The sequence below is a fragment of the Mytilus edulis genome, chromosome 2 (assembly GCF_963676685.1).
Source record: "Mytilus edulis chromosome 2, xbMytEdul2.2, whole genome shotgun sequence".
NCBI classification, from domain to species: domain Eukaryota; kingdom Metazoa; phylum Mollusca; class Bivalvia; order Mytilida; family Mytilidae; genus Mytilus; species Mytilus edulis.
Window position 1 is genome coordinate 74,194,422 of NC_092345.1, and position 144,179 is coordinate 74,338,600.

Sequence of the window (144,179 nt, forward strand, 5' to 3'; positions counted from 1 at the left end):
TAGGTCAAGATAACCTGAATGATCTACAGTATCCAATGACTACTGGCTGGTTATTTTGTACAAATAAATAAGTCAAAAATACTGGAATGATCTACAATATTCAATGACTACTGGCTGTTCTTTTGTACATACTAAATAAAGACTACCCGAATGATCTAAAGTATTCTAAGTAATGTGTATTTTTTTTTCTTGCAATTACATTTTTCTAAATCAAGAATCATTGACAGACTACTAGTATCCTTTTCAAACCAAATGATTATGAAAAGCCTGGTGTAACAAGCTCTTATACCCCACTAGTCCTATAACATATGACTTCGCATTCTTATTCATTTTTTAACATTTTTATACTGATATTTTTATATTTTTTTTAATGCGAAGTGTGGCATATTGATAGTAAATTTTTTTATCAGAACAGTAAATAGAAATAGTAAATAGTGCTCCCGTGGTCATATGTTATAGGACTAATTACCCACCTACTCGTTAAATAAGTTACTAGTGACATAGTTAAGTTATTTCTGTTACTTGAAGCAAATTCTATTTCTGTAGATTTACACAATAGCATAATATTGTTATACTAGTTTAATTTCACCTTGAAGATTAGACAAATAGGGATACTCCTTTGATTTTGTTATTTCATGTCAGTCAGGTCACTTTATATGAAACTAGAAACCAGTTCTCTGCCATATTGATATTTCATAACAACTCTGCCCATGACCCATATAATTGATATTCATTCTTTAACCATTTATCATAGTAAACTATTTTTTTTATTTTGCACAAACCCACCATCTTCCATGTCAAATTTCTGTCTCCATTTAAGTTTATGCTATTGAACCATCATGGTATTAAACACAATTCCAAGTAATTATGCTGTTAAAGTGGGTCACCATATATTCAACTTAGGTGGCATTCCAGTTATTGAAATTTGTGTCAGATTAGAACAATGAACTAGACCTTTAGGAATGAATCTCATAATTTAATATTGAGCCATAGTGCAACCCCTGCCCGGTAACAAAAATAAACAAGCTTGAAAGGATACATGTCAAGCGGCGAAATGTATCACCAGAGATTACAAGTCAAGAGAGGATGGATACGTCTCAAAAATGCTTACCAAACTGAAACTACAACAAGATCTCCAGACAGGAACGAACAAGCGTGGAAGCCAAAATTAGTTTTATGTAAAAAGAAGTTGAGGGGCTGATTCACGCTATTGAACCAGACGAATTCCTCAAAAAAGCATGTCCGAAGAGCACCATAACTGCCGAGAAATTCACAGAATACCATGCAACAATTATTTTGGAAAAGCAAGTGAAGAATAACTCTGACGTCAACATTAACTGTGAGTGTATTGACATTCCACCAAGTAAAACGACCATACACTATTCAAACTCATCCTTTGTAAGATAGTGATCGCGTCAAAGCAGCTAGACGACACTATTGTGCACGCATCAAACGTAGAGAGCTTCAAATCCAGCTGTTCTCACGCCCCGCAAATAAATCGGCGGCGCTCTCTCAAAGCCAGTATCGATATCGACAATTTATTCACATTTCATACAGATATAGTCTGTTACAGACTCTGCTGCTGCTTTGCTCAAACAAAGATTGAGTCGGGAGTCCAGTCTGCGTCGTTAGCCACTTGTCCGATGCCCCACACTAGTATTAAATTTTCAGCTCGGACTAGTAAATTTTAATTATCGCTAGCCCGACCGGACTTACGGATGGTACGCACTGAAACCCGGACCGGACCGGACCGGACTCCGGACCCGGACTTTGGTATGAAACCCGGACCCGGACTGAATGCCGGACCCGGACTGTGGGTTTTTTACCGCTTTGATTTTTTTTAAGATTACTGTCATATAATAAGTTACAGTATATATAAATTTTTAAAAAAATCCACATTCCGAGCGTAAAATTGAACAAAAAAGAGTAAAGTAAAGTAAGAAAGAGATATATAATAATTCCTTTGTCGTTATTGTTTTATGGAAATAAATAAAATCTTTTTATTATCCGAATGAAAGCAAATTAAATTCTTAATTTTCATAGGAAGAGTAAAGCGCAATAGTTTGAAACATTCGAGGTTATATTTTTTTGTGTATTGTTTTCTTCTCCTAGACATTATGGGAAAAATAGAATTCCTACTTTTGTTTATATTAGTTAACTGTATAAATAGATTTTGAAATTATTGCGACTTTTCTGTCTTATGACTTAATGTCTTACGTCTATAGTATATGACGGTTAATTTCTCCATCTTCATAAACATTTATCGAAATTTACGAACTTGTGCTTTAGAAATTAACATAAAAAATAGAATGATATCATTCTAGGGTACAATTCTTTTTGGAAAGGAGTCAAAATTGTCAAAAATTGTCTATAACTTAATATGTTTTCAATTGTCATTTGTAAATGGAGACAAATTTGTATGGTTAGATAACATAAAAAATATTTTGAATGAATGTTGCTTAAAGTAATAACATATTTGGAATTCACAAACTTTTATTAATTTGAATTGGCTATACGTCTTACAGTTAGTAGAAACCTAAAAGATCAATTTGAACAGAATTGGCACTTACTGTTTGAAGAAAGTATTTAAAGATAATTTTAGTTCTGAAGCTTATTTAGATATTTTTGATAACAAAAATCTTGTAGAATTTTGCAGATTTAGAACGACGAATCATAAATTACCCATTGAAGCTGGTAGATGGTTAAACACCAGCAGACAAAATAGAAACTGTACTCTGTGTAAAAACAATGAACTTTATTTTGGAATGCCAATTTTTTTTAACAGGAGAGGAAAAATTACATAGAAAAGTATAGCTACACAAAGCCAAATATTTTAAAGTATAAATTATTAATGTCATCAAAAAAGAAGGTAAAGTTGATTAAACTCTGCAAATTTATCAAAACTATAAATAAATCTGTGTGAACTCCTGGCTTTATCTAGTGTGACGCCACCCGTATTAATTATTTTTGTAACATGTCTTGTACAAATTGTATTTATTGAATATTGTATATATAGTAAATATGTATTTCTCTATACCTTGTCAAAATGATGGTTTAAAGATAAATATATATATACAGGCATATTGGTTTCCTGTTATGAGAACATCAATTAAGCGTTATGTCACTGTGTAATGAAAGTCTCGTGTTTTATTGGGTGTTTGACATTTGCGCCGATTTTTAAAAGTTTCGATCTTTCATTTGCGCCGATTGTGCACAGGTAAATTGCAGGTGAATGTCACTTTCTATTCATCAATATAAACCTCTTTCGTTAGCCAATTGTACATATGTTATGAATTGTCAACTAGTATCATAAGAATTCCTATGGTCTCTTATTGTTCTTCCGAATTCTTATGATATCTAATTGTTCCTCCGAACTCTTATGATATCTTATTGTCACGGTTCCTCCAAATTCTTATATCTTTTTGTTCCTCAGAATTCTTATGACTTTTTATTGTTCCTCCGAATTCTTATGCCTTTTGATTGTTCATCCGAATTCTTGTGATCTCTTGCTGTTCCTCAGGAGCCTTGTGACTTTTTATTGTTCCTCCGAGTTATTATAATCTCTAAGACTTATATTGCTCCTCCGAATTCTTATGACTTTTAATTATTTCTCTAAATTCTTATGATCTCTAATACTGTTCCTCAGAATAAATTATTGACAAAGGTTTACACTCGCTTTAGGATATTGGTTTAATTGAAAGAAAAAGAAAAAAGAAGACACAACCAGGAATTACTTACAAAATACTTTACATTGAGGCTATTGGTAATTCAGTGTTTAAATCAGGGAGCTACCATTTGATTTTTTTTAGGGGGGGGGGGGGGGGGGGGGGGGGGGGCTAGGATGAAAAATTTTGTCCTGCCTTTTTTTTTAGTTGTAATCTCTGTCCTGCCTTTTTATTTTCACTCTTTTCAGTCTTGCCCCTTATTTTTCTTAGTTTATCCTAACTTTTTTTACATAAATTGTCATCCTGCCTTTTTTTTTTGCCAAGTTGCTCATCCTGCCTTTCTTTTTTTTTACTCAAAATTCCTGTCCTGCCTTTTTTCAAATTTCATGTTATTAACCGGATTTTTGTGACAAAAATGTCGGTTATTGATTTGGGGATGTACGGCGGGCGGCCGGGCGGCCGGGCGGTCGGGCAGTCGGGCAGTCGGGCAGTCGGGCAGTCGGGCGGTCGGGCGGTCGGGCGGGCGGCAATCAAATGTTGTCCGTGCATTAACTCATGAACCGTTCAGCCAAAGCTTTTAAAATTTTAATATGTTGTTACTGACAACTAAATGAAGGTCAAGTTCAATAATGGCGATTTTGACTTTTACCGTTCAGGAGTTATGGTTCTTGAAAGATTGAAAAATGGAGTTTTCAGTCGTGTCCGTGCATTTACGCATGAACTGTTCTACCAAAGCTTCCCAAATTTTAATATGTTGTTACTGATGACAAAATGGAGGTCAAGTTCAATAACGACGATTTTTACTTTTACCGTTCAGGAGTTATGGTTCTTGAAAGATTGAAAAATGGAGATTCCAGTTGTGTCCGTGCATTTACGCATGAACTGTTCTACCAAAGCTTCCCAAATTTTAATATGTTGTAACTGATGACAAAATAGAGGTCAAGTTAAATAATGACGATTTTGACTTTTACCGTTCAGGAGTTATGGTTCTTGAAAGATTGAAAAATGATGTTTCCAGTCGTGTCCGTGCATTTTCTCATGAACCATTCAACCAAAGCTTTTGAAATTTTTATATGTTGTTACTGATGACAAAATAGAGGTCAAGTTCAATAATGACGATTTTGACTTTTACCGTTCAGGCGATATGGTTCTTGAAAGATTGTAAAATGGTGTTTCCATTCACGTTGTTGCATTTACTCATGAACCATTCAATCTAAGCTTTTCAAATTTTAATATGTTGATACTGATGACAAAATGGAGGTCAAATTTGATATTGACGATTTTCACTTTCACCATTCATCAGTAATGGTTCTTGTGATATTGCCAGGACACAAATAAATACTCCATTTATTTCTTCCGTAAGGCAGCAACCATTTGATTTTCTGGGGGGGGGGGGGGGGGCTATGGTTTTTTTTTCTGTACAAACTTTTTTTTTCGCCTACGGCGAAAAACAATCTATTTTTTTCGCGACAAGTCGAAAACAATTTTTTTCTTTCAATTTTAGCATTACATATAGTGGCAGCTGGGGGTGAAACAAACAATTTTTTTTTCTCAGAATCAAAAACAAATTATTTTTTTCTCCAAAAACTGGAAACAAACTTTTTTTTCCAAAAAAAACCATAGCCCCCCCCAGAAAATCAAATGGTTGCTGCCTAAAATAATAAAAAAAAAAAAAAGATTTATTTGCTCATTTGATTGTCATCACAAAGTTTATTAAAATAATTCAACAATCCAATGTTTCACGCAAAAGGTGTCAAAGACTACACTAGCAATCATTATCAAGCATGTATATAAGTTAGATTTAAAGGGGCATTAGCTCCGAGATATAATGAAATAATAAATAAAAATTTTCAATATAGTGAAATAATTTTATTTTAGCAGCCATTGTAAAAAAAAACTAAAATACATCGCTTATGAATTATTCACTCGTAATCTCCACATCAGTAGTATTCCTTTGGTAAGAAATACAGAAATAATCTTGTGTTATATATAATGAGTGGCAAAAGTTTACAAGGCCGTATACGTTAACCGGGATATTTTGTACCCCTAGATGGTACTCTGATTAAAATCTTCTGCGGCTCCTAGTGTAAACATATTTTATTAATTATATTCAGGTACATACATAGGCATTTACATAATAATACATGTGAAATAATTAATAGGATCCAGAAACAAGCTCTTAGCTTATATTAATCCGTTTCCTAATAAGAACATTTCATATTGTAATACTCAAGGAGTAAAATGTTATAAAAAATAACAATGTTACACTAGATGGAAAGAAAAAAAAACATATAATAAGGTTGTGACACACAAGAAAGAAGAAAAAAATATACATCGGAAATTCAATAATAAAGTGTATGTTTCTGAACGGACACAATTATTTAAGATATAAGTATTACTTTTTGAACAAGATGTGTGCTATCATATGACAAATCTTTTACTACTGAGTATAAATGTTTGAACTGCCAAGAATATTTCAATGTTTTGTTCGTAGCTGAAGTCCGTTGAACCGTGTAGCAAGATTTCTTCCGACAAAAAATGTATTATATTGATATTATAAAAATGCTGTTCACGCATAATGTGAAAACGGGGGCAGTGCAACAAGTAGTGCGCTGTCGTTTCTATAGCACCACATAAACAAAGTGGCGAATCCACTATATTTTTAACAAACAGATGATGATTTAGAGAACTGCATTGCATACGAAGTCTTGAGTGATAAATTTGACCCAATCGCTTACCAATGTAAAAATAATTTGGAGGTTTAATCGCCCGAGACTGGACACAATTTCTGAATGCCCCCACCGAAGTACTGGTCTTAGCATTCTCAGGGAGGAGATTCCATGAACGTACAGTTGCCGGTAAAAAATAATTTGAATACAGGGCTGTTCTTGTTCGAACAGGGGGGATTAGGGACGAGTTTCTCGTATTATGACTATGTATGGTTGCATGGGACTCTGGAACTAAGGTTGATAAATATTCCGGAGTAATATTATTTTTCATCTTGTAAAAATAAATTAACCTGTGGGACTCCCTTCGATCTTTAAGCTTTTCCCAACCCGTTTCGAGATATAATCTCTCTAGGGACACCAACCTAGTACCCCCAGTTACGATCCTGGCAGCCTCTGTTTGCACTTTTTCAATCTTATCAATCAAAAGATGTGTGTTGTTGTCCCAGATGACATCAGCATATTCTAATAATGGTCTTATATATGTTAGGTATATTGTCTCGAGTGTCCGTCTGTCAAGGATAAATTAAAATTTTCGTAGAACATTCAGTCGTTTGTATGCCTTTCCGGTTATTACATCAATATGTTTAGGCCAAGTGCCATCGTTTGAAATATGTAATCCAAGGTGTTTATGGGTTGATACCTCAGTTACAGTTACGTTGTCCATGTTAAGTTTTGGATGATCAGGTTTGTGAAGTTTCCGTGAAATTGTCATGGTCTCGGTTTTCTGAGGGTTAAAGGTCACTAGCCAATCTGAAGACCATCTATGGATTTTTGCGAGATCACTATTCAAGTTGTTTGCTGATTCTCGGGGGTCATCTACTATCAAATATAAACTTGTATCATCAGCAAACAACTTAATAGTAGACTGTATATCAGATATGATATCGTTGATAAATATCAAAAATAAAAGAGGACTCAGGATCGACCCCTGGGGTACCCCAGCCATTATATTGCCCCACTCGGATGATACACTATTAATTACAACCCTTTGCTTTCTATCAGATAGATATTTTTTATCCATGCCAAAACAGAACCTTTAATGCCAATAGCTTCTAATTTCCGTAACAACCCCTTATGCCAAACTCTGTCAAATGCCTTACTTATATCACAAAAAATTACTCTTATTTCTTTCCCGTCATCTAATGCCTTCCCAAACTCATTTGTAATATTCAGCAATTGATTAATGGCTGAGTCCCCTTGGGTGAATCCTGATTGGTTGGGTGTGATTATCTGGTTAGCTATTAGATAATTATGAATATGCTTAAAAACGCATCTTTCCATGACTTTTCCGATAACGCTTATCAATGATATCGGTCTATAGTTTCTATAGTCACTTGGAGAGTCCTTCTGCGGCTCCTGATTGGATGATACAAAAATAAAATTTAAGCAGCGATAGATCATCCATGTAAATACACAATCTTGAACAGGTGAGTCCGGAGTGTGACCTGACATGACCCCGAACTAGCTTGAAGTTTACTATACCTGCGTGTATTGCATTACGACGACTAACTGGATGTAAACTGTTTATTGTCGTAAAGTATATTGACGGGACATTTGATCAAGCATGTATTTACATAAGAAAGTTATAAGATATTTATTCGACATTTAACGAAAAAATGAAATGTAATAGGCCAGTCCGGACTGTGACCTGATATAACCCCGGACCAGGAGTATACGGATTGTATATAAATATACTAAATTATTTGTTTAATTGAAACTTTTTTTCCCCTTTTTGCTTTATTTGTCTATCGTTATTATGTATGATACAAATGTGTCACAAGTAAACTGGTGCAAATAATTTCCGAATATTGGCGCAATTGATATATTTGAAAGAAAAAATGGCGCAAATGATACCCTTGAAAAACATTAACTGTCACAAAAGGACTACTGCAAACTATAGTCAGTCGTTTTTAAACTGGTTTTTTTTCTAAGTTTATGATTCAAATACATGTATGGGATTATAAATAAGATTATTTTTTAAAATCATTTCATAGTTCAACAGTTTTCAAAATATCATTTTGTTCATAACACTTTTATGTAATACATTTGTTTATGATTCGGTCCTTCCCTAATTTGATTATCAGTATGACTATTGCCAGAGTTATTGTGAGGTGACATGACCAGGTATTCTAGTGATTTCCTGTCGGACTTTAAAACACATATAGTACACAATTACGTAATGCGTGTTCATGCATCGCGTCACTGCTGCTCATATAAACTACTGTCACGGTATACATGGTATATATCAGTATATGGGGCCGGTTATACAGGTCTGATTAATTTTCATAATTATTATACATGTAATGCATCTTGTTTATTTCTGCCAAAATTAACTTCCTTCTCAATAGTTTTAATAAAAAAAGGAAAAAATAATTCTAAGAAAATCCACTTTCTCCCTATGATTTATAAAAAAATATTTCCATGTTTTTAAAGTCATTTGTAAACATTCATACTGTATGTATGATTTTTTTTTTTTAAGTAATTGCACAACTGTAAATTGAAGATACAGAATCATTGCAAGGCTAACTTGCATGCTCGCCTTGTCTTCTCTTCTAGACTATACAAGAGTAAGAGCAAAATTTGATTATCTTATCATTATTATAATGTACTGTGTTACAGTTCTCAAAAAATTATCTTCCTTCTCCTGATTAAAAAAAGAAAAGGTGATCCTCTAAGAAAATTCATAATTTTTACCCAGTCCGGGTCCGGCGTCCGGGTCCGGGTTTCATACCAAAGTCCGGGTCCGGAGTCCAGTACGTACCCTTACGGATTAGTAAGAAATATAACATCCTTTCTATGTTATTTGAACATATTTGAAGTTTAGATTGACAGTAATGCAGAAAAGATCGTCAAATTAATGCGTACGAACGTAACGAAATCTAAACTATCGTGATAGATAATTAAACATTTATTCTAAGAAAGTGAAACAGAAACGTAAACAAGTCGCAATATTTCAATCTGTCTTATAACCAGTAGAAAGTGGACCAACACGGACACATTATATTTTCGTATAATAAAAGCAGTTGTTTGTAAAACGAAAAGACTATCAAGTTTTCCCCCGATTAATTATATATCTTTATTGTTCTAACAATGTTTTAGTTTTACTTCACATAATTAATAAAGTTATAAAAATAGATTTATGAGTATCTTAAGAACATCGTGTTGGTACACTTCGATCTATTTGGTAATAAGAAGGACCGGAGACCAAGTGTCGTCAGATGATTCATACGCACCGCGTTTACTAATTTCCGATTATTCAAAACTTCGTTAATTGTCGAGCCTGCAACTTTTGTTGCAGAAAGCTCGACATAGGGATAGTGATCCGGCGGCGGCGGCGTTAGCTAACTTCTTAAAAGCTTTATATTTTAGAAGGTGGAAGACCTGGATGCTTCATACTTTGTATATAGATGCCTCATGTTACGAAGTTTCCGTCAGTCACATGTCCAATGTCCTTGACCTCATTTTCATGGTTCAGTGACCACTTGAAAAAAAAGTTCAATTTTTTTGTAATGTTGAATTCTCTCTTATTATAAGTAATAGGATAACTATATTTGATATATGCGTACCTTGCAATGTCCTCATGTCTGTCAGACAGTTTTCACTTGACCTCGACCTCATTTAATTCATGGATCAGTGAACAAGGTTAAGTTTTGGTGATCAAGTCCATATCTCAGATACTATAAGCAATAGGGCTAGTATATTCAGTGTATGGAAGGACTGTAAGGTGTACATGTCCAACTGGCAGGTGTCATCTGACCTTGACCTCATTTTCATGGTTCAGTGGTTATAGTTAAATTTTTGTGTTTTGGTCTGTTTTTCTCATACTATATGCAATAGGTCTACCTTGTTTGTTGTATGGAACGATTGTAAGGTGTACATGTCTAGCGAGCAGATTTCATGTGACCTTGACCTGGTTCAGTGATCAAAGTTAAATTTTTGTGTTTTGGTCTGTTTTTCTCATACTATATGCAATAGGTCTACTATATTTGTTGTATGGAACGATTGTAAGGTGTACATGTCTTGCGGGCAGATGGTATGTGACCTTGACCTCATTTTCATGGTTCAGTGGTCAAAGTTAAGTTTTTGAGTTTTGGTCTTTTCATCTAATACTATATGCCATAGGTCAACTATATTTGGTGTATGGAAATATTTTATGATCTTTATGTCAGTCGCACGGGTTTTATTTGACCGTGACCTCATTTTCACGGTTCATTGCACAGTGTTAAGTTTTTGTGTTTTGGTTTATTTTTCTTAAACTATAAGTAATAGGTCAACTATATATGTTGTATAAAAGCATTGCTAGTTGTACATGTCTGTCTGGTATGGTTCATCTGACCTTGACCTCATTTTCAAGGTTCATTGGTCTATGTTTAGTTATCTTGGTTAATGTTAAGTTTATGTGACAGTTGTTATAAAGCTTAGCTTTATACTAAGGACTATCAACATAATATCAATGATTAGTATAGAAGGCGAGACATTTCAGCGTGTGCACTCTTGTCTGGATAAAGTCCAGTATCTATCCAAAAGATGTCAGGATAATTCCGATTAATACTTTTTTAATGGTTGTTAAGGTGAAATGGTAAGAAAGGCTGACATTATTAAGGAGAATTATTTTGTCTAGCGATTGCTGATCATTGGTGTGTGAAAAGTCCAGAACCATGTCAAAACGGATCTATTTGTTTATTACGTAGATAAAAGCGAAAGCTTAAATAAATATAAGAAATACAACAAAGTGAAAGCTCAAAATACCATTGGGGTGATACCATTTAATAACAATAAACATATGAACAGGTCAAAATGTTTTATTCTGTGAATGTAATGTATGTAAACTGGTTCCCGGTTTATTACTACACATTAATGGTAATACAAGCAGATTCCAGTCTGTATGTAAAATAGTAAATACGAAACCAAGCGCGGTAGACGGAGAAATGTAATGGTAAGTAAATACGAACCAAGCGCAGTAGGCAGAGAAATGTAATGGAAGTTCAGGTCAGCAGTATCGGAAATATGCCGCTGAAAGCGTCATTTTCCAAAAATCGCTCTGTTGCATGTCACTATCATCTCACTTATATTTCATGTGCTCCATGATTCGTGTTGATTGATTATGAGAACCCAAACCGGTAAACGTCGGCAATAAAAATCGAAAGTCAATTAGCAGGAATATGTGGAGCAGGACCTGCTCACCATTCAGAAGCAACTAAGATCGACCCTGGTTTTGGTGGGGTTTTATAGTCTATAGTTTTCTATGTTTTGATTTTGGATACTAAAAAAATATGGTAGTCGTTTTGGTATTTTTCTCTTTTTTTGTCATGGACGTCAGTTTAGTTTGAATGCTGGATTTGTTGTCTTTCGCCTCTCTTTAACATTATAATTCCAAGAATTTTGTACATATGACTAAGGACGATAATTCCTATACTGATCCATTTTATTGGTTTCAGTCATGCAACTCGAACAAAGTCAAATTTGACCTGCGACATTTGGGAGTTTCGTATATAATTATCATATGTTTTCATATCGATTATGCACAAATGTATTTTAAACAGGAAAATCAATCTAGGTGCAAAACAAGGACAACATCGTTTTCAAGGGTAATAACTTCTATACGGGGTCAATTAATGATTTTGGCAATGTTGACTTGTTCGTAGCTTATTGTTCTTGTAGTTTTAACTATATCAATTATCTTTTGAACTTTAAATTGAAGATCTTAAAATAAAAAAAAATGTGAAATGCGTTTTTTTTTACCTTTTTGTATATATCTTTAAAAAATCTTTTTTTTTAAAGGAAATGACACCTTGTACAACTTGTAAATTTCGTAGACCCTAAGCACTTTCCTGAATGTACTTTCATCAGGACCCAATTCTGAATACCATGGTTGTAAAATTGCCAGAATACTCGAGAAAAAACTTTTTTTGAAAGAATACCGAATTTTGATCATTAGCTAGTATGAAGTGTGCAATGCTCCGTCTTATACAATACAAAATAGGGAGGTATTATATGATTAACAACTATCTACCAGAATTTAAATTACGTGGGTTTATGCAATTACAGGTTCAATGCGGAAACCACATTCCCGGTATAGGAAGATATGAAAGACCCAAGAAGCAATTCAAAAGAGAAACTAACAGACTAATTTTAACAAAATAAATATCAAAGACACGAACCAACAACTGTACTACACTGAGAGACATTGGGCAGGCACATATATAAAGTGGCGGGTTGAACATGTGTGTGGGCGCTCAATACTCAACCTCACTAGGTACAGTGTAACAGCACAAAATGAGAACTGCAATTAATACGACCGCAGACGTCGAACCCTGAACAGTTGGGGTTACGTATTATAGACACTACATATCATTCATGCTTGACACAGCTCTAAATTTGGATTGTGATGAAATATTTGACAGGTTTCTGACACAGAATGAATGTTTTTCAAAGAACTGAAAATTTAAATCTGGACTTATGTGACCTTCAAACATATTTTATTTCAAAAAATCATGTACATGATATACACATATTATAAATACGGTAATGCAATATTACTAAGGGATTCGGAAACAAAGTTTCCCTTATATTCGTCTCCCAGTCAAAAAGATAAGGAAACTAACTGCAAATAAATAAGTTGGGTTTTTTTCGTCAGATCTTTCCTATAATTATACATGTTATACGTACCGGCGGCGGTGTGTGTTGAACTTTCCATGACTTTGTCAAGACTGTCTCATCCAATTACGATCCCAACCATGCACGAACGACGCTATATGCAAAATCACTTTGAATCTTTCGTGAACTATTATGGTCCAATACCGTGGACCAAAATCTAATTACAGGGTTAGGTTCAGCAGTTGCGATTGTAATTCTAAGGGGTTGGGATATTATTTTAATAAGATTTGTGATTAACACTCAATAGATCGGGACAAAAAAACAAAAACACAACTAACATCAAATCGCAGGACAAACCAATATAGGAGTACACACAGTTACTGAAAGCTAGTTCAAAGATAACTAATTATAATTCAATCATGTTCTCCCTAATGCTTGCCGTACTCATCCGATCTTATATGGTTTTATCTCACATAATCTGCTGGCTTCAATTGAAAATTACTGATGGGAACAACAGTTTATAATGAACAAGATTGGACTGAAAATAGTACATTGTGGATAATTTTTGGTCTGGTAAAAGGTGCCAGAACACATCTATTCAACCAAATTGGGCTTTTTTTTTTACATTTTTAACTTCATAGAAACCAGGTATATTCTGAATTGTACATCTATCCCCTTTCTTGCATGCCAATTTTCAACCTACCTTTAAAGTCTTATAAGAAAGAACTGACCTTCAGGCTTCAGACCACAAGTAATACTTAAAATAACCCCTAATTTTCTTGAAATCTTAAAAAATAGTATACTATGGAGCACATAATAATCCTTAATTTTTAATGCAAAATAATAGACTAGTAAACTTTGGCTCATAATGATCTAAATATAACTGACTGGCTTTAAAAACGTACGCAACACTAATTTTTTAGATTTTATTTGCCAAATCATGTTTGATCTTCATATAACTACTATTCATGCTTATCAATACTTTCTCTCTTTGAAAAAATCAACATTTGACCTACCTGTGGTTATTGAACCTACCGGATTTTTGAGATCGCACGAATTTTAGAAAGCCAAATTTCGAACCAATAAAATTTTTTATTTTTTATCTTTGTGAAACAGTTCTTTTAATCCTTGGCCACACTTAAATCAGTATATTTCTCATTCTATTCATCAAAGGTTAATTTTCAAAAATGTGATGGTTAGTTGAAGTAAACAATGACATCAAAAATTTCCAAATTTGGAGAGAGGATAATAATTTTATTTCAACTTAGCCACATAAGGGGAGATAACTTGCTTAATCAAACGTTGTTTTTAAAGATAATTTACATAATTTGTTTTGTATCAAGAAAACTAGTCTGGTAATCCAATTTTTCTGATAGCACATTATAAGAGATATCTTCTCATATTTCATTTCATAAAATCTTATAGTTTAGTATTCTTTCTACTCACATAAAATTATTTTTCTATACATAATTTTTACAAAACCTGACAATCTATGTTATCCATGCTTTATATATTTTTTAATTCCAACATCTAAGTCTCTACCAACCTTAAATCTGCATTCACATGCATAATTGCACATTAAGCTAAACAACTTGATTTTCAATGTAAGAAGAGACAGCATTATTTTTTTTAAATATTTTTTTTTATCATAAATGGTTTTTTTTCTCTCTCAATTTGCAGTAAAACAAATCTCTAACAATTTTCTCTCCCTCTTATGTGTAGCTGCACTAGAGCACACAATATTATTGTGTATATTGAAATTGTTGCAAAAAATAAAATAAGATATTTTTGTTCTTTAATCATGTTAATTAAAATACATAGTTGTCTCTAGGGTAATCATACCAAATCTCCTGTTTTCTTATTTTCTTACATCAAGTCAAATCACAGTGTCTTAACAATGTTTTAAAACTGTTTACCTTTTTGTATACTCAAAGCCTTATAAATCATGCTTTGTGTGAGCTTCTAGATTAGAATTTGTTTGTCTGACAATTTCCTTACGTCTTTTTGAAATTCTATTCTATCACAGTGGGTCATTTTTTTTAGTATATTTTAAAATTCTGATGAAGTCTAAAACAAACAGAACTCTATTGATCATGTAGTCAACTCTTATTGACATGGTTGTACTGCCTCATACATTACTCTTCAACTTAATCTCATAGAAAATATACTTTGTTATCTAACTGAATGGGCTTTGATAAATTAGGTTTTGAATTTATCTGTTCCTGAACATGGCACTCAAGGCCGTAGCTAGGCATCTTATTTTAGTGAGGCAAATTAATTGAGCCGAGCGAAGCGAGCCGAAAATTTTTTTTGGAGGGTATGAAATGAATGGTGCAAAATCCCGCATTCTAGGCATTTTAGAGAGTTTGATAATGTTTTGAATTTGGACACTTTTTATATATTTTTTTTATATTTTAAGACTTTTACTAACACCAAATTTTTAACAACTTTATTTAAATTTATATGTAAGATAATCATCCAAATATCACTGATTTGAGTCTGCTGCCAGAACATAGAACAAACATCGATTCAGTAGAGTTTGCCAAATTTTTCTATGGCTGGTTCAGTCAACTCGTTTCAGAATCATAATTTTGTCTGTTGATATCCTTATCGCGAAGAACATGGCAAGCCCGCATAATCTCTCGCTAGTCATGCATGCTCTTTTCCAAGTTTTCAGTCGTTTCAGGGCAGTCTGTGTTTCTAAAGGAAGCACATTATCATCAACACAACGGATCAATGTCTTCTTCCAATTCCTTCTCCATCAGCAATTTGGTTACATCATCGGTAGTAACAGTTTTGTTTGCAAAAGGGAATTAAGCTTTCCTGTAAGCACCATCATACAGTTGCAGTTACAAAATATTAAACTCGCTTTTATGCTGACAAAGAGTAGACAAATTAGGGATAGAATGAGATAAGATAAATGTATATGATTCTATCTATAGAGTATATATGATATGGGTACAGGGGAAATGGAATGGAGTTTTTGACGTTTACGTGTAGGCCTAGGTCCATAATTTCAAATTATTTCTGGAAATAGTTGGTGGTATTTTAGTTTCAGAATCTATAAATTTAGGGGTTAGGGGTATGGGGTGTCCGATTCCGAAATCCCGAATATAAAGAAACGAAATTCCGTAGTCCCGAATAAGTAAAGACAAAATCCTGTGTTAAAGGTTCTACCATTCCTCAATAATATCAAATTGGAATATAGGATATTCTTTCAAATTTAAGGTTAAAGAAACATGGATAGAAATTAATCCATGCATGTTTCATATTATTTATATTTTATTTATCTGTGAAGAGAAAGATTAAAGTTCGTGAAATGAATATGCAGACAGGACTACCCCCTTGCGATGACTTGATTGTCAAAAGTTGGTTAAACGGAGAAATGAATACGCAGACAGAACTGCCCCCTTCCGAATACCAGTACTTGATTTGTCAGTCTACTTATCGTTTTTGGATTGTTCTAATGAAGTTATATACAATACTCAGACTCTGTTCACAAAAAAACTAGTTTGCTAGAATTATTCCTTCTTTACCTTCAGTGTCGCTTTTCCTTTTCTGCAAGAGCCTGTTTTTAACTAGAGATCCATGGTGATTATCATTACTAGATTAATGTTATCGAGAAACATCACCCGTTGAGATGCTCAGTTATATCCAGGAAGAATAGTTTAAAAGGAATGATGACAAGTTATATAGAAATTAAGGTTGAGACAGAACAACAAATGACTATTATATTGATATATATGTATAAAAAAAATAATCAGTGTCGAAATTTTAGTGAGGCAATTGCCTCACTTGCCTCAAGGGTAGCTACGGCCTTGGGCACTGACAAAAAAAAGACCTGAACTTTGACCCTTTTTTTTTTTATTAGGGAAAGATTTTACACATTGTCAAATTAAGAATATGATTGATTCATCATCCTATTTGTAGCTAGATTGTCCAGTGGTTTTTATCAATTATGGAATTAAGTTAACCACATAATGTATAGTCTAGCTAGCTTGATTAATGGTTGTGTGAATGTAAAACTGGTTCAATCTCACATTTTGGCTACCTGTACCATGTGTTCTCTTTATATGTACATCTATTCTCTCAGAATAGTCACTTGTAAATGTTTGATATGGTATGTTGATCTGTCTCATTTAAAAAAACAAAATCCTGGTAAACATCCTTTTCAAATTAAAGTTTTGTAGTGAACATTATATAGATGCATTCAACAAGATACCATATAATTCCCTGCAATACATTACAAAAGTCATTAACAGGTGTAGGAGAGACCACTTTATAAAAAATAAAATTATCACAAAACACTTCACCATCTATTTCATTTAAGACCATCATTTGTATTTCACAGATTACAATATTAAAGTGGGATTATTGTGTAATCAAGTCTGAGTCTAAAAGTTTTAAATTTTAATAATTGTTTTGATTTCTACCCATAAGTTGTCATTATAATTCACTCTTAATTCCTGCTATATATTCTCGGACAAGTTTCTCTGCTTTAGTTTTGTGAGACAGTTTATTACATTTTCCCTGATATGGTCCTCTACTACATGATCCTTTCCCTTCCAACAATTCTGCTACCCTGGAAAAAAAAGATGTACCGGTATTGTGAACAATTCTCATGAATAAAATAAAAATGTATGTTTGGGATTTTATTAATTTTATTATATGGTTTCAGATTGGATTGCATTTATTTGAGACATATACCAATTAATTGTTAAGCACCTTCCATATATCATTTCTGTTTATTTTATTTTTTTAACTGGCCTGCTAGTTTCAAATAAGAATAAACAAGAGTGCACACGCTGACAGACATGTCTTGCCTTCTTTACTAACCATTGATATCATGTTGATAGTCCTAGATATAAAGCTATACTACAACTATCACATAAACTTAACATGATGCAAGAAAATGAGTTCAAGGTCAGACCAACCAAACTTAAAATACATGTACACCTTACAATCATTTCATACACCAAATATCTTTAAATATAGCTGACCTATTGCATTTCTAAATAAACAGCTGCGCCATGAGCGCATGATACGCCCGACGTCTTGTGTGGAAGTTTGATGCAATAATCATAAATAGTTTCTGAGAAATTTTTAAGCAATAACCATATATTGTTTTTGAGACACGGCGGGACATGTGAAACCCCCAACCCAAAAAAACAATTAAATATCACTAAAATAAAATTTTGAATCAAAACCAAAAAGTATACAGATCTTTAGATTAATATAACAAAGAAGTGTGTAAAGTTTTAAGCCATTATCATAAATTATTTTTGAGATACGGCGCGACATGTTAAAAGACCCTCCCCTGTTTAACAAAATACCCAATAACTCCAAAACAAAGTTTTGAATCATCACCAAAAAGTATACAGATCTTTAGATTAATATGACAAAGAAGTGTGTAAAGTTTTAAGCAATTATCATAAATTGTTTTTGAGATACGGCACAACATGTAAAAAAAAACCTCCCCCTTTTTTACAAAATACTCAATAACTCAAAAATGAGATTTTGAATCATCACCAAAAAGTATACAGATCTTAAGATTAATATAACAAAGACATGTGTAAAGTTTTAAGCAATAATCAAGAATCGTTTTTGAGATACAGTGCAACATGTGAAAAAAACACACCCCTGTTTTAGTAACAAAGTGCCGTAACTCAAAAAGTTTTAATCTTATTTTCACCAAAAAGTATACAGATCATTTGACCATCATGAGAAACAACTATCTTAAGTTTCATGAAATTTGGATAAGTCGTTCTCAAGTTACCGTGCGACATGTTTACGCCGGACAGACAGACGGACGGACGGACACCGGACATTTGTATACCATAATACGTCCCGTCAAAGTTTTGACGGGCGTATAAAAACAATCTTAACCAGGAAATGAGGCCAATGTCAGATAAACATTGACAGACAGACATGCAAACCTTACAATCATTACATATTTATAGTCCAGTCAAACTAAGATTTAACCTCCAACTAATTGCATCAGAAAATGTTTTAGTTCTAATCTATAGCAGTATGCCCTTTATATACACAGAAAAAAGTCCCATAAAATCTAACTTGAGGAAAACTCAAAATCAGCATTTTTAATTTCCTATGGAAATTAACATTGGAAGGGGAGATAACTCTTGCAAAAATGAGTCTTTTTTGGTCAGTTTTTGGTTGTTTTTCTTGAAATTTATGTAAAGTATGATACTTTGATGGGGTTATAAGTTTGTATTTGACTAAATTATATAATCTTCTACTCATGAAATGTACAAAACCGAAGTGTTATGGGTAGTTTTATTTTTTTTGTGCTTTTTTCTTTAAAGAAATTGCAAATTTGAAGCTTTGTAACCATTTTGAAAAAAATAATGTGAAAATTTGGTATTGTTTATATCTGTATATTATATCTTTTCAGCAACTTACTTATCTAAAGAAACTTTAAACCACAAAAAGAAGAATACATGCTTAATTATTTTTTATTAAATTTGAGATTCTTTACCTTGACATGTTGAAAAATTCAATAAATGGTCAACTAATGAATTACAAAATCTAGATTATAGCTTGTGAAATATATGAAAACACCTTTAGAGTTGTTTGTTACACTCTGAAGACAGCTAAAAAATCAAGAATCAATACATTCTGATGAATAGAAGCGGTAAAGTTATCATTTTGTATCAATTTTTATTGATATTTCTGTCTTTTTTTGCAAGAGTTATCTTTCTTTTCAATGCAAATCTCCATAGGAATATTTAATCTTGATTTTTTTAGTCTTCCTCAAGTTAGATTTTATGGGACTTTTTTCTGTGTATATTTGGGGTATAGTGCTAAAGATTAAAACTTAAAAATCTTCTGTTGCAATTACTTTTGGGTTAGGGTCAAATTTATGCTGGATTGACTGGACTATTAGTTTACAAAAAAGACAAACCAAGCACTTATGTGGCATCTTACAATTAATTTCCCATGTGAATGAGTTGAAATAAATATAGAAATACAATAAACACATTACTATTTGTCTTGTTTTTATTTTGTTTTTAAGCATCTTTATTTGAACAATTAAGACTTATTAACCATATTTACTCATATTCTTTTCCTTTAATATTTGAATTTAAAATCCTTAAAATATCTTTATCCAAATATTTTCCGTTCAAAAGAGATGGACCAAAAGATTTTAGTAATCCTTGAAAATTCAATGAATCTTTATTTATTTATTTTTAATGCAGTTTGCACTTTATATCCCTTGGACCCTTTTAACTGATTTTGATCCTAGTAATCATTCCTTTAGATATATATTCATTTGACTTACTTCGGTCCTAGTTCTTGTATTACAGAGTCTTCACCAGAAAGTAAAAATAAACCAGCACCTTTCTCATCTCCTACTGTTAACAGACATGTTACGGACTAGTAAAAAAATAGAAAAAGTAATATGGTGAATATATTGGTAAAATAGATATATTAATATCATACATTATATTTTTTTTACATGAAGTATTAATTAATTGTAAAACAGCAAAGATGAAAGAAAATTGGCTCCCAGTGATACTAAATTCGTTAAAGCAGTCTTAGCTTTCACGATGTAACAACATTAATTTCTTGGATAAGCATTCATATTTATTCAAAATATTTAACTGTAAAAGCATTTAAGTTTCATACTCACTTTATCATTTATTTCATTGACTATTTTATTCATAAACTCATTGTCACCTTCTTTTCTGAAAATTAAAATATAAATCTGTTAATCCCTATTACTTAACCACACAATGCTACACAAACTTAACAAGACAATGTTGAGTTTTCTATGAGTGAATATATCTCATCATTAACATCTGATTGGTAGAAAATAAAGTAAAATAGACACAAAACTGACTTTATCTTATTTTGTTAAAGAATGAAATATTAACTAGTGACCAGAGTCACCAAATTAACAAATATTTGCAACAAAAATGTTCAGCAAATCAATTTATCATCATTATTTTACAAGTCTTCAAATCATGTTTCCCCCCCCCCCCCCCCCAAATCTGACTGTCCACTCATAAAATGTCCAGAATTCTCTCTAAGTCAAAATTTTTATCATCAATATGTTTCTTAGCTGTTATACAATATCAAATATGGAATTTCCTCATAATCACATCTTTTATCTTTCATCAGAGAATTATTCCTTTCATTGATCTCAGGATATCCCAAATATTTAATGGTGTTTGTGCAACTAATTTTTAACACATTCTAAATTGCAGTTTGTCTTTAATTCTATAATATCACACATAATAGTCTGTCTTTAAAGAATTTATAATTATAAACTAATCAAGTCTTTTAATTTACCATTTTTTGTTATTTGAGTAGTAAATAAATTTAACATTTTAAAAAAGAATTGTATTTTCTAAATGTTCTTTCATGTTGTGTTAGTTTCATTATACATTGGATTTAAATAATAAAAATTTCACAGTGAATATAAATTAATATGATGACCCTACTTTAGTTTACACAAGGCATTAATATGATGACCCAACAATTTACACAAGGCATTCATATGATGACCCTACAATTTACACAAGGCATTCATATGATGACCCTACTTTAGTTTACACAAGGCATTCATATGATGACCCTACTTTAGTTTACACAAGGCATTCATCCCATCCTAATCTGTATTTAAAGAGAAAGAGATTCTGACCTATGAAGCACCAACACCGTTTCTTTGTCGGGATTGGTTTTGAATTTATAAGCTTCCAGCAAAGCGAGGTCTCTCAACAATGATAAAACTGCCTGAAAAAAATATGAATTTATTTTATGAGCACAGGTGACATATATAGAGCTGTTTGTTCAGTTCCAAAGATGAAGAACTTTGAAACAAAAATGCAAAATAATAGCTCAAGGGCAATAACTCCACTAAAATATCAATTTACAATTTTGGTTGTGACTTATTTGATATCATGTATATTGATAATTGAAAAAAAGCTTAAAACTGGTAAAAAAATAGGGAAATTAATTCTATAAACAGCCAAATTTAAGAGTCAAGTCATATCGGCATATGAAGATTTTCAAGCGCAGATCATTGTACTGTCTTGTTTGTTTATCATGCTTTAAATGTATTTACTATTTCCAACTTTCTCATATCTTTATGCATACTTGACCTATATATAGCTGCTAAAATCTATGTCATTTATTCTTTGATGGGTGGTTGTCTCATCAGCATTCATACCACATCTCCTTATTTTGTATGTATGAATGAACATAGGAGTAGAATGATTCTGAAAGTAATAAATTTGGTTAATATAAGTGGTCTAGTGCTTTAGGCATAGTGCAATGCTATTTGGTGCCACAATATCTCAGTAGCATGAGTTCCAATCCTGTCAAGGGAAGAACATACCAGATGCTCTGCAGGGTGCAGCTTTATACGACCGCAGAGTTCAACCCTGAACAGTTGGGGCAAGTATGGACACAACATTCAAGCTTGATACAGCTCTGAATTTGGATTGTGATTAAATAGTTGACACAACATAGGTTTCTGACACAGAATGAATGTAGTCTAAGAATTTGAACTTAACCAGATGCTCCGCAGGGCGCAGCTTTATATGACCGCAGAGGTTGAACCCTGAAACGGTTGGGGCAAGTATGGACACAACATTCAAGCTGGATTCAGCTCTAAATTTGGATTGTGATTAAATAGTTGACACAGCATAGTTTCTGACACAGAATGAATGTGGTCTAATGAACTTAAAATATTTTTTTGCCTTTGAGCAATTCACTATGCTGTTGAATATTAATCCTCTCAAAAAAATGTTTGAAGAAATTTTCTTTTTATTTATGAAATCTGAAATGAGAAAAATTTAACCCCCCCCCCCCCCCTTTCCCATTTTTTTCATATCCCTCTTTCCCTTTTTCTAAAACTGATTTCAATTCAAATTTCTAATGAAGTTTGCAACATTAACTACTCATTTAAATACGGGTACATCATAAAATATTAAAATGTAAAATAAAGTGCTTGTTATCACTGAATGGTAAAGATTATTTTAATTTATCAGTTGGTAGTAAAAGTGAATATACATTGTATATTGTATAAAACAATGATTTAAGTTGATTCAACTACTATTCTGGACAAAGAAAGATAACTCCAATTGAAAATTTCTTGCTATTGCACAATATTGTGCAATTAGATATTTCTTGCTATTGAGCAATACTGTGCAATTGAAAATATTAGCTATTGCACAATACTGTGCAATTGAAGATTTCTTGCTATTGCGCAATACTGTGCAATTGAAAATTTCTTGCTATTGCACAATACTGTGCAATTGAAGATTTTTTACTTTTGCTGAATACTGTGCAATTGAAAATTTCTTGCTATTGCAAAATACTTAATATAATAATTTTTGATCCTGATTTGAACCAACTTGAAAACTGGGCCCATAATCAAAAATGTAAGTACATGTTTAGATTCAGCATATCAAAAAAGCCCAAGAATTCATTTTTTGTTAAAATCCAACTTAGTTTAATTTTGGACCCTTTGGACTTTAATGTAGACCAATTTGAAAACGGGACCAAAAATTAAGAATCTACATACACAGTTAGATTGGGCATATCAAAGAACCCCAATTATTCAATTTTTGATGAAACCAAACAAAGTTTAATTTTGGACCTCCTTTTGGACCAACTTGAAAACTGGGCCAATAATAAAAAATCTAAGTACATTTTTAGATTCAGCATATCAAAGAACCCCAAGGATTCAATTTTTGTTAAAATCAAACTATGTTTAATTTTGGACCCTTTGGACCTTAATGTAGACCATGAAAACAGGACCAACAAGAATGTGTCCTCAGTACACGAATGCCCCACTCGCACTATCATTTTCCATGTTCAGTGGACCGTGAAATTGGGGTAAAAACTCTAATTTGGCATTAAAATTAGAAAGATCATATCATAGGGGACATGTGTACTAAGTTTGAAGTCGATTGGACTTCAACTTCATCAAAAACTACCTTGACCAAAAACTTTAACCTGAAGCGGGACAGACGGACGGACGAACGGACAGACGGACGGACGGACGGACGAACAGACGGACGGACGGACGGACGCACAGACCAGAAAACATAATGCCCCTCTACTATCGTAGGTGGGGCATAAAAATTAAGAATCTACATACACAGTTAGATTCGGCATATCAAAGACCCTTTGGGCCTGTTATTTCTAAACTGTTGGGACCAAAACTCCCAATATCAAACCCAACCTTCCTTTTATGGTCATAAACCTTGTGTTCAAATTTCAATGATTTCTATTTACTTATACTAAAGTTATGGTGTGAAAACCAAGAATAATGCTTATTTGGGCCCCTTTTTGGCCCCTAATTCCTAAACTGTTGGGATCTCAACTCCCAAAATCAATCCCAACCTTCCTTTTGTGTTTAAATTTCATTGATTTCTATTTACTTATACTAAAGTTATTGTGCGAAATCCAAGAATAATGCTTATTTGGGCCCTTTTTTGGCCCCTTATTCCTTCACTGTTGGAACCAAAACTCCCAAAATCAATCTCAACCTTCCTTTTGTGGTCATAAACCTTGTGTCAAAATTTCATAGATTTCTATTTACTGAAACTAAAGTTAGAGTGCAAAAACTAAAAGTATTCGGACAACGACGACGATGCAGACGATGAAGCCAACGTGATACCAATAAAAGACCAAAAAAATTTCAATTTTTGCGGTGGTATAAAAACTTAAAAAATTTTAATTGGACATTTACCTATTATGGTCCAATATCCAAAATCTAAATACATGGTAGATTCAGCATATCAAAGAACCCCAAGGATTCAATTTTTGATGAAATCAAATAAAGTTCAATTTTGGACCCTTAAGACCTCAATGTGGACCAATTTGATAACTGGGCCCAAATATCAAAAATCCAAATACACGGTTAGATTCAGCATATATCAAAGAACCCCATATATTCAAGTATATTCAAGTTTAATTTGGAACCACGATTTGGACCACCATGAAAACTGGCCCCATAAGCAAAAATCTTAATACATGTTTAGATTCAGCATATCAAAAAACCCAAAGAATTCAATTTTTGTTAAAATCAAACTAAGTTTAATTTTGGACCCTTTGGACCTTAATGTAGACCAATTTGAAAACTGGACCAAAAATTAAGAATCTACATACACAGTTAGATTCGGCATATCAAAGAAACCCAATTATTCAATTTTTGATGAAATCAAACAAAGTTTAATTTTGGACCCTTTGGGCCCCTAATTCCTAAACTGTTGGGACCAAAACTCCCAAAATCAATCCCAACCTTCCTTTTATGGTCATAAATCGTGTATTTAAATTTCATAGATTTCTATATACCGGGTACTTATACTAAAGTTATGGTGTGAAAACCAAGAAAAATGCTTATTTGGGCTCCTTTTTGGCCCCCAATTCCTAAACTGTTGGGACGAAAGCTCACAAAATCAATCCCAACCTTCCTTTTGTGTTCATAAACCTTGTGTTTAAATTTCATAGATTTCTGTTTACTTAAACTAAAGTTATAGTGCGAAAACCAATGTGTCCTCGGACGACGCCAACGTCATACCAATATACTTTTTTGCGGTTGTATAAAAATTTGATAACACAAATTTACAGATCTAACATTGTTGGGCTGATGTTTAGACAAACTATACATGTATGTTTATCATTACAACAGCCGAAAGCAATCATTGATTTAGTTTTTCAACCTTTTGTGCTGATTTAGAAGCTTTAACTGCTTTGTCTGCAAGATCTTCCTGTTCTTCTAATGGTCCTCTGAAAGAAAAAAAACCAACCTTTAATAGTAGTTATGTGTTAACAATGAAGAGCACAAGGAATCTTAAAGTCTGTATCACTTATTTTAAAATAATTTATGACATGCAATGACTAATAGTGTTGAACAGTTATGTAAAACTAGTGTCATCAGAAGAAGGTTTATGTTAGCAAAATATAGAAACAATATAATTATGTGATGCTTCAGGTAATGGCCACAGTTATGTTTCATAGAAGACACATATAGTCTGGCATTCAATTAATTCCTTCTACATTGGCAATCATATTGGATGCAAGTTGAAATCATTTGAATTCTAATCTCAAAATCAGAATCAAAAAGGCTAAAATAATTCTGTTTTTATTTTTTTTATTTTTTTATTTACTAGGTGCACATATGGTGCTAATACATGTATTGACAGGGTTGAATAATTCATCCATCATTTGTTTTTACCCAATCTCTCTGCACTAATTTGAATTAGAGAATGCGAGAAGTTAGCCGATATGTATTTCATTTTTATATATGGCTGTCTTATATTTATTTTGCAAAACTGCATTTTTAGCAAATATTAAAAGTAATATGAAAACCATTGCACCTAATCTTCAACTATACATGAAAAACACATCATCAATATTTGCATTCTCTGTATTTTTAGATCACTTACTTTAAGATAGTCATTAGAGATTTTTCAACTTGGTAACTACGACCTAGATACTGTCGCACTCTTTCACCAGCCACAAATAATAAATTTGACTTATTCTTTTTTCCCTTCTCAAGTCCCAATAATTTGATAAGCTGAAAAATAGAATTTATATGAAATAATGAAATTGTACTTAGGATTTATCTACAATTAATTTATTTCTAGCAGCTCCACTGTAAAGCTATCATGTCCATATTGCATGTCCAAAGTAAAGTACCCCAGTAATAACACTTTTCAGTTAATAGTACCACATGAGGCAGAGTTACTGACAAAACTTGTTTTTTTTTTTGTATAGTAAATACATTTCTTCATTATAACCATATGCATGCATTTTCATGTTCAAATAATTCTGTGTTATTAATTGTATTACCGGTAGTTAAGCAATTTGTGGAACACCTCGCAAGGAACACTTACCAGGTATATCATAATTTGTTTCGAATTTCAAAGTTCTTTAAAATAGTCTTTAGTAGTATTTTCTACAGATTTCAATATAAGACTACAAATAATGTGCTTGATTAGATACATGTGTTCCACAATTACCTGTTAATGTGCTAGATTAGATACATGTGTTCCACAATTACCTGTAAATGTGATAGATTAGACACATGTGTTCCACAATTACCTGTAAATGTGCTAGATTAGAAACATGTGTTCCACAATTACCTGTAAATGTGCTAGATTAGATACATGTGTACCACAACATAATGTATTGTCTAGACCCTCTATGGATAATACTCGCACTGGTCCTTCATGATCATCTGGTAAGCCTCTACAACGAGCCTACAATATTCACAGGCTCACATAATATAAATATTGATTAGGTTTCTCAGACAATACATGATAATGAAAATTTTAAATGTTTTTTTATTGAAGTAGAATGTAAAATATTGTAAACATGTATATCATTATTTTCACTTGTATGCTGTTTATTTTATTGCTTTGTTGTCAATAACATTAACGGTACCAATTTTTCTGCACCAGATGCGCATTTCGACAAATAATGTCTCTTCAGTGATGCTGCTTAAAATATGTGGGAAATTTCCCAGCATATGCAACAGTTATCTCGGACACTACATAACTTCATAATTACATTAAATGTATGTTTCATTGTACAGTTGTAATACATTAAGTTTAATTGACTAACAGTAATCTGGCGTCATTCTCACATTAATATTCATTTCACAATGAAATGTGTCATTAATGATGACATGAGCTATCACAATAAGATACACAGGAAAATAAAAGAAAACTTGATAGAAATGGTGTTTACATGTTCCTCGTTTCTCCTTTTTTTTTAATATATATATCCTTTTGTTTTCCAGTTTGAATGGTTTAATAGTCATTTTTGGGGCCCTCTATAGCTTGCTGTTTGGTGTGAGCCAAGGCTCCCTGTTGAAATATGTATTTTGACCTATAGTGGTTTACTTTTACAAATTGTGACTTGGATGAAAAGTTGTCTCATTGGCACTAAAACCACATATTCTTATTTCTGTTAGTTTTACAATGAACATACTTCATATTAGGGATGGCAACGAGTACTCGAGTACTCGATCGAAAGTCTGAGAACTCGAGTACAGTTTTAGTACTCGGATACTCGTTTGCCTGTTATATATCTTGAGATATTTTCTCTTCACATTTCTATTCACTTTAGATCTGTTGAAATATCCCCTTCGTCATACTAAATAAAACCAATTAAGAACATAATTATGTTTATCCTGAGGCTACTATCTGGTATAGTAGTACCATCAATGTCTTTTACTTTCAAGGGAATGTTTTCATGTGCAATACTTGTAACGTCAAACAGTCTTTCGTCGGAAATTGTTGACCAAATCATATTTCTAAACAAAAACAAAATCAAAATGTGGTCGCAACTGATTAGAGACATATTTAACGGTGTTTGTACACGGATCAACACTTTCATGGATTATTAATTTAACACATCACAAGCCGTGAAACTTACTTTTGTTTGTTAATCAAGACTTCTATGTAAATGTGATTGGTATTAGATGTACATTTAGATTAATTTAATTACTCTATATTTGAAACTTAACTATAATTGTTTAATTTACAATTGAAAGATAGGCAAAAGTACGAGAGCGACATTTCAACTAAAAAGTCAAAAATAAACTGACAACGTCATGGATAAAATAAAAGAAAATTAGACAAACGATGGTGCCAAAAAAAAACAAAGAAAAAGTTAGACTGAGCAACACGAAAAAGCACAAGTAATTTGAAGTCCAATATTGTTGAAAAACAAGTGGACAAGTTGTATCATAAAAAATACCAACTCCTCAGGAACAAATGATATGTATACTGTCTACTTTGTAGGACTTTATATGCAAATATTTTATTGGAATTTGGTTCATGAACACGTACTCAAACAATACTTGCTGTTATGATAGGTTATTTGTAGACACCGCCGTCGGTAATTCATTGTTTAATTGACACAAAAAGCAGAGGATCAAGCTATGTATGCAGTACGTTTGTCTTGTTTATGAAAGGTAATAACGAAAACACTGCATCCAACCTAAAATCTGAACTTTTCAATAGACGTTTAAGATTCATCCCAGTACTTCGAGTACTCAAGTATTTTGACGGAGTATCCAATTATTAAATTTCAGATCTTTTGTCATCCCTACTTCATATACATATTTGTCATGTCTAAGCAGAATTCTTATTTTTCTATAATAATCATGATTGATAATAATAACTTACTTCAGCTAACTTAGGGTCATCTTTATCATGATATAATACTGGTGTGATTTCATGATTGTGGTGTAACCATTAACACACAGTAACTTACTTCAGCTAACTTAGGGTCATCTTTATCATGATATAATACTGGTGTGACTGGAATTCTATCTCTTATCCTTTCATTGACAGCATCTTCAAGAACTGTAATCTGTTCTTCTGTTATTTTAGGTGTATCTAATTCTATGGATGATATCTTCTCTCCTAAATTCCTAAACAATATAAGAGTTGACTAAAAGTTATTGAATATCTTCATTTAAAAGTGATATTTCATGTTTGAAACCATTCTTGATTTTCATAGCTTCAATTGGTTTTTTATAATTTCAATGTTGATGAGTATAAGGAGAAGAGAGAATTATACAGAACAATATTTCTTTGAACCAAGGGGGGGGGGGGGCACCTTTTTAAAAAGAAGCAAAAACAGAAGATAACCAGGTGCTCCGCAGGGCGCAGCTTTATACGACCGCAGAGGTCGAACCCTGAACAGTTGGGGCAAGTATGGACAAAACATTCAAGTGTGATACAGCTCTGAATTTGGATTGTGATCAAATTTTTGACATTACATGGGTTTTTTTTTTACACAAAACAAATGTCAAGATTTTACAAATCAATTAAAGATTTCTTCTTCAAACTTTTTAAATCTAAAATTAAATAGTTGACACAGCATAGGTTTATCCCCTTAAAAAAAAATATTTGAAGAAAAATCTTTTTTAATTTCTGAAATCTGAAACCCTACCCCCTCCCATTTTTTTTTCACCTCCCCCCGATTCCTTATTCAAAATAATCTCAATTCAAATTTCTAATGGAGTTGGCAACAAAAACTCTCATTACACCAGATGCTCTACGACCGCAGAGGTTGAACCCTGAACGGTTGGGGCAAGTATGGACACAACATTCAAGCTGGATTCAGCTCTAAATTTGGATTGTGATCAAAAAGTTGACACAGCATAGGTTTCGGACACAGAATGAATGTGGTCTAATGAACTTAAAAGTTTTTTTTTGCCTTTGAGCAATTCACTATGCTGTTGAATATTAATCCTCTCAAAAAAATGTTTGAAGAAATTTTCTTTTTATAGTCCAGCAGATAGGTGCAATATATGAAGGAATTGTGCACTTCGTGTTAAAAGCACCAAATTTTGCTCAAACATACTTCTATCTATACTCTTCAATTTTAGATATGGAGGCAAGCTGGAAATATAGTTAACTTCCGGTAAAATCCAAAATGGCAGATGCATGTTTAAATTTCAACTTTTCTTAATTCTCTTTCAATTTTTTTAGTTTAAACTAAAAGAACTGATGTTTTAATTGATCTGAATCGTATTAGATGGGTTTCAGTGTTGCTGAAGCAGCAATTTGGATGAGTTTGGTTAACTTCCGGTCGAAATTTCATGTCAAAATTCAAGAAAAATGTTGACTTTTAATTTGCAAAAAGTGAGAAGAATGGTGTAATAAAATCAGGTATTTATTTCTTTGGAGATCATTAAAATTCAATTGATATGGTCACGTGAACACTACTGTTTCATTATTATATATTTGAATGAAGATAGACATACACTTCGATAAATCAAGAGTCTAAAAAACAATTGAAAGATGAGCTCTTAAAGATTTAAACTTATTGAGGCATCATATAATCGAAGACCAGGTAGTTCGTCCCCAAATGTTGAAGAGGTTGACCGGATTTTAGTTCATTTAAATGCTTTGGAATTTAGTGTGACATCCATTTACTCTGAATTAGTACACCATTTGTATAGGGACCAGCTGGTGACCACATCCGGTTGCATGAATTTCTCGCTGCATAGAACACCCATTGGTGGCATTAGGCTATTGTCTGCTCTTTGGTCAGTCTCTTTGATATATTCCTATTTCTATTCTCAATGTTAAATCTATAATTTGTAAAAATATGACAGACGAATAGCTGCAATGCCATACACCCTCAAAGTGTATCAATATTGGTGCTGGATATGTTACTTTGGCTGGAAATCTCGTTAAATACAAAGAACTTCCATGTTAACCGTCTACGACCCATCTGTATACACAATATGATGGCAGGGGTCTTCCACGTACAAAACAATGCCACATGGCATAAGACCTGCCATCTAAACACAGAACTAAAGAGAGCTAAAATAAGACATCAAAGGATACAGATGATATGTAAAAAAAAAACAGGCAATCGGAGCGGGAAACCCACCCGCACCGTCAATGTGTACAAATGCGTCAGTACACACTTTATTAGAGAAGCTCAGTGCTGGAGACCTCATTGTACAAGAAACGAAATATCATGTCCAATGTCTTGCTTATCTTTATCGACAGGCATCAAAAGTCTCTACTGAAGATGAGACTGAATAAGGAGGAACGCACGAATAAGATATGGAATCGCATTAGCTGACATCATCAGCTACAATGAAGATTCCATAACCGAAGAAGATTTAGCACCAGGATTCAAGATGTCATGTTTTTTCTATAGGCGAATAAGGAATCTAGATGTTGACATTGAAGACAGAGTTTATAATTCAAGATAAAATAATAGACTTCTTACATTTTAAAATTATTGGTTGTTTGCCTGTGAGAGAACTTTCACATGTTTGACTTGGATGGAGATTTGTCGCAATGGCACTCATACAACCTCTTATATTTAATGCTTGCTTATTTACCTGATATTCAGGAATAAAAACAAAGGAAAGAGAATTAACTTGCTTTCAAAGATAATATAGAACCCTCGTTTCAGAAAGCAGGTGATGATGCCTTTGACTAAAACTAAATGCAGTTTTATAAAGCAGTAACAATAATTCGCAGCGACATGTTTATTCTTACATTTTGGTTTGACGATAGTTTTCCAGTGAACTGGGAGGAGAATTATGTTTCAAGATCTCTTGTAGCTCTTGTTAGTATGTTGTTGTATGGACAATATATAACAACTGACTCTTATAAGCAGGAAACACTAACGATTGCTTGGATATTTATATTTGACAGCTACAAACTAATCCTTAACGTTAACTCTCCAAAGATCCGTCATCATGCATCTAAAGAAACATATGCACTTAGAAATAATGGTTCACTGTCTGACGGAACACATGAAATAAACATTTTGTTAAGTCTGATGGAGGCACTGTTAACAGATAACGCATTAGCCCTGCGAAGATGGATGGCAGCTTGACAAGAAATGGCAAGACTTGCTAAAGAGTTTGAGAAGAGGGGCGAAAGATACCAGAGGGACAGTCATATATCGATTTCTTGATGAAGAGAACACAGGTGACCATGAGCAGAAACTAAGAGCTCAAATGTCGTTTATCCATGATGTAGGTTCTGTGGTAGAATAGGTAGGAAATCAATTTCTTGAAGACAGCAACGAACTGCTTTGGTTGTTCTGTATACCAATTAAAGATATAGCTCCCTCAGCAGTTGTTGATACTATTCGTCGTTGGTTGAATAGAAAAGGGACTTTCCGATTTGATTTTCCTCTGAGTTTAGTATTTTTGTGATTTTACTTTTTAGAACCATTGACAAGATGTAACTATCGTAGACAATATAAAGATTGACAGTACAAGGAAACGTTGTCAAAGGCAATCATGCTAACCACGAAACTGATAGAGCTTCTCACGTGTAGATAAAAACAAAACAGAGCTCATTCATTTTCTGTCAAATTAACAGATGGATGAACACATTTTCGAGATGAGAATTATTGCTATAGTTGTTACCGATGTATTAGTACTTGTTTCATGTCATTGTGACAATGCAGCTGATATTTATGGGTTGCTTTGGGACTGGAAACCACTTCGTATACATTTTAATTCATGAGCTTGCTAACTTTTTAGGAGAAGAAAAAGCATATGCATTGCCTGTTTTCCATGCATTCACTGTAATCGACACTGTGGCATAGATCGCTGGTTAATGTAAAAAGAAACAGGGGATACATGAATGGTATTGAATGGTGTCACACGAGTATACACCGTTATGAGAGACCAGGGTTGCGTCCAATATCGTAGCAGCTACGTAGTGCTACGTAGATGTTTGTCTACTGAACGAGTAGCTAGTCTAGCTGCTATCTATATTTATGTTGCAGCTAGGCTAGCTACACGTTCAATAGTCATACATCTACGTAGCCCTTTGCAGCCGCTACAATACTGGACGCAACCCATGTGAGTACTCTGAATGTCGACACCACTATTACGCAATTAATCGAAGGATTTGTTATGCTGATGTTTGATCGAACAATATCAATGGTAAAGGACATTTAACCTTTTTTTGGACAACATTGCTTTTTTTTTTTATCAAACATATGTTTTTGTCTCTAAATTACGTTTACTTATATTTTGATATTTTTTACCGGAAGTGACAAATTTCTGAATGAAATACGCCGAGGGTTTCAAAGAAATGATACATTATTTCAAACCATGAATACACAATAATATTATAGTCTACACAGCAAACTTTGGCTACCAGCTGTGAAATTTGAATAACCATTGATCATACTGTTATCAAATGCATGTCCGCCATTTTAATGATAAAACCGGAAGTGGATAAAATCAAGCTTGCCTCCATATCTAATTTTGTTTAGAATGGTCCAAACTATGTTTCTACAAAATTTTATGCTTTTATAACATAGTGCACAATTGTTCACCTATCTGCTGGGTAACCATTAATCAGTTATCAAATGCATGTCCGCCATTTTGATGATAAAACCGGAAGTGGATAAAATCAACCTTGCCTCCATATCTAATTTTGTAAAGAATGGTCCAAACTATGTTTCTACAAAATTTTATGCTTTTATAACATAGTGCACAATTGTTCACCTATCTGCTGGGTAACCATTAATCAGTTATCAAATGCATGTCCGCCATTTTGATGATAAAACCGGAAGTGGATAAAATCAACCTTGCCTCCATATCTAATTTTGTTTAGAATGGTCCAAACTATGTTTCTACAAAATTTTATGCTTTTAACACAAAGTGCACAATTATTCACCTATCTGCTGGACTATTATTTATGAAATCTGAAATGAGAAAAATTTAAACCCCCCACCCCCCCCCCCCCCCTTTTTTTCACATCCCTGTTTCCCTTTTCCAAAAACTGATATCAATTCAACTTTCTAATGGAGTTTGCAACAATAACTACTCTTTTAAATACATCATAAAATATTAAAATGTAAAATAAAGTGCTTGTTATCTCTGAATGGTAAAGATTGGTTGGTAGTAAAAGTGAATATACATTGTTTATTGTATAAAACAATAAAAAAAACTTCATCATCAACATTTTATATTGGCAAATTTCCAATGAAGTTATTTACATAAAGTTATTGGCAAATAAAATTAGAAAATGACATCATAGTCATGTCTGGCAAATGTCCAACATACATTATCTAAAAATATCTTAGATAAGATAAGGAAAAAAAGCTTCATCAGCAACATTTTATATTGGCAAATTTCCAATGAAATTATTTACATAAAGTTATTGGCAAATAAAAATAGAAAATGACATCATAGTCATGTCTGGCAAATTTCCAACATATTATATTATCAACTACTATTCTATACAAAGAAAGATAACTCCAATTGAAAATTAATTGCTATTGCACAATATTGTGCAATTAGATATTTCTTGCTATTGTGCAATACTGTGCAATTGAAAATTTCTTGCTATTGCACAATACATGATATGGAATCCTGATTTGGACCAACTTGAAAACTGGGCCCATAATCAAAAATCAAAGTACATGTTTAGATAAAGCATATCAAATAAGCCCAAGAATTTAATTTTTTTTTAAATCAAACTTAGTTTAATTTTGGACCCTTTGGACCTTAATGTAGACCAATTTGAAAACTGGACCAAAACTAAGAATCTATATACACAGTCAGATTTGGCATATCAAAGAACCCATTTATTCAATTTTTGATGAAATCAAACAAAGTTTAATTTTGGACCCCCATTTGGACCAACTTGAAAACTAGGCCAATAATTAAAAATCTAAGTACATTTTTAAATTCAGCATATCAAAGAACCCCAAGGATTCAATTTTTGTTAAAATCAAACTAAGTTTAATTTTGGACCCTTTGGACCTTAATGTAGACCAATTTGAAAACTGGACCAAAAATTAAGAATCTACATACACAGTTAGATTTGGCATATCAAAGAACCCATTTGTTCAATTTTTGATGAAATCAAACAAAGTTTAATTTTGGACCCCCATTTGGACCAACTTGAAAACTAGGCCAATAATTAAAAAATCTAAGTACATTTTTAAATTCAGCATATCAAAGAACCCCAAGGATTCAATTTTTGTTAAAATCAAACTTAGTTTAATTTTGGACCCTTTGGACCTTAATGTAGACCAATTTGAAAACGGGACCAAAAATTAAGAATCTACATACATAGTTAGATTCGGCATATCAAAGAACCCCAATTATTCAACTTTTGATGTAATCACACAAAGTTCAATTTTGGACCCTTTGGGCCCCTTATTCCTAAACTGTTAGGACCAAAACTCCCAAAATCAAACCCAACCTTCCTTTTGTGGTCATAAACCTTGTGTTAAAATTTCATTGATTTCTATTCACTTATACTAAAGTTATTGTGCGAAAAAACCAAGAATGCTTATTTGGGCCCTTTTTTGGCCCTTAATTCCGAAACTGTTTGAACAAAAACTCCCAAAATCAATCCCAACCTTCCTTTTGTGGTCATAAACCTTGTGTCAAAATTTCATAGATTTCTATTCACTTAAACTAAAGTTATAGTGTGAAAACCAAGAAAATGCTTATTTGGGCCCTTTTTGGCCCCTAATTCCTAAAATGTTGGGACCAAAACTCCCAAAATCAATCCCAACCTTCCTTTTGTGGTCATAAACCTTGTGTTAAAATTTCATTGATTTCTATTCACTTTTACTAAAGTTAGAGTGCGAAAACTAAAAGTATTCGGACGACAACGACGACGACGCAGGACGACGACGCCAACGTGATAGCAATATACGACCAAAAATTTTTAATTTTTGCGGTCGTATAAAAACAATGCTCTAGCAAAAAATATTATTTACTGGTCAGTCTTATCAAAACAGTTTGCAGTAACTGTTGTAAAACAGTTAAAATTATAAAGGTATGTCATAGTATTTCTTATTAAACCATATCACTTCTCTTTCACATGACTATCTTTTATATGAACAAACCATGATGTTGTTGGAAATCCAAACATACTCTCTGCAACTGTAGTTATCAAGTGTTGACCTGAAATACATGTTCATACTCATTTTCATTGATTTTACAAATATTAAAATCTTAACAGAGAACTTAAGGTGGCTCGGGCGTATTCGAAGTTTCTATCAGAAGTGCCGTATTTTTGGTTATTTTATTCTTTAAAGAAAATGATTCAAATTGGTCCAAAAAAAATAGGGGGTCACGGAATATTTAAGCTCAAATTTTTACTTTTAAACAGGTATGTAAAAGGGACCATTTTTCAATGAAATGATAGGGGAAATAGAGTTGTTGACATATTTTTTTCGGAATATCAAAAAAACGTTCTATGACAACTGTTATATGAAAAGCTGGAATATAGCTTCAAAGAATGAGCCAATAAAAAACATAGGTCACCCATAAGGAAAAAAAAATATTTTACCTTAAAACCCAAATTTTGGCGGGAAAATGGTGAAAATGGGTGAATTGTCATTTTGACCCTTTAAAAAATACTGATAATAACGAAAATATTCTATTAGTTACATAACTACAATGATTTGACATTTCTAATCAATCAAAATATTAAAACAAATTATATCGAATTTACGACAAATACTTTTGTAATTCATGCGTGAAATTATGCGCAGTCGAATAGTCCCCAGCCACCTTAACATTATAATCAATTATACTTGTATTGTGAAATAGTTTCAATAGAAAACTATTGAGATGTGTAAAACATTACCATTTTCTTTATTTGCATATAATAACTTTCAAGTATTCTTCAAGAACTACAAAAAAATGAAGAAAGTTTTTCATAAACATGTGCACGCATAAGTTTTTTTTAAAGAGATATATATTTATATGCGGTTCACATATGATTTTTGAAGTATGTAATTTATTCTATTGTGTTTTTACAATAGTTGTAAATCATTTTTGACGGTCAGTATATAATGATAGTTTGCACGAGATTTAACTATCAAGGTTTGGGCAGTGACCATTGTCGTACGTTTGTGTAGTATTGAAGTTTAATTTTCATTAAGAAATCTGTTTTTTTAATGTATTGAAGTTGTATGAAAAGAATTAATGTGTTTTGTATATATTTTGTAGATGTTTGATTGCTGTCTTTTACTGGTTGAGATTGTGTTATGTTTATAAAGGATTTGTTTTCGTAATTGCATGGTTTCCATATTCGAAACATGAACTGTTAGGGGTCATCCATAATTGTCAACCATTTTCCAAAGTGTACAAAACGTACACTTTTTCAGATCCCCCACCCTCCCTCAAAAAGTGTATCAACCATTTTCAGATTTCAAGAGAAGAATCAGTCATTCTTAATAAAAAGAAGATCCTGTCTATTATATTTTAGTTTAATATAGAAATTTGCATTGGAAAAAAACTAAAACATATCTGACTGTTTTGTTTGATGACATCTATGATGCTTGTGTTTTGTCAGAATAAAGAGTACAAAAATTAGTGTTTCCCCTATCACACAGTGGGAATGGTAACTCCAAATAAAAAAGGGCACATAGAGCATGCAAAAGATTATCAAAAGGGCACATAAATTATGCTAAGAATCAAAGAAAGGGAAATGCATGGTTATATTGCATTTGTAAAGTATGGACTGACAGTTGTTGATGGAATCAGAGCTCAAGACAGTAATCAATAAAAGTGTAATGTTTTAAAACATTTTGAGTTTTTAATTTTCCTGCCTGTATTTCTATTTAAAAGGTCTCTGTAAATATGCCATTCATGGCACTATTATCGTTTATGTATATATACTGTAACGTGTACATATATTTGATATTTTTTAAGTTAAGGTTAAACTTCATATGGAGGTGCTCCTAATTAAAGGAAGCTTATACTAAGAAAAAATCAGTTTACTTCCGGTTTACTGGTTTACTATTTTGGAACGCATTACAAGGAAATTAATCGAATGACCAGTTTAAAATCTTTTCACAAAATGACGTCTTGTCAAAATCAAAACATTCAAAGAATTTAGCATGTTAGTGTTTCCATCAATTTTGTTTATTAAACAGAGTAAAACGATATCGATCAATAATAAAGCAGGTGAAATTGACAATCAGGGGTACTGAGAAATGCTTACAAACTTTTTGTTTAAATAATTTTACTGGTTCATATTTTTGAAAGATTTAGTTTTCATATGATTTGATCTTGTAATCGTTCAATCCTGATTGAGTAGAATTATGATATCGAAATCAATATCATCAAGTGAAAATAATAAAGAAGAAATAAGAAGAGAAACACACCCAAGCCAATTCTCGATTTTATAAATCGACTTTCCCTAAAAACGATATAAATTCCGGAAATAAAAAAAAAAGCGTACGGTAAAAATGTTGATTTTTTAACCCCCTCCCCCCAAGTGTACGTTTTGTACACTTTGGAAAATGGTTGACAATTATGGATGACCCCTTAATGATGTTTGATAAAATATTGTGATCTCAAGATCTTGTTATTAAAATTGATATTGTCATTGCGCCTAACAGTACCTAAATATATATTTAGTTTTCTATTATGCCTTCATTGTATAAAGGTACATATCTGAATGTCAAAACATTTACTAAATTTTATCATCGGTATAAAGACATCATTCTTAAATATAGCTCAACATGCAGACTTTTTATACGTTCAGGTATTTCACATCCAATTTTTTATGGAAATATTCTTTATAAAGCACAAAGGTGTCAGTATTCACCTCATAAACTTACAAAACCTTTGAATAGACTTATTAAGAAGGGATATAATTACGATACTGTTGTCAAGTCATTAAAGATTGCATATTTTGGCGTTAATATTGAGTCACTGATAAGGTCTTTGCGTCGGAACTAAACACATTTATTCTAAAAACAGTTGTTGGCATGACACGGGTTATGTTCTTCTCATATATGTTATGATGGTATGATACTAAACCCCTTACGGGAAGGATTGTGCCTGATGTTCATATGATGAAATCATAATCTTTCAGTCAGTTTAATTGAAGTCTGGAGCTGGCATGTCAGTTAACTGCTAGTAGTCTGTTGTTATTTATGTATTATTGTCATTTTGTTTATTTTCTTTGGTTACATCTTCTGACATCAGACTCGGACTTCTCTTGAACTGAATTTTAATGTGCGTATTGTTATGCTTTTACTTTTCTACACTGGTTAGAGGTATAGGGGGAGGGTTGAGATCTCACAAACATGTTTAACCCCGCCGCATTTTTTGCGCCTGTCCCAAGTCAGGAGCCTCTGGCCTTTGTTAGTCTTGTTTTATTTAAATTTTAGTTTCTTGTGTACAATTTGGAAATTAGTATGGCGTTCATTATCACTGAACTAGTATATATTTGTTTAGGGGCCAGCTGAAGGACGCCTCCGGGTGCGGGAATTTCTCGCTACATTGAAGACCTGTTGGTGACCTTCTGCTGTTGTGTTTTTTTATTTTGGTCGGGTTGTTGTCTCTTTGACACATTCCCCATTTCCATTCTCAATTTTATCAGATATGTATGCTTTACAAAAATCTAGAGAGATTTAGCACATAAATACTTTAATTTTTGTTTGAACAGTGAATTTAGAACATAATTTAAATTACCAGTATGTTGTTGCATATGATCAAATCTTCTAGCCCAATCAACTTCTAAGTTAACATCTGTGCCAGCAGGGATTTCTGTGGAAACAAAATGGACGGCATCAGCACCTCTTCTGCTAATCTTCAACACAGGTATGTCGTTGATCTAAAGTTGGATAGTTTAAAAATATTTATTTTGACCATGAAAGTTAGAAATAGAAACCAGGCAAGATATTGTTCAACATTTTTCATATTGGGCCTTTTATAGCCGACTACATGCAATGAGATGGCACAGGTTTTTCCTCATTGTTGAAGGCTGTAGGATCACCTATAATTGCTAACATCATGTACATCCAACTCATTTGAACTGTATTGGATTGTAACCTCTCATTGGCAATCACACAACATCTCCATATTTATTTTGTGCGATGATATTCAACACTTTTTAGTGTTTTGTTTTCCATCTATTTATCGGTATTGTTACACAATCTTTTAGACTCATATAGACAATTGCATTCATCTATTAACATATTTTTTTAAAAGTAACTTCAGATGAATAGTTTACTTGTAAAGTGTAAACTAACTTTCTCAAAAATAATTTATGAAAAGTGATAACCCATGAATGATATTTGAACAATGCAATTTAAATAGTTATTATTGATTTTACTTCATGATTGCCTTTTGTTAAAATTGGTTAACTTTTTTGTATAAAGTTTCAATGAAATCCGACTAATAGTCTAGGAGAACATGAAATTCCATTTACAATATTGATGGATTGACAAGTATAATTTTACAGAATGACAGAAATACAGCAATAAGGACAAAGGATGTTTCTTACATCATTTTGTCTCTGGTGGATTGTTGTTTCTTTAGTAATGAATCAATGATACCATATTTTCATAATTTTCTGATTTTAATAAAGGAATCCTTTGATTTCCCAAACTTTTTTTCAGTGAACATAACCTCGCCACATTATGTGTGTATGTGCCTGTCCCAAGTCAGGCCTGTAATTCAGTGGTTGTCGTTTGTTTATGTGTTACATATTTGTTTTTTCGTTCATTTTTTGTACATAAATAAGGCAGTTAGTTTTCTCGTTTGAATTTTTTTCATTGTCATTTCGGTGCCTTTTATAGCTGACTATGCATTATGGGCTTTGCTCATTGTTGAAGGCGGTACAGTGACCTATAGTTGTTAATTTGTGTCATTTTGGTCTCTTGTTGACAGTTGTCTTTTTTATATAGTATAATAAAATGTTTAGGATTTTTTAACATGCAATTCCTGTTCTTATGCTTTAAACTTACAGTTCCTCTGTCATCTGGCTGAAAATGATAAAAATTAAATCATTAAATCATGCATGTAACTTGTCTTTATTTCATTTAAATTTTGGGAAAATGTTTAATAGTGTTAACATTGATTAATGATTGATAGTTTGATTGGTACTTATTCAGAACTATTACTTGTGGCTGACTCATCACTATACACTTCTTTTAGTTTAGTCATAGTAAGGTTAAAGTCTGCAAGTATCCTGATACATTTTTCATTCATCTATAACTAAGTGTTAGTCTTAATTTCAGCATGATTGGCAGAAAAGTAATTAATATCATTTCAACTTTTAAGTTCATCCCAATTCAACCACAGGCACTTGTCTCAGAAAAAAGTGATCCCAAGTTCCCAACCCATAATAGAATGTTGATCTCAAAGATTTACTGTTATTTAGCATGTTTAGTCTGTTTAATGTCAGCTACCACAACAGATAAATCAAAATGGCCATGGTCTTTTTAAAATAGGGCAAATAATAAAAGATTTAAAAAATAAAAATACAATAAGGAGACACAAGGTAGGCCTTATCTTTGACAGATTAATTTTATTGATTTTACTTTGTGGCTTTGTATTTCAAGTCACAGTTGTGACCTAATCGACAGTCTGAAAAAACTTCTGCTAAAACTGGTGCTAGGGCTTCTTAAACTAAAGTGTGGTACTGACGAAGAACAGCAATAAAAGTGCTGTGCCTTTGCTGTTTGTGTTTTTTGCTGTACACATACATTTACTGTATTTGTGTATTAATGGATGGATACCCCATATCCTTTCTTTACTATTTATAAACCAGATGCTCCGCAGGGCTCAGCTTTATACGACCGCAGAGGTTGAACCCTGAACGGTTGGGGCAAGTATGGACACAACATTCAAGCTGGATTCAGCTCTAAATTTGGATTGTGATTAAATAGTTGACACAGCATATGTTTCGGACACAGAATGAATGTGGTCTAATGAACTTAAAATATTTTTTTTGCCTTTGAGCAATTCACTATGCTGTGGAATATTAATCCTCTCAAAAAAGTGTTTAAAGAAATTTTCTTTTTATTTATGAAATCTGAAATGAGAAAAATTTAACCCCCCCCCCCCCTTTTTTTCAAATCCCCTTTTCCCTTTTTCCAAAACTGATCTCAATTCAAAGTTCTAAATGAGTTTGCAACAATAACTACTCATTTAAATACATCATAAAATGTTAAAATGTAAAATAAAGTGCTTGTTATCACTGAATGGTAAAGATTGTTTTAATTTATCAGTTGGTATAAAGTGAATATACATGGTATATTGTATAAATCAATGATTTAAGTTGATTCAACTACTATTCTGGACAAAGAAAGATAACTCCAATTGAAAATTTCTTGCTATTACACAATATTGTGCGATTAGATATTTCTTGCTATTGCGCAATACTGTGCAATTGAAAATTTCGTGCTATTGCACAATACTGTGCAATTGAAGATTTTTTGCTATTGCTGAATACTGTGCAATTGAAAATTTCTTGCTATTGCACAATACTTAATATAATAATTTTGGATCCTGATTTGAACCAACTTGAAAACAGGGCCCATAATCAAAAATCTAAGTACATATTTAGATTCAGCATATCAAAAAAGCCCAAGAATTCAATTTTTGTTAAAATCAAACTTAGTTTAATTTTGGACCCTTTGGACTATAATGTAGACCAATTTGAAAACGGGACCAAAAATTAAGAATCTACATACACAGTTAGATTTAGCATATCAAAGAACCCCAATTATTCAATTTTTGATGAAATCAAACAAAGTTCAATTTTGGACCCTTTGGACCCCTTATTCCTAAACTGTTGAGACCAAAGCTCCCAAAATCAAACCCAATCTTCCTTTTATGGTCATAAACCTTGTGTTTAAATTTCATAGATTTTTATTTACTTATACTAAAGTTATGGTGCTAAAACCAAGAATAATGCTTATTTGGGCCCCTTTTTGGCCACTAATTCCTAAACTGTTGGGACCTCAACTCCCAAAATCACCCAAACTTTCCTTTTGTGGTCATAAACCTTGTGTTTAAATTTCATTTATTTCTATTTACTTATACTAAAGTTATTGTGTGAAAACCAAGCATAATGCTTATTTGGGCCCTTTTTTGGCCCCTTATTCCTAAACTGTTGGAACCAAAACTCCCAAAATCAATCCTAACCTTCCTTTTGTGGTCATAAACTTTGTGTCATAATTTCATAGATTTCTATTTACTTTAACTAAAGTTATAGTGCGAAAAACCAAGAAAATGCTTTTTTGGCCCCTAATTCCTAAACTGTTGGAACCAAAACTCCCAAAATCAATCCCAACCTTCCTTTTGTGGTCATAAACCTTGTGTCATAATTTCATAGATTTCTATTTACTTTAACTAATGTTATAGTGCGAAAAACCAAGAAAATGCTTATTTGGGCCCTTTTTGGCCCCTAATTCCAAAAATGTTGGGACCAAAACTCCCAAAATCACTCCCCACCTTCCTTTTGTGGTCATAAACCTTGTGTTAAAATTTCATAGATTTCTATTCACTTTTACTAAAGTTAGAGTGCGAAAACTAAAAGTATTCAGACGACTACGACAACGACGACGACGCCAACGTGATACCAATATACGACCAAAAATTTTTGAATTTTTGCGGTCGTATAAAAAAGATTATGTCAATTAATATGTCATTCAAAAGTTAACCCAAAATATTGTTGCCACTTCATGAGAATAAACACTTACCTGCCCTCCTCCTTCAGGAAACAGAATGGTATCTTCCAAAACTACCTCATAGCCTTTAATCTTTTCTTTTTTATTTTTCTGGTTAAGAATTGATACTTCAGATGGCTCACAGCTTTTTACTTTTGTTGTATACTAAACAAAAAAAGATATATATCATGATATTCATGCATACTGTATAATTATTTTATTAATGAAATCACAATGTTTTATCTATACTATTAAACGAGAAGACCTCATTTTGTGTGTCGCTTCTCTTCCTTCCACATTAAATCAATCATCATGCCTCTATGTCCAATAGGTAACATGCATGGTCGCATTTGTCATCCATTCTTATGAATATTTAGATTGAGTTTTTTTGGGAGAAAAACGACAAAACAGGAGTCCGGATATGATTCCGTCATCAGACTGACTTTTAGTCATAGATAATACTTCCGGTTTGAAACATGCACAAATACAACCAATCGTATGATAGATAACACAAATGAAAAATAGATAAGCCAATCAGAGCGTTATCTATATCGTTGTGTTTAGATCGCAAGAACCACAACTATTATACCTCCTTAGAGAGGTCAATTATTTTTCGTGTTTATCTACATGTAAACTACGATTATACTACTTTAATATATAGAGACTCTCTGTATTCTGTATTCTGTCTACTGTTTTTTTTTAATGTTTACTATTTAAGGGGTCATACCAGTTGCAGTTATATTAAAATAAGTAAAACATGTGACACAAGTACAACCAATCGTAGAGCGTTCTCCATATCATGGTGTTTAGATCGCAAAAATCACAACTATTATATACCTCCTTAGAGAGGACAAATATTTTTCACGTTTATCTACATCTGAGACTACTATAACATGTGTTATAGTAGTCTCAGTCTACATGTATGTAGACTACGATTATACTACTTTAATATATAGAGACTCTCTGTATTCTGTCAGGGCATTTCTATGTTAGTATAGAAAGTCCCTGATTTTGTTTACTGTTTTCTTTGAAATGTTTACTATTTGAGGGGTCATACCACTTGCATATATATTAAAATAAGTAAAACATGCTCAACTTCAGCTAAAACTACCTCGACCAAACACTTTTACCTGAAGTGGGACAGACGGACGAGACGGATGAACGACAGAAAAAACAAACGCACAGATTAGAAAACATAGTGGCCATAATTCGGGCATAAAAATTTATTGTTAAAAGGGAAAATAGTGATATGGCAAAAATGAAAGTAAGGTAGAGATTAGAGGGAGGCAGGACCTTTTTCAGGGCGTCGGGATCAGGTGTTTTTAAGCTCAGGGTTTGGGGATAGTCCTATAATATAAGACTCTGGAGGTTCATATCATTTACATTCAACGTTTTTTATCAGATATTTTTTTTTTACTATCAATCATGTCAATGTTGAACCCCAGAGTTCAACATTGATAGTAAAAAAAAAATATCCGATAAAAAACGTTGAATGTAAATGATATGAACCTCCAGAGTCTTATACATGTATTATAGGGTTCAACATTGATAGTAAAAAAAAAATATCCGATAAAAACCGTTGAATGTAAATGATATGAAGCTCCAGAGTCTTATATTATAGGACTAAGACTATGAGTAGTCTAGTAAAATATAGGAACTCAAGGAACACAATACCAATATTTCATTTTTGATAATTCTTTGTCTTTGATATGAATTGACATTACCTGATGCATTGCGTTTATTTGTTTACATTCAACATGACGTCATAACTTAAATAACATCACAAGTAAAATCCCTAATAACAGAACCAAATTGGAAACGTTACAGTATTTCCGTATCTTTTTTTTTAACAAATATGTAAGTTACAAAAAAAAAAAAAAATCATACAGACTTCGTCCCCATTTACAGGTATAAATGCCTGCCTCATATTACTAACCAAAAATAATTTGTATAAATATCTGACTTGTAAAGTGAGAATAATCAGTAGTAAAATCCATCAAAATAATTTTCAGTAGGATAAAATATTTCGTCCTCTTTCAGACTTTCTACAGCACAGTATTTTTTATTTGTACATTTTTGTATATATATCATGTACGAAATAAATGTACGAGGGTGTGCTGAAAATGAAATAAATTTTCTGTAAAAGATTATGACTATAAACCAGTTTACTCCCGCACATTACTTTTCTCAGATAACTGTCTTTTTGACAAGCTAATGCCATTTCTGATTTCAGGTTAAAAACGAAACAAAAAGTAGAATTTTAAAATCAATGTCAATTGTATGCTTTAATCTTGGTACTTAAGGAGATTAATTCTTGATATATCTATTTACCTACCAAACATTTATAAATGCAAAGCAGTATAACTCACCTTTACCAGAGACATTGATACAGTGTTTTATTAAATAATACAATTAGAACAGCCCTAATACTACCAAAACGGCATGTGTCATACTGGTGACGTCGTCCTGGTCATATAAATCACGTGATCTAGTATATTGTTTTTCGACCCGGTCCAATATTTCCTTCTGGACTGACAATGAATCCTGAATAACATGTAAACCGCATATATTGTGCATGTAATTCAGGATTCATTGCCAGTCCGTATTGGAAATATTGGCCCTATATTCACATCATTGCCAGTCCGTTTTGGAAATATTGGCCCTATATTCACATCATTGCCAGTCTGTATTGGAAATATTGGCCCCGTATATTTACATTAATTCTTTCCAAAATCAGACTTGTTCTGAATGCTGATGTATGTAATACAGCATTCAGAACAAGTCTGATTTTGGAAAGAACTAATAGCTCAGGCGTCCCTATTAGTACCGATACATTAGTCCCAGATTGTCCCTATGATAAAGTATAACTGGATTCTCAGAAAGATTTTTCTTTTATTCTGGGTACATAATGATAAAATCAGAGACATTTAAATTGCCTTTCAAAAATAAAGTCTTTGATACAATATTTCTTTGAAAAAAAGGAAAAAGAAAAAGAACTAACCTTTTTTATCGTGCACTCACATGTTCATGGTCAGATAATTTCAAATAAATTTGGTCTTTTAAAAAAAAGCAGGTGGAAAGCTAAGGTGATCCCGCTTACCTTCCCGTGCTTCTAGGGCTTGGCATAGTAGACCTCCACATAATAATATCCGATAAAAACCGTTGAATGTAAATGATATGAAGCTCCAGAGTCTTATATTATAGGACTAAGACTATGAGTAGTCTAGTAAAATATAGGAACTCAAGGAACACAATACCAATATTTCATTTTTGATAATTCTTTGTCTTTGATATGAATTGACATTACCTGATGCATTGCGTTTATTTGTTTACATTCAACATGACGTCATAACTTAAATAACATCACAAGTAAAATCCCTAATAACAGAACCAAATTGGAAACGTTACAGTATTTCCGTATCTTTTTTTTTAACAAATATGTAAGTTACAAAAAAAAAAAAAAATCATACAGACTTCGTCCCCATTTACAGGTATAAATGCCTGCCTCATATTACTAACCAAAAATAATTTGTATAAATATCTGACTTGTAAAGTGAGAATAATCAGTAGTAAAATCCATCAAAATAATTTTCAGTAGGATAAAATATTTCGTCCTCTTTCAGACTTTCTACAGCACAGTATTTTTTATTTGTACATTTTTGTATATATATCATGTACGAAATAAATGTACGAGGGTGTGCTGAAAATGAAATAAATTTTCTGTAAAAGATTATGACTATAAACCAGTTTACTCCCGCACATTACTTTTCTCAGATAACTGTCTTTTTGACAAGCTAATGCCATTTCTGATTTCAGGTTAAAAACGAAACAAAAAGTAGAATTTTAAAATCAATGTCAATTGTATGCTTTAATCTTGGTACTTAAGGAGATTAATTCTTGATATATCTATTTACCTACCAAACATTTATAAATGCAAAGCAGTATAACTCACCTTTACCAGAGACATTGATACAGTGTTTTATTAAATAATACAATTAGAACAGCCCTAATACTACCAAAACGGCATGTGTCATACTGGTGACGTCGTCCTGGTCATATAAATCACGTGATCTAGTATATTGTTTTTCGACCCGGTCCAATATTTCCTTCTGGACTGACAATGAATCCTGAATAACATGTAAACCGCATATATTGTGCATGTAATTCAGGATTCATTGCCAGTCCGTATTGGAAATATTGGCCCTATATTCACATCATTGCCAGTCCGTTTTGGAAATATTGGCCCTATATTCACATCATTGCCAGTCTGTATTGGAAATATTGGCCCCGTATATTTACATTAATTCTTTCCAAAATCAGACTTGTTCTGAATGCTGATGTATGTAATACAGCATTCAGAACAAGTCTGATTTTGGAAAGAACTAATAGCTCAGGCGTCCCTATTAGTACCGATACATTAGTCCCAGATTGTCCCTATGATAAAGTATAACTGGATTCTCAGAAAGATTTTTCTTTTATTCTGGGTACATAATGATAAAATCAGAGACATTTAAATTGCCTTTCAAAAATAAAGTCTTTGATACAATATTTCTTTGAAAAAAAGGAAAAAGAAAAAGAACTAACCTTTTTTATCGTGCACTCACATGTTCATGGTCAGATAATTTCAAATAAATTTGGTCTTTTAAAAAAAAGCAGGTGGAAAGCTAAGGTGATCCCGCTTGCCTTCCCGTGCTTCTAGGGCTTGGCATAGTAGACCTCCACATAATATGTTTTTATCATTATTTTTCTTACAATTTACATTTATAGTGCATATTCATGTAGAAATGTTTCATTACAAGTAATCAAAAGTAACCTTGCGTGATTTGATCAGACCCTTTTCAAAACCGAGTTTAAAGGTTTTTATATTATATATACCTTTTTATGTCCATTCACCTATATTGTGTGCAATGTATAGGAAGTTCGACTGTCTTTGATGTGATTGAATGGTTGTTAATGATACAACAACACACAAAAAATCTGAATGTCAGCAGGCGATTTCAAGCATGGTAAAGGGTAGAAAAATTAAGACGTGTAATCCGTTGAATAATAAACATAGAACAATAAAGTGTGAGCAAGATGTCTATTAAATTGCAACTTGCTGTATATCGTGTAGGGTAGAGATTTTAATGAATATAAAAATAACTTCAGATATAATAACATTATCCTAATCAGCAAATCTGTCGAAACAAGTCAAGATCCAGCAGAATGATGAAAAAATGGAATCTACTTTCGGATCTAAAGATCTTTGTTGAGATTTGCTATAAGTATATGACTCCGACTGAGCCCAAATACGAGTTAGAGTCATTCGTCACAGCTCGGACGATTCCGTACCTCATCTAAGGAGGATAGAAGGAGAATAGCGGAGTCACCCGAGGATTGCCGATTGGAATCATAGTGAGACAGTTGTTAAAAATGATGGGGCGATTTCAAAATACAAAAAAGGTACTGTAAATATTGTAATTAAATCATAATAGTATAAATTGAAAAGTTGTTTTCATCGGTTGACAAAAAAATGCTTACCAGAATTTAACTTTGGTTTTAAGTGTGAGACGTAGAGGATCGTAGAGGCCTTCTAAGGCAGCCAGTGACTTTATACATTTCAATTCAAAATGCCTTTGAAAGTTCCTAGCTTGAAAAGTTGTATCTTTGATTCTCTCTTGGATGTGTTTAATTACATCTATTAATGGTACTACATACAAAATGGACAACCCTAATCGATGAATAAGAGTCAAACTTATCTGTATAACCAGACTGAGACATATAATACATTGTATTATATGTCTCTGGTATAACCTATACCAGTCTATCAAGTGAAAGTAGAAATTCTCGGTTTATTGTGTTATTACATGTATCGATATTTTATAAAAATTTAAATGTACAACTTTATATAATGATCTATAATGTTCATAGTATTAACCTAAATAAATCCTATTGGGAATCACCCTTAGAAAGGGTGAACCTACCAGACGAGTAGCATCTTTTAATATGTAAAAGTAAGTTAGATTAATAATATAAAAGAACAGATTTACCAATGTCCCCCACGTTGCATATATCCAGAGACATATATATGTCTCTGATATATCTATCCAAAGTACAAGGGCAATAATAACCATGCCAAGAAATCCTCGCTAAAAATTCCGGTCAACCTCCTACGGCAGTCATTAGTAGCTAAAGATTTAATTTCATTCAAGAAATTAATTTATGACCTCCATGCATGTACGTCACAGTGTCGCTTATAACACGGCCATATACCAAATGGTCAAAATTAATCATCCATGTAATTTGCTCTATGGGGTGTTTGCAGAATTTCAACGGAGGCAATTTCTTGGCATGCAAAAATATATTATATGTTATTAATATTTTAGAAAAGTCTTTAGAGCAAATGCTATGTGATTTCCATTATACTGAATAATATTTAGAAGAGGTAGATCTATTAGAAATATTTGATCAATACCTTTTTTTTAAAGTGTCAATGACATTGTTGATATAAACCTATTATGATAATTTTAATAAAATTCAGGCAAGAATTGAACATACGAAAGTGCTAAAAAGCTATCATTTCCACGGGCATAGAACTCTTTTAAAAGTTATAGATCTGCGCAAAAAAAAATCAAATATAATTTATATAGGAAAAAAAATTCTGAGACAAGGACCTGTGTGGGGTGATGCTAGGATGAAAACTGTCTTTAATTTTCCTCAAAAATCTTGTCGAGTTTTTTTTATTCAAATTTCATCCTCGCCACCACCCGGCCGCCTACCCCCACCCCGCCCAACATGTAACTTCAAGTTGTTTCTAACCATGGGAAGGTCGACTATTCATATATTAAATAGATGGATAGTCGACCTTCTCACGTAAAGAAACAAGTGCATGTGTCCCGCCCCACTGATAAAAATCAAATGATCATCAAATGGTAGCTCGATCCCTTATAAGCCTAATTATAATTCAGATCTTCACTGATTTTCGATTTCGTCCTGATATATATATCTATGATATAAGTTTCATAAAAATGAGAGCGGACATAGTGGACGGACATCTTTGTCTATATTTTTCTTCTGATTTCAATAAAAAAAAAACTATTTTAGTTTGTATGTAATCTACGAACTTATATATAGGATCATATAGGGACACCTGCGCGTGTATATACAGTACGGCAGTACTTTGTTTGTGTATTGAGGAAAATATGTGTATTGTGTGCAAGTGAGCATGCGCATTACACCGTCAGCCATTTTCTAAAATGCAAATTTTATAAACCTCAAAAGAGTGCAAGTTTGTTTACAAATTTGAAAATGACAACGACACTTCAAATTATTGCAAACAATTAACAGAAAAGGTAAACTTAACTTCAAAAAAGGGACTGCACAAAAGTAAATCATAATATTCCATCAGATTTTTTGTCGAATTGACACCTGTCGCGTTTGGGACAGTGGAGGTTAGTTTGTGCAGTTATATAAATGCAAAATGAATAGTAAACAAACAGTTTCGAATGCCTGTCAAGTAAAAAAAAACTGTCACAGAGACCAGACAATGCTGTCCCAGAAAAACTTGTTAACTTAGTATAAATATACAGCCTCATCTGGCACCAGTAAGAACAGCAAAGTGTCTGTCTTAGTGTCTGTCCTAGACACACAGACTTAAATCCTTAGTAAATAGTAATAAATATTGCTTTTAAAATAAATTTCTTGTATACCAACCCTAACTGAGTTTATGTTTGCTGTATGCTTCAATGGAACAGGCCTCAGTTCTCTGTATTTATGGTATTTACACAACTTGTCCATAACCTCTCTCCCTAATATTTTGTTCATATTGTAAATATTAACTGAACATTGTATTTATTATCTCTGTACCAATGTAATGCTTATGCATTGGTTTTATGAGAATAAAGATATTATTAGACATGATAGAGATTTATGAAAAAAAATCAACAAAATTGATATGCAGCATAGATTATAAAACTTTTTAAAATTAAGTCCGGCCAAAATTAAAATTATGTTTGTTTCCCCTACCCCCACCCGGGTCAAAAATAAGCCACGGGTAAAAAAATTGTTTTCCACAAAGAAATTAAAATTATTTTTATTCCTGAATATAATTAGTTTTCATTTTTTAAAAGTGCTCGAAAGCAAAAGTATTGATTTATATATATAATCTAAATAAATACACTCAATTTGAGTACAAACAACTGATAAGTGGCCTCGACTGGACAAGTCAAACCATTCATGTGACCATACTATGACATCCAGTGCAAAAAAAAATAATAACCTGCCTTCCTGGTCTGTTTATTAAGGGTAGACTCGGGAAGGGGAAACATACATTCTTTTAAATGTGGCCTCACTTGGCAAATGTAAACAGATCTAAAAAAAAGAATGTGGGATTGATTTTTGGGGTTATGGCCATAATTTTAACTGTTTGGGAAAAAGTGGCCGAAAACAATACTTTTCTATTAAATTGTATTTTAAGTGCTTATTAATTTCTTTCAAAATGTTCAATGGAATTTAATTCAAAGTCTTGAATCCTTAAAGTTTTTAAATATGCTGAATCCAACCGTGTTAATATTAGATTTTGTACTTTTCATTTCTTTCGGGCCCTGTTTTTAAAATGGTCCACATTTTAAATAACAGGTTCAAAAGGCCAAAATGTAACTTTGTTTGATTAAAGCAGAACTTGAGTGCAAGAGGTTCTTTGAAATGCTGAATCTTCCTGATCTTTTACAATATGTAAACTAAAAAAAATTTTGATATTGGGCCCAGTTTTGAAACTTTTCAAATTGGTGCTAATCAAGGTCCAAATTAAACGTGATTGATTTCAATAAAAAAAATATATGGGGTTTTTCGATATGCTAAATATGACAGTGTATTTAGATTTTGAATTTGGGCATGTTATCAAGTTGGTCCACATTGCGGTCCTAAGGGTCCAAATTAAACTGGCATCATTTTATCAAAGTCTGAGTTATTGGGGTTCTTTGATATGCTGAATCTAACAGTGTATTTAGATTTTGGATGTTTGTGCCCTGTTTTTAGATGGGTCCACATTAACAGTCAGGGGACTTTTTGAAATAAGTTATCTAAGGAGGCTCGAGGGTATAAATAAATCAATTTGTTTTGGCCCCAGATGACTTTTAAAATGTACTAGAACACACCGGCGGGTCTGTGACTGAATTAAAGTATATAACTATGTGTAAGCCTTATTTTAGTATTGGGATTGTCATCTGATAAAGTCATGCAGATTATAAGATGCACAGTTTTCTTTGCTTTCAAAATCTTTCTGTTTGAACCCGTCCACCTGGAATTTATTCATTTTGGTAATATTAAATATTTGGAAAACAAAAGGTCCTGGAATGGAGTCTTTTTTAATCAACAGCAGTGTCCTATATTAGTTATAAATAAAGTTGAATTCTTTGATTCGCTGTTTTACGTCATGCCCGCTAGACAAATTGAAAGCTGTACCTATACCATGTATATGCCTTATTTTAAGTCCAGATTTTTAGTATTCATATTGTCATCTTAGAAAGTCTTACTGATTTAAATACTACAATAGGGAACAATTTGATAATGATTGAATTTAGTAGTGTATACCCTGTGGTTATGACCCGTGTATATAGCAAAATCCGAAATACACCATTTGGTGTTGCGCCTGTCAGAATGCAGAACGTACAGATAAGGTAATAGGTAACAGGTGAATATACTATTGGTATCGGTATCGGATTCGACCCGGAACTTGTTAATTATTGGCAATATTAATTATGTGGAAAACAAAAGGGTCTGGAGTGTTGTAAGTTTTCATCAACACCATTGTCCTAAATTGGCTATATATATAAAATTGACATCTTTGATTTGTCGTTTTTACCCCATGACGGCTGACAAATTGGACCTCATTATTTTAGTATCATAGATGTATCATTGAAAAAGCTCCAAATTATCTCCCTTTGGTGCAAAATTGCCATTTTTTGGTATCAAAATTAAAATATCTATTTTAAATCATCGTTGACCTATATTTATTATTATTATTTTCAAATGAGCTGTACTTAAACTTTAGCAATTTCTGTAATTTAGTTTTTTTTTTATTTCGATATTACGTCTTTTTCTCCTATCAGTTTAACAGAAAATAAGTCTCTTTACAAAAATGTATGCTTCTTTCGAAGGCAGATAGTGAGTGTAAATGGACATTTTTTTAATTTAATTTTTCTATCAAGTATAAGATAAAGTTAATTCATAGAAAAAATACAACGAAATCCTATTTTAAGAAAAAAAAATGATTTTGACCCGCGAGCCGAGCCGTAGCAAATTTCGAAGTTTTCCCACAAATTGTGATTTTGTGGTTCTACCAAAATTTTAAACACATAGGTTTAGATGATATCTTTTCATTAGTATAATTGAAAAAAATGAACTTTTTGCTTCTTTAAGTAGCAAGATTTATGCCTTTGATGCAATCATTTAGCTGCAAATTCTATTTTAGTTGAACAAATGCTATAAAAATGGCTTTACTTAATGAAGTATCACTTTCATACCAGATTTTTCCCAGGAGTGGGAGTATTTTTCCTGTAAAATTCAATGTTTCATCTTACAAATGTCTTATAGATTATGTTATAAATTTCTACTGTTTGTGATCAAAATTTCACTGTTCAGGGGTGTTGAAATTAGGGGCAGTTAGTTATTGAAATAAAGATATTTAAAGAAGTGATTTTTTTTGGAAGGAAATCGAGGTATGAACATTAAACAAGTGATTTTTATGTCATTATCTAAGATTTAGTACAAGGTCATCCATCACCTGACATAACCTGATCATCCTATCAACACAGATGTTGGTTCTGATAATTTTAGCAACATAATTAGTCCTGGATCATTAGTATTCTATATTTAAAGCTACAATAAAATTAAATCACTTAGTCTAGTGATTAATTTGTACAACTAAATAGGTGATTATTAAAGAAAGACAACTCTTACTTCCAACCTTTACGGACATAATGTTACTTGAATCAGTGATTTAGAAAATCAGTCCCCGGATTGATATAGGTTTGAAAGTTCAAAATTTAAAGTTTGTTTGATTTCATCAAAAACTGAAATATTGGGGTTCTTTACTTTTAAGCCTTTGACATGTTTGATATGCAGAATCTAAAAATTTATTTCAAATTTTGATTTGAGGTTGATTCAAATCAGGGTCTAAAACTTAACTTTGTTTGATTTCACCAAACACTGAATTCCAACTGTTTAGGATTTGACCTCTGTGGTTGTATCAAGCTGCTCCTAACAGAGCATTTTATTCTGATACGAATATTAAAAAGGTGATATATTGAGATGACAGTGCATACATGTACAAAAATTGAGATGACCTGTTTTTAGCTAGTGAGCTTTTCTCATCACTGTGCGTCCGTCATCTGTTGCGTCTGTCATCGTCTGTTAACTTTTACAAAAATTTTCTCTGAAACTACTGGGCCAAATTCAATTAAATTTGGCCACAATCATAATTTGGGTATTTTGTTCTAAAAATGTGTTTGATGACCCGGCCCGCATACAAAGATGACCAACATTGCTAAAAATAGAACATAGGGGTAAAATGCAGATTTTGGCTTATACTTGAAAAAAACGTGGCATTTAGAGCAAATTTGACATAAGATAAGATAAGAAAACTTTATTTTGATTCGGCATATAAAGTACAAATAAGCAAGACCAGCTCTAAGGAGCTTTTGACCGAATATAAAAACATATAAATAACATTAAAACAGTGCATTTTGACATATAAAACAACCTGTAATACAAAGTTGAAATCTCACATACATAGCATGCAATAAAAATAAGCAACAAATTTTCGAATGAAGTAAAAACATGCTAGACCAGAGCAACCAAAAAGCAGCATAAATAATAAACAGCTCAAGAATTATCTGCAAGCAGAACATTCGACATTCCAAACCGTTCCAGGACTGAACAAGACTTTTAAAATGTGAAAAACTGTTTTGAGTCCTGAAATGGAAGACTGTTCCATAAAGTAGCAGCAGCAAATTTGAACGATTTTTTACCGTACCGGGTTGACTTTACCTGTGGAATTTCATGAATATTTACATACCTGAAAGAATATTTAGAATTTTTGACATTTACCAAATTTTGTAAGCACGCGGGAGCTATGTTGTTTATAATTTTAAAAGTTTCCAGAGCCATTGTTCTTATCTGTCTGATCTGCAAGGAGGGCACCTTAGCTTTAAGTAAGAGGTCCTCGTAGGAGGTGGTAAAATCCTCATTCACAAAACAGAGTGCTCTTTCCTGCACCTTTTCTAGTTTTTTGGAATTTTTCTCAGTGCAAAAATGCCATGCCAAAGGGCAAAAATTAAAATTACTAAGAATAAAAGTATGAAATATAGTAAGTTTACTAAGTCTATCCAAAACTGAGCCTAAGAGTTTTAAAACATTTAATTGCTGTGATGCCTTCCTACAGATTGAACATCAAAATTTAGCTGGTAGTCTATTTCAATGCCTAATAATTTGACTGTTTTTTCACATGTATGATGTAAGGTTAGAATTTTGAATATGTATAGATGGGTTCTTTTCAAAGGTCTTTTTGCCAACAGCCAAAACTTGAAATTTGTCATGATTTGCTTGCATTTTATTCACCCTGAACCACTCAATAAGTATTTTTGAATCAGATTCAGAAGTTGAAATTAATAAATCTGGAGTACAAAAAGACAAAGTATTATCATTTGCATAGTTATATAAACTACCATTTTTAACAAAAAGAAAAATATCATTTATAAATATGTTAAACAACAATGGCCCTAGTATCAAACCCTGTGGTATGCCTTTATGGATGTCAGCCCAACCACTCAGAACATTGTTGACTTTAATTTGCTGTTTTCGATTTGATAAATAGGACTTTAAAAGAACAACTGCATTGGTGGTTAAACCATATGCTGATAATTTATCTAGCATAATATTGTGAGGCAGGCAGTCAAAAGCCTTAGAAAGATCCATTAATACTGCTGCAATGTACTGGTTTTTATCAAGAGCTTCACGCCAATCTTCTAACACTCTGAGAAGTGTGGTCTGACATCCATGTCCACGTCTAAATGCACACAAAAATGGATTAAATATTTTATCAAAATAATCAGTTAATGGATTTTCATATATTTTTTCAAAGATTTTAGAAAATATGGGTAAGACACTAAACTGGTCTATAATTTGTTTTTTGGAAAGATTAGAACTTGTTCTAAATCTTTACTTAGGCACCAGCCTCCCTAACAACAGGACAGGTTAGCTACTGTTACTAAATGTGTTCATACTGAAATATAGTTCCCTATGGTTCTGATGTATGTGCACATAATACACATACAAACTGAAAAAAAACTGGGTATATTATTGGAGCAGTTCATTCAAGAATGTATGTTATTAAGGTGTGTTGATGTGCAGGCTTTAAAAAAAACATTTTGATTAGGTAACTGGGTATTGATTCAACTAGTATGATTGACAACTGTCATTATCACTAAACAATTAGAGACAAGGTGAACCTTTAATTACAATGCCCCACCTCCTAATCTGCCAATCAAATTGACCACATTACCTATCAACCTCAGTCTTACATAATTATACAGACCACTCAATATAATTCTTAATACACAAGTAATTGACCTCATAATTGAATACACAAATGTGTATATTAGATGTTTGATATTTATAAGGATGATAGATTTATTTATTGTCAATTACTTTTGATCTACACTACATAAAGTGATTCTGTAAATTATATCTGAAAGATAAATGATTAATGGATTAACAAGATCTTAAAAAAAATGAAATATGAATATAAATATGAATAAATAAAAGGTATTCAAGTAAGGCCTATAATTTACTTGATAAATTTCCAATAATCATCTGTAATTAATCAACAATTTAATTAGTACACTTTTTTTTTATCAGGAATTGGCTTGAAATAGTTTAAAATTTTAAAACTTTTAATTATAACAAAACATTGTTTATTAGTTTATTTCCCATCAATCATTATGTCTATATTAGTCATTTGAATTTTTATTAGAAGTGAATATTTATTTTTGGAATCAAGAAAGAATCCACATTTCAATAAGATAAGTTTTTTAATTGGTTTACGTTGAAAAAGTACATTTTCAATGCCCTGTGTTGAAAAATACTAAAAATTGATCAAAAGGCACTCTAAAACTTTTAATCTTCAATGCCCTATAACCTCTAGATCTGTTTCAACTTACAAAATGCCCCATAACAACATTTTATACGACCGCAAAAATTTTAATTTTTCGTCGTATATTGCTATCACGTTGGGGTCGTCGTCCGAAAACTTTTAGTTTTCGCACTCTAACTTTAGTAAAAGTGAATAGAAATCTATGAAATTTTAACACAAGGTTTATAACCACAAAAGAAAGGTTGGGATTGATTTTGGGAGTTTTGGTCCCAAAATTTTAGGAATTAGGGGCCAAAAAGGGCCCAAATAAGCATTTTCTTGGTTTTCGCACTATAACTTTAGTTTAAGTAAATAGAAATCTATGAAATTTTGACATAAGGTTTATGACCACAAAAAGAAGGTTGGGATTGATTTTGGGAGTTTTAGTTCAAACAGTTTAGGAATTAGGGGCCAAAAAAGGGCCCAAATAAGCATTATTCTTGGTTTTCGCACAATAACTTTAGTACAAGTGAATAGAAATCAATGAAATTTAAACACAAGGTTTATGACCACAAAAGGAAGGTTGGGATTGATTTTGGGAGTTAAGGTCTGAACAGTTTAGGAATTAGGGGCCAAAAAGGGGCCCAAGTAAGCATTATTCTTGGTTTTCGCACCATAACTTTAGTATAAGTAAATAGAAATCAATGAAATTTAAACACAAGGTTTATGACCATAAAAGGAAGGTTGGGTTTGATTTTGGGAGTTGAGGTCCCAACAGCTTTTTAGGAATAAGGTCTACATTAAGGTCCAAAGGGTCCAAAATTAAACTTAGTTTGATTTTAACAAAAATTGAATCCTTGGGGTTCTTTGATATACTGAATCTAAAAATGTACTTAGATTTTTGATTATTGGCCCAGTTTTCAAGTTGGTCCAAATCGGGGTCCAAAATTAAACTTTGTTTGATTTCATCAAAAATTAAATAATTGGGGTTCTTTGATATGCCAAATCTAACTGTGTATGTAGATTCTTAATTTTTAGTCCCGTTTTCAATTGGTCTACATTAAATACCAAAGGGTCCAAAATTAAACTAAGTTTGATTTTAATAAAAAATTGAATTCTTTGGCTTTTTTGATATGCTGAATTTAATCATGTACTTAGATTTTTGATTATGGGCCCAGTTTTCAAGTTGGTTCAAATCAGGATCCAAAATTATTATATTAAGTATTGTGCAATAGCAAGAAATTTTCAATTGCACAGTATTCAGCAATAGCAAAAAATCTTCAACTGCACAGTATTGTGCAATAGCAAAAATGTTCAATTGCACAGTATTGTGCAATAGCAAGAAATCTTCAATTGCAGAGTATTGTGCAATAGCAAATATTTTCAATTGCACAGTATTGCGCAATAGCAAGAAATATCTAATTGCACAATATTGTGCAATAGCAAGAAATTTTAAATTGATTGGAGTTATCTTTCTTTATCCAGAATAGTAGTTGAATCAACTTAAAGGGAAATCACACTATTTAAACTGCTAATAATAATTCATTGAAATTTTGCATTTATACAGATCATACTTATTTCAATATTTTAGGCGAAAAAAAAATTAGGGTCACCGATGTTATTTTCGAGATATGACGTCATCAAAAAGTAAAGAATTGCGTTATACCGTAATATAGAAATAGCGCTCAAAAATGCTAAAAGAAGGCAAAATTATTGAAAAACGATGTTTAACTGGTTTAACTAAAACAGTCAATAGTAACTTTTATCTTATACACATTTATTTTTTTCAGTTACCTTATTTTTTAAGGCCTTTTTACATTTCCCGCCATTTTTAATTGCCGTTTATTATAGATTTTTCTTGAAATAAAAAAAAATCTGCTAATGTTTTTTCCTTCAAACTTCTGCATTAGTTGCAGCTTCAGGGGAGATTTTAAAAGCATTAATAAAAAAGGGGGGTCACCGATGTTTTAAATCCGCTACAGTGGAAATAATCTTATTATCAATTTTTGGCGGGAATTGTAACTTTTTTTAACGTTATAGAACGACGTTGCTAGCATAGCAGCATTTCTTGCAATGCTTGGAACTATTGGGTTAAAATTATATACATGTATATATTTTTTTTTATATAATATTTTTTTTAAGGATTTTTCCCTGATTATTCATTATTAAACATACAGTAACACTTTATTAAAAAGTAATTGTCAAAGTTGGAGTCACCTATTTTTTAATTGCATTTGTAGTATAGAAAAAACTATTGTGTGCCTCATGCCGTATTAAAGAATTAATTTACGGCTTGCACATTTAAAATCTTCCACTTCGGAAGATTGAGGGTATCTGGGCTGAAAAGTAACACGTTCCATTTAGACTACAAACAGAATAAATTCACTAACTTGTCCATTGCACCGGGAAGATAAAACCCGAAATGCCGTGTTTAAAAAGCCACAAACTCGGCACTTTAAAAAAAAAAGCCCTCAATGACACCGTTTTCGGAAGAAATTTAAAATTGGCTAACATTTCTGTTATTACACAACGCTCCATAATCGACACAAATAAAGTTCGAGTTCCAGTTTTATTTTGATTTCGAATATTTTTTCCAGTGAGATTTCTAGTTTAAGCTCGAGTTACACTTAGAAACATCTTGAGTTATACTGTTAGATAGAGTAAAAATTCTGGTAAGAGTTTAAATTTTGAGATCCGATGAAATTAAGAGTAAGAATGTGGTTTCTATTTTCTGTTGGTGCACCTCTTTTTGTTTGAATGTATATTTGTTTATCACATTTAGCTTTCATTGTGGTAAATGCACCTATCTTTGCCAATACTGATTAATGAGGGGGGCAGGACCTTTTTCGGGACGTCGGGATCAAGTGTTTTTAAGCTCGGGATTTCAGGATTGACCATTTCGGGATCCGGGATTTCTTTTTTCGATGTTCGGGATGTCAGGATTTTGTTTTTAATTCTGGACCTCGGGATTTCATGTTTTTAAGCCTGGGATTTCGGGATCAGGACCCCTCTGACACACACACACCCCAAACCCCCAACCCCTCACTAATGATAGTTAATTTGAAAATAATTAAATGAATTTGTGTGCCAATATTTAAGCACTCTCTGATATATTATGTTGGCTATTTTTGTTTAAAGAACCAAAGAATAAAGAGTAAAAAAACTGGAAGTCCTTTTCAGTCACGGTCTCCGACAATATCCCTTTATCACTGTCGACAGTGATCACATTGAGCTAAACTCGAACCTACATCTGAACTTTTATTACTATTTATTATTTTTTTTACCATAATGATTGTTTTCTTGATTTTTGCAAAACTTTCAGTGGCAAATATTACATGAATATCAGCACTAAACATTTGTCTATATGAGTGGAATATTCTTTTACCAGACGGACCATTAATGTGTTTGTTACAGTTTAGCAGTACTCTGTGAGACATGTGTATATCTCTACATAAATACATGTGTGTGTGTGTTAAATATTTCTCTTGTTGGAGACTGGTAAAGCCAAATGTATAGTACGTGTTGAATTATTATACGCCCGGTTACGGGACGTATTATGGTATACATCTGTCCGTCCGTCCGTCGTCAACATATCGGACATTACCTAAAAAACGCTTTAACCAATTGGCATAAAACTTTAAAGAAATTGATTATATCTATTGACGTGAGCTCCCTTTTTTTTTATAAATTTTGATTTTACGTTTCCGAGTTTTCCATTAAAAAAGGGGGATTTTCCAGTTTTCGGACAATTATAACTCAATATCGCTTTCATCAATTTTCATATAACTTTGATAAATTGTTTATATCTATTGATGTTAATACCCTTTTGATTTTCATAAATTTTTAATATGACATTGAGATGTAATGGATCTTTCTGAAATTGTACCACAAGGTTCCATATCACAAATGAAAGGCTGAAATTGATTAAAGGGGTACATGTAATTGCTCAAAACGTTCAGGAATTAGGGGCCACAAACAAGCATTTTACTAAAATTACTATTTTACAATAACTTGTGTTATGGATCTATCTAAAATTGTACTACAAGGTTCCATACCACACAGGGAAGGCTGGGATTGAGTTTGGTGGTAATTACTCCAAGAGGGGAGGTGGCGTTTCTTTTTTGGGGGGCAAATTTTTCGAAATATCTCAAAAAGAAATTTCCAATTGCACAGTATTGCACAATAGATTTTTAATACCTTTGACCACATTTATTTTGTGTCAGAAACCTATATTATGTCAAAAATTTTATCACAATTCAAATTTAGACCGTATCAAGCTTTAATATTGTATACAAACTTGCCCCAACTGTTCAGGGTTCAGAGGCGTTAGATATCAAAGGAACATTTGGGAAAGATGGACGACACTTAGATCATTTCCGTCGTCACATGTGAAATAAATAACGATTTCTAATAGGACTTCACACATTTACGTCCAGTGGCAAGTTTAATACATATTCAGTACTTGAACATATGAATTTGACTCTGCTTAGTAAAAACCCGACAGGCTCGGCCGGATAAATACTTATAATATGAAATGAGATGTTTGATGAATTATTTATACATGTAGAATAGAAGACTATAATAGTTATGACGTTGCATGCATGTGATAAGAGAAAACTGTAAGTTGAAACTCATTGTTCTTATTTACAACCCTCTTTTGAACAGAAAACTACGGATTCCGATAGCTATACGCTAACATGCTGGTACTCTTGGTCTATATGTACCCCCCCCCCCCCCAAAAAAAAAAAATATACGCTGAACCCTACATACCGCATCGCGGCCATACGCTGCTAAAGTTGTGCCATTTCATGAACACTTGAATCGTCTATTTTTTTGCCATACATTTTGTCCATTTCGAGTAGCATTTTCATTTTTGCACTTAAGATCAAGATGAGTCCATAATATTTTTGGAAATTTAGAATTCAATTAGATATTGAACATATACATCAGAAAATAAAAAATAAATTATATATGTCACCGACTTCTTTATCGAGAAAATGGTCGGAGAGGATGAAATTCCAACGTTCTTAGTGTTGATTATGTATGATGATTATGTGTTTTGTATTGGTAGATCCTTTTTATCATAATGGTCTGGATAGTGGGTCATTCATTTGTTAATGTTTATTTTGTGTTTACAATATTTTTTATTTTTTATATTTTAGCACCTCATCATTCAATCTTTTTTTTTGCCTTTTATTCTGCAGTATTTGCCCATTATTTTGTATTCCGCAGGTAAACCCCAATACAATCTAGAAACTCGCTAGTACAACATATCAGTTGTAAAAAATATGATATGTCCATTATCATTTCTCCTGCTTTAGTGGAACATCCCTTAGAGCGTTCGCTTTTTCATAAATTAGCAACCTTTACGGCGGAATCGAAAACGGCGACGTCATAATACAGTTACGACACTATGGCGGCGCCGAGAGTGATGCGTATAAACAATAGTGTGATTTCCCTTTAAATCATTGTTTTATACAATGCACAATGTATATTCACTTTTACTACCAACTGATAAATTAAAACACTCTTTACCATTCAGTGATAACAAGCACTTTTTGTTACATTTTAATATTTTATGATGTATTTAAATGAGTAGTTGTTGCAAACTCCATTAGAAATTTGAATTGAGATCAGTTTTGAAAAAAAGGGAAAGGGGGATGTGAAAAAAAAATGGTGGGGGGGGGGTTAATTTTTCTCATTTCAGATTTCATAAATAAAAAGAAAATTTCTTCAAACATTTTTTTGAGAGGATTAATATTCAACAGCATAGTGATTGCTCAAAGACAAAAAATTATTTTAAGTTCATTAGACCACATTCATTCTGTGTCCAAAACCTATGCTGTGTCAACTATTTAATCACAATCCAAATTTAGAGCTGAATCCAGCTTGAATGTTGTGTCCATACTTGCCCCAACAGTTCAGGGTTCAACCTATGCGGTCGTATAAAGCTGCGCCTGTGGAGCATCTGGTTCAATTTTTTTGTTGACACTTAAAGTTTTAAGCTGTTGGTCCAGATTTATGTCTTACAAGGATAGTTGGTAACATTTACTAGAAGAATTTTTGCTTTTTTTTGTTTTTTTGAAACATGTTCAGAACCGGCAACATAATTTCGATAAGATATAAACTGCAGTTTAAATAAAATTGTGCAAATTAAGAGACCCATATTATTTAATTTGAGCTCATTTTATCCTCATACTGCATGTACTGGAAAAGCAAGTTTCCTTCTGAAGACCTTCTGTAAATGGAATTTTCAGCAATAGTGCTTTATAAATATTCATTTTTCCCCACCATACCTTATTATGAAATAATTCAAACTACTCTTCTAATCTTTCCATGAGTGATTTCTATCACTTTGATTATAATGGGTCACTCTTTTTATGAAGGGGGGTCACTTGGGCTTCTTTAAGTTTATTAGGGAAACAGTTATTTTTAGACATGGGTTAAAATTGTTCATCAGGTCAAATTCTATCTGCCCTGAAATTTTCAGAAAGACCAGACTACATGTTGATGGGTTGCTGCCCCTGAATTTGTAATTTTTAGGGAATTTTGCAGTTTTTATTTAAACATTTTTGGTCGTATATTGGAATCACAGCGTCCTCAGCGTCGTCCGAAGACGGATGGTTTCCGGATAATAACTTTATTATTAGTAAATAGAAATCAATAAAATGTTAACACAAGGTTTATAACCACTAAAGGAAGGTTGGGATTGATTTTGGGGGTTATGGTCCCATCTGTTTAGGAATTAAGAGCAAAAAAAGGGGCCTAAATTATAAATATGCAGTTTTATAGTTTCAAGACAATATCTTGTGTGTAAGCGTATTGCTCTTTCTGAAATTGTACCACAGGGTTCCATAGAAAGAAAGGAAGGTTGGGATTGATTTTTGGGGTTATGGCCCAAACCATTTGGGAATTAGGGCCAAACAGGGGCCAGAAACTAATTACTTTTCTAATACTTTATAAATTGGTTATTTCTTGACCAATTTCAATGGGTTTCATTCTCCGTAAAATGCTGACTCTAACAGTGAATTAAGTTATTGGATTTTGGGCCCCATTTAAAATTTTTCCACATTGAGGTCGAAAGTGTCCAAAATTAAACTTTGTTTGAATACTACAAAACTTGAATGTATAGGATTCTTTGATATGCTGACTTTACTATTTATTTAGATTTTTTAATTTTTGGCCCCTTTATCAAAGGAGTAGGGGAAAAAGCTCTTATTTGGCCCATGTATTACTGCATATAAAAAAGTCATCATACATAATCATAAATGTGTCCAAACTCGACCAAGATATTTAAGGTATTTAGAAAATAAAAACAATTTTCACATTGAACGAGATAGCATGGCAACAAATCATGTCAAAATTGGCATATTTTGTAAAATTTCCTTGATTTCTCCTGTTTTTCATCAAATTTTAAGTATATTTAGGATTGGAAAAGTATGTGCGCATCCAAGAAACAACTTTATATTTGGTGAGATTATGTTAATGGGTATAATAAAGCTTCTCTTAAATTATTTTGTTGTTTCTTGGCTGCGCATAATGTTTCCACAATGGAAAAATCCATTGAAAACTGCAAAAATTCTGTATTTCATAATTTTTGTGAAAACAGTACATATTATGACGTAATTATGACGTCACCAATAAAAATCTTGATGTTTTTCATTTATATTCTTTGACCATATTATGCATTTCCAAATATTATGTGCCAATTTGAAATAGATGTCAAACATTTTATTTTCTTGGGCCAAAACCGGGCCTTAATGTCCCCACTCCTTTAAAAATTTTCCATATTTAGGTCAAAAGGGTCCAAAATTAAACTTTGTTTGATTTCATCAAAAATTGAATTATTGGGGTTCATTGATGTGCCGAATCTAACTGTGTATTTAGATTTTAGATTTTTGGTCCTTTTTTCAAATTGGTATACATTAAGGTCCAAAGGGCCCAAAATTTAACTTAGTTTGAATTTAACAAAAAATGAATCATTGGGGTTCTTTGATATGCTGAATCTAAACATGTATTTAGATTTTTGATTTTTGGACCAGTTTTCAAGTTAGTCCAAATTGGTGTCCAAAATTAAATTTTGTTTGATTTCACCAAAAATTAAATATATTAGGTTCTTTGATATACTAAATCTAACCATGTATTTAAATTTTTGATTTTTAGGCCCCTTTATCAAATTGGTTCACATTGAGGTCAAAAGGGTCCAAAATTAAACTTTGTTTGATTTCATCAAAAATTGAATTCTTGGGATTTTTTGATATGCTGAATCTAAACATGTATTTAGATTTTGGATATTGGATCATAATAGGTAAATTAAAAAAAAATCAGTTCAATTTGACCACATTCATTCGGTGTCAGAAACCTATGCTGTGTCAAATATTTAATAACAATCCAAATTCAGAGCTGTATCAAGCTTGAATGTTGTGTCCATACTTGCCCCAACTGTTCAGAGTTCGACTGCTGCCGTAGTATCAAACTGCGCCCTGCAGAGCACCTGGTTGGTTGTTATCTTAAAAATTATTATAGATAGAGATAAACTGTAAACAGCAATAATGTTCAGCAGAGTAATATGTTAGTTTTATTTTAATTTTTGCAAGTTACAATTCCTTTCGAATAAGTAAGTTTTGGTCCCAGTCACTACTCTTGTCTTAGGTAGCAATACACAGGTAGGAGTTTGATTTTGCATTTTGGCCCTGGTGGAGATTTCAATTAAGAAAGTAATTGTTCAATAAAATTCACTTTTAGACAGCTGAGTACTAATTTAGCCTTCAAAGATGGTCTATAGGAACATAGATTATTTTTTACATGTTTTATAGGCTATTTTCAGTTTGACTCTCTTTATTTTTATAGCTAACTGGCCATAGGTCCAGAAATTTATCAATATGTAATGTTTATAAACACTTTTTCTACACCAAGTTCTTGATGCAATTTTACAAAAAAATGAGAGACACAGGCCTCGATAATAACGCTTGTCCGATTGTCCGGTACCAGAGGTAAAAAAGGTCGGACAAGTAAAAGCTATACCAAGCTTGTCCGATGGGACAAGTAGAATCATTCTGCAGAAAATAAATTTTAATCCAACTTTGATGAACAAAGTATAATTATTAACAAAAAAACAAGAAAAGAAGATTTGTTTGACATCTTTCCTTTTTAAACTGAAACTAATTGAAACTTTTTATTTCTCAGTTGAATAATAAAATTAGACCCCTCAGACTTGCAATCGATGATTTAAAACTGGTTCTTTGTCAAGTACTTTTAACAGGTAAAAAGCACACTTTTCTCGGAAACCAGTCTTACCGATCCAATTCAACCATGGCATTTTAGATAAGGTAACTTTAAAAGACAGTTCGTCACCAGCTCGGAAATGATTCGGGTCCAAGTTTAATAGACAGTTGGGCACTGTAGGAGACATATTTCATAGACATGATTAATAGACAGTTTGGCAAGGCAGTAGACATTTCTGGAACAAAACAAATCAGAACTTCTTTTCCTACCTTATTTTGTTGCTTTATAATAATTAATACCGATGTCCATAACGTATTTTTTAAATAAGAATGAGGAAATTATTTACCATAAAAATCATCAAATCATGTTTGATATTTACGTAGAAAAAACAATACCAATGCAATGCAGTGACCTATAAGTGTTAATTTCTGTGTCATTTGGTCTTTTGTCTCATTGACAATCATACCTCATATTCTTTTTATTGATTGCATGATTTGAATAAACTTTTTTCAACTTTTAAAAAAATAGGATAAAAATCCAATGAGTGTACATTTAGAGGCCAATCAGATGGTGCCTTATGTGCAAAGTATGATGAGACTTTAGCATTGATAAAAACTAGAACCTAAGTCCTGTGACACAACTCAATTCAGTTGTTCGTGGTTCATATCTTTTAAACGTATTTCAAAGGATGTAAATCAAATTCTGTTCAATTTTTTTTTTTAATTCATTTTGTTCCTTGAATCAACTTGAAATGCAAAAAAGGTTAATATTAAGATTTGTTTTGGACAAGTTACAATTTCTTTTGGACAAGTTACAATTTCATTCGGACAAGTAAGTTTTGGTATGTACTTGTCCTACTGGCTGGACAAGTTGAAAAAAAAGTTATTGTAGAGGCCTGAGACATGTGATTTTAATTGGGTTTCTTGATAGCTAGATATATGAAATATGTGACATCTTTTCCCCCCTTTTTGCAATATTTTATAACAAATAAATGCAGATTGTTGCAATGGATACACCAAAAAGAAATTATATTTGGCCATTTTAACTACTGGATATAAAATATATGGAAGATTCTGATTACATACATACAATGTATGCACATATATGACACAATCAGTAAGCTTTGTTTGCAAGAAAGCAATGAAAAGGGGATGGTAAAATATATGAGGGTAAATTTGAATAACGTTTGTTGCTACTTTAGGATGTTAGGAGGATAGTTTACATACAGTATCATATTATTCATAATATTATACATATTTATCAAAAGACATGTTATTCATAATGTTATAATATGCTATTTGTAATATACATGATATCACTCAGGGGACTTACTGAAATTAATGATTTCTAAGTCACTGATTCAAGTAACATGTTGACCACAAATTTCGGAAAAATAAGAGTTGTCTTTCTTTAATAATCGCCTATTTAAAAAGTGCACATAAATCACTGGACTTTTGATTTTATTTTATTGTAGCTTTAAATATACAATATTAATGATCCAGAACTACAATTATCAGAACCAATAGCTGTGTTAATAGGATGACTGGTCATGTCAGGTGATGACCTTGTGCTGAAGAACCATACCTCTATTTTCTTCCAAAAACTGCCACTTCTTTAAGTATTTATTATTTTGATTTCCCTCACTTATTTCAACACCCCATAATTATTTAACAGTGAAATTTTGATCATGAACAGTAAATTAAAATTTTTATTTCATTATCTGTAAGATGAAACCATTACAACTATCTATAGTAATAGGAAGATCATTTGAGATAAAGAAAAATAGGGGGCGGGGGTTTAGAACATATTCTGAAAAGAATATCCTGATTTTGAACTAAATAACCAATTTGCTTTTGGTACTAAGGAAAACATAATTTATTGGCAATGGTCAAACTTGGCCATCCATTGAAAATAAAGCTTGTAAAGGATTGCTAAATAGGTGAAAATATATATCAATGTTAAGTAATTGTCATGATACTATGAATACCATGATATCTGTATAAAGATTGAGATAATGTGACATTTGCAAAAATGCTCAGAATGTCAAGTTTTAATTAGTTTCTATTACTACCAAATCATCAGACAGCTCTTCATTGGAGTTTTTATCCTTAGATAAAACTCTTCATTGGAGTTTTTACCCTTAAATAAAAGTATTTGACTAATTTTGGCATGATTGTCTATTATTTTGAAATTTATGATATTAAAGAGAGAAGTAAACTGTAACATAACAAATGATTAATCATGTTAATTACAGTATCTCTAGACAAATTTGTATCTGAATACTTGTCAAAGTCATAATTTCCCTACAGACAAAATTCTTAGCAAATTTGATGTACTATGTACAGGTAGTTTTAATTCTTTGTCAAACCAAATGATTGAAAAATAGAATTTGCTAATTTTTTCTAAACATTGGTATCCTTATTTGTAACATCCTAATGAATAGGGAAATTTGAAATACTATCTTGTTTCTAAAAAAATATAGCATCAAATCCAAAACACAACCTATGTGAAAATCAATTCAGAAAGATCACATTCAAAATATAGCATCACATCATGATGATGCTAAAAGGCCCTGGGGAGAACACTGAGATGTCCTGGGGGACTGTGAAATGTCAACCTGCAGAATTTATACAATGAACTAATATTAATCTCAACTGGTATATCTAAATCTAAGCAGGGTCATAACTTTATATATAATTATGTAAAACTCACATGATTTTGTCCTGCAGATGCATGTAATACTTGCCACTTAACATTTAGTAGCCATCGATTCAAAATGTGAGGGATTATTTCCATAGAACATTTTATCAGAATTTTGTCAATATGAAGTCTAAATCTCACTATTTACATGATTTATATTCATCTAGATAGATAACTTTAAAAAACAAATTTTTAAAATTGTATTATTTTTATGTATCTTTAAGATAATGTCATTTGAAGTTTGAAGTGGGTCTCATTGGGGTCTAAGCGTGACTCTGGATTGGGTATTTTTTGTAAGTGTGACAAGTGAAAGTCAAATCATTGTGCCATGAAAACGGGAAATGCGGTCTAGTGGGACATGGGAAATTACAAAAAAATGATAATTGATTACGTACAAGTGTAAGCGTGATACAGGAATCTGGCAAAACATTGAATTACGTGTGAACTCAGCATAAAGGTTAAAGGTTTAATATTGAATATTTTTATTTTGATTTCAGTCAATAAGTTATAAGCAGTACTACCTACAAGCAATTCATTTATGGATTAAATGAGGAACACCTTTAATATCTACATGTATAAGTTAATAATGGACTACTTTATTGATATGGGATAAGCTGTCATAGAATGGATCCTAATCAGCAGAATAGTGCACAGGGGATCCAGCACAATGTTCCAGGTCTGCCAGATATAGGATACCAGTTTCCAAGGATACCACAAATGCAAAACATACTTGGACCTCCTATGAATACATTTATGCCTGGCTACAATGTGATGCCACAGGGACAGGGAACAGTGATGACTAATATACAATCTGGTATCCCAGTCAGTGGCTTTCTATCACTAGGAAACTCGAATGCATCTGCCCCTCTACCTTCCATGGGGTCTTTTATTGCTAATCTAAATCAACCATCACAAGTGGGGTTGGTTCAGAATGTTAATAAAGGAGGAATGGAAAATTGGACAGGTACGCAGCAAAATAATAATTCACTGCCAAGCTTTGGTCATTTCTTACTTCCCCAGCAGTACCAACAACAACAAGCAACCAATCAACAGGCTTTAATAGGAACTTCATCTCAGATAATTCCTGGCAACCAAACATCACCACAACAACAAGTTTTCTCTCCAAGTCAACATTCCCCTCAATTTTTTCAAACACAACAGCAGTCACCACAGCAACAGATGTTTACAACAAATCAAAATTCTCCACAACAGGTGTTCATCAATAATCAACCATCAGCTCAGTTTTTCACTCATCCACAGCACTCACAACAGTTCTTTAATCAGGCCATTCAACAACAACAAGTTTTTAGTGGACAAGCACCATCACATCAGTTGTTTACGAACATGTCGAATGCACAACAACCATCACAACAAATGTTCAGTACTTGTCAAATTCCAAACCGACTTCCTTCAGGACATGTTATAGGACAAGAAGTAATGCCCCAGGTGATGGCTGCTCCTCGTATGAATCTGAATACTAATTACATCGCAGGAGTAAGCAATGTTCTGGGAGTAACAGCTAATCAGATGCTACCGCCAATTAATCACATAATGACATCATCAGGGAGTCAGATTTTACCGCCAGTTGCAAACGTTTTACAAGGACAAACTTTACCATCATTTAATCATTTAGTATCTCCATATGGTGGACAAAATAGTACGAACGGTCAAATGTTTTTACCAACCAGTGTCTCAACAAGTCCGATCACAACATCAGTTATGACGACTATGTCAAATCAATCACATTTGATAAACATATATGGTGATCACAAAGTTTTAAATCCAGATAAATCAGTATTCCAGGATCCATTAGTGGTTCAGTGCTGTAGTGAAGTAACCATCACAACACCTACAGTTACAACAACAGTTAGTCGAACTGAAGTAACTGCATCTGTATCAAATGTTTCCAGAGACAGGTCAAAACTACTTGAAGACTCAAGAACAGTAGTTGTTCCATTTGGTTGGAGTCGTGTTGTAGTGGATAATTCTATAATATATTACAGGTAGGATAATTCTATAATTTACAACAGGTACAAATGTAGGATAATTCTATTATAATATAATATTACAGGTAGAATATCGTCATTATCATGGAACATACATATTTAGATTGGTCATGTTTACACAGCCTATAGATATATAATATAATAGCATAAAACTTTGCTGATATGTAATTGGAAAAAAAATGATGCAGAGCTAAGTTTCACATACATTGACATATATCTGTGTATAATTTAAATCATTTGGAATGTCAATGAATGTTATTTGCTTTATTTGGTATCTTTTATATACATGATATAAGTAATTGCTATGCTATTTATCTGAATTTGGAAATTCACTCTGTTCAAAGCAAATTTATGTCTTTATCTTCATGTATATAGCTTGCTTTCAAAGACAGAAAAGTAGAAAAGAAAAGCTAGCAAAATTTTTTTTTGCAAAATTTTATGAGAGGTAAAATTAAGTGATTAGGATCACACAATTCATTGGAAAGCCTCAACCTAATTAAATCATTAGTAAGTACTGTGTGAGTCTGTGTCAATAGGCAATCAACATAAATAATGGAAAAACAAGTACAGTGGTATACAATAAATATTCTTTACATACAATCATTTGCTATATATTTGATATAAATCTTTGTGGGTTTTTTTCACAACAGACTGCTCAATCATTTGTACATACATGACATAAGAAGCATGGTTAAATTGCTGTTTCAGTGTATTCATCAACAAATATAAAAAAAAAATAGAAATCAATGGTTCAATCAATTTTCTAACTTACATAACCTAGATTGTATCGTAACATATGTTCTGTTAAATCACACGATAACTGTATACTTTATAGTTTCTTTGAAATGACCTGAAATTTGTTTAAAAGAAACACATGTTAGAACTTAATACAGTAGTAAAATAGTTGTAACGAAAAGTATTTTAACAAAATTTACCATTTCAAGCTTTATCTTAAAGATTCAACAAGTTGTGATATATTTTTCTAATGACATGTTATGCATGAATAGGTTCACAGGGTTATTAACATGATTAAGGAGAAGCTGAACTCATTCAGTCATTGTGGAGTCAATATACTGTTTTCCAACTACCGTCAACTTTTACAAAACTGTTGTTTGGATGAATATTGATGAAAAATATCATACCAAGGCTAGGATTGCAAATGTCTTTTCTTTTAAAAATAAAAGTGTTGGAAAAGGTAATTTATAGGTACCCATGTCTTTCATTGTCTGTGGCAAGGACAATATAAAAGTAGCTGAATATGGACTTCAATTTTTAACCGGATTTTTGTGACAAAAATGTTGGTTATTGATTTGGGGATGTACGGCGGGCAGCCGGGCGGTCGGTCGGGCGGGCTGGCGGGCGGCAATCAAATGTTGTCCGTGCATTAACTCATGAACCGTTCAACCAAAGCTTTTAAAATTTTAATATGTTATTACTGACAACTATACGAAGGTCAAGTTCAATAATGGCGATTTTGACTTTTACCGTTCAGGAGTTATGGTTCTTGAAAGGCGGCAATCAAATGTTGTCCGTGCATTAACTCATGAACCGTTCAACCAAAGCTTTTAAAATTTTAATATGTTATTACTGACAACTATACGGAGGTCAAGTTCAATAATTTCGATTTTGACTTTTACCGTTCAGGAGTTATGGTTCTTGAAAGATTGAAAAATGGAGTTTTCAGTCGTGTCCGTGCATTTACTCATGAACTGTTCTACCAAAGCTTCCCAAATTTTAATATGTTGTTACTGATAACAGAATGGAGGTCAAGTTTAATAATGACGATTTTGACTTTTACCGTTCAGGAGTTATGGTTCTTGAAAGATTGAAAAATGGAGTTTCCAGTCGTGTCCGTGCATTTATGCATGAACTGTTCTTCCAAAGCTTCCGAAATTTTAATTTGCTGTTACTGATGACAAAATGGAGGTCAAGTTCAATAATGACAATTTTGACTTTTACCGTTCAGGAATTATGGTTCTTGAAAGATTGAAAAATGGTGTTTCCCGTCGTGTCCATGCATTTTCTCATGAACCATTCAACCAAAGCTTTTGAAATTTTAATATGTTGTTACTGATGACAAAATAGAGGTCAAGTTCCATAATGACGATTTTGACTTTTACTGTTCAGGAGTTATGGTTCTTGAAAGATCGTAAAATGGCGTTTCCATTCACGTTGTTGCATTTACTCATGAACCATTCAATCTAAGCTTTTCAAATATTATTATTTCAAAATGTTGATACTGATGACAAAATAGAGGTCAAATTTGATATTGATGATTTTCACTTTCACCATTCATCAGTAATGATATCATCTGATATTGCCAGGACACAAATAAATGTAAATAAATCCGGTTTGCTGTCGTTGTGACAGCCTCTTGTTTTTCTGTAAATTATATTTAAAGTTATCAGTAATAACTATTCGAATTTAAAGGCAATTTATAAAGTTACAATCTGGTTTTTATACGACCGCAAATTTTGAAAAAATTTTCGTCGTATATTGCTATCACGTTGGCGTCGGCGTCGTCGTCGTCGTCGTCCGGCGTCCGAATACTTTTAGTTTTCGCATTCTTACTTTAGTAAAAGTGAATGGAAATCTATGAAATTTTAACACAAGGTTTATGACCACAAAAGGAAGGTTGGTATTGATTTTGGGAGTTTTGGTCCCAACATTTTAGGAATTAGGGGCCAAAAAGGGCCCAAATGAGCATTTTCTTGGTTTTCGCACTATAACTTTAGTTTAAGTTAATAGAAATCTATGAAATTTTGACACAAGGTTTATGACCACAAAAGAACGGTTGGGATTGATTTTGGGAGTTTTGGTCTCAACAGTTTAGGAATTAGGGGCCAAAAAAGGGCCCAAATAAGCATTATTCTTGGTTTTCGCACAATAACATTAGTTTAAGTAAATAGAAATCAATGAAATTTAAACACAATGTTAATGACTACAAAAGGAAGGTTGGTATTGATTTTGGGAGTTTAGGTCCCAACATAATGGGGCCCAAAGGGTCCAAAATTAAACTTTTGTTTGATTTCATCAAAATTGAATAATTGGGGTTCTTTGATATGCTGAATCTTACTGTCATGACTGTGTATGTAGATTCTTAACTTTTGGTCCCGTTTTCAAATTGGTCTACATTAAGGTCCAAAGGGTCCAAAATTAAACTTAGTTTGATTTTGACAAAAAATGAATCAGTTAGGTTCTTTGATATGCTGAATCTAAAAATGTACTTAGATTCTTGATTATTGGCCCAGTTTTCAAGTTGGTCCAAATCGGGGTCCAAAATTAAACTTTGTTTGATTTCATCAAAAATTGAATAAATGGGGTTCTTTGATATTCCAAATCTAACTGTGTATGTAGATTCTTCATTTTTGGTCCTGTTTTCAAATTGGTCTACACTAAAGTCCAAAGAGTCCAAAATTAAACTTAGTCTGATTTTAACAAAAATTGAAATCTTGAAGTTCTTTGATATGCTGAATCCAAAAATGTACTTAGATTTTTTATTATGGGCCCAGTTTTCAAGTTGGTCCAAATCAGGATCTAAAATTATTATATTAAGTATTGTGTAATAGCAAGTCTTTTCAATTGCACAGTATTGCGCAATGGCAAGAAATATCTAATTGCACAATATTGTGAAATATCAAAAAAAAAAATAATTAGAGTTATCTTTCTTTGTCCAGAATAGTAAGCAAGAAATATCTAATTGCAAAATATTGTGCAATAGCAAGATTTTTTTTTAATTGGAGTTATCTTTCTTTGTCCAGAATCAACTTAAATCTTTGTTATATACAATATACAATGTATATTCACTTTTTACTACCAACTGATAAATTAAAATAATCTTTACCATTCAGTGATAACAAGCAGTTTTTTTACATCTTAATATTTTATGATGTATTTAAATGAGTAGTTATTGTTGCAAACTCCATTAGAAATTTTAATTGAGATTAGTTTTGGAATAAGGGAAAGGGGGATGTGATTAAAAAAATTGGGTTCAATTTTTCTCATTTGAAATTTCATAAATAAAAAAGAAAATTTCTTCAAATATTTTTTTGAGAGGATTAATATTCAACAGCATAGTGAATTGCTCTAAGAGAAACAAAAATTTTAAGTTCATTAGAACACATTCATTCTGTGTCAGAAACCTATGCTGTGTCAACTATTTAATCACAATCCAAATTTAGAGCTGAATCCAGCTTGAATGTTGTGTCCATACTTGCCCTAACCGTTCAGGGTTCAACCTCTGCGGTCGTATAAAGCTACGCCCTGCGGAGCATCTGGTTGCTTTTATGATAACCACCATGGTACAGTTGTATAAGTTTGAATACAGGAATGTAAAGAGATGGAGGATTGAATGTGTTTAGTAAACATTTGGTAAAATGGTAAACAGAATGGCTTTTGTACTGAAAATGTTTATTTCTTGCTTAGCTATCTGAAAGGCATTTGTGTCTGAAATTATCTTCTTTTGTGCAATCAGTGGTTGAATTTGAATAAAGAAGATAATAATTCTTCTAGGAATCCCTATGTCTTTATTAGTCAAAAGGTTTACTTCACTAAAACATGATGTCATTTGTTTTTAATGGTTTCATTATTTATTGATCAATAGCTCTGTAAGCAACACATGTATTGAAATCTTACATATATGACATATGAGTATTTTAAAATTGTCTTGACTTTTTTATATTTTCAGTCCTAGTAATGTCCCATTAAAGTCACCAATGGATATAGCTAAATACCTGACCACTGAAGGAACTTGCAAGTGTGGACTAGAATGTCCTGTATTGATCAACAAAGTGTTTAATTTTGATGTAGGAATTCTTTCTAGGATGTGGACATTAGATATAGACTGTCCTAAAGATTTGACTAAACTTTGTAACCATAAACGGAAAATGTTGGCTATGGCAGCATATCATACAAACTACTCAATATCATCATCCCAGTTCTCAGATACTGTATCTGTCAATTCTCTGAGTGGAAATATTCCAAGTACAACTGTTAGTAAAACTAAAACAGGTTTGTAAATCTGCAAAATCTTGTAAATGTAAAAAGGTGTTATAAAAAAAAAAAATGATTTACTCTGTCTTCAATAGAAAGGACATGAAGTTTTCTGGTCAGTGTATCTGTCTGTTCGTATGTCTTCAATAGAAAGGGCATGAAGTTTTCTGGTCAGTGTATCTGTCTGTTCGTATGTCTTCAATAGAAAGGACATGAAGTTTTCTGGTCAGTGTATCTGTCTGTTCGTATGTCTTCAATACAAAGGGCATGAAGTTTTCTGGTCAGTGTATCTGTCTGTTTGTAACGGTCATTTATAAAATTTGAGGGATATGGTGTGATTGCCAATCAGACAACTATACACCAGAGTCTAACTTAAAACTATTAGACATGTTTGTTATGATGTGAATTTTTTAGAATGTATTCCAATTTAAGGTTTTCATGGTTTTGGTCCATATTAAGCATGTTTTAAAGTGGTTGATTCGGATTTTACAGTTCACTGTCAGACAAATGTCAGATTAGACTTTAAAAAAGGAAACATTGGTATAGTCATGATAGTTGTAGATATTAAAATGTTTACTGTCATAATGAGTTACTAAGCATTAGTCCTAGAACATCAAACAAGCACCAATCATCAAATTCATAACAAATAAATTGTTTCTTAGTTTCTTTATTTCAAAGTTTCAATAGTGCAGAATCAAACAGATTTTTTTTATATTTGTACTTGACATAAGTGAATTGACCTTAATGACTGAACATGTTGAATACATGAAAATTTATCTTGCAGAATTGTCAACTGATGTTCAACTACAAATTTACAATAGTGATTGGGATAAATTTTTTATAAAACAACATGAAAAATAATAAAGTCTTTTGACAAAAGATATACAAACATGTGTCATATTATTGATATAATCTTCTTTTATTAGTTTTTGAAAAAAAATATAGAAAAAGAAAAAAATGTATTATTCACTATTATTGATCTTTAGTTTAATCATTAATACATGAACAGCAAAATTTTAAGTCATTTATGTAAATACTCTTTACTTTATGACTACATCATAGCTGGAAATATGGACACGGTCTTAAACTAGAAAGCGGTTGACTTAAAATAAAAAAGATGCAATGGGGAATTCTAACTCCTTTCTAAAAAGAGGCAACATATTGGAGAAACAAATAAAAACGCAGCTATTTATTGCTATTTATTGACAGTAGTACTTCATATATATATATCATTTTTATGTGTTCTCTTTTCATGATTTAATGATTGAAAATATTGATAATCTACCTTTAGCATGTTTAGAAGTCTATGCAGACATTCTGCGCATATCTTATCTGTAGGTTTTTCTCAAGCAAGGTTGGCCATAAAACAGTACAAATCTTAATGAATAGAAAATAAGGGGTAGAATAAAAAAAAACATGTCACAAAACAGTTTCTAGTAGATAATAAATGTTTTATCATGTTTATTGAGCTTGACATTTTTTATATATTATTCCACGTTCTGTGTTTTGAATATTGATCAGAATGATTAACTTTTTTAGATCAAAAGAAGAAAACCAAAAGTAAAATAGTAAAACCAGTTCCTTATGATGGTGTGTTAGTTTCACAGCTGATAGCAGAGAGAGACAAGATTAAGAAGACAGACACAGAAATTTCTGATATAGTATATAATCCGCATAATTTGGCTGAAAGCAAAGTGCATAGTGAAATATCATATAACACAAACACAAGCATTCCAAAAAAACCTCATTACAATCATTTACATAGTGTCACTCAAGGAAACCAACCATTAAGTTCAGTCACAAATATTGTTCCTGTTACAAGTCAGTCAAATGACAACATAACACAAAACTTGTTTGAAAATATTCAAAAGGCTACCACTATAAGTATTGAAGCACTTGATAATTATAATTCACAGACTAGAATATCAGATAATTATAATTCACAGACTAGAATATCAGATAATTATAATTCACAGACTAGAATATCAGATAATTATAATTCACAGACTAGAATATCAGATAATTATAATTCACAGACTAGAATATCAGATAATTATAATTCACAGACTAGAATATCAGATAATTATAATTCACAGACTAGAATATCAGACACTCTCAGGTCTGTTGGTATACCTATCAGTGAAGCAAATGTTGAGTTTTCTAACAATAAATCTGACAGTATATCATCTCAAGAAACAGTGATTGATAAAAAGCCTGAAGCATTGTTATCTGGAGATGAGAATGTAAAATCAAATAGTACGTTAAAAGTTTTTACACACGGTGAAATTCCACAAAGTATTCGCGTAGATTCTACAGTAATGGATGTGACAGATAATACATCTGGTGACAATGAAATATCATCAAGTCTGGAAGATAATGTAATATCCCAGGAGAAAGAAACCAGAAAAGTGCTCTCTTCTGAACATGTTGTTTTATCCAAATTAGATAAAGATACTCCATGTATAGAGGAGAAAATAGAAATTGATATATCACTGAATGATGAGATTTTGAAAAATAGAGATGATGAAACCCAAGTGAAACCCAGTAGTTCTACATGTAACAGTGTTTCTACTGCCAACCAATCAAACAAAACCATTGTACCCAATAACCAAACTGACAATTCTGTATCTGAAAAACCAGCTATTGATATAGAAAATAACCGTATTATATTGGAAAATGAAATGAAGTGTACAGGTAATTCTACATCATCTGCTGAAACAAAAAGGATAATAGATGCCCCAGAAATTACGGATGAAATTTCTGTGACTACAACTAGCCAATCAGCAGCTATCATTAGTAAAAGTGATTCAAATACATCTTCAAATAGAGACTTATCTAATAAGTCAATCTCTCTATCTTCAGAAAAGACGACTTGCAACATTAGTACCTTGTCATCGGTAACTAATGATTCACAAACTTCTTTGTCAACATTAAACGAAAGTAATAACATTACTCAACTGTCATCTTCTTTGGGCATTATAAAGGACACAAACTTAACAGCTACTGAAGCATTGATTAACACTGTGGCTTCAAATACACAAACAACTAATGTTACTAGTTCTGTTCAGCAAACTACTAAAACAGAGGGGAAACCTGATTGTCGTGATTTGAGAATTTCTGTGCCTAGTACTATTGTCACTTCAATATTATCAAGTATTAATGCTGTAAAAGGGCATGAAATGGGAGAAAAGATTTCTCCACGATCAACACAAAAACCAACATCAAAGCAGCAGAAAGGGGGCAGCACAAGTTATGGAGGTACAGCATCATCAAGAAAATCACCTAAACCTCCAGCATCATACGATTCCTTTTCAATGTACCAGTTAAGATATCCCATGATGCATGGAGCATTTCCACCTGTTTCAAGTTCTCAAATGAATCCTTTCGGCTTAAACCCATTTACAGGACAGCTTATGACTCCCGGAATGTTTAACTTCCCTCCTTATCCAATGATGAATGATGCTTGGATGGATCCAAAAATACCAATAAGGAAGAAATCTCCAAAAACCAACAAGAAAGAAAAAGTGAAAAAGAAAGTCAATTGTGTATATGACAGTGACACACCACCTCCAAATGTAGACGTAAGTCAGTTACAGGATCATGGAAAAGGTCCAATTCCTAAAGTTTCAACATCAGCATCTTTCATGGATGATCCATCTGCATTTTTGGCAGAACAAACAGTGCTTATAAGTAGTTCATTAACCTCTAGTTCATCTAGCCCAGCAAAAAAGTCCAAGAATCCTAAGAAAGAGGATAAGAATGACACAGTTGATGGGGATGTTAAGACTGCTATTGTTTCGTCTAGTAAAGTGAGTAGCACTAAAACTGCAACTTCAATGTCAGTTTCAACACCATTTACATTCAGTAGTGCATCACATGGTATGGTTGTGACTAATAGTACTAGCCTCTCAAAGGTTGGATCTGCGTTTAAAAATAAACCCTGGGGATTACCAATCCCAATTTCAGAATCTCATTCCATATTGGATTGTAATGAATCAGATATGTTCACAGAAGATCGATGTGAATCCTTGTCTCCAGATTCAGGTAATGAAGGCCTTTCTATGAATGAGACAATTACTCCTAGCTCTGTTGTTCATCATACTGCCACAATACTTTCTAAGGAGAAAAAAGCAGAATCTCATTCCGATCAGAATACGATACAGAACAATAAAATATTAGATATTTTGTCAAATGCTAAGAAAGGTTTTCCACCTGTAGGTCAATCTGTTAAAAAGATTTCACCAAAAAAAATTGTAACTAACGTGACGTCATCATCTATGACTCAACCAGCTGTCAAATCTTTTTCTAGTCGAAGTGCAATACAACAGGTGCTTAGCAGTGCAAAATCAAATGAGTTTCCAGCAAGTTCATTACTGTCTGCAGCTGCTAGAGCTCAAATGGCTCAACAAACGATGAATTTCCCAATAATTCCATCATCAGTAACACAGACACAGTTACCGTATGTTAGTCAAGTTAAGACAAGTATTGCAATGGGCAACAATGTATCACTGGTATCAGCTGATGGGAGTACTTTTCTTGCTACACAATCTAACACAGGAATGTTAAGTTCAGCAAAACTACAAGGAAGTAATCCAAAGAGTGACATTGTCTCTGGACATGAATCTGTTGCTAAATTGTTGAGACAGCCGATTAACCTGAATAGAAATGCTCTAAAAGGCATTGATCCTATCATTAGTAAACCTCAAACTTCAGAAAAGTCATTGAATAGTTCCGTATTAGCAACAACAGTATTAAATGTGAATTCCAAAACAGTTGAGTCTGTCCCACGGGTTTCAGTAAATTCTGTTACCATTCCTAATTCTGTACCATCAAATATAACAAGTAGTTTACCCCATATATTGCCAAATTTATCTGGATTACCGCAGAATTTAGGACAACCACTGATGAATATTATTGGCAATAACTTGGGAATGAATTTACTTCAGAATGGACAAGTCATACTGCCAGAACAGAATGGCATAACAATCCCACAAAACAATGTTCAGTGTATTCCACTTCAAAATGACCATCAGACACATGCATTTGTAAATATGGATAATACAAATCAAACCATTCATGGAATTATGACAGGAGCAAATACAATGGCCAGTGTATCTAACAAGAATGCTACACAGGTATTACCTCCTGAATCTCAGCCTAATTTGGTGAAAACAACAGAAATGCCAAATATCACAAAAATGTCTGTTAATTATGGTGATCAGTTGCTACAGCAACAAACTATACAATCAGCCAATGGACAAATGGTTCTTATGCCAAATTTACATATGCCATTGATGCAGTATCTGGGAGCAAATTCGTTGCCAGTGAATATGAATATGGATAAAAATACAATTCCTCAGTTATGTAATATGCCAGACTTACAAATGCTTAATGGACAAGTGCAGATTGGGTTATCCCAAGTGGGAGCACCTTTAAACGTGATGAATGTTCAGCAACAAGTATGGAACAACTTAAATACAGGAAATCTGACAGCCATGCAAATACAAACATTACAATTACAGCAACAGTTACTCCAGCAAATTCAACAGCTTCAAGATATGCAGTCATTGATAAGTCAGTTTAGTCTCCAAGGTAACAGCTTACCTGTCACAACTAGTGCCAACAGTAACATTGCCATGACAACAAAGGAAAATCCCATAACAGGCAAAGATACTCCTGAAACAATGGTATCCATTGTGTCTACTACATGTCAGGAAAGTCCAGGAAATGATGAAGACGGATCTGGCAATTCAGAAGATAAAGGAACTTGCACTGATTTTGATGAGGGTGACGATGACTCCAATTATGTGAACACTATAGAGGAAGACAGTGAGGAGTATAGTGGAGATGTTGCTGACACAACATGTGGTCAATCATCACCCATGGAAAGAGATGAAGATGAAGAAGATGTTCAGGTAGAAAATTCATATGATACTAATACCTCGGAAATCGAAACGGACAGTGAAAACTCTGGTGCTTTTCATGGTCTAAGAAATACATTAAGTGGTGCTAGTAGTAATTGTAGCACTCGGGAAAATCTGACAGAAAATGTCAGTATGTGCCATACAAACTATACAAGTGAACCGGTGAATCTTGTTTCTATTAAAAAACAAGACAATTTATGTGTGAATGTATGTACTAGTAGTAGTGGTGTAGTAGATTCATCTGTCATGTCATCTAAAAACCAATCAAAATATAAAACTTCAACACAATCTTCAATAAAGAAACACAGTTCTGAACAACCTTTTTATTCAACAGAGACATTAGATGTATCTGTGCCTTCGTGTGTTTCTTCTATATCCAATTCTCCAGTTAATCTGTCATGTCAGACCCGAAACATGGGAAAGGATCCTGATCAGAATGTCATACAACCCAGTGAAAATGAGGCTGTTAATATGTCACAGAAAAGAAGTTTGGAGGAGGAAGAAATTGATGTCACAGGTAATTTTAGTAATAACATAATAGAAATGTTCTTTATAATGAAAGTATCAAGTCATGTAAAGTGCAAGTATAATAATGATAAGAAGTTATTTTAACTTCAGTATAATAGTCCTGGGCATTGTAATTGTTATATAACCTTATAGGGTAACTATAATCCTTATTCCTATCGTTAATTATCCATTTTTAGATGGTCACCATCTTACGGTGTTTATATATCTCAACTTGTACGATTCGCTCGTGTATGTAACAATGTTTTAGATTTTAACGAGAGAAATTTATGTATTACTGAAAAATTATTACACCAGGGTTTTCGATATCACAAACTAGTCAAAACATTTACTAAATTTTATCATCGGTGTAAGGACATCATTCCTAAATATAGCTCAACATGCAGACTTCTTATACGTTCAGGTATTTCACATCCAATTTTTTATGGAAATATTCTTTATAAAGCACAAAAATGTCAGTATTCACCTCAGAAACTAACAAAACCTTTAAATAGACTTATCAAGAACATGAAGAAGGGATATAGTTACGATACTGTTGTCAGGTCACTAAAGATTGCTTATTTTGGCGTTAACATTGATTCACTTATAGGGTCTTTGCATCGGAACTAAACACATTTATTAAAAAACCAGTTGTTGGCATGACACGGGTTATGTTCTTCTCATATATGTTATGATGGTATGATACTAAACCCTTAACGGGAAGGATTGTGCCTGATATTCATATGATGAAATCATAATCTTTAATCAGTTTAATTGAAGTCTGGAGCTGGCATGTCAGTTAACTGCTAGTAGTCTGTTGTTATACCCCACGCAACGAAGTTGCGCAGGGTATAATGTTTTTGACCCGTCCGTCCGTCAGTCCGTCCGTCAGTCCGTCCGTCAGTCCGTCCGTCCGTCAGTCCTGTTTCTTGTCATCGCAACTCCTCTCAAACCACACAACAGAATTTCACGAAACCTTTTCAGATAATAAGGACATACTATGTAGTTGTGCATATCGACGGGAAATTGGGATTCAATTTTTTTTCTAGGAGTTACGCCCCTTTGAACTTATTTACTTTAATGTACTACTGCAACAGTTTGTCATCTCAACTCCTCTCAAACCACACAACAGAATTTCACGAAACCTTTTCAGATAATAAGGACATGCTATGTAGTTGTGCATATCGACGGGAAATTGCGATTCAATTTTTTTTCTAGGAGTTACGCCCCTTTGAACTTATTTACTTTAATGTACTACTGCAACAGTTTGTCATCGCAACTCCTCTCAAACCACACAACAGAATTTCACGAAACCTTTTCAGATAATAAGGACATACTATGTAGTTGTGCATATCGACGGGAAATTGCGATTCAATTTTTTTCTAGGAGTTACGCCCCTTTGAACTTATTTACTTTAATGTACTACTGCAACAGTTTGTCATCGCAACTCCTCTCAAACCACACAACAGAATTTCACGAAACCTTTTCAGATAATAAGGACATGCTATGTAGTTGTGCATATCGACGGGAAATTGCGATTCAATTTTTTTTGTAGGAGTTACGCCCCTTTGAACTTATTTACTTTAATGTACTACTGCAACAGTTTGTCATCGCAACTCCTCTCAAACCACACAACAGAATTTCACGAAACCTTTTCAGATAATATGGACATACTATGTAGTTGTGCATATCGACGGGAAATTGCGATTCAATTTTTTTCTAGGAGTTACGCCCCTTTGAACTCCTCTCAAACCACACAACAGAATTTCACGAAACCTTTTCAAATAATAAGGACATACTATGTAGTTGTGCATATCGACGGGAAATTGTGATTCAATTTTTTTCTAGGAGTTACGCCCCTTTGAACTTATTATACCCCACGCAACGAAGTTGCAGAGGGTATAATGTTTTTGACCCGTCCGTCCGTCAGTCCTGTTTCTTGTCATCGCAACTCCTCTCAAACCACACAACAGAATTTCACGAAACCTTTTCAGATAATAAGGACATACTATGTAGTTGTGCATATCGACGGGAAATTGCGATTCAATTTTTTTTCTAGGAGTTACGCCCCTTTGAACTTATTTACTTAATGTACTACTGCAACAGTTTGTCATCGCAACTCCTCTCAAACCACACAACAGAATTTCACGAAACCTTTTTATATGAAAAGGACATATTATGTAGTTGTGCATATCGAAGGGAAATTACGATTCAATTTTATTTCTAGGAGTTACGCCCCTTTGAACTTATTTGCTTCAATGTACTACTGCAACAGTTTGTCATCGCAACTCCTCTGAAACTACACAACAGAATTTCATGAAACCTTTTCAGATAATAAGGACATACTATGTAGTTGTGCATATCGACGGGAAATTACGATTCAATTTTATTTCTAGGAGTTACGCCCCTTTGAACTTATTTGCTTCAATGTACTTCTGCAACAGTTTGTCATCTCAACTCCTCTGAAAGCACACAACAGAATTTCATGAAATTTTGTAGATAATAAGGACATACTATGTAGATGTGTATATTGACAGGAAATTATTATTCAATATTTTTTCTTATACAATTTTTTTTTCTTATACTTATTTAATTTCTCCAATGACAATGTGGGGACGTGGGGTATGTGAGCGTGCTCACTAAGGTTCTTTAATTTACTTTAATGTATTACTGCAACTGTTTGTCATCGCAATTCCTCTCAAACCACACAACAGAATTTCACAAAACCTTTTCAGATGATAAGGACATACTATGTAGTTGTGCATATCGACGGGAAATTGCGATTCAATTTTTTTTCTAGGAGTTACGGCCCTTTGAACTTATTTACTTTAATGTACTACTGCAACAGTTTGTCATCGCAACTCCTCTCAAACCACACAACAGAATTTCATGAAACTTTGTAGATAATAAGGACATACTATGTAGATGTGCATATCAACAGGAAATTACGGTTCAACTTTTTTTCTAGGAGTTATGCCCCTTTGAACTTATTTGTCTCAATGTACTTCTGCAACAGTTTGTCATCTCAACTCCTCTGAAAACACACAACAGAATTTCATGAAATTTTGTAGATAATAAGGACATACTATGTATATTGACAGGAAATTATTATTCAATATTTTTTCTTATACAATTTTTTTTTCTTATACTTATTTAATTTCTCCAATGACAATGTGGGGACGTGGGGTATGTGAGCGTGCTCACTAAGGTTCTTTAATTATTTATGTATTATTGTCATTTTGTTTATTTTCTTTGGTTACATCTTCTGACATCAGACTCAGACTTCTCTTGAATTGAATTTTAAATGTGCGTATTGTTATGCATTTACTTTTCTACATTGGCTAGAGGTATAGGGGAGGGTTGAGATCTCATAAACATGTTTAACCCCGCCGCATTTTTGCGCCTGTCCCAAGTCAGGAGCCTCTGGCCTTTGTTAGTCTTGTATTTTTTTAATTTTAGTTTCTTGTGTACAATTCGGAAATTAGTATGGCGTTCATTATCACTGAACTAGTATATATTTGTTTAGGGGCCAGCTGAAGGAAGCCGCCGGGTGCGGGAATGTCTCGCTACATTGAAGACCTGTTAGTGACTTTCTGCTTTTGTATTTTCTATGGTCGGGTTGTTGTCTCTTTGACACATTCCCCATTTCCATTCTCAATTTTATTTTGAAAAACATGAAACATATAGTTCAGCTTTGGCCATTGCTGGCAGGCTAGGTATAGTTGACATCTTTTATTTTGGTTGTTAAATATTTTGAAACTTCTTCACTTTATTCACTCAATTTGTCCTTGATGTATTATTGTGGCAATACAAACTCATGTTGTATTCTTAGTATAGATAGGTTGTTAAAAATGACAGACAAATGCTATCATCATTGTTCATGAATAAAAAAAGAGTCAAAGAATTAACCTTTTCATTAGAACATTTTAGTTAAAGAAATTTAACCAAAAAAAACCAGATTTTTTTACTGAAAATAAAGATAGTTAAAGTATATATTAACCCTAGATCTAAATTTATTTACCATGTTTACTTGTACCAGTAAAAAAAACCACACTTTTTTAAAGTAGTGCACTCATTGATAGGATATCAATTATCAAGTCATCCCAAATCTTACACTTTATACTAACATGACTAAATGAGAGATAACATAAGAAACTATTATTACAATACATGCATTAGCAAATGATTAGCAAAGTAAAACTTTATTGCTCACAGGACATTTTAAACATTCAAGTGCAGAAGGTGTACATGTACTATTGTTCTTCAACATAAAATTGCATGATTTTATTATAGTGACACATTGAGACTGTCAGTCCAGTTAAAGGGTTACATGAATTACTATTGGAGATTGTATTAACCCTTTTAGAATTTATTTTAGATGATACTTTTGAGACTGTGATTCCTGTTAAAGGAGACTTTACTATTGGAGATTTGGTTTGGGGACAGATCCGTGGGTTTCCGTCTTGGCCAGGAAAGGTTGTACATGAGTCTGAAGTTTATGATGCAGAGGAATTAGAACCAGGAAAGGTATGATTAATATTTTCCATCAAAGATAGACTTGTATACTTTAGTCAGTCAGTCCTCTCTTTGGAGCTTGTTACTGTGTAACTGTTATCTGGTTAACTCCTGTTAGTTTATCTCTGTATTCATCTTTCCATTAACCGGTTAATGTTGCATTTTTTCATCAAATATAAGTAAAGTCATAGCTTCATAATATATACACAAACCTTCATCTGGCTATGCCATATAGTGACACATTTTCAATTCCTTTGGCATATTTACTTCTTTTTTTTTTAAATATATCTTTAGATTGTGGTGTACATATATAAAATTTTATCACAATTTTCTTAACAACTACAAAAGTTGTAATTTCTTGACATAATGCAAAAATTGAAAAATTTGATTGGTTCATATATTTAATGCAAAATAAAGTCTACAAAATATGAGTCTTTTTCAGTGTTGGGTAAAATGGTTTGGTGATCATACGTTCACTCAAGTAGAAATGTTAAAACTGAAAACTTTAACTGAAGGACTGGAAGGACATCAAAAATCAAAGAAAAAGAACAAAAAGTAAGTATTTCCGCAAATTGTCTTGAAGGAAAGTTAAAAATTCTCTAAAAAAATAATAATGGGGAACCCACTAAGTGAATTTAAATGTTAAATTCTATCACATTTGTGCAATGTTATTAAAAAAAACATGACAATGCAATCATCATGATCATTGGAGATAATTTGGCTGTAGATAATTATTTTGCATGGCTCTGTCTTTCAAATTTCCTTGATTGTACATTAAAGGGTAATGATTAATTGTCCCCTCACAACTCAGTGCATCTGAAAAACCTGTTCTCTGTCTTTCCCTGTGGCTGTTCTGTCTAAATGCTCTGACATGAACAATTCTTTCCAGATTTTTGTGAAATTTATATCAGGGTTTTTCAGAACAAGTTATAAAAAAATAAGAGCCATTGAACTATTATTGAACAGCTTTTCTCTAATTTTTGTGCTATTTTCATGTTTCTTGTGCTGTGTGAGAAAAAATATTTCTCATCACTATATTTTCATAGCAAATGATTGGTCAAAATTTAATTATGTTGTTAATTTTTCTTGATTTCTTCTGAATTTCCTATTGTGATGTCCTGTAAAAAAGAAACCATGCCTGATGACGTCACTTTTAAAGAACACAACTGTCTACAAATCTCGGAAAAGGATTGATAAAAATGGTTACTATAACTTGTGTATTTATAATATTTCTCCACTCTCAACAGTTAAATTTTAACAATTTAAAAAGCTAAGCAAACCTCACGCTTTAAATATTGAAATTTAACAATTTCTAGTGGAGAAATATCATAACTCACTTATTGCAGTGATGGAATCTATATATCTTATGCCCCTTTTTAAATATGAATTAATTAAAAATTGTACTGTACAATGTTGTAAGTGCTCCAAAGCCTTCATTTTGTAGAATTGTCCTGAAATTTATATTTAAGGGCTATCTCAGCAATGTCTCGAACAAATTTTCAAATCTGCAGATCAACTGCTTTTAAAAGAGTTATGCCCCTTGGAAAAGTAAGGTAATTGCATTGATAGCTGTCTAAATAATATAATATAAGGAGATATGGAATGATTGAAAAGTGAGCTCATTTGTTAGATTTGTATTCATGTAAAAAAGAATTTTAAGTTAAAATCAAATTTGATTCCTGTTAATCTGTTCATAGTTAAGTTATTGTTGTAAGGCAATACAAGTTTCACAACAGTAAAACAAGTCATAAACTGACTCGGTGAAATTGTTATTGGATATTTTTAGAGGCAGAAAAATGAATTCTAACCTAGAAGCAGCAATACATGAGGCTTTGATAGAATTAGATAGGCAGACCACTTTACAGATGGAAATGAAAATAAAACCAAAAGGAAAGACTATAAAGAAAAAGAAGGTTAAATAAAGACAGAAGGAAAGGCTATCAAGAAAAAGAAGGTTACAAAAAGACAGAAGGAAAGGCTATCAAGAAAAAGAAGGTTACAAAAAGACAGAAGCAGATCGTATCATAGGATATAGTTCAGAAGATACACATTATGTTACATTATTGTTAAGTCGTCTGAGAAGTTGAATTATGATTTTGAACAAATTGGGTACCAGGTATATAGTTTTACTGCAATTGTGATTTTTTGTCTTAAGTTGAGTGATATGTAATTTGAAATGAGCTGGTACATGTGGTGACTGATAGAAGAGCACAGGTGTCAACTCTTCAGGTGTAAGACAAATGAAAGAGCTAGTATTATCATCAATACATTAAATTTTAAAGATCATATCTTTTTACACAAGGTGAAATATTCCACTGTTAGAGAGATGAAAATCTCACAATTTTCTCCAGTAACATGACTTATTTTATACCAGGTTTACAATATACATAAAGACAGATTTACTTATCGATTGAGCAGTTATTTTAAGGAAACAGACACCACATAAGTTTAATTATTTCAGGATTCAACTAAATAGAATGAGAATTAATCACTTTCAATTTAGCATTAGTAACTAAAAATCCAGAACTTCCTTGTTGCTGTCCAATATTCTTTCAAACTAAAGCATATAAGATTTAAATGGCAAAAAATGTTAGGTAATATTATTGTTTAAAGACAGAAGTATGTGATTTTTAATATGAACTCAACATACAAGTTCTTTCTTTAGTATATATTGTTGTACAGAGATATTTTTGACAGTAAAGTGTTTTATATATCAGGTCTCCTTTTAACAGTGCTTTTATAATATGTTGCATTTATTGCCATGCATTTTTTTGTTTACATTGTTTTGTTTGTTTCACATGTTAGTGCTTAACCTATGACATTGTTGTGTTTATATTACATGTATGTTCTATTTTTGAACATCCTTCATAGATTGTATAATAAACCATATTTCTACTGTGTACTTTTTAAAATATAAATCTCATAATCTATACACATTTTGAATTTGTTAGATGTATTTTTGTTCATATATATACAAGTGAATTCTATGAATTTACGATACTTTTTAATGAGTGTTCAAGTTTGAATTTTAGATAATATACACAGTTTGTTTTTAAAACATAAACAGATTTGACTTCAAGCAGAAATGTATAGTGCTGTTTTATCAATGGTGTAAAGTGAAGTCACCAATACCATTACAAATAAAGTCTGTTGAGTCCAGTTTTTGAATATAACCACATTTTTTTTTTGTTTATTTTAAAATTATAATATAAACAACTATTATTTTGTATTGATTTAAGATCAAATTGATATTACGAATTGATGTTAAAACATAGATTAAACACATGCATGGAATCAATGTAGGGATACAAATTATGCAAAATACTCATTTTTTACCAAAATCTCAGCAATTTTGGTTAAATGGTTTACACAAACAAAAAACCAGTTTCGTAAACATTGATGAGGCCCTTAAAATAGAATTTTTAACTATAAATGGCTGAAAGATTGTCAATATTATTTTAAACTTCATTCTTGGTTCTGTACATAGAGTGTTATAAATGTTAAAATAGATATATTGAAGTATAAAACTCTCATACAAAAAAGAGTTTATGAAAGCATCATTTACAGTAAATAAATATATTTATTTTTTATTGACTACAACTATCATCAATTGTAAGTGTATAACAGGTATATACATATTTTTTTATTCATTTCTCATTATATACAATGCCACGTTTGTTATTTACTGTTTGTTATATAGCTTTTTATTGGTGTTACTTGTGTATATATTCATCAATATTTTATTATGACAGACTTAACAACCAAATATTTTCTCCTGAATTTCTGTCCTGAAATTTATGCATTAAAAAATCATTATGAATATAATTGGCAAGGATTTTTTCACAAATGTCTGATCATACTTTAAAAAAATTTAAGGTTACTAAAAATATACATGCCTAACTCTGGTATTCCTTACTTGTGTTACTTTTTCTAAAACTTTTATTTTGGAGAAAAAATAAATATTTCACTACATGAAATTTTTAAATGTGAAAAAAAAGGGAAAATTTTTCATATTCAATGAAATTTTTGGCTTGGAGAAAATTCTTTTTACAGAGAGATGCTTGGTTTTTCATCAAAATTAAACATATTTTTTATGGCTTATAGAATGCAAAGAAGTATTTATACAAGTCCATATTCTTTCATAAAAGTGGTAGAAAAATTACACAAATTTTGTAGAAACAATAATTGATAGTGCTTAAATATTTTATAAATTGATGCTCTAGTTTGTTAAGTTTCAGAATATTTACATTTTGTGTTACTAATGTCTTCCTTCTTCTTACATAGTCTTCAACAGAGTAGATTCCTTAAGTTAAGTTAACAATAATTTGTGTTTATGTTCAGGTATGAAATAAGTGCTCTTTTTAACAACTATATACAAGGGTGAGACAACAAACATAGATTTAACATTTGATGTTTCACAATATTTTCTCCATTTTGTTCATTTTAAAGCATTTCTACAATGCTTTTAAATTCTGATTTCCTTAGAAGGGTTGTAGATTTTAAAAAATTATGGTAAACATGCATATTTTGTTATAAAGGTATTAAGGAGGCTCGCTGGTCTAAATCAATTTTTTTTTCAATATGGGATATTGCTATATTTTTCTATAAATGAACTATATCATATACTTAATAGAAAAATTAAATAAAAAAATGGGGTCACCGTTCATTTAAGCTCACAATCTGCCTTAAAAAAAAGCATACATTTTTGTAAAGGTACTTTTTTCTGTTTCTCTCCTTACATGAAAACAACAATACACTCAGACCTGAAAGTTTTAGTTGAGTTATTTAATACTCTGGTGATTTTATTAGAATTATGTCTTTTACATATATAATTTATTACTGTTGTACAAATACAGATTTAAATCTTTTTTGGATCACATATTTTCAACTTTGTTGTATAAGGGGAGATCACTCAGATTGTGTAACTTTTATAAAGGAATGCATTGGGAAATTTCCTTTTTATACGACCGCAGAAATTAAAAAATTTGGTAGTATATTGGTATCACTGCATAGTCGTCGTCGTCGTCGTCTGAAGGCGGATTGTTTCCGGACAATTACTTTTGAATAAGTAAAAAGAAATCAATAAAATTTTAACACAATGTTTATAACCACAAAAGAAAGCTTGGGATTGATTTTGGGGGTTATGGTCCCAAAGGTTTAGGAATTAGGGGCCCAAAGGGGCCAAAAACAGCATTTATCTAGTTTCAGGACAAAAAGTTGTGTATAAGTATTTCAATTGTTCTGAAATTGTACCACAATGTTTAATACCATAAGTAGAAGGTTGGGATTTATTTTAAGGCCGGAAAAAAAATAATCTGAGTTTCCGGTAACCCGACCGACCCTATTTTTTAGCCCGACCCTAATTTTTTTAATGGATCTTCAAAAAAAAATTAAAAAATGGTATCAACCGACCCTGTTTTTTTATACAGGCTTCTGTAAATCGACATAATAATTTATCTAACTTGCTTCTACTGGCACAATAAGCCAGTAAAACATTTTATTAATGTCAAAAGGTATTCCAAATAGGTTAAAATCCAAGAAATTTGCACAGCATGTGCTTCAAAAACATCGCAAATGGCCCACTTCCGGTATTTGAAACTAATTACAGACTCGAACTTGGGAAAATCATGATAATTTTCCGGATTTCGTTTACAATGTCAAAAAAAAAACCTAAAGAATTCTGACCTACCGACCCTATTTTTCAAAATGATGTTACCGGAAACACAGATATTTTTTTTTTTAGGCCTAAGGGGTTATTGGGCAAATAGTCTAGGAATTAAGGGCAAAACAAGCATTTTTTTAGTTTCAAGACAATAACTTGTGTGTAACTGTATGGATCTCTCTGACATTGAACCACAAGTTTCCATATAACATAGGGGAGGCTGGGATTCAGTTTGGGGTTAATTTTCCCGAATATGTAGGAATAAGGGGCCAAAAAGAAGCATTTTTCTAGTTTACAGACAATAACTTGTGTTTAAGTGCATGGATCTATATAAATTTTTACAAGAAGGTTCAATACCACTAAAGGAAGGTTAGGATTGATTTTGGGGGTTATTGTCCGAATAGTTTAGAGGAATTAAGGGCCAAAAAGGGGATCAAAAATAATCATTTTTGTAGTTTTCAAACAATAACTTATGTTAAAGTGTATGAATCTCTCTGAAATTAAACCACAAGTTTCCATACCATGAAGAGATGGTTAGTATTGACTTTGGCTCAAAATGTTTCAGAATGAGGGGCAAAAAAGGGGAAAAACTAGGTATGTCTGGTCAATGGACAATTTAAAAGCAGGGTAAGGGAGGTAATTCTAAAACATTTAACATACAATGTTGGGTATGTTCAGATTTACTTCCCTTACACTACTTGTATATTATGTATAAAGATATGTCAGGTTTTGGACTAGTTGCAAAAAAAGGGGGGTGCTAGTTGTTTTCAATTTTTTTTCAAATTTCTCAAATTCCAAATTTTTGAAAAGTTAAAAGAAGAAATCTTTAATTGCATAATATTGTGCAATAGATTTGTAAGATCTTGACCATTTGTTTTGTGTCAGAAACTCATATTATGTCAAAAATTTGATCACAATCCAAGCTGTATCAAGCTTGAATGTTGTGTCCATACTTGCCCCAACTGGTCAGGTTTCAACTTCTCGGTCGTATAAAGCTGCGCCCTGCGGAGCACCTGGTTTGTTCTGTAGCAAGAAAATGAATCCTGTAACCCCTATTTTTATTTTATTTTTGAAAGCACATTATCTTCTCATATTCTATCTCATAATTCTGTCATTAGGTTTTCTTTCTATCTCACAAAATAAGGTTTTCATATGTATGATCTGTAAAAATCTGACAATTTTGCACAACCGGTAGCTTGAAGGAAAGCCCTGTAACCCATTCTTTTTTTTATTATATTTGTTTTTAAAAGCATGATATAAACTTCTTTTTGGCAAATTATAAAAATTCTATTGATTTTAAATTTAGACCCCATCTACCTTAAAGGAGATTTAAATGTTGAAGAAGATGGCATTATTTTAATAATTCTTAAAAAAAAATGGATATAAATTGCAAAGTTTTGATACATATATTTATTCGAAAGACATAGAGGATGGAGTTAATATTATAGAAATGTTGATCATAAAGATGAGCACTGTGTTATATTATTATTAAATTATTTTTTTTGGTTTCCATTTACTTTTCTTCCATGTGAAGATATATTTTCAGGATAACATTGTTTTACTATGATATAATACCTACATATATTGTGATGGTAGAGAAACTACTTGGTTTTCATTTCTATTATCTCAAAAGTTGAGATAAATATTTTATAAAAAAAAAATTTGAAACAGAAATTTTAGTGAAAAATTATTGCAAAGAAAGCCCTTGTAATAGCTTCTGTAGTCTCCCACTTCTATAATATTCATTAAATGAAAATTTTGTTATGTTAGAAAATACAAATTGTTACATATTTTATTGTTACTCATCATGTATATATAATTCAAATTATGCACCATATTAAGATATATATCTATATACTTTATGTTATTTTGTGTAAATAACTAAACCGGTATCTAAAGCTTTGTGTAACACCACAATTGGTCAAAGGATATTTGATTACAAGTTTAAAAGTTATTGAAATCTCTGGTTCTACAAAACAATTTCTGAATCTAATATTTATCAAATCATATGATGTTTTAAGATGTGTATCATATCACAGAAGGTAAACCATCTTTATGAAGTAAGGTATGACACATTTCTTGCAACATGTCAAAGTGATTCATTGCTAACAGGTCTCATTAATAGAAAACAAAAATCTCCACTAAAACCCAGTTTGAAAAGTAGGTGTGGTTAATTGTTTATCATTTACCAGAATTTGAAGTTTTACATCAATGAAATGATATGATTTCTGATTTGGTATGCTGTTTTATTATAATTTATTTAACATGCAGTATTACAAGTCCTCTTATGCTTACTATTCGAAAGTTTTCCGACTACAAAAGTAGATGGACTTGTAAAGAACAAAATATTGTAGACAATTGATATTTGCAACATTACTGTATAAGCATCTAAATATCACATTTTATAGAAATTTGAAGGCATAACCCTTAAATCTTCACCATGATTGGGAGAATGATTTACATTGTTTCTGGATTAATTACTAAGTGATATGCATTTCCAAATTCACATGTATGACCAACAATCAAATATTTTAAAAAAAAATTCTGCAAATAGGCGAGTCATACTTTTTTTAATTTTATTTCCTATAAAAGAAGGATATAAAGGTAGATGAGGGAAAAAAACTCTGTTGTTTTTGTAATTCATGGTACTGGGTTACAATAAAACTATATTAATCAAATAGCCTTTGACCAATAGCTCTCATTAATTGTTATGTTTGTTATAAAAACTGCAGTACTTAAGAAGTACAGTGTACATATTTAATATATGCAGTGCTAATTTATTGTTAGACTATTAATTGGTGAAGATGTGAAAATCACTCATAAAGACACTCATGCTGTACATGTATTTTATTGTTTTAATGCCATTTGAAGTAGGAACGATAGTACAGGCTTCAAACAGAAAAAAAAAACCAGCAGATTTAGTTCAAAATGAATATCATACACAGCAAAAGTGAATTCTAATTAAAGGCATGAAAAAATGTGCTGTATTATAAAATAACATAAGAGCTTATCTACATTGAATAGAATAATAGAGTAGTGATAAATGCTCTTAAAGCCACTACTTATTACACTTAAAATGGTAATACATTTTAAATTATGACAGACATGTTCAACATGGACATCACACACACAAACACACTTGAAAGATTGTTATGGCAAGAAGTATTTACACTATTCCAAGTGGTTTCCATTTGGTGGAACCCGCCAGCTGACTCCTATAAGGTATTGCCCTTAACTAGAATTCAGACAATTCTAGGCCATTTTGTGGAACCTGCCAGCTGACTCCTATAAGGTATTGCCCTTACTAGAATTCAGACAATTCTAGGCCATTTGGTGGAACCCGCCAGCTGACTCCTATAAGGTATTGCCCTTAACTAGAATTCAGACAATTCTAGGCCATTTGGTGGAACCCGCCAGCTGACTCCTATAAGGTATTGCCCTTAACTAGAATTCAGACAATTCTAGGCCAATTTTAGCATGTTGTTTGCCTATTACAAATGTATCTTGAAAACTGTATACATGTATAGCAAAATTTTATCAACAATACAACATCTCTAAAAAGTCATTAAAGATATCAAAAATACCAATATAACAGAGGCCATCACTTGATACTGTGAAGGAATTACTGCATCATTATCTATGAAACTTATAGAAAGAAGCGTCAAGGAGATTGCTTCATCTGTGTTATAGAAGTCTCAGAGTTGTATTAACATTTGCAAGTCTAATTTCAATGGATATAATAAACCCCCTCTTCCTCTTGGTTCATTGACTGAACATTTTTCATTGTTTACATGCATATTAAAGCTTGTCTTTATGTCAATTTAAAGAGAACCATATATTATTAATTAATGTGATTTGGTATTGTCTAGCCTGTGACTTCTATTGCAGAAAGCCTGACATAGGGTTAGTGATTCATTAACCTTAACAAACTTCTTATAAGCTCAATATCTTATACTTTGTATATAGATATTATATTACGAAGTTTCTGTCTGTCATATATCCATTGTCCTTGACCTCATTTTCATGGTTCAGAAACTATTTGAAAAAAGTTGACTTAATATTCTTGATTTTTCTCTTATCAGTAATAGAATAACTTTTTTTGGTATGTGCTTACCTTGCAAGTTCCTCATACCTGTGAGACAATTTCTCTTGACCTCAACCTCAATTCATGGATCAGTGGACATATCTCAGTACAAAAATAAAACAATAGGCCTAAGGAAACATTGTTCATACACTTGTATCCAGGATTGGCTATTTTGTAAATATTCAGATTACGTAAATTACATTTTACATGTGCAGTTGAATTAGTTTTGAAAATAATATTATCCAGCTACATGTATACATGTGTCAATGAAAACAATGGCAATCGTATCCCTCAGAGCAATCTCCTCTTTGATTATATACTATTTGTAAAAGGTCAACTATATGTAAGATTGTAAGGTGTTTATGTCTGTCTGGCATGGTTTATCTGACATTGGCTCCATTGTCATGGTTCATGAATCAATGTGAGGTTTGCCTGGTTAAGTTTGTTTCTTATAAAATTGAGAAAGGAAATGGGGAATGTGTCAAAGCGACAACCCGACCATAGAGCAGACAACAGTCGAAGGTCACCAATGGGTCTTCAATGTAGTGAGAAACTCCCACACTCGGAGGCGTCCTTCAGCTGGCCCCTAAAAAAATATGTATACTAGTTCAGTGATAATGGACGTCATACTAATATCCGAATTATAAACAAGAAACTAAAATTAACAAGAATGTGTCCACAGTACACGGATGCCCCACTCGCACTATCATTTTCTATGTTTAGTGGACTGTGAAATTGGAATAAATACTCTAATTTGGCTTAAAATTAGAATGATCTTATCAAAGGGAACATGTATACTAAGTTTCAAGTTGATTGGACTTCTACTTTATCAAAAACTACCTTGACCAAAAACTTTAACCTGAAATTTGCACTATCATTTTCTATGTTCAGTGAACCGTAAAATTGGGGTCAAAACTCTAATTTGGCATTTAAATTAGAAAGATCATATCATAGGGCACATGTATACTAAGTTTCAAGTTGATTGAACTTCAACTTCATCAAAATCTACCTTGACCAAAAACTTTAACATGAAGTGGGACAGACGGACGAACGAACGGACGGATGAACGAACAGACGGACGGACGAACAGACGAACGGACGCACAGACCAGAAAACATAATGCCCCTCTACTATCGTAGGTGGGGCATAAAAATCATACAAGACTAACAAAGACCAGAGGCTCCTGACTTGGGATAGGCGCAAAATTGCGGCAGGGTTAAACATGTTTAAGGGAACGTCACCATCTAAAAATGGAGAATTAACGATAGAAAATGAAAAATCATCTCTTTTATCATAAATTTTTGTATTTAGCTTTCCGTTAATAATATAGAATCGAGGAAAGGGCAGTGTATATACTACATGTGAAAGGTCAGCTATATTTAAAGCATGTCATGATTGTTATTTGTACTTGTCTGTCTGCCCGGGTTCATGTGACCTTTACCTCATTTTCGTTGTTCATTGATAAATTTTCCTTGTTAAGTTTATTTTTAAATACTTTGTGAAATAGGTCAACTATATTTAAAGCATATATTTGATGTATGGAAAATCGATAACCGAAAGGTGTACCTGTATTTCCAGTGTTTGGTTTATCTGACCTTGACCTCATTTTCTTTGATCATTATAATTTTTAAAGAATTAAATAAATACGTATTTGTAAAATAAACCCATCAGTGCTAAAAAGATAGAGAAATAGTCTAAAAATCGCACAGACACATACAAATATTGGACAAAAGTGAGTTCAATCTAAAAAAAAAAACCATCTCAACTAAAATCCTTATAAAAAGAAATATTGCTGAATTATTATATGACCGATTTTTATGAAATAAATACAATAAGTGTTTATGTCCAATTTGTCAAAAAAATGTTCAGCTATATTTTTGTTTTCATGTGTCCCTCCGGTAGCAAGATTTTTAAGGTTGCTATGTATCCTATCCAAAATAAAGTTGGGAAAATTTGCAGTTGTTTTCATCACATTACAGATCAGAAAATAAAAACGATCCTTACTTAATTGCCTTATATACATGATGAATTTTGAAACATTTCTTCAGCTTATTGTATTTATTTGATAAAAGTCGATTGAGTAGGTTCTTCGCTGTTGATAACATAATGTCAAAGTTAGTATATGGCGTCACATTTGTCAATTATACATGTTACGTCTTGCGACGCAATACCGTGCGTAACGTCTATGTGATGGTATAGTTGTAGTAAAGCTTTATATCTAGGACTATCAACATAAAATCAATGGTCAGTAAAGAAAGCAAAACATTTCAGCATGTGCACTCTAATTTGTGCAGTTATATTAATATTTTAGTGTAACTACTTGGCTAAATTAAACCAAACCTGGCCACAATCATTAATATCTACACGATTTTAACCTTATTTTACATGATTTCCAAAACCACAGTAGATCTAGGTAGGCGACATAGGCTCCTAAGAGCCTCTAGTTGTCTTAAACTTCATGTATTGATCTCGGATAAAGCAATAACCATTCGTACTTTTCTAGATTTCCCTTCATCAGGGATGCCCAAACCAGGCATGTATATGTATTAAAAAAAAAGTAGAAACGTAGATGTTTGACCAAAGAGACAGAAAAATAGTAGCCTAATTTTTGTTAGGTCAAACTTTCCTACAGCGTTAATCAATTATTTTCTTAAAAGAGATGCAAACCATACCAAAGGGACATTCAAACTCATACGTCGAAATAAACTGACAACGCCATGTCATAAAAAGGGGGACTTTTGTCATAACAATCGGCATTCCCATTCGAACAAACTGTGCCCCACATCTCCACAACTTTTTCCTTTATTTATATGAGGCTGATCGACTTCATACCGGAACTTCTCAGAAAGAAAGAAAAGAAGTATCCTTTAACTTTACTTTCCGCTACATATATATGATGTTCTCTCACTAAATAATTAAACAATTGGTGACTATAATGCACGCATCTATCCCAGCGAACTTGAGATAAAGGAAACAAAAGATATAGTTAAGTCTGTCTCATAGCTTGACTTCCATTTAGAAACTGACAATGAGGGCCGGTTGCTAACAAAACTTTACAACATCTATAGATGATTTCAGCTTCCCAATTGTGAACTTTGTATTTATATGTAGCAGCATTCCAGTGGCACCTGCATTCGAAGTGCATATATCTCCAAGTTGATATTATAGTCCAGAGCTTGTATTTCCTATCATGCTTTTCTTCATAGAGGGTTGCTGCTCACTAGGAAGCGATTAAACCAAGAGTTGTAAGTGGTTACAGGGTCGGATCCAGCCATTTGAAAGGGGGGGGGTTCCAATTACATGTCCCCATTCAAATGCATTGATCGTCCAAAAAAAAGGGTGGTTCCAACCCCCGGGACACCCCCCCCCCCTCTGGATCCGCGCCTGGGTTAAATTAAGATAAACCCGTCGCTAATTTTGTTTACTGACGCCATATCACGAGTTGGTTGACTGTTATGGAATATCAGTTTCACAGATGAGAACGGATTATATTCATTGTGTCGTGACTACAATCTCGTCCCTTATCCAGAATACTAAAAAATGGAAAACAACACGTTTTATAATTTATTGCGTCCGAAGCGCTTTTCTGGATTTACCTTCATCAGGAACGCTCAAAACCAAACATTTGAAATCCGAAGATGTATAAGTACCGAAAATCGTTGAAGAGCTTTATATCAAAAATACCTAAAATAAATAGCCAAATTCATCTAAAGCCAACTTTGCCTGAGGGAGTTGAAACCTTACTTAATACCGGTTATACTAACATGAGCAACAAGACGGATGCCAAATGGGAAACAGGATCTGCATACCAGTTCCGGAGCAACTAATATCCCCCCAATTTGTGTTGGGTTTGTGTTGCTCAATGTTCAGTTTTATATGTTGTGTTTTTTGTACATACTATTGTTAGTCTGTTGGTCTATTTCTTTTTTTCAACAATGGCGTTTTCAGCTTATTCTGGACTTTATAGGAACTGAATGTCACTTTGGTATATGTCGCCTTTCTCGTTTGCATAAGGTGCCATCAATGATTAAATATGTATATGAAAAGGCGAGAAAAAAAACCAGGCGACAATTCGAAATCATTGTACATCTCACAATTTTTTTGTTATACATTCCGACTAGACGTTTTTAATCAAGTTCTGTTTTTTTTATTATGGCTTTAATAACTGTTTAATCCCGACTCTTGAAAAGGTGTTAAGAAATTTTATTTTTGATTTAAAAAAATAGTTTACGATAAGAATGAGGGAAGCATGAATTTCTTTTTCCAATCAAGTAACTTGTAAATTTATGATTTACGGTCATTTACACTATGATTTTTATAATACTTATTAAATAATAGAGATCATTATCCGTATTTCTTGTCGTCCGATCTCGATTTTAAGTTACCTATCCGTTTGTTTACAAACAAATATCGCATGTACTAGCAACGTCATTTCTATATATATAAATAGACATTACCAGTTTCATTATAACAATTATACAATTAAGGTAAGGCTGTCCATTTTTATAATATTTGTTTTTAGAGGATCAATCACAAAATATAAGAAAAATGTACTGTATTTTTCATACTAAGTCTTTAGATTTATTTCCTTATAAAAATTTACACATAATGTTAGCAATTCTCATATTATTTTTTTTGTAATTTCTCGTGTCCCGCTTTGCTTCATTTCTCGATTTCACGGCACAATAGTTTGACTTTCACGTGTCACGCTTACAAAAAATCGACAATCACTCGTCACGCTTAGACCCCAATGAGACCCACTATATATAGACACACACTTACACACACTTTAAAAAATATATATGGCAATAGATTGATATGATTCATCTTACATCATCATAATCATACTGATGAAGATATTTGTTTTCCGATGTATTTATAGATATTTAGATTGAATGTTTCCTATAAAATTTATAATAATTGTGTTCATTGTACATTTTGAGAGGTCCGTAGGTGCCTGTTTGCCCATTTCTGTCCCTAACCAATATACCCTCATTTTCCAGTGGCAGTCTCCGACCTGCATCCCGGATGGCCTCTATTGCAAGACCTACATATTGTATTTAGTGTTAACTTGTTTTTTATTTTCGTCCTGAACATGCATGAAAATTCAAATAAATTATATCAGCTACAGTACTGGACTTTTATCAACCAACAACCAATCAATACATCAATCATTGTACACTTATGGGTATATTATATATTACATCTGGTCAGAGAGAGACATATATTAATTGTATTATATGGCTCTGATCTGGTTAATGTGTAGACAAAAAATGAATGATGGAAGGTCGGATTGTTCATACATTTTAATGTTCAGTAAGTTGTGTTTTTTTCATGCGCATTTTACAATTAAGCAATCGTTTACAGATTAAATTAATACAGCTTCAGAGGCGGATTAAGAGGGCGCAAATCCCTTTTTGTGGGAAATAATGGTTGATTATTCAGGGAATCATTGAAGCATGACTGGAGAGGGCCCCTTCTCCGGCAGTCTGTGCCCCCTTTTCCCCCTTATGAAAATTTCTAGATCCGCCACTTTTTATTTAACTATCAACCCTACCTTTGACATATCTTATGTATAAAAGTTTAACTTATAAAGTATGAATAAGGGGCTTTTTTACGAGACATATATTTGATATTTCATTATTTTCAGAATTTTTAAAACATATATCGCTTATTATTCCCCCATTCCATACTTTAATCATTATTGCGTTCATTTATGTTTTTAATATATAGTTTCAAGAATAAAGAATACTAGTACAACGTACTCATGCACCACTATGCATCTTCATATACCTTTATATTGAATTAATTGGATAAATTTAGTGTCAACGAAAATGAAGAAACTGCTCAAACTTAGTATCAAGTCAACAAAATCAAAGAACAACGAAATAGACAATCATGAAGATTTTTCGGATGACGAATTTCTAAAAGATGATAACGAAAATAGTGAAAATTTTAGACAGGACAAAATTCTTCCGGATTTAGAAACTGATATGCCAAGCAGAGCATGGAGAAGAATGAGTGAAAAACAAACTTTTAAAACCGTAGCCCCACTGAATATTCATTCCCCAGTAAAACCTGATTGTTTACGATTTGTTTGTTTGTCTGATACACACTCTAAGCTCCATGTAGACGATATGTCGAAATTCTATGTTCCTCCTGGGGACATCTTACTACACGCAGGAGATTTCACGATGAAAGGGAGACCGCTGGAAATCGAACGATTCAATGAAGCACTAGGTAAGAATTCATAATATGAGCATTCAGTAGTATTCTTTGAAAAAAGTGGAAGTATAATAACATTTGGATTTACTTTATGTTGGACTGAGCCGATCACAAGACCAAAAAAGTGTTAATTGCTGATAATTGATTTATGATTACTTAGCGTTCAGTGGCAAACATTTCATTCATATTCAAAGTCATCCTGAAAATTCATGAATTATTTGTACTGGAAGTGAAGCAACCATCAATCAAACAATAACACGCAGAGAGTATCGCACAAACACTAAGCAAGCAAGACATCAGGCCTCAAGGTCATAAAACTTTCGAGCATGATTTTTGTACTCAGACTCGAAAATCAACCAATCAAATTGCTGGATTTCATGTTTCGAGCATGATTTTTGTGCTCCGAGCACTGAGCAAAGTTTTATGCCTTCAAGGCCGGGTGACACGTCCAAAATTCTACTGGACACGTCTGCGTAATAGTCATACATGACACCTAGCCGAACTGGATGACTTTATTTTTATACCAGAGGGTGAAACACTGAAGAAGATACTGACTTGGGATAGGCGCATGGACATGGGACGGGTTATACTGTTTTTTAAGATTTCAGTGATCCACCTTTTATTCTCAATTGAGTGTCGAAATGTGCGTAAGCGTTCAATAAAGTTAATTTGATAGTACAGAAAAAGCCCCCATGATATAAAAGATAACAAAACTAAAAGTACGCATGTGACAAAATGATGCCTTTGTATATATTTGAAAACCTTCTTGATAAAACAAGGTATATCTATGGTATTTTATAGATGTAAGATTATTAGTAGAAATATTTTCTTGAAACTATATATGATTACTAGTATACACTTGTAATTACAATCACCACTGTATAATGCCACACAAGCACAACCACGATGGATATTACATAGGATCACAGAATGGTCTCCTTCACTTAAATTTAACATGCTGGTATGAAATCATGCCTCCCTGTGATTTAATATTGGCCACTATAAATAGTTCGGAATATAATATTAGTTACATAGTGTGTTAGTAACATAATATGATATATATGGGGGTCAGTAAATTTCATATGGGATGAGAGCGAACCTCGAATCTTCATAAGGAATTTACTGACCCCGTATACGTATATCGTATTAGGTCACTAGCACACTTTGCAACGAATTTATCTTACCGACTGTCTTAACAAGTGGTATTTACACTTGTGGCTAATTAAAGTGATCAAGTCTCCAATAACGTGTGTATTTTAAAAGAACCTATACCTTACTTCCCCATTATTCTATACAAAAACAAATATCAACAATTACAATAAAAACTTGTTAGCTATATATTTATTTCAATCGTTCATCATCAATTTCTTCTTCTGTTGAAACCTTTAAGATTTTACCTCAATACACGTGTTGTTTTAAAATATGGACGTGACACCACTACTAACAGTGTATTGAAATACCGGTAAGCCTTATATGGAATATACACGGTCTCCACGCGGTTACTTTTAACCATTCATATTCCTAGAAATGTATAGCAGGTAAAATAAATGTTTATCCATCATCACCACAAAAGGTACACAATACTGTAGAAAGCTTTGATTGGATCTCTACACTGGATATGAAGACTGCATTTTGACTCTTAGATGTCTGTCGGTTTTGTGTGTCTTGGATTGTTGTCATGTGGTAGTGATCGAATGTCTCATTGATATAATAAATATTTTTTTAAGCCATTGCCCGACATAATAATACAAAAAGCAAGCATTTACAAACATGCCTTTTTGCATGGTGATAATATGAAGAATTAATGAGCGTGATAAGCTTAAGTATTAAGAAAAAAAGGTAAATAATGCGACTACAGATTAAGGATTAAACATAAGATTCTGAATGAACATAATTTAAATTATATATTTTCACACTCAAAGAAGTGCATTTCTGTATTATGCATGGCTGTGTGTGAAATTGAATATGTTTTATTTCAGGTAAACTTCCTCATAAAAAGAAGATTGTAATCGCAGGAAATCATGAGTTGTCTTTTGACGACAGTCTTTTTACCGAAACTAACTGTTTCGGAGAGAGTATTGGAACAGTAGAACGTTATCTCAAAACCAAAGGATTGAAATCTGTTAGAGGATTATTGACTAATGCTATTTATTTACAAGATTCGATGGTTACTGTTTGTGGAATAAATATCTATGGATCTCCTTGGTAAATATTTTTGATGAAACTGAATTATTTATATTGCACTGTTTAACATGTTTAACTTCAACTTCACGACCTAACGGTGTGATATAACATGTGGCTTTCATGCGTTTGCCTGGCTTGATGTAACTGTATGACATAACATATGTCTTTCTTGCAGTTGACAGCTAACGGAAACTGGCATAAAATGTATCTGTCATGCAATTGATAGCTAAGTAGCTGTGTGGCATCAATTCTGTCTTTCATACAGTAAATAGCTTAGGATAACTATGTGGCATCGTGTGTTTCTTTCAAGAGGTTTATGGCTAAAAATGGTATCATATAGGTAACAGTGTGGCAATATATGTATTTTTCGTCCAGGTGGTGGCTTACGGGTATCTGTGTAACATCATATTTGCCATCTTGCAGTTGATGTCTTACGGTAACTGTGGCATATGATGAATAACGATAACTATGTGGCATCATTTGTTTCTTTTAATCAATATAGGTTACTTTGAGGCATCAATTGTGTCCTTCATATAGTTGATGAATAAAGATATTAACTGTGAGGCCACAAATCTGTTTTTTATGCACTTTAACATTATATTTCAACCTATATTTCAGCAATGTAAATGAAAATAGATATCGGAAAGCTTGTTCGAATCAGACTCCCTCATAAATGTTGTCGCATGAAGTGGAATGCCTTTTTTTCGTGACTGTGTACCTTATTTTTACATGCATTGATATCAAATGTTTTAGGCAACCCCGATTTTGTGATTGGGCGTTCAATGTTATTCGTGGTGAAGAAATATTGCAGAAATGGAATTGGATACCTGAAAATGTTGATATTCTCATAACACATGGACCACCTGTTGGTGAGTTTTATATAAGTATATCACGCCCTTTTCTTCACGGTACGATATTGTATTAACAATTATTAGCTTAACAACTAGTTAATATAAATAATTGTATTGCATGATATAATAATATCAAAAACAAATCTCATGAATTTTAGTCGTCGTATTTAGCACAACCTTTATCGGCTTTAAATGCTATTAATATTCGTATTTGATTTGGTATTCCTACTCGTTTTAATTTGAGTGGCACTGATGTGTCTTATGAAAACGTAGGACTGGCGATCTTAATTATAAGCCTTGTATCTGTGATAAGTTGTTACGTTTTTTATACTAACTTAAGAGATATGGCGTACATGCATGTATAAATGGACGTCAAGTTCATGTATAAGGTTTTATTTAGGTTCTATTTTCGATAATCAAGTCATTTCGTTTTAAAATTGGTGATAAAATATCATCTTTCAACTATATTAGATTCATTTTTAAGTTATTATTTTTTTTTATAGAAAACGGATATTCTAAATAGTTATCAAAGGTACCAGGATTATAATTTAATACCACAGGCACGCGTTTCGTCTACATAAGACTCATCAGTGACACTCAGATCAAAACAGTTAAAAGGCCAAACAAGTACAAAGTTGAAGAGAATTGAGGACCGAAAGTTTCAAAAAGTTGTGCCAAATACGGCTAAGGTAATCTACTCCTTGGATAGAAAAATCCTTAGTTTTTCGAAAAATTTAAAGTTTTGTAAACAGGAAATTTATTAAAATGACCATATAATTGGGATTCATGTCAACACCGAAGTGGTGACTACTGGGCTGGTGATACCCTCGGGGACGAAACGTCCACCAGCAGTGTCATCGACCCAGTGGTGTAAATAGTTATCAAATGTACCAGGATTATAATTTAATACCACAGACGCGCGTTTCGTCCACATAAGACTCATCAGTAATGCTTAGATCAAAATAGTTAAAACGCCAAACAAGTACAAAGTTGAAGAGCATTGAGGACCCAAAGTTCCAAACAGTTGTGCCAAATACGGCTTAGGTATTGTAAACAATTAAATGATCAGCTTGCCTTATCGATTTCTTTGAACCCTACTTATTGTCCCTTGGTTCGAAACGTCAATTTATATCTTTGTTGGTATTTCCATGCCATTATTTCAAAACTGTAGGAGCTAGGTTACAAGAAGACTGAACTGCAAAAATCATCATCGGGACAAGTGGTGTACTTGTTTTTAAGTTAGTGACCCTGGAATAATTTGTTGGTTAATTAAAAAAAAATATGAATGGTTGGGGCTATCCAAATGGCAACCACACGTTACTAAAAATATACGATAGGGATATTTAGTATCAATTTAAGCTCGATTAAGTGATTAGGTGCTGAAGATGGTCCATACTTTAAATGTAAATTTTTACTCCTCAGGTCACGGTGATGTAACCAAGGCTGGGATAAATGTTGGTTGTGTTGAACTTTTGAACACAGTACAGAAACGTGTAAAACCAAAGTATCATTTATTTGGTCACATACATGAGGGTAAGTCGTTCCCAAAACTAAAAACAAAACTCACAACAGAAACATCAGAACACGCATATTAAAGGATTATATTTTGATGTGTAAAAGTATAGCATCACTTAGTTTGAACCTTCATAAAAATCATACTAATGAACTGAAAGTTTCAGTTCATTAGAAAGCACGATTAGCAAGGTAAGTTTTTAAAAATAAAACGCTGCGACGCACGTTTTCAGTTTTATTTCTGTAAACACAAATGCACTCGATTTTTAGATGGATAGTTTTATTTTGGTGAAATTGGACCAGTTTATAAGTGTCGATAGATTGGTAAAGAGAAATTGGCGGTCCGGATTATTACATTCATCAGAATAAATTGATGTGTAATGTGCAATGAATATACATTTTATCTCTAAATATAAATCCAGAAAATCACTTATCTTCGTTTTGTCAACAGAAGCATAAACGAAGAACTTCATTGATATGTTTCTTCTTTTAAGGTTATGGACTAACAACAGATGGAGAAACATTGTTTATCAATGCATCATCTTGTACCAAAGGATATAAACTGTGTAATCCACCAATAATATTTGATGTGCCCTTGCCTCCTGGCCAGTCAAAAGACAGTTTACTTGAAAGTGTCGAACTTGTGTATTTTTCAAAAGAGGAATCTTCTAGTAAACCAGTAATAGACATCAGCCAAAAAGACAAAAATAACAAACTATTGACCTTAACACAGTTGAAATTGACGAAAACTAAAACTGAGTAGCAGTAACAGTTTATAATACATTATTTTTTCAACATTAATACCTCTTAGTTGCATATGTAAACGAGCATTAAATATGGTGATATTTTAATTTATATGCCGAACAATCGACCGTATGTATACCATTGTCAATTAAATTGTATCTTGTATTTTGTCTTATAATGATAATGAGTATGTGTGAGAAATTTGCTCAAACATTATTACATGTAGAATACAATTGACCAATATAAATGTGTGGAATAAGCACAGTTTTGCGACAAGATAGAACAGATTTAAAGAGTGAAACAAAATCTAAGCGCAAAATTGAAGTTTAATGTAAATTTTAGTTACTTTCATAATTAAACTAGCTTAGTTTTTTCATTTAAGGAAAATGTAGGGCCATTAATTGCTTTGTTTATATGAATGAAATTGTATATTCAGAAATCTAATAATGTCATCAACGACTAAATATGATGAAATTACAAAATCCATAAAACTTTAGATACAATCTCGGTGTACATAACGTATTGACAAAAGTCATCACTAATCGGTTGATAGTACCCACAAGGAGTCACAAACTTCCAGTATAGGTCTCTACTCTTATCGTTGGGATGGAATGTTTGTTCCATAGTGTACTTTATTCAGTGCTGAAAACGTTCAGCGAAATTTCTAGACGAAGAACACCAGAGATATATCTCTTAGAAAGTTCATTCACATTTGATCTTTCTTAATAAGACCATTAAATGGATGACACCTGTTGTTCCATGTTGAAGTAATGCTCATCGTTACGCACAGTGAGAACGGTGTGCAAATTTCTCAAATAATCTTTTTAAAATAGAAGTTTGATTTATTGTTGAGTGAGTTTGTATGGAAGAGGGGCGAAAGATATCAGAGGCACAGTCAAACTCATAGATTGAAAATAAACCGACAACGCCATGGCTAAAAAATAAAAAGACAAACAGACAAATAATAATATAGAAGACATAACATAGAAAACTAAAGACTAAGCAACACGAACTTCACCAAAAAACTGTTGGTGATCTCAGGTGCTCAGGGTAAGCAGATCCTGCTCCACATGTGGCACCCGTCGTGTTGCTTATGTTATTACAAATCCGGTAAATAGTCTAATTCGGTAAGTCACATTCGTAAAAAGGGAAGTTTATTGTTGTTACTACATAAGGAACATATCCGATATCAACTGTGAAACGGTTATTCCATAACGGTCAACCAACTCGTGGTGGCGTCCGTAAAATTTACGAAGTGATGACTTCAACTTCACCATTTGGAACTCTTGGTTTAATAACTTCCTTGTGAGCAGCACTCCTCTATCCAGGAAATCATGATCGGAAATACAAGCCCGGGAATATCGTATCAATTGGGAGATATATACTCCGTATGCAGGCGCTGTTGGAATGTTACTACATAGAAATGGAAATTTCACAATTGGGAAGCTGAAATCATCTCTTTTTCGTAAAGTTTATTTTCAACCGGCCCTCATTGTCAATTTCTAGATGTAAGTCATGATATGAGGCATACTTGACTGTATCTGTAGTATCCTTTATCTCTAGTTCGATGGGATAGATTCGTTCAACATAGTCACCAAATTTTTGTATTAATTAGTGAGAGAACATCATCTTTATAGCGGAACGTAAAGTTAAAGGATGTTGTACACTTCTTATCTTTCTTCCTCAGAAGTTCCTTTATGAAGTCAGCCTCGTAACAAAAAAAAAAAAGTCGGCAGGAAGAGGTGCACAATTGTTTCCGATTGGAATTCCAACAGCCTGTTGAAAAACAAGTCCTCCAAACGTAACAAACATGTTGTCAATCACGTCAGTTTCAGAGATTTTTTTGTTTGAATCAGAGTGATTCTTTACAAAGTATGATTTATCCCTCTCCAATACAAGATACGTGTATCAATGTTCGTCTTTCTTTTAAATGAAACAAAGTAATACCGAATTAACACCGACTTTCGGTGTCGTCCGCCAGGGAATTTCACTACAAATATTTAAAGCTCCAGTTGAAGACAACACTTTCGCCTTTTTAAAGGTGCATTTATAATTTGTTCAAATATCATCGTTCTCATTCCATCAATGGATACCTGCTATAAGGGTTTATCTAAACAGAGACATGAATCAATTAAAACTCAACATTTTATTTAAAATGCACAACCATCAAGAAAAACATAGTCAAATGAAGAAAAAAGCGAATTGCTATTCAAAAGTTTAGTTCAAAAAGTAACTGTAATTAATGGTGCTAGTTCGCGTTGAGTTTCTGATTTTTTTTTTTATCGTACACAGAAAATGTCAATGTAGGTGCTTATGATTGATTTGAGTCGGTTTAACGCTTCCTGTGATATGTTGCTTATTTCAGACTGCATTCTGAGAATATTAGAAGGGTGACAGGGTTTGGAATGCTTTCTCGAACATCTTGGAGAGTATTCGTTCTCCCACCTGTCGGTGGCATCTCACAAAACGTTTTAAGAAAAACACTTATCACTCTCAATTACATATGTAAAAATATGGTAATAAATGGATATTCAATTAATGAAAGTTATCAAATATATAAAGTTAAATGAAATATGAATACTCTCAGACTGGTAGTTTTCATTTTTGGCGAAAATTACAGAAGAGAGATACTGTACACAGTATTATGATCCACAAGGTACAATCAGCAGAAAATAAATGTAAATAATTCTTTATACAATGTTTTAGAGCTGCCATCGATGAAGATATATTTAGGTTCGCGACACAGGCTCTATAGTTTCGTGAGGAGATAAATTACATTATTAATTCATGGTCCGCTAGAATACGAATTAGCATCCTCAAAAAAATCAGGGGTCAATAAATTAAAGAAGTTGTAAATCACTTGTAATGGATCATTAAATACAGGTCAACTAAGATTTTGGTAGATGTATTCATGTATATAGCTTTTGATATTATAATTACAGTTGTTGATAGATTTTGGCCCTCTAATCTTATTCTGTTCTATAGAGTAGATGGACAAAATAAAAGATACAAAAAAGTATAAACAAAAACACCGAGCTTTAAGGTAAATTATAAAATTGGGAAGTCCATAAAACCTGACAAAATGAAACGCTCGACTCAACCAATGAAACACTGGAAAACAACTGTTAAATATAATAGTTGAGTACGTGGAAATACGTTTTAGAATTGAACAATATGTTCTGAAAAAAATAACCTAAAAAAAGTAAAAGACAAAGTAGAGTTTATACACCAAGCGGATGAGGTTGATCAGAAGAACTTCTTTTACAATAAAAATAAGAGAAAAACGTTTTTATTTTTCCAATTTAAAGTCCTTGATTTGAATTTACAAACTTTAGTACTAATCTGTTATCCGTATTTTTTCTCTTCCGATCTCGATTTAAAGTTTACCACCCGTGTGTTTACAAACAAAGCTCACATGTCATGCGTCACCAGGTTTTCATAGTTAGGACCAGGAACATAAAGTAAGACCATTAAAGTAAAACTGTCACTTTGTATCATTTCTTTGTAAACTATTCTTTTTGTTGAGGTTCAAATATAAAATATATCTAAGTGGAATGTATCTCCTACTTTAGGTTTTTCTGATATGTGTTTTAGTATAAACTCCTCTACTAGTAGAATAAACTACTTTAGGTTAACGGAAGTATATTTTCCCTTTTTTTTGTGTTTATTTTTTTTTTATTTTTTACAAATATGGTAATAACATAAATCTTATCATGAAGAGGTTTCAGTGTTTATTTATTATTAAGGCTATCTTTAACAGATCTTGTATACAAGTATCATGTATATAGTTTTTTTCCATCCTTCGTGTTAATTATGATGATAATTAATTACAGAAATGATTATTCATAGATAACATCAATTTCCATAATTTTTATTTTTGCATTAAAGTAAAATCTTTTTGATAGATATTTTCACATTAAAAATAAAGGTCCACTCTAAGATTTACAAAATGAACTGACAATGACAAATCTCAATGTATCTTTATATTTGTAGAAATATTTAAAGTCAAAGAAAATGAGGAAGCTTGGTTTGAGGTCAACAAAATCAAAGAAAAATTATAGGGATATTAAAGATTTCTCGGATGAAGAATTGGAAATATATAAAGATAAGGACGCAAAAAATGAAAACTTTAGACAGGTCAACATTCTTCCGGATTTAGAAACTGATATGCCAAGCAGAGCTTGGAGAAGGATAAGTGAAAAACAAACTTATAAAACAGTTGCCCCACTGAATATTCATTCCCCAGTAAAACCCGATTGTTTACGATTTGTTTGCTTGTCTGATACACACTCTAAGCTCCATGCAGACGATATGTCGAATTTTTATGTTCCTCCTGGAGATATCTTACTACACGCAGGAGATTTCACAAACGAAGGGAGACTATTTGAAATCGAAAAGTTCAATACATTTCTTGGTAAGAATGCACAATTTGGATGCAATAGTATATTGAACTGTGCCGATCACTCTGTTAGGTTAGAATTGTCTATGATTGAGTTATTTACTGTTTTCTTGACTTTCAAGAAACATTTCATTCATATTCAAGACACACAAAAAATAAGCATTCCGTATAGGGTAGGTTGACCGGGAAGACAGCCGGGAAATCTAAACTGACATTTGAAATAAAGAAAATATGTTTGGTATGACGTCTGTTGCATTGTTCATATGGATCTCTAGAAAGTTTTGTTACAAGCATATAAAAAGTTGTTCTTAAATGAATGCATTATTTGTAGCTGGATATAAGGAAACCAACGCTCAATCAATATACAGCAACTCAAGGGCACAACACTAAAAGACTTCTAGATGTGAACATGTGATCGTCAAAATTTAGACAAGTTTAGCATAGTCAATCAAATTCATTGCCTAATTGTCGAACCACTTTAGTATGCTTAAACTAGAGACAACTACTGAAGAAGTTTCTGACTTTGGATAGACACGTGAACATGGGTCGGGTTAAACGATCTTTTGAAAGATCTCTGTGACCCCCTTTAATCTCAAAAGAGTGTCATATGTAATATGTCAACTTTCTTTAAAATTAGCACAGGAAAATTACCCTTTTATAAAGCTTAAAAAGATAACAATTTTACAAGTCCAATATGACTGGCTTTTTATATCTCAAAATCAACTTCATGAAACCAGGACTGTCCATGGTATTCTATGTATGTTAATCCTTTTGATCAGGAAAAACATTTTTGATCATGATTTGTCAAATGAATATCTATATCACAATATTTGTGATAGATAGTTGAGAGTTCTTTCACTATTTCAAAATTTACACAATATGATGTACTGTTTATATCTTTGAAAATATATTTGATAAAACTTTAACTGTCTATGTATTCTTTAGATGTTAGATTATAAGTTAAAAAAAATACAAAATAACAAGTACTCGCTATCAGATTTTCAATCAAGTATAATGAAGTCATTAATTCACCTTTGTACCAGGAACCATGAAATTAATGTGTCACAATGGATATCTAAAAGACAACATTTCAGCCTTATTTTGCTATTCTAAATTAATGGCAGATTTTAGTTTGATAAATATATATTCTACCTGACTGCATCGAGTGTGATACGAAATTTATCAACTCGAGACACTTAAATTTTCAAACTTAAAACGCGAAATATTAAATCTAATAATCAAAATGTAATTGCAAATAGTGGATAAATATAGTATTGCACGAGATTTTGTGGTGGTATCTGTTCCTTTACTGATTTTTAGACGGTAGGCAGACAATCATAATCCTTCTTTTCGAATGATCTACAAAATGATTTTTTTAGTGACGTGAACCGACTTGGTCGCGTTTTTTCATGAAACGTAATAAAAATTTCAGAGGAAAGCAAGTAAAATAGACGTCATAATCGAATTTTGATTTAATAAAAATAATCAACAGGTCAGGAAAAGTATAAATCAAGTAAGAATTAGAGCAATGCATTTACTTTGCATAATATACTAGAGTATTATAAAAAGTCAAGATAACTTAGTTTTTCTATTGAGGGATAAGTTCGGTATACTAGTATGCAGAATTGACGACTATGGTAAGTTCAAAGTATCAAAGTAAACGCATTTGAAAAGATTTATTCAATTCATGTATAAAAATGATGTAAATGAGTAATTGTTATACTCATAGAAATATATCATGGATCCATGGATATGAGTGAAACTGATTTGTTTTATTTCAGGTAATCTATCTCATAAAAAGAAGATTGTAATCGCAGGGAATCACGAGTTGTCTTTTGACAGAACTCTTTTTGCGGAGGAACACTGTTTTGAAGAGAGAAATGATAAAGTAAATCATTATCTCAGATCCAAAGGACTAAAATCTGTTAGAGAACTAGTGACTAACGCTATTTATTTACAAGATTCAATTGTTTCTGTTTGTGGAATAAATATCTATGGATCTCCTTGGTAAATATTTTTTATGAAACTCTAAATTAAGATCACATTGTTAAATTCAACTAGACGACTTAACTGTGTGACATTATATGTGTCTTTATTGAAGTTGTTTGCTTGATGTAACTGTTTGGCATAGAATGTGTCTTCGTGCACTTACTTTCTGTACGTCATAAAATATGTTGTTCTTGTAGTTGAAGGCTATGTACTGTGTAGCATTGGTTCTGTGATTCGTGCAGATGATAGATAAAAGTAGCTGAGTGGTATCATTTATTTCTTTTTAAACAGTTTATGGCTAAATTTAACTTTGTGGCGTCATTTGTGTCTTTCATTCAGTTGCTGGATAAAGGTAAATATATGGCATCGTATGTCCTTCTTCCAGATAATGAATTACAGTTAATGTGATATCATGTGTGTCTTTTGTGGAGTTGTTTGCGCAATTTAACTGTGTTGCATCATGTGTGTATTTCGTGCAGTTGATTGATAAAGGTAACTATGTGGCATGATTTGCTTCTTTCAAGCAGTTGATGGCTTAAGGTAACATTAAGGGTATCATATTGATCTTTTATGCAGAAATAGTATACGTTAATGGCTACTTTTAGCTGTGCGGCATCACTGCCATGCAGTTGATGTCTAGCGGTAGATTTGACATCATACCATCCACAGGTGATGGCTATAGCGGTAGCTGTATGGCATCATGTGTGATTTCCTACAAGTGGCACATTTGTGATATCATGTGTGTATTTCATCCAGCTAATTGATAATGCTCTTTCGTGAACATTGCTAACGACAGCAAGTAACTGTGTAGTATCAAACGAGTCTTGTGTTCTGTAAAGGGCTAAAGGTATTTGTGTGGCATTAAATTGTTTTTCAAGCATTTGATGGCTAAAAGTAACGGTGTGGCATCATGTGTGTCTTGCATGCAGTTGATTGCTAACGGTAAATGTGTGGCGTCAAATGTTTCTTTCGTCGTTTAATGGTGAAATCTTGCGTTTTACTTTGGTAGTAGCCATATCAGAAAACTCTCCGAAAATATCTTCAATACTAAAAAAAAGTGTATTATATAATGCAGATGATTAATCGGAAGTTTTAGAATACATATAATGTATACCGTAGTCTATACATTGTTGCAAATGTGTGCTTGCACCTAATCTGATTTCAGACACCCATGAAAATTATCTATAAAAAACTGTTCAAAAGTCAAGAAAAAGAAATCCATTCGATCTAAGTTTCATATAAAGTCCTTTGATCTAAAGAAACTTCATTTGTTGTAACCAGTTCTTTAAAAATCATTTGATGCTAACATATCTTACTACATGTGCATGATGCATCTATATAAAATTATTTCGGTTTCATCTCTTCTCCTTTTGTAACAGAAACCCGTTAAATTTTAAGACGACTACTTTCTCATAATATCTTATTCGAATATTAACATTGTTTATGTTAAAAATCCTGCGAAAACCATGTTTACTGCGGTTTATATAATAACTTATTTATATTAGATCCATGTTGTAGGAAACTGTCCTTTTAATTAATAAATGTTCCCATGATAATATTTTTATTTAAGCAAAACTATAAGATACTCGCTTTACCGAAGAAAAAAATAAGTGACAAAGAAAATTTGGAAATTGATTTTCATTAAGATTTCTAAACTAAGTTTAACGTGGATCGACTTACGGTTTCAGCACTTTATTTTCAACCTGTATTTCAGCAATGTAATAGATTTCGACAAGTTTGTTCGGACTCCTGTAATATCTTTTGTTTCGAGATCATGTATATAAATTTCCCAATTGAATTTGCTCTTTTTAGTCACTATGTGTACTTTTTTAGTTGCAATCATATATGCTTTTCGTAAATATTTTAGGCAACCTATGTATCGTAAATGGGCGTTCAATGTTAATCGTGGTGAAGAAATATTGCAGAAGTGGAATTGTATACCAGAAAATGTTGATATTCTTATTACACATGGACCACCTGTTGGTGAGTTTTATATCAGGAACACAACCTTTTTCTTCGTGGTACTGTTTCGTACTTTGAAGTTTTATATTGTTTTAACAATCAATAAGACAATAACAATCAAAACCAAGGAGAAAACAAAGACTCACAAAACCAAAAGACTTTTACATCATCGTTATAAATAATAAATAAGAAACAACACGAACTCCACTAAAAACCGGGAGTGAAATAATAAGTAAACAACTTGTAACTGAATACAAATTATTGGATATGATGAGATAATAATATCAATTATTTATCTTAGGAATTAGGACTTGATATGATAATGCTTTCGTTTTCTGATCACCTGAAATCACCCTCGGGTTCTGGTGGGGTTCCAAACAGTTGCTCCGTTGTATTTATGAAGTGCTTTGTTGACAGTATTTGTAGCATATATCTTTATTGTTTCTTTTGCAATGATTATTTCGGTCCTTCTTTGACAGACCGTACAAACTGTATAACGATCAGTACTATACCTTGGTCACACATTGTTGACGATATTGACAATTTCGATTGAATAGCCTATAAGCATTGTTCTTTTCATGTTTAAATGTCTTTTGTTGCCATCATTCGGATCATGGTTGATAACTTTCTTCAATCTGATATTAACATCGTCCCTTCTTGGATCTTCTTCAATGCCTTGATATTATTTATTAAGATAAGACTACGATATTGAGAGTATTTTTTAAACATTGTAATAACTTATCCATTCGTCTTTCACTTTTGACACCTTGTTCACATCGTCGGCATAAAAAAACCAAGACAATAATACAAAGGCCATCTAGACCGATCCCTTGTCCTTTATCAGTTCGGCACTGACTCACATGCCCGTATATATATCAGTTCGGCACTGACTCACATGCCCGTATATATATCAGTTCGGCATTGACTCACATGCCCGTATATATATCAGTTCGGCATTGACTGTCCTAATTAGCAAACCAGGTGTCCCACTTGTTTCATTTAATACCTTCTGAAAACTTTGAATGGACGTTTGGTGCCTAATCAAACAAAATGTTACAAAAAATTGATAGAAAGGATATCTAGAATAAATTTAACTTGATTAAGTTTAATTAGATGTTAAAGATTGTACAGGTCTATACTTATAAAAAATGTAAATCTTTACTCCTCAGGTCACGGTGATTTAACCAAGGCTGGGATAAATGTTGGTTGTGTTGAACTTTTAAACACAGTACAGAAACGTGTCAAACCAAAGTATCATTTATTTGGTCATGTACATGAAGGTTAGTCATTCCTAAAACTAAAAATGTTGTTAAACACATGATAGAAACATCAGAATCTTCTGAACAAAAGTATAATACTTTGGCATGGTAACATAATTGTGTAAAAATATAGCATCACTTTAGTTTAAACCTTCATATAAATTATCAGCTGAAAGCACGATGAGCAAGATGTTATTTTTAAAATAACGCAATATAACGTACGTTTTCGGTCTTATTGCTTAAAACACAACAATTATAATTAGTTATTGTTGTTTAGATGGATATTTGTTTTGGATAGAATTGGATCATTTCATAAGTCTTACCTGACTGATAAAGTGAATATAACTGTCCGAATTATTATTTTCAAAAGAAAAAAAGTCCAAGGGTAATGTGCAGTGAATCTGTATTTTATCTCTAAAATAAATCTACGAAATCACTTATCTTTGTTTTGTCAACACAAATACAAAACGAATAACTTAATTGATATGTTTCTTCTTTTAAGGTTATGGACTAACAACAGATGGAGAAACATTGTTTATCAATGCATCATCTTGTACCAAAGGATATAAACTGTGTAATCCACCAATAATATTTGATGTGCCCTTGCCTCCTGGCCAGTCAAAAGACAGTTTACTTGAAAGTGGTAAAGTTGTGTCTTATTCAAAAGAGGAATCTTCTAGTGAAACAGTCATAGACATCAGACAAAAGGACATAGACAACAAGCAATTGACCTTAAAACAGTTGAAATCGACTTTACGATGTAGTGTTATGTAGGCTAGACTTTCATACTAGAAATTAAATTTTCCAACAAGCCGTATGACTTTATTTTAAGTTACACGCATTTCAATATATGTCCAACATGCGAGAATCGATGATTATGTTTCATAAGTTTTAGAATTATATTTAGTGCTAGTTTATTGTTTATTTAAAGTTCATGGGTGGAAGATGCTTATGCGGAATATATTGCCTCTTGAAAAGTATGTATGTAGCTGTTTTGGACCCATTTCAGAATACGGAGTCCTACAGCTCGTTTACATTCATATATTGATGTTCAGTAATGCATCATACTGAAAAAATAATTTTGGTATAAAATTGGTCGAAAAAAGGTAGTCCCTTACCGCGAACATCGGACCAATACAGTCCTTGATTAGTATCAAATCGACTCTATTAGATTAGTCTTGTTTTAGACATTTGCATTTCAACCAATCTGTGTACGAGATTGGTGTTTATCTATGTTTCTTTTTTTGTGTTTGATACTTGGAATAAATCATTTGTTCTTAAATTCACAGCAGTGTCGTTTGCAGATTATTAATTTGCAAAGAAATCCGATGAAACCGGTGCTATGTGCTTTCTTATTAATCCTGCCGTGAGGTGGCTCTGAGATGAGAAAAACAAAATCTATATAGAGTGTTCTTTTGCTTTATGTGGTTTGCTGTGCATTTCTTGTATCATGTGTTTCATATCCTTTCTTGTATCACGTGTTTCATATCCTTTCTTGTATCATGTGTTTCATATCCTTTCTTGTATCATGTGTTTCATATCCTTTCTTGTATCATGTGTTTCATATCCTTTCTTGTATCATGTGTTTCATATCCTTTCTTGTATCACGTGTTTCATATCCTTTCTTGTATCATGTGTTTCATATCCTTTCTTGTATCATGTGTTTCATATCCTTTCTTGTATCATGTGTTTCATATCCTTTCTTGTATCATGTGTTTCATATATGTGTTTCATATCCTTTCTTGTATCATGTGTTTCCTATCCTTTCTTGTATCATGTGTTTCCTATCCTTTCTTGTATCATGTGTTTCATATCATTTCTTGTATCATGTGTTTCATATCCTTTCTTGTATCACGTGTTTCATATCCTTTCTTGTATCATGTGTTTCATATCCTTTCTTGTATCATGTGTTTCATATCCTTTCTTGTATCACGTGTTTCATATCCTTTCTTGTATCACGTGTTTCATATCCTTTCTTGTATCACGTGTTTCATATCCTTTCTTGTATCATGTGTTTCATATCCTTTCTTGTATCACGTGTTTCATATCCTTTCTTGTATCACGTGTTTCATATCCTTTCTTGTATCACGTGTTTCATATCCTTTCTTGTATCACGTGTTTCATTCATATCATTTCTTGTATCATGTGTTTCATATCCTTTCTTGTATCATGTGTTTCATATCCTTTCTTGTATCACGTGTTTCATATCCTTTCTTGTATCATGTGTTTCATATCCTTTCTTGTATCATGTGTTTCATATCCTTTCTTGTATCATGTGTTTCATATCCTTTCTTGTATCATGTGTTTCATATCCTTTCTTGTATCATGTGTTTCATATCCTTTCTTGTATCATGTGTTTCATATCCTTTCTTGTATCATGTAATTCATATCCTTTCTTGTATCATGTGTTTCATATCCTTTCTTGTATCATGTGTTTCATATCCTTTCTTGTATCACGTGTTTCATATCCTTTCTTGTATCACGTGTTTCATATCCTTTCTTGTATCACGTGTTTCATATCCTTTCTTGTATCATGTGTTTCATATCCTTTCTTGTGTCATGTGTTTCATATCCTTTCTTGTATCATGTGTTTCATATCCTTTCTTGTATCACGTGTTTCATATCCTTTCTTGTATCACGTGTTTCATATCCTTGTATCATGTGTTTCATATCCTTTCTTGTATCACGTGTTTCATATCCTTTCTTGTATCACGTGTTTCATATCCTTTCTTGTATCATGTGTTTCATATCCTTTCTTGTATCACGTGTTCATATCCTTTCTTGTATCACGTGTTTCATATCCTTTCTTGTATCATGTGTTTCATATCCTTTCTTGTATCATGTGTTTCATATCCTTTCTTGTATCATGTGTTTCATATCCTTTCTTGTATCACGTGTTTCATATCCTTTCTTGTATCATGTGTTTCATATCCTTTCTTGTATCATGTGTTTCATATATGTGTTTCATATCCTTTCTTGTATCATGTGTTTCCTATCCTTTCTTGTATCATGTGTTTCATATCATTTCTTGTATCATGTGTTTCATATCCTTTCTTGTATCATGTGTTTCATATCCTTTCTTGTATCATGTGTTTCATATCCTTTCTTGTATCATGTGTTTCATATCCTTTCTTGTATCATGTGTTTCATATCCTTTCTTGTATCACGTGTTTCATATCCTTTCTTGTATCACGTGTTTCATATCCTTTCTTGTATCACGTGTTTCATATCCTTTCTTGTATCATGTGTTTCATATCCTTTCTTGTATCATGTGTTTCATATCCTTTCTTGTATCATGTGTTTCATATCCTTTCTTGTATCATGTGTTTCATATCCTTTCTTGTATCATGTGTTTCATATCATTTCTTGTATCATGTGTTTCATATCATTTCTTGTATCACGTGTTTCATATCCTTTCTTGTATCACGTGTTTCATATCCTTTCTTGTATCACGTGTTTCATATCCTTTCTTGTATCACGTGTTTCATATCCTTTCTTGTATCACGTGTTTCATATCCTTTCTTGTATCACGTGTTTCATATCCTTTCTTGTATCACGTGTTTCATATCCTTTCTTGTATCACGTGTTTCATATCCTTTCTTGTATCACGTGTTTCATATCCTTTCTTGTATCATGTGTTTCATATCCTTTCTTGTATCATGTGTTTCATATCATTTCTTGTATCATGTGTTTCATATATGTGTTTCATATCCTTTCTTGTATCATGTGTTTCCTATCCTTTCTTGTATCATGTGTTTCATATCATTTCTTGTATCATGTGTTTCATATCCTTTCTTGTATCATGTGTTTCATATCCTTTCTTGTATCACGTGTTTCATATCCTTTCTTGTATCATGTGTTTCATATCCTTTCTTGTATCATGTGTTTCATATCATTTCTTGTATCATGTGTTTCATATCCTTTCTTGTATCATGTGTTTCATATCCTTTCTTGTATCATGTGTTTCTTTCTTGTATCATGTGTTTCCTTTCCTTTCTTGTTATCATGTGTTTCATATCCTTTCTTGTATCATGTGTTTCATATCCTTTCTTGTATCATGTGTTTCATATCCTTTCTTGTATCACGTGTTTCATATCCTTTCTTGTATCACGTGTTTCATATCCTTTCTTGTATCACGTGTTTCATATCCTTTCTTGTATCACGTGTTTCATATCCTTTCTTGTATCACGTGTTTCATATCCTTTCTTGTATCACGTGTTTCATTTCATATCCTTTCTTGTATCACGTGTTTCATATCCTTTCTTGTATCACGTGTTTCATATCCTTTCTTGTATCATGTGTTTCATATATGTGTTTCATATCCTTTCTTGTATCATGTGTTTCATATCCTTTCTTGTATCACGTGTTTCATATCCTTTCTTGTATCACGTGTTTCATATCCTTTCTTGTATCACGTGTATGTTTCATATCCTTTCTTGTATCACGTGTTTCATATCCTTTCTTGTATCGCGTGTTTCATATCCTTGTTTCATATCCTTTCTTGTATCACGTGTTTCATATCCTTTCTTGTGTTATGTGTTTCATATCCTTTCTTTTCTATCGTGCATGTTATTTGTACCCCTGGGACAAAATATCGGGGTATATATTGTTTTATACCTGTCCGGTCGTCAGTACGTGGGAATCACATAGGGTATGCGGTTTGTCCAGTTAACTCTTTCCATAATTTTAATCAAAACTTTTGTACTATAGGGTGTTTGAACTTAATTTAAACTATAGGTGCGTATATTGTAAAAACGCTAAAAAAATAAAACAAAATAGATAGCCAATGCTATATAAGACCTGGGCAGGTGAGGAGCTATTAACGAGCAAACTGTCAACTAAAACTGACAATTTCTGTAGCTCTGCATGAGGGATTATAACCTTAGTAGGTTTTTTCCCCCTTTACTTTACTTAGTAAGTATATAGTTCATGTTGTACCTACTGTATAGTTTTTTTAAACTGCATTCAGCTAGCTAATGTTAGAAATAATACTAAGGTAAAAAAAAAGTCAAAGGTGGTTCTTATTCTTATCAGTGTAAAAAGATGTGTAGTAAAAATTATACCTAGTAATACAAAGTAAAATAACAAAACACAGCGACGTACTAGCCTATTTGCAATTTTCAGACAATTTTTCCAGACAACATTTATTTTTCTGAAAAAAAAGAAGCATTATTGCATGGCCAATGTAACTGGTCAATATAAATGCATGGAATGAGAACTGTTTTATTACAAGATTGAAAGTATAATCAAGGTGACAAATTATAAAGAATTGTACGTGCAATTTAACTGAGTTTTACGTCAATTTTATTTACTTACATTCTTTTTCGATTATTGGGTATCTGCCGCTAGACTGATTAGTATTTCTACCAGGCGCCTATGCAAGACCACTTGGCTGCATCAGGATGGGCAAGTTTTTACACTTTCTATGACGTGTATTGGTTTGTACTTCGATCCTATTTGATCCGTGCTCGGATATCCAAATTGAACAAAAAAACAATAAACATTTAATCTTGGAAATACATATCTGGATATATTCACAAGAAATTTATATTGGAGATTAACGTCGAGTAAAACTGGGTAGGCAAATATTCGCATTAATCTGAACGGATAAAGACTCCAAATGTCCTCCTTTTTACACAATAACTGATGGTGGTGCTCCTAATTATAGGAGCCCCTTACGGTGACCAGAAGAAAATTCACACATTTGTCTCGGAAATTTATCATCTCCGTCATACATTTGTTATGTTAGTTTTTATTTCAACCAATCAAAATGAATTTAACAATGCAGGAAGCACTTGTCCAATGAAATCTGTTCTTATTTAATGATTATGATTGGAATGAAATTTTTGTTGCTAATGATGCTTCAAAGAAAAAGTATATTTTGTTTATCTTCAAATAAGAATATTTCGGAGTAAACAATACACAAATTCCCATGGCCTTTCTGTAACTGTCTATAGAACACGTTTTCACCAATGTCCTCATTACAAATATTCCGTAATTTTACATTTCTGGTCGAAAATAATAAGTTGGTCTTTAGACTTTACTTGAAGCAACTATGGTTTTTTTTTTAATTTACTTTTAGACCATTTATATGTTTCAGAGTATATTGTGACGAACAAGTACACAATTTTTGTTCAGGGGCCAGCTGAAGCTCCCTCCAGGTATGAGATTTTCTCGGTAGTGTCTTAAGACCCATTGGTGGCCTAGGGCTGTTTTCTGCTCTTTACTTTAGTTGGGTTGTCTTTTTGACACATTCCCCATTTCCATTCTCAATTATATGTACGCACTAGTCTACTGCCTAGTGCTCAATCAAAATTGAGCGATCTACAGTGCACTCATGTATATTGAAGTCACTTTGGCATCAAGGACAATTCAGCATTTGTGAAAGACCTTTCAACAGCTCTATAGGTATAAGATCTGTGTGCACCTTGGATTCGTTCCCAACCGATGTTCATTCAAATACCTGTTGAATAAGAATATGTTTTGTAGAAGTATATACATCTCTGAATATTTATACTTTCATGAATAAAATTCTTGAATTTTTTCAATGATTTATTTTGTTTTGTGATCAGATGATTAATTATTAATTGTGATTTATTTAAGATTACTGTTAATTGGTATTTACAAAGCTTGTTGTGCATTATTGTAACATTGCCATTATTGTATACATCAAATAAATGTGTTTGGTTTTAAGTGAAAAAACAAGTAGTTTTAAAATCATTCAAACTAGCTTGGTAAATGTATAAGTAAAACAACATTGAAGATTTTTAATGAAGAAACAAAAGATGATAATTTTTAACAGCTTGTGAGGAGTTTGATAGTAGTTTGGAATCTTTTGCCTTTCTTTTAAAAGTTTTAGAGACAAATGACTTGGTGTTTGATATTTTGTGAATATTCATTTGTTGCAAGTTTAAAAAAAGTGATTTATTTTGTGCCAGCATATACCTGTATCTGAAATTGGTTTTCAGCTTTAGGATAAAAGTAATTACAAAATGGAATCAGAAACAAGTGAAACACTAAAGAAACAATTCCAGTTACTCCAAGAACAACAACAGAAGAAATTACAAAGGAGGAAGCAAAAGAAAGAAGAAAAAAGTAAAGAAAAATCAATAGTTAATACATCTAATGCCTTTGGAGTTGATGATGATTTAAACCTGAAGGTAAGTAAAAGTTTTGACAGAAAGAGTTGTTACTGTATTTGTTATAGTAAGACAAATGTACCATTTTGATGTCAGCTATAAATATAGCTTTTCACTCCAATGCATTTACACTTGGAAGTGAGCATAATTTAATAAAATAATAATCATTCAGAATGAAGAAATATTGCATGAACTTACAGAGGGAGAATTTGCTTCTCCCATAAACTGTCATCTTTCTTGGGTGCATCCAGTTTGCAGAGAAAACAACAGTGGCTCTGTTTCAAATGGTAATTACTTGACTTTAATTCATATCAATCATAATCTTGACAGCTGTTCTTCAGTAGTCATGTAGTCTATTATGGTATAAGCCCAAATTGTTTTTGTAGAGACATTTGTGTATTAATGAAGCATCATCTAATAAAATAATTTGTTTTATATATTATTTTCTTTTTGAATTTTCAGTATGTATTTTAGGAGAAGGTTTCCTTCTGATTTTATTCACATGTATTAAAATGTTAATATTATCAAAACTTTACATTTGTATTTTTCAGTTAGCAGATCCTGTACCAAAAGGCAGTGGTTATGTATCAGAGGAACTAGTACAACATTTAAATAATCAAATCAGGGTAAAGACATTCTTTTATTTGATAGAATAGATACTAAAGAAATATTAAAAAAATAAAAACTTTACAGAACAAACATAATTTTATGGTCTTATTGCTATACATGTATACTATCACAGATATAATTGGCTGTACAAAACTGTTTTTAAATCTAAACAATTCCTAGTTAGTTCATGTTGCTCTGTCAAAAACTACAGTCACTAGCCATGAACTTTGAACCGGAATAACAATGTAACATCTTATAAGAATACTTTCATCAGATACAGACAGCTCCCTATATATAGCTATCATTATATGATTAAGATCACCTACATTTCATGATTCATTTCTTTAACATGTAATCATTTTATATAACTTTAACATAGGTGGATGTCATTAGCTGTGAATGCATTTTTCATTCAGAATTAACTGGCACTAATTATTTGAAAACTATGTTTTCTACAAAATCAACATGAACTATATAAGACTACATCATATCGCTTAGATTAGGTGTAATAATACTTGGCTTCTACTCTAGTCAATAGTTGTTATTACAGTCAGATAGGTTTTAGTATCTAGACATTGTTAAGGGAGTTCGCTTCTCAGTTTCAAAGTTTCAAAACACTAGTTTATATTGATAGGGAATTAATAAAGGAATCCAAAGAGCAAAAAAAATATACAGGTCACCGTGCTTGTTTTCAAGATATAGGCCATTGAAATTTTGGTGGGAAAATACTCTCTCTTGACTGTTCGTAGCTTTATCATTGACAGGTTGAAGTTCTCAAAAACTGTTAAAAAGTTATTAAAACTTTATAAGACTTTTACAGATGGCTTATGTAAAAGATTTACAGAAAGAAAAATGGGGGTCACCGGGCAAATTTTTTCAAGGCATTCAAATGGATAAAACCAGAGGATTCCGAAAATCTGACAAAAAATCCAAAACATGACAAGCCAGTCTCCTTAATATGTTAAGTAAAGATTTTTATGGACACTGAAAATATCTGAAATAAAATGTTAAATGTACATTAATATCATGTATATATTTCTGAGGAACAGTTTTATACATGAATAATTTCAGGAAGTAAAAGATGAAAATGGAAGATTGTACAGACTACTGAGTGAGAAAGATTTTGAAATAAGAAATTTAAAGAAGAAAAGAGAAGAAGATGAAGCAGGTATAGTAGGCTCCAGCAAATCAGATACCTTAAATGTCAGCAAATATATACCATTACCCGATATATTCAATTAGACGATAAATGTATATTCATTGAATATTCTGCAATAAGGAGTTGACTTAATTCTGAGATTTTATTAGCCTTGACCACTGATATAAAACAGTAAAATAGTTGGAGGGATGTTTATCAAATACATGATACTCCACCAGGCGCCACAATGTTTGTGTATTAATTATATTTTATTCCTGACATAATCAAATGATTCACCTTTTTCTTCATATCTAAGTGAAAGGACAAGGTTTACTTATGGCACAATATGGCCTAAAATATCATCTTTATCATAAAACACCAAAAAGGTCACAATTTGGTTTGTAAATGGGTCTATTTTAAAAGACTTAAGCTAAATAAATCAGTTCTTCTCATAAAAGTTCATTATATTCTCCTAAGTAAGCCGATTTTGGCCATTTTGTCAAAATATGATGATTTTGTGCAATTTAGAAAAAGCTTTAGGAAAACCTTGGCCGCCACCTAAGATACGAAATGTGTTGTAACCGAAAGATTTTAATTTTGATATGAGAACTTAACTTTAAAAGAGATGAGGCCAGCATGAAAAGTAAGTAAATGTGATTAAAATTCTAAACCTATTCTATTCTACATTAGTAGCATATATAAGCTTATGTTTTAGTTGAATTGATAGTTATATGATGTCAAAACAAACTTTGAAAAATGAAGACACACAAAATATAGAATAAATGTGTCCATAGTACACAGATGCCCCATCTGCACTATAATTTTCCATGTTCAGTGGACAGTGAAAATGGGGTAAAATCTCTTATTTGGCATTAAAATTAGAAAGATCATATCATAGGGAACATGTGTTTCAAATTGATTGGACTTCAACTTTGTCAAAAACTTAAACATGAAGCAGAACAGATGGATGAGAGGATGAAGGAACAAATGGACGCACAGACCAGAAAACATAATGCCCATAAATGAGACATAATAAATGGGGCATAAAAATTAAGAGTGATAGCTCTAGAGCAAGTACATTTTATTTACAGCATTTTCAAATTTAGTTTATATACGGTATATAAAAGTCTATTCTTTGTACATTTCAGCTGGTGGTAAAGTAACTAATGAAGCTGCAGCAACAAAGATTGTAGAATTGTCAAAAAAAGTCAGAGAACTTACAGCTGAACTTCAGTCAGAGAAAACTAAAGTTAAACAATATGGCAAAAAATGTATGGAATTACAAAATCAGGTTAGACAGGCGTCCAGTTAAAAGCTTTTACTTCAAAAAAATTCAACATAAATTTTGAACTGGTAAACAATCAGACAGTCTGTGATCAATTGATATGTGCCTTACTATATTATGCGTGTAAATTTTAACTATATTTATTTATTTATTCATTTTTATTTTCAATTTTGATACATAATGTACAGTGAGTGCATCCTAAGCCTTTTTGGCTGACTGAAAAATACATAATATATATGAATGTAATGGGTATTATATTTCAGGTTGCCCTTTGATATTAAAATAATCATTCATTCATTCATAGAATATTGTCAATAAAAAAAATGCAATTCCTAGAAAGGATTTATGAACTCACGACCCTTAATGATCTTTATGTTCCCATGGTATTTCATTATGCATAGATCCGTGGATTTAGATTCTTTAATTGAATTTGTCATTAAAGCACGACATGGTTGGGTAAAAGAATCAATAGTTGATATTTATTTGATTTGTTTGGACATTTATATGTCAGATTGAAATTTGCCATTTGGAGTACATCTCAATTTCACTCTTTATTTTTCAAAATACATTTTCAACTTAAGGTGTGTGTCTTTCAAAGACTGCATGACCAATCAGCAATTTTTAGTATGATTATTCGTTGTGCCAACTTTGTTTGTTTGAAGAAGAATTGCAAAAGAAATTTAAAGGTCCCAGTGATTATGCTACACAGAGGAGCTAGTGCATCTATTCAATGGGACAATAGAACAGATAATGTTTAAATACCTCAACCAAGAGTAGATGACTGAGGAAATTTTTATTTTGTTTTGCAATAAACATTATGAATGTGTTGTGTTGTTGCAACCTGTGTATTATTATTTTTATTTTTTTCAGATTTCTAACATCCCAGGAGAAACAAGGTCGATGCTGGGATCAGCTATTAGTTTAAATTCACAGTTGGACGAAAAAGTAAAAAAAAAATAGTATATGACTTGTCAATTTAAAAAATTACAATTACCGAGCAATCAATATTTCAAGCTATTTTTAGAATCTTTCAAAACTATACCTAAACTACACCATGAAATAACAAATTCAATGAAGAATCTGTCAAAACTATACCTAAACTACACACTGAAATAACAAATTCAATGAAATATTTTGACACAAAACTAAATTAAAAGTCTTAGAATTATTTCACATATGTTATCATTCTATAAAATTTTTATAGTCTTTTAGGCATAATTGAATGAGGAGTGTACAAAACAAGCAAATGTGATGTAAATATTGAACCTAGTAACATTATTAATGTATTCCAGATTGACAATTTATGTCAAACTTTCTGTGAAATTTCAAGTTTAATTTGTATGTATAAAGTGGTGGTTATCTTACACATAACACAGATATATAGTGTAAGGAATTTTGTGTATAAATTATCCTTTTTTCAATCACTCGATAAAGGAGTTTAAAGTTAGTAAATGCATAAGACATAACATTAGAGATCTTTAATAAGGTTTTTTCAAGTTTAGAGACAATTGTTTTTTATGCCTGGTATATGCCTGTTAAAGTTAACTCAGTATAAGGATCCAATATATTTTAGGTGTTGGTAGCTAAAAATTTCTACAAACATACCTAGCTAAATTATGAATTGCAATGACTGTTGCCTATAATCTGTATTTTACTGGTTTATTTTCAGAAGGAGAATGAGGTTGATGTGAAAGGTTTACAGGACAAGTTAAGACACACAGAGAATAAGATGTCAGAATACAGGATACAGTGTTCTACACTCAAAAATGAAATCAAGATGGCTCAAAAGGTATTATATATTATTACAAGTCAATTGTACCTTTTTGGTGTTTTATTTATGTCTAGTAATATATGTTATATTATATCGCATGGTATGATTTTTCATGTTTGTTTCTTATATTAATATGAGAGTTCAATGTTAAAGTGTGTAAATATCACTTATATTTTGTGCCTGAATGTCATTATATCAGTGGCCAAGTGGTATATGCAGTTCTACTACTGTTACCACTAGCCAGTCAACACCCAGCTTGTGCAGGTGCACTTGACTCCTCCAATCTTAATTGACTAGGATAAAAAAACAAACTGTAAAGGATATTGTTTTATCTGAAGCAGGTTTGGTTTATGATTACAGAAGCTATAATCTTATTGAAAGTTTGTTTTTAAATTTTAGGTTTTACAACAAGAAATTGGAACAGAAAATATCAGCATACAATCCTTAATGAATCAGCAGAGTAGCTGGAGGGGGAGAGCACAGCAAATTATTAGTCTACAACAAAAGGTAGCCATTGCTGATTTATTTGCTTACCAGCTAGATGTATGAAATGAATGTATTATACCACTTCAAATGTCAAACATTTGATGCTGTTATCTTTTTTTGTCATATGAGGTCATCAGTGATGATTTGTAATGCTGAGAACCTTTGAAATCTGTTAGATACTTACTTCCTTGTCAGACATGTTCTTTCTGTTTTCCAATACTTTTGGTTCAATCATATTTAATCCAGTACTGAATGTGTTTAAAGAGTTTATAAAATTTGAATTATAATTTTAATTGAGCAGTATTAACTTTTTTTATAAGATTAACTTTTAATTATATTTTAAAAACTGTAAGTAACTTAAAAGATTCCTGAATAGAAAGGATGTTCCAACAATGAAAAAAGTGTGCCCCATAACTGCCATGACATAACTTATTATATATAATATAGTTAACTTTAAAACTGGTTCATATAAGAAAAATATGTACTATTATATATCTATATAACATCTGAATTATGATAGTGGGTAGTATACTGTGTTTTATGGACTGTGCATTTGTTGGTTCTTAATCTGTTTGTGCTGTTTCATTATACAGTTCAGGTGGTCTACCATGAAGTTTTGGTCACATCAGCGTGAAAATTAGTACTCATATTCCTTATGATTAGACTCTTTAAATAGATGCTTAATTACCAGTAGGAATTTGACTTAGATTTTGTAGCCTGTTAAACTTGAAACCTTTCTAGAAGTGATATGAATTACAGTCAGTTATATTTTCTATTTTGTAATGTTGCAATTTTCACAGGTAGAAGAGTTAAAAGGGAAGTTGGAAAACTCCAAACCCAAAGAATATGACTTGGAGAGAGAAATGTTAGGGAATTCTTCTGCTAGGAAGAGAACAGGTGATGACAGACATAGAGAGCAGCTCAGGAAAATTGACAAAGAAAAAAAGGAAGCTCAAGAGGTGAGTCAAATAAATGGTATGCAGTTAAACTTTTAATTTAAACTTGATCCTTCAGTTTTGAAGCTTTCTTAGGTTTTATTTGTGTTAAGATTTTTGCAAGTTTATTCAAAATAACTGTTTATGTGAGTTTAGAAGTATTTCCTATTACTATTACAACTATTGTAAATTTTACATTTTCTTTAACATTTCCCTTTTGTGAGTTTCAGAAAATGATGAATTTTGTCCATGAGAGATATATATTTATCATATATGTAATGATTTTCTTTTATAGAGAGCAGCAAATGAATTCAAAGCATTGGAATCAGATCATGAAAATTTAAAGAAGAAATTAGATGCTGCAAAATCCAGGTATTAATGGAATGATATTGACATGATTGAGGTTTAATTAAAATTCATGCATTGGTGAATGGAATCAGAATTTTATTAATTCAAGAAATTGATATCAAAGAGGCTGAATTTTCATTATTAACACTGGGAACAATAATTTACCAGGTCAGAATTATAATTAACAGCAAATTTAAACTAAGAACTTTGGATTATTTAAGGTAGATCATAAGTAAATGTTTTTTGTGACAGGATTTTCTTATAATTTGCCAAAATGAAGATTTGACTATGCTTTTTTCAAAAATATAGAAATAAGTATGGGTCACCGTGCTATTTTTCAAGCTATGAGTCGTTGAAAATTGCCTAAATTTGGTTAGTTTGTTCATGAAAAAACACACATAAGAGTGCATAAAAAAAATTCTATGAGATAGAATTTTGAAATAAATTGTGAGAAGATAGGTTTTATAATATGTTTTAAGAAAATAAAAAGAAAACATGGTGTCACCAAACTTGTTTTCTTGCCACAAGTAAAAATAAAAAAATTCCCTATTAGCCCAGTATAAATTTTGTACTAAAAGAGTTATCTCCCCTCAAATGACTCATTTGAAAAAAATGATTTTAAAAACCAAAAAGGTTGATATTTGTTAAAATATTTTGAATAATACAATAAATCAACAAGTTTTGTTTATATAGATAAACAGTCTAACCATTAAATTGCAAATCTGTTTCCAAATTTGCTTATTTGGGAAAATAACTAGACCGATTTTGTACTGTGATTGTACAATCTAAGATGGCGGTATACCATGAATCTACCTTAAACTGAGTAAGGCATGCTGTCTATGATGCTGAATTATGAAACATTTATATAGCTAGAAGTCAGATTATTTATTCATATATCCTGATTTTTTTTGATTTTTTTACAGAAATTCTGTTTTGTCAAAAGAAATAAAGTCATTCAAACAGCAAATGCAGACAATGGTACAGAAGGGTCAACATGATGATGAACTCATTGAAGCACTCATGGTAGTGTTTCTCAATCTTTTTGATTTATAATTTTTTTTGCTGTCCATATATCATTCTGTATACAATTGTTTATACATGATGGCCAGCCTATTTGATTTGATATTAAAGAAAATACATTATAAAAAAATAGTTTTGCATAAAAAGTTGTTTTTCTTAACATATCATGCTATTCTTGCATTATATCTTCATTGTGAATTAAAGGTCTTAAAAGCTTTGATATTATAGAATTTCTAGATTTCTTACTTGAAACTTTGAACTGTATATCTTATACTCATTTTCTAATGTTTTAAATACTGCATTTAACCAGACCTTTTTTTGCTTAATTAAATTTGAAGGTTGTATGAATTGTAAATTTATTAGTACTTGGATTTTGTTTATGAGGCAAAGATGAATGCCTAATTCGGTTAACATTGTATGGTTCACTGCTTTCTGAAAATTTGACTAAAGAAATATGAAGGGCCATATCAAATTATATCTTCGTTCCATTTTGGTTTTAAGTTCTACCCAAGAACTTTATTTTATTTACAAATATAAAACATGGTTTTATTTTTCATTACAGTTACAACAAGCACAGCTACAAAAAATGTTAGAACAGACTAGTGAGACGAAGACACTGACAGAAGTTGATTCTCGGGAGAAAGTCAAACAAATGGAAATGAAAAAACAGCATGATAATAATATCGTACAGCAACTTAAAATCATTGTAGCTGAAAAAGAGACAAAAGTTCATGCATTAGAGGATGAAATTAAACAGTTAAAATTGAATGTTAGTTTTGCTTCTACAACAATGTAAATTGAGAAATTATTGTGATATTTTTATTTATGCAAAAAATTATCCGCTACATATATCTGTATGCAGATTGCTAAAATTGCAATAATTAATTAGGTTTTTGTTCTTTCTTTAAAAATCTCAATAATAAATTCATGCAATATTTTGTGAATTTACACTTTGACATTGTGACGATTATAGTAGACAGATAAGGAAAAAATAAATATCTAAATGTTTTCATAAAATTGAGATATGTGATCATGTTAAATGTTGCTTTAGTATACAATGTTTTATCAAATATAGTAAAAATCTGACTTAACACATGTAAAAATATAAAATGTATGGTCTTGTTTTCTCTTATCAGCATTTACAGAAAGCACAGATGGAAAATGCCAACATGTTGTTCCAGCCCTCTAACAGACCTCAGTCTTCTAATGATAATGTAGAACTAGAATTTAGACTGTCATCTGTAACACCTACAGAATCAAGGTATAACTTGTTTTTCATGTGTATACTACAAACTTAGTCAAGGAATCATAACCATTCAATGGTTTACTTTTACAAATTGTGACTTGGATGGAGAGTTGTCTCATTGACAGTCATACCACATCTTCTTATATCTATGAGAATGATACATTTCTTTATTTGAAATGATTTACTAAGATGTTTACGACAAATTTCTCTTGATCAGTATTTGTATGTTCTAAATTGGATCATATAAGTTCAAAAGAAGGAGCTACACATTAACATGGAGCTACATGATATCAGTCCAGTACCCATGATTTAAGTCCCTCAATATATCTTCCATCTTTTATATGGGATATTGTATAGCGAGATAAAAATTATGTAAAGATGCTTTAATATGTTGTACAATCAAAGGGTATTCATAAAAATTTCAACCCATTTTAAGTTTTATGAGATTCATAATGTATAGGGTGGATGACTGTTATGTGATTCATAATGTATAGGGTGGATGACTGTCTCAGTAAAAAGTCCAAATTTTATTTTCTATTTTTAACCAGGATTGATTGATTGATTGATTAGTGTTAAATGCCACTTTCAGCACTACTGTGTTATTTCATGGGAGTCATTTTTATGATGGAGGAAACAAGAATGGCAGTATAGAATAACCACCTTCTGTAGGAAAATGGACAATCTTAGTCAATTTTTAATGATTGAAGTCAAGCACACCTGCCAATATTAAAAATGTTAAAAGTTTTGTCAAAAATATGTTCATTTGGTTGTTGAAATTGAAATCAACAAATCAATACAATGCTGGCATAGAAAAACAATATTACAAGTTGCAGATCAATTTTTGAACTTTTTTATAGAATGAGTGACAGACCACCAACTGTAAATAGTATGTTAGATTCAGCGAGGTCTCAGTCTAGAAAATCATTGGTTAGAGAACCATCCTTTTCTGTGTAAGTACAGTTGCATAACTGAATACAGCAAAAAATAAAGATGAAAATACATTACAAATGAAAACATTAAAGAAATTACAAAAATTATCATATTAAATTTAGTTTATAACAAAAGAAAACATTAATTTCTATCGAAAATATAATTAATTTATAGAGTAAACAAAAAACAAAATAGCGTAATTTACTTTAAAAAAAAAAGATTTGAGAGTACAATTCTTGTTTGATATTTATATAAAAAAAAAATTAAACAAAAACAAATTTTGGAATTTTGCCCTTGAACAGATTGAATATGTGCATGTTAAGCTGACATTTGAACATTGTTCTTACACTTTTTGTCATATTTATTTTGACAATGCACCTAAATGAAACCTATTATTTTTATACCAATTCAGCAATAATTTAGACAAACGTGCTGTGAATGAGCTAACTTATCAGTGCCAGGAGTATAAAACTCTTATGCAAGTAGCTGATGTAGAAAGAGAAAAACTTTCAGAGTTAGTACAGATCTTACAAAAAAGGTAACTCATTGTGAACAAATACAAATCTTAAAAAGTTAGTTAAGTGTCTATATGATTCTATGCTGATAGTGGTATTAGTTCCATGGATTACTTGTTTTAATACTTTTGTATATACTGTGCATTATATATCTGAATGTTATTGGCTGGTTTTTTTTTTTTTTTAATAATTGTTGTTGTATTTTAGGCTGTTAAGTTACTAATGAATGTCAAGTTATTTTTTTAAGTTGATTTATTTCTGTTTTAATTTATTGTTAAAAAACATCGTGAGTCATTACTTTTATGGTTTAATCAAATCATTTTAAAGGTCTGAATACTATCCATTCAGATTTGATTTAAATATTCTGTTCCTTCAAATATAAAGTTAATTGTTCACAAGAAATGTATTTAAATTTAAAAAAACAATTTTGAATGACTGCTTACAAAATCAAAAAACAAATACTATAAGTTCTGTTTCTATTTTTAGATCTGATGAAAGTACACAAAAAGTAGCTGATGTACAAAATGAATTGATAAATCAAAGAAAAAAGAACGCCTTGTTAGAGAAACAGATTGGGAAGTCTAAAATAGAACAATCCAGTAAAAGTAAAGGTGGTAAGTGAGAATGAAACTATCTGATGAGTTAAGGCCATACAATACAGTCTTGATCCCACTATGATTTTGCATGCAAGCTATTTTCAAATGCAAATATTTATAAAAAAAATACCTTCATGTGCTTTGTTTAGAGATAAATGGGGTTAAAATTTAAGACATACATGTATACTCAAAATTAATGTTTCTTTATATTTGAAATTATCAAGAAATGAGCAAAGTTGATATTTCAGACAGTTAACTTAAATTTTTGTTTTTCAGATGGTTTACCCTCCCGAAGTAAGAAGCAGTCTGGAAGAGCTAGTAGTGTTAATGTAGCCTCCAGTATAAGAGATTCTGCAGTGTTTGGAGAAATGGATGAAGATGATCTCCCACAAAATATGAATCTAGACGAGTTAGTTACTACGTAAGTTACAAGTTTATTCACACATTTAACTTTAACTGATAAATCATCAGTGAATAGTTTTTCTTCTAATTTTAAATTATTCTTTGAATCTGCTATAGTGCTAGATATTTAAATAGCAGATATTATTATACCTCAGTTATCATTTTCTTTATAAAATAAGTACACAATATTTTCACTATTTTGCAAATTACAAGCTTTGAAATATTGGACCGGTCAAAAATTTCCAACCATTGGACCTGGGTGAAATTATTTGACTGCAAGCATCTTTATTTTTTGCAGAATTTTAAATCCAGCTACGCGATGTGAGGATTTTGAAAATAACGCGGGAGTAATGACATCGTGTTTTACCCATTGTGTCTAGTATAGGGTTGACGTCAGTGCAAGACATAGTCTTAGTATGTGAACATATCTATGAAGTAAACGTTATGTTTTGGTTTCTTCTTTAGCTCACCTGGCCTAAAAGGCCATGTGAGCTTTTCTCATCACTTGGCGTCCGTCGACGTCGTCGTCTGTCCTCGTTAACAATTTTTCAAACATCTTCTCCTCTGAAACTACTGAATGGATTTGAATGAAACTTAACATGATTGTTCCTTAGATTATCCTGCACAAAGTGTGTGCTTCGATTTTTGATCCGTCAAAAAACATGGCCGCCGTTACTTAAAATAGAACATAGGGGTCAAATGCAGTTTTTGGCTTATATCTCAAAAACGAAAGCATTTAGAGCAAATCTGACATGGGTAAAAATGTTCATTAGGTCAAGATCTATCAGCCCTGAAATTTTCAGATGAATCAAACAAACCATTGTTGGGTTACTGCCACTTAATTGGTAATTTTAAGGAAATTTTGCAGTTTTTGGTCATTATCTTGAATATTATTATAGATAAAGATAAACTGTAAACAGCAAAAATGATCAGCAAAGTAAGATCTACAAATAAGTTAATATGACCAAAATTGTCAATTGACCCCTTAAGGGGTTATTGTCCTTTAAGGACAATTTTTCACAATTTGTTCATCATATTTGCTAACTTTAAAAAATCTTCTCCTCTAAAACTACTCAACCAAATTCAACCAAACTTCAACTGAATGATCAGTAGGGTGTATAAAATAAAGTTTGTGCTTTATTTTTTATTTCGTCAAAAAACATGGCCGTCATGGCTAAAAATAGAACACAGGGTAACATGCAGTTTTTGGCTTATATCTCAAAAACTCCAGCATTTAGAGCAAATAAGACAAGAAGTTAAAGTATTTATTAGGTCAAGGTCTACCTGTCCTGAAATTTTCAGCCGAATTGGGTAACTGGTTTTTCAGGTATAATGCCCCTGAATTGATGATTTTAAAGAAATTTTGCAGTTTTTGGTTATTATCTTGAATATTATTATAGATACAGATAAACTGTTAATAGCAAAAATGTTAAGCAAAGTAAGATCTACAAATAAGTCAATTTGACCAAAATTGTCAATTGACCCCTTAAGGAGTTATTGCCCTTTAAAGACTTTTTTCACAATTTGTTCATCATGTTGACTTACTTTTAAAAATCTTCTCCTTTGAAACTGCTGTATCAATTTCAGCCAAACTTAGGCTAAATGAGTTTCAGAGTATCTAGTATAAATTTTATATTTCATTTCCTTGTATGTCAGAAACATAGCTCCTATGGCTAAAATAGAACATAGGAGAAAATGATTTTTTTTTTGCTTTTGAAGAAAATAGGACGATTCAAAGAACATTTAAATAAATTGAAAAGCCAAAATAATCATTGATGAGAGATTTAACCAAAAAAATTAAGGTGAGCGATTCAGGCTCTTGAGAGCCTCTTGTTTTAATATTATGATAGTTGATTTATCACCGCCATTTATTGTCTGTTGTCCTTTAAGATATAATAAAACACTTACTGGATATTCGTGGAAAAGTAAGTTTATTGTCCCTCTGATACAACTATTGCCCTAGGTTACACCTCAGGGAAATATGCCGGAACAATAAACTAACTATTCCACTCATACCCAGCCAGAACTATAGTACCGTATATCCTACTTGAGCCTAAATTTATTATAAATGAAAAATATTTTTTGAAACCTTGTTATTTTCTATAATTTTTGTACTTTTAGGCTTGAAATTCAGAAAGATGAAATAGACTCTTTAAAAGGAACATTGAAAAATACTTTAAAAGCCAAGGAAGAGGACTTGAGAATGTATTCACAAATGATGGAGGAGACAAAAACTGTGTTTTTACAAGCACTGAAACAATTCAAAGAGAATGATCAAGGCACATGATGATGTATTTTCATTTTATTGATTTTGAATAATGTGCTGTCATCTGTATATGAATGGATGAAAGTTGTGTATTGCAATTCATTAGATGTTAATATGAAGATACAATTATTTATTTATGAATTTATGGATGTTGAATAATGGTTGTGGACACCTGTATTAAAGTCCATAGTTAATACTGTCTAGAAAGACTACCTGATTGCTCAAATATTAGGTCTTTCAAAGGAAAAAGGTGCACAAATAGTCAAGTACCAGTTGCTGTCAGGAGTCTTCCATTTTTTTTTGATAAATACTTTAACAGCAAGTGTGTCTGAAAAGTATAGCACCAAAGGTATACTTTAAAAATCCTCATTTTAATCAATGAAAACAGTCACTTAGCTTGTATTTTATGTATGCCAATTACTAAATGATTGAAATTCTTCACCACCAATAAAAACTTGTTGCCACGAAATAGCCCAAAAGCAGTGCTTAAAAGTGGCGTTAAAACACAAAAAATCAAATCAAATCAATAAATTTAAGTCTGATATCTTATCTTTCTATGGTGTACATATGATAAAGTTGTATTTAATAAATCAAGCATCATGTAGTTTGATCTGTCTGATCTGTCTGTTAATTTTAACAGTAATTTATTTCTTGTCTAAATCTGAATTTGTCAACCCACCAATAACATAGGACAGTAGCAATAACATGCTGTTGAAATAACCCTGTAAAAATGAGATGGAAAGGTCTTCTTCTTAAGTCAGGAATATGACAGTTGTTTTCTATTCATTTTATGTGTTTGAGCTGTTGATTTTACCATTTGATAAGGGACTTTCAATTTGAATTTTCCCTGTAGTTCTGCATTTTTGTTATTGTACTTTTTCCTCATCAGATTGACTTGAATATCAAACAAACAAAATCCACTCTGATCTAATAGTACTAACAGTAACTGAAAGATAACTCCAAGATAATTCAACTATAAATTAACAATGTTTTCTTATACTTAAATATCAGTCGGTACACATCCAACAGATTTAGTGTTAATAACTTATTAACCATATGAGAAAGCTTCATCACAGAAATTCACTATATAAGTACTAACAGGATGTAGGACCAAATATTTGTGTATCCTTCTGCAACAAATTAAAAAAGAAAAACGAAGCATTTCAATGTCTTAGTAAAATCAATTAAATTTAATTTATAAGAATGAATCAGCATATTTTTCTGATGTTAGCAGCAGTTTTTGCATTGCAAATATTGTTAAAGATAGTGCAAGATGACAGTAACTGGTACCTGATTGTTGATATGATAGAATTCTAATGGAATAAGGCTTGTCATACTTCATGTGAAGTATTTATTGATGAACTAGCCCATTTTAATTGTGTTATTTTAATCCTGCACATGCTTTGTAGTTTTAATTGTTGTAATTTGTTTCCTGTGGCAGTGTCCAGGTGTAACTATGCACACAGAACACTTTTATCATGTTGATATATAAAAGACTATACCCAAATTAGCAAATATATTTCTGAAGGACATGAAGTTGTGCACCTGCTTCGTGACTTTTTCTTTTAAGTGTTTTTTTTATGTTTCTCATTAAATAACATGGACTTAACTATATTTTATGATTAATAGTAAAGAGAACACTCTTTAGACAACAACAGTTGATGTATCTTCTGCTTAGTGGTTAGTGCTTTGGCCTTGCCATTTATTACTTTTATTTTGTTTAAATGTAAGTTAATATTGGTATTGGGTCCCACTAATTTGGGTTCCAAAATAAAATTTTCTGTTTTTATACTCAATTGATGGAATATGATTTACAAATTCACTCAAAAATTAAAGAAAAGACAATAAAAGTAAATTATAAAGATTTGTATAAATATTCATTACATTTCAACTTTGACTTTGAATACAAAAGGTCATTAGATAGATCTTTATATATTAGATTGTATCAACTGCAGAACACAGTAACAACAAAATCAAAAGGAAGATATCATGGGTACTGATAAAGATTGACAATGAAAAAGGAATAAAGCAAACACTTTGTAAAAGAGAGGGGAGAAAGATACCAGAGGGACATTCAAACTCTTAGATCTAAAATAAACAGACAGCACCATGGCCAAAAAAGAAAAAGACAAATAGACAAATAATAATGCACAAAACACAACATAGAAATTATAGACAAAGCAACACCAAGCCCATCAAACTGGGGGTGATCTCAAGTGCTCCGGAAGGATAATCAGGTCCTGCTCCACATGTGGCACCCATCGGGTTGCTCATGTTATTTTTTAACCTGGTAAATAGTCTTATTTGGTAGGTCATATTGGATATTAACAAGGGTGATAACTCAACAAGGAGAAAAGCTTATATCGTGAAAGCTGAACTTAACCTTGATTAAGTCACAGGAAACAACATATCTATATTTGAAAAAATCATTCAAAGCGTTCTTATGTAAATGAACAGACACTGTTTGGCAGCTACCGTACATTGCCAAATCAATAACCGATTTTTACTTCGTGAATCCGGTTAAAAATCTATCAAATATGCCATATTCCTGTTCAGTTTCAACTAAGTATAAACAGATATGGTATGAGTGCCAATGAGAACTCTCCGTCCAAGCCATCCTCTATATATGTTGTGCATTATCTCTAAACACAACATGTATTTAAATAATATGACAGAATACAAAAGTGGCCTCTTCCATTTTAGACAAAAATCGTCTTAAAATTAGTAAAAATGCTAAAATTGTGAAGATTCCAGTAGTTGTGCATATACCGGTATTTATGATGCTAATACCTGATGCATGTGCATGATATATTGTCAAAAACAGCCTATATTCATGGAACTAAAGTATTTTTTCTAGTAAATAACTAAACGTTTACATTTCAACAAAAATTGTAAAAGTGCTATATTTTGGGGCCAAAAAGGGGTCTGACTGGGTCTACTCTTGTGAATCCGGATTAATTAATCCAAAGTATGCAGATTGTTTTTATATAGAAGATATAGAAAAAAATTTGAAAGAACCCGACTAAAGAGCATAAAAAGTCGGAAGGCCACTGATAGGTATCTAATGCAAGAAAATCCGATACCCGTATGTTGGTTACCCTTTAACAATAAAGTATACTAGTTCAGCAAAATGAACTTCAAACCTTAATTCCGAAAAAAATACAAAGAATCAAAAATTAAAGAAAAGAACAAAAAAGACTAACAAAAGGTTAATTAGGTGGCAAAAATACACTTAGTTTTCATATTTCACGTCGATTTTTATAAAAGATGTGATGTTTTACTTTATCATTACTTGATGTAGCTGTGTATTTGAGGTACATGGTGTGTTTTGCTAAGTGTTCTTGCTGATTCTAGTCTACAACTTTTTCTACGATATGTTTTTTTGGACTGTTTGGCTTAATAAACGTATGTTCGGCTAGAGAACAGACATTAACATCAATACAAATGACATTTTAAACCAGCATTTTCTTCAGTCTGATCATTCAAACCTTTTTATGAGAGTTCGCATCTTTCAGAAAATATGCGTTAGAACTAACAGTCCTCACCTAGCGACACCTCGCCGTCGACAAAAGCAAGACTATTGGATTCGATAAAATTTGGAAATGTAGTTCAGTGAATGTAATGAATATATTTAGCTCTGCTTCACGATGTAAACACAGTCATGGTCATCGTCATAATTTATCACCTACTCTCCATGATGTCTTTATTAATAACCTTCCATTTGAACAAATATCGTTTGGGTTTTATCTCGTTCGCATGAAGCTTCATTCACTACTGTTTCAAAACTTCATTCTCCTATGTTTGGAAATCACTGTTACAAACCCCATTAAACAATACAAAATACAGCTATTAAATCGAATATTGCCATTCACAGACTTTTCAGAGCAGTTCTCAGTTGAAAAGGAGAAAAGATTATTGAATAACTTTTTTTTTGCACCAAAAAATCTTGATGCCACCAGTTTGAGCAAAATCCTTCATTATATATAAATCAGTTCACATGCACAAAAATGACACTTTACTTTAAAGAATACTAGTAGTCTCTGATGTTATTAATCTTATATCTGTACTACACCAATTGCAAGTTAAAGGTGAGACCGTTAGTACCAATTATAATTCAAATAGTAAATGGGTCTATGGAAACACATGCTAAATCGATCTTAAAAGACCCAAATGTTGATAAACACCTGTCCTACCGTCATGACAACTAGTATGTGTCAATCCCATTACACAAACTGCTTGATCAAGGAATTGGGTAATTTGATGATCATGCAATTTATAACGTGTTGTTTTTATTTTTTACAGCACTAGGTCGATGCCTCTGCTGGTGGATTATCAATCCCAAGGGTGTTAGCAGCTCGGTAGTCAGTATTCAGAACTGACATGATTTATAACATTTCTTCTAAAATTATTCGTTTATAAAATATAAAATGGCGTTTTAACTCCCTCAGGCAAAGTTGACCTTAGATAGTTCTGGCTAATTTTTATGCCCTCTTTGTCTTATAGCTCTTCAACTGTTTCGGTTCTTTATACATCCTTGGCTTTTAAATATTTGGCTTTGTGCGTTCCACATAAATGTTATTCAACCTTGGACTCATGAAATCTATAACGTTTTTTTTTTTTTTTTTTATCATATCTCCAAACGACACTGAGAAAGGAGGAACCCAACAATAATCATAGGTCTGTTCTACGTTCCTTCGGAATTTCAACCAAAGATGA

General features: G+C 32.1%; 5 protein-coding genes and 1 long non-coding RNA gene across 9 annotated transcripts; 5 read left to right on the forward strand and 1 right to left on the reverse strand.

The window, feature by feature from the left end:
* Positions 1-17,246: 17,246 nt before the first annotated feature.
* LOC139512924 (alanyl-tRNA editing protein Aarsd1-like) lies at positions 17,247-51,721 on the reverse strand. Of its 3 annotated transcripts, none has more exons than XM_071300903.1 (13): positions 51,623-51,721; positions 43,964-44,095; positions 41,222-41,239; positions 39,945-40,086; positions 36,356-36,413; positions 29,255-29,414; positions 27,115-27,231; positions 26,416-26,546; positions 25,690-25,756; positions 21,657-21,748; positions 20,643-20,697; positions 20,292-20,386; positions 17,247-17,573 (listed from the first exon to the last, which is right to left on the reverse strand). In XM_071300903.1, the coding sequence occupies exons 1-13, from the start codon at positions 51,704-51,706 to the stop codon at positions 17,438-17,440; spliced, it is 1,287 nt and encodes a 428-aa protein (XP_071157004.1). In that variant the 5' UTR covers positions 51,707-51,721; the 3' UTR covers positions 17,247-17,437. The 3 variants fall into 3 exon arrangements, with proteins under 3 accessions (XP_071157004.1, XP_071157006.1, XP_071157005.1); XM_071300905.1 differs by lacking the exon at positions 51,623-51,721 and adding an exon at positions 46,300-46,329; XM_071300904.1 differs by lacking the exon at positions 51,623-51,721 and adding an exon at positions 46,113-46,229.
* Positions 51,116-89,883, forward strand: LOC139512923 (serine-rich adhesin for platelets-like). The gene is made up of 7 exons (XM_071300902.1): positions 51,116-51,261; positions 70,463-71,968; positions 76,659-76,981; positions 78,503-83,404; positions 87,770-87,918; positions 88,349-88,461; positions 89,693-89,883. Exons 2-7 carry the CDS (start codon positions 70,590-70,592, stop codon positions 89,826-89,828), a joined length of 7,002 nt encoding a protein of 2,333 aa, XP_071157003.1. The 5' UTR covers positions 51,116-51,261; positions 70,463-70,589; the 3' UTR covers positions 89,829-89,883.
* Positions 89,884-92,636: 2,753 nt separating this feature from the next.
* Positions 92,637-96,407, forward strand: LOC139512925 (uncharacterized). Its single transcript, XR_011662362.1, has 2 exons — positions 92,637-93,204; positions 93,657-96,407. It is a non-coding gene; the product is annotated as an uncharacterized lncRNA (long non-coding RNA).
* A 5,636-nt stretch (positions 96,408-102,043) lies between these two features.
* Positions 102,044-109,333, forward strand: LOC139512916 (metallophosphoesterase MPPED2-like). The gene is made up of 6 exons (XM_071300890.1): positions 102,044-102,139; positions 103,386-103,892; positions 105,857-106,082; positions 106,815-106,930; positions 108,335-108,445; positions 108,919-109,333. The coding sequence occupies exons 2-6, from the start codon at positions 103,487-103,489 to the stop codon at positions 109,185-109,187; spliced, it is 1,128 nt and encodes a 375-aa protein (XP_071156991.1). The 5' UTR covers positions 102,044-102,139; positions 103,386-103,486; the 3' UTR covers positions 109,188-109,333.
* A 3,216-nt stretch (positions 109,334-112,549) lies between these two features.
* Positions 112,550-119,590, forward strand: LOC139512917 (UPF0046 protein C25E10.12-like). Its single transcript, XM_071300892.1, has 6 exons — positions 112,550-112,629; positions 113,162-113,582; positions 115,349-115,574; positions 117,424-117,539; positions 118,688-118,798; positions 119,280-119,590. Exons 2-6 carry the CDS (start codon positions 113,183-113,185, stop codon positions 119,549-119,551), a joined length of 1,125 nt encoding a protein of 374 aa, XP_071156993.1. The 5' UTR covers positions 112,550-112,629; positions 113,162-113,182; the 3' UTR covers positions 119,552-119,590.
* A 4,956-nt stretch (positions 119,591-124,546) lies between these two features.
* On the forward strand, positions 124,547-141,325 carry LOC139512918 (coiled-coil domain-containing protein 13-like). 2 transcript variants are annotated; one of them, XM_071300893.1, is made up of 18 exons: positions 124,547-124,651; positions 125,746-125,937; positions 126,468-126,542; positions 127,597-127,693; positions 128,812-128,954; positions 129,819-129,893; positions 130,618-130,737; positions 131,119-131,226; positions 132,006-132,164; positions 132,436-132,512; positions 133,412-133,511; positions 134,071-134,277; positions 134,645-134,769; positions 135,612-135,704; positions 136,097-136,222; positions 136,686-136,813; positions 137,072-137,216; positions 139,319-141,325. In XM_071300893.1, the coding sequence occupies exons 2-18, from the start codon at positions 125,770-125,772 to the stop codon at positions 139,482-139,484; spliced, it is 2,112 nt and encodes a 703-aa protein (XP_071156994.1). In that variant the 5' UTR covers positions 124,547-124,651; positions 125,746-125,769; the 3' UTR covers positions 139,485-141,325. The 2 variants fall into 2 exon arrangements, with proteins under 2 accessions (XP_071156994.1, XP_071156995.1); XM_071300894.1 differs by lacking the exon at positions 124,547-124,651 and adding an exon at positions 124,883-124,938.
* Positions 141,326-144,179: the final 2,854 nt, after the last annotated feature.

Bases quoted from the DNA above. Each gene is read 5' to 3' on its own strand.
- LOC139512917 (XM_071300892.1), top strand. From the start codon at position 113,183: ATGAGGAAGCTTGGTTTGAGGTCAACAAAATCAAAGAAAAATTATAGG. The intron at 113,583-115,348 runs GTAAGAATGCAC...GTTTTATTTCAG, and splicing joins AAAGTTCAATACATTTCTTG to GTAATCTATCTCATAAAAAG. The intron at 115,575-117,423 runs GTAAATATTTTT...TAAATATTTTAG, and splicing joins AATATCTATGGATCTCCTTG to GCAACCTATGTATCGTAAAT.
- LOC139512923 (XM_071300902.1), top strand. From the start codon at position 70,590: ATGGATCCTAATCAGCAGAATAGTGCACAGGGGATCCAGCACAATGTT. The intron at 87,919-88,348 runs GTATGATTAATA...AGTCTTTTTCAG, and splicing joins AGGAATTAGAACCAGGAAAG to TGTTGGGTAAAATGGTTTGG. The intron at 88,462-89,692 runs GTAAGTATTTCC...GGATATTTTTAG, and splicing joins TCAAAGAAAAAGAACAAAAA to AGGCAGAAAAATGAATTCTA.
- LOC139512916 (XM_071300890.1), top strand. From the start codon at position 103,487: ATGAAGAAACTGCTCAAACTTAGTATCAAGTCAACAAAATCAAAGAAC. The intron at 103,893-105,856 runs GTAAGAATTCAT...GTTTTATTTCAG, and splicing joins ACGATTCAATGAAGCACTAG to GTAAACTTCCTCATAAAAAG. The intron at 106,931-108,334 runs GTGAGTTTTATA...TTTACTCCTCAG, and splicing joins AACACATGGACCACCTGTTG to GTCACGGTGATGTAACCAAG.
- LOC139512924 (XM_071300903.1), bottom strand. From the start codon at position 51,706: ATGGACAAGTTGTGTAAATACCATAAATACAGAGAACTGAGGCCTGTT. The intron at 26,547-27,114 runs GTAATTGTGGAA...TCTATTTTTCAG, and splicing joins CTAATCTAGCACATTTACAG to CTTATCAAATTATTGGGACT. The intron at 20,698-21,656 runs GTCAGAATCTCT...TTTAATTTTCAG, and splicing joins ACGGTGTTGGTGCTTCATAG to AAAAGAAGGTGACAATGAGT.
- LOC139512918 (XM_071300893.1), top strand. From the start codon at position 125,770: ATGGAATCAGAAACAAGTGAAACACTAAAGAAACAATTCCAGTTACTC. The intron at 134,770-135,611 runs GTATAACTTGTT...ACTTTTTTATAG, and splicing joins GTAACACCTACAGAATCAAG to AATGAGTGACAGACCACCAA. The intron at 136,814-137,071 runs GTAAGTGAGAAT...TTTGTTTTTCAG, and splicing joins ATCCAGTAAAAGTAAAGGTG to ATGGTTTACCCTCCCGAAGT.